The sequence below is a fragment of the Eleutherodactylus coqui genome, chromosome 5, assembly GCF_035609145.1.
Source record: "Eleutherodactylus coqui strain aEleCoq1 chromosome 5, aEleCoq1.hap1, whole genome shotgun sequence".
Classification (NCBI taxonomy): domain Eukaryota; kingdom Metazoa; phylum Chordata; class Amphibia; order Anura; family Eleutherodactylidae; genus Eleutherodactylus; species Eleutherodactylus coqui.
Genome location: NC_089841.1, coordinates 130,298,725 through 130,442,903, shown reverse-complemented (window position 1 = coordinate 130,442,903; position 144,179 = coordinate 130,298,725). Strand labels below are relative to the sequence as shown.

General features: G+C 42.8%; 1 protein-coding gene across 1 annotated transcript; it reads right to left on the bottom strand.

The window, feature by feature from the left end:
* Window positions 1-27,733: 27,733 nt before the first annotated feature.
* SLC12A2 (solute carrier family 12 member 2) lies at window positions 27,734-134,554 on the bottom strand. The gene is made up of 28 exons (XM_066603159.1): window positions 134,414-134,554; window positions 131,494-132,144; window positions 91,452-91,571; window positions 87,001-87,076; window positions 85,863-85,958; window positions 80,063-80,202; window positions 73,548-73,658; window positions 72,375-72,483; window positions 70,756-70,883; window positions 70,580-70,664; window positions 69,231-69,379; window positions 66,275-66,382; window positions 64,603-64,726; window positions 63,699-63,800; window positions 63,328-63,483; window positions 54,491-54,590; window positions 53,059-53,170; window positions 51,715-51,855; window positions 51,436-51,542; window positions 49,909-49,988; window positions 44,389-44,520; window positions 43,142-43,192; window positions 40,379-40,501; window positions 38,971-39,082; window positions 35,884-35,970; window positions 33,537-33,672; window positions 32,377-32,444; window positions 27,734-30,794 (listed from the first exon to the last, which is right to left on the bottom strand). The coding sequence occupies exons 2-28, from the start codon at window positions 132,088-132,090 to the stop codon at window positions 30,659-30,661; spliced, it is 3,486 nt and encodes a 1,161-aa protein (XP_066459256.1). The 5' UTR covers window positions 132,091-132,144; window positions 134,414-134,554; the 3' UTR covers window positions 27,734-30,658.
* Between the last annotated feature and the right edge of the window lie 9,625 nt (window positions 134,555-144,179).

Genomic DNA, 144,179 nt, shown 5'->3' with positions numbered 1-144,179 from the left:
TGTAAATTCCTTGTAACGAGGCATGTTAAACAAAATAAAGGAAAACAAACAATGGCTGACACCGCCAAGGGTCTGCATCTTATGTACCAAGGTTTATAACATGTGTCATGCTGATAAGACACAATCCATTTTACTGATAGGGGTGTCCAAATACTTTTGGTAGGATAGTGTAGGTTTTACTGCAGGGATCTTCAAGCTTGTATACTACATAACTTGACCTACTAGTATAAAATTGTTAAATATTCTATATCTTTCTTATATATGGAAAGTTGAAGGTGTCACCTTTTACCAAATTGCTACAGCTTGAACAAACTAACAAGGGCAAATTACTATATACAAATTGGACCAAGTATGTCTGTGCCAATTTTTTCAAAGTATCAACATCAGTCCTCGTGAATTTTTTGGTAACATAATATTCCCTTCTGTAGGACATTCTGGGAAGTTGTGACACAGTCTGTGGTCTGCAACAGGGTCATGGTACAGTGGTCTCTACGTGTAGATGAGCTGGCTGCACTATTCCAGTCTGTCCTGCAGGTTAATGCTTATGTTTTGTGGTTTGTCATTTTTTAGTTGTTACTTCGGTCACTTGTCTGTATTCCCCCAGTGGTCCCCCTGTCATTGATTTTGTTCTCTGGTGTCATATGTTGATTTTACCCTGGTACTATATAAGGCTGTTTTTGGTCTGGTTGCTGCTGAATATTGTCTCAGTCTTGGTGGAGAGAGATCATGTTTATTGGAATTCTGCTCCAAAGCTAAGTTGCTTTTTTTGTTGTTTAATTCTGCTGCAAAGCGGTGCTTTTATTGTGTATTTGTGTTTTCTTTATTTTGGGTGCTAGAGTCAGTGGCTGAGGCACGAGACGTGAGACGTGGGGCTACTTTTATTGAGGCAATAACCTGGCTTTTAGGCAGGTCTGTTCTTGTCCTACTAGTCAGGGTGAGGTTTTCTCTTCCTTCTTTTGTTTTGATTATATGGTACTTCACTCCATTCCACAGTCTGCTCCCTGTGTGAACACAACCTTCCGTTCGTCCTGAATGTGCTGCGTCTTACGTTCAGGGCGAACGTGACATAATATTTGTCCTTTCATTTTCTTTTGTGCAGTATATTTTTTGTTGCTTTATCATGGATCCCATAGAGGAATTATCTAATCAGCTTAGAGTCCTTTCTTTAGAGGTAGCAGGAATTAAACAGCAGTATGCGGGTAGAATGGGCCCAGTGAAGGAGTCTAAATTGGATCTACCTCATCATTTTTAAGGGAAAGAGGCAGGAGTTTGTTTCTTTTAGAGAGTCCTGTAGGTTATTATTTTAAATTTTGCCCCAACTTTTTGAGTGAGGAGTCTCAGAGAGTGGAGATTGTTATCTCTAGATTACAGGGAGACTCACAGGCTTGGGCCTACTCTTTGCCACCTACCTCCAGAGCTCTGCTGTCGGTTAATAAGTTTTTCTCAGCTTTGGGACTGTTATATGACAACCTTGATAAAACCTCTCTGGCCAATTAGAAGCCTGCGTCAAGGAAAGTCCTCTATTGAAGACATTTTAAAGCTAAGTTTTGTTGATAGGCAATGGAGACCCAATGGAATGAATCAGCTTTACAAAGTCAATTTAATTTTGCTTTGGGTGATGACATCACGATTTGATGCTAGGACGCTGGACAGGGCTATGTCATTGGCCATCCGTATTGGTTGGTGGGTGAAGGAGCATACTTCTGAGTATACTATGGTAGCACCTGCTGAATCCCCTGTTACTAAGGAACCTATGCAATTGGGTTCATTATCTAAAAGACATAATCACAGCGGAAGGCAGTGAGCCGGTGGTTACTGTTTTTTCTGCGGTCGCATCATTTTGTTAGGTGTACTTGCTCTGAAGGTCCCAGCTAGAAAATTAGGAGGTTTAAAATTTTGCATTCCGGAGGTTTGTTTGAGGATTGGGTTGTTTCATACTGAAAAAATTTGTTTATTTGTCATGGAGTCTCTCCCTACACAGGTGATATTGGGATTTCCCTGGCAAAGGTTACACAATCCTGTGATTGATTCGGGTATAGGGGACATTATCAAGTGGAATTTGGTGTGTTGGCAAAACTGTATGTTGATTAATGTTTCTTCTATGGAGATGGAAGAATTACATGAGTTCGTTAGCATTTTTTTTTTTTTCCAGATGTCTTCACTGAAAAAGAAGCTAATAAAATACCTCCCCATAGGAAAGGTGATTATGCTATTGATCTTGTCCCAGATTTTAAAGTACCCAAGAGTTGTATGCACAACCTGAGTGGTCCAGAGCGACAGGCTCTCAAAAACTATATTACTGGCAGACTGAAGAACAGGCATATACATCCTTCGAAGTCACCTTTAGACGCTGTTTTTTTTTTCTTCTTTTTTTGGCCTTATATAATTTCAGAAAACTTAATAAGATCACAAAAGACAATCCGTATCAGTTACTGCTTATACCCGACTTATTCAACCAGTTAAGGGGTGCCAGTTGGTCTTACAAGTTAAATGTGCATGAAGCATCTAATCAGGGAAGGGAATGAGTGGAAAATGGCCTTCAATTCCCCAGAAGGGCATTTTGAAAATTTAGTGATACCTTTTGGTTTGATCAATGCTCTTGCAGTGTTTCAGGCTTCTATCAATGAGGTGCTTAAAAGTTTTGTTGGACATTTTGTGTTGGTGTACCTGGATGATATTCTTATGATTATTCTTCACGTCCTTCAGGTGTTACAAGCACTTCGGGAGAACGAATTGCTTACAAAAAGAGAGAAATGTTCTTTTGCTGTGCAGGAGGTTACATTTCTGTGTCGCTGTATTACTCTACAATGCTTAGAAAGTGAACCCGGACAAGGTATGGGCCGTTGTGGATTGGGTGCAGCCTAAAAATTTGAAGGCACTTCAAGGATTTTTGGGTTTTGCTAATTACTACCACAAGTTTATATGAGGATTTTCAGTGATTGTGAAAAATTTGACAAACATGACCAAGAAGGGTGCTTATTAGAGATGAGCGAACGTACTCGGATAAGCACTACTCGTCCGAGTAATGTGCTTTATCCGAGTACCTCTCTGCTCGTCCTGAAAGATTTGGGACGCGCTGCGGAGCGGGGAGCTGCAGGGGAGAGCGGGGAGGAACGGAGGGGAGATCTTTCTCTCCTTCTCTCCCGCCCGCTCTGCCCCGCTCCCCACTGCGACTCACCTGTCAGCAGCGGAGCGCCCCGAATCTTTCAGGACGAGCGGAGAGATACTCGGATAAAGCACATTACTCGGACGAGTAGTGCTTATCCGAGTACGTTCGCTCATCTCTAGTGCTTATTCTTCAGAATGGTCCTGACATGTGGTGAAAGCCTTCAATACCCTGAAGGCATGTTTCTTTTCAGCTCCTGTTCTTATTTGGCCTGATTCTTCTGAAATTTTGTGGTGGAGGTTGATGATTCGATGGTGGGAGTGGGGGCAATTCTGTCTCAGGGCACTGATGACTTGAAAGATGTTTATCATTGTGCTTTCTTTTCAGGGACGTTTGCTCCAGCTGAACAGAATTATGATATTGGGGACAGGGAAATGTTGGCTATTAAGTGGGCTTTTGAGGGGTGGTGGCATCTTTTGGAGGGGGCTCAACATAAGGTGATAGTTTTTACTGACCACACAAAATCTGGAGTCTGCTAAGAGACTTGACCCTAGACAGGCTTGGTGGTCATTATTCTTTTCTCGCTATGACTTAATTGTCACATATTGCACGGGTTGTAAAAAATGTCAAAGTGACTGCTCTCTCAAGGAGTTTCCTCCCAGTAGTCTCTGACAAACCTCCTGTGCCCATTTTGTCTGAAGGGTTTTTTTGTGTCTTCAGTTTCTTTGCATCTGCAGGAACAGATTCATAAGGCTCAACATTTTGCCCCTCCAAAACTTCCAAGGGGTAAGCTTTTTGTTCCATTACATCTAAGACTCCAGTTATTGTCTGAAATGCATAGCTCTATTCTAGCAGATCATCCGGATATCAACAATACTAGGAGGTTAATATTACAAGTGTGAAGGCATCCTTATACTTCTTTTTCTTCTACTGTTTCTCTTTATTCTTCTTCTTCTTCACTTCTTTCCAATTGCAAGATTTGGATGCTATTTTTTATGTTTATTCTTTCTGTTCTTCTACTCTATGAGCAACACTATACTTTGTCTCTGTAGTGTAGATATAGATATTCGCCACTAGATGTCACTACAATCTGTATTTTCATTCTGTGCAGGCTTATCATTTGTGCACATTAGTTAGGAATGAAGTACTTATGTTTGAGATCTCACAGATGTCAAGTGACTTTACAAAAAACAAATATTCACCTGTGGGATTACAGTTTTACATCTTTGGAAATTATTATATTTTCTTAGTACCGACAACCTGGAAGAGAAAATCACCTTCACATGTAGTAAGATTAATTTGCCGCTATTATTGCAAGTTCAAATCACAGAAAAGGCCATTTCAATTCAAGAATCACAGAAGATGTCCATACTTACTGGTATACTGATACAAAATAAAGGGGCAGCTATAGACACCACATCAATCAGCATGCAGTCAAATTGCTATATGGAGGGGTATTGCATAGGTGCAAAATATTGATGAACAACCATTCTCACACCATATATGAAGGAGGCTGCTTAGTATTATACATGCACATAGATAAGGCATACAAATGGTGCCGGTCCCACAATACGTGTAGTGCACAATGCAGGCTTATAGCCATATGCCAGATACGATTCAGCCCGGCTGGTTGCCCTGCACCTCTAAAGTGAGCCACACTAGTACTGACACCCTGGGCTTGACCATCATTTAAAACCAGATTGCTTACTGCAAAAATAAAGATATATACCAATAAATACAAAATAGTGGTTGATATTTTGGCCAAAATATGCAAGTTAGCAACCCATGTGAAGGGTCCTCATTCTCTTGTGAGTCCCTACACTAACATTACAAACACATTAGAAAAAAGGTGCATACCAATTCAAAAATCACAGAAGGCGGCCATACTTACTGATATATTCCACTATTTAAAAAGAAAAACTTTGGTACGGTTTAGCCACTAGAGCAAAATGTGATTGTTCTCAGCAGGAGAAACCACGTAATCTTGTAGATATGATACCTTTTAATGGCTAACAAAAATACATGATGTTATAGTGAGCTTTCAAACCTACTCGGGGTTCTTCTTGGAAAGCTCGCTATAGCATCATGTCATTTTTTTTTAGCCGTTACAATGTATCATATCTACAAGATTACTTGGTTTCTCTCTGCTGAGAACAATTACTGGTATATTGATACAAAATACAAGGGGAGGTGTAGAACTACATGCAGACAGGAAGGTTACTATATGTAGGTGCATTGCACAGGTACTAATGACCAACCACTCACATACCTAGCAAACACTGAGGGGGTGGCTGCTTGTTATACTTACACATAGATAAGGCATACAAAGGGTGCAGTCCCACCTATACGTCCCACAGATACATGCTGATGGATGTGGTGTTTACATCTGACTTTGTATTTTGTATCAGTATATTACTAAGTATGGGCGCATTCTGGGATTTTGTGGTTTTTTGTTTTTTTTTCAGCATTATTGTATGCCCCAATGTATGGCCCTGCACGCTGGTACAACAGGATGATTAGTATAATTACAGTAGTGTCATAACAAAAGTATAGCAAGGGACCATACTCTAAAGGGTCAAGCCCTACGGACAACCCATATCCAATAACCCCTTTTATTGTAGTGAAATCTATTAATATCACTTCAGGAAGTATCTATCAGGGCCGTAACAGCATATAACCCTCTCTTGTGTAAATAATCCAAGTTCTGGCTATTTGGTTCTGACAGGTTTGCATATTCAGCCAATTTGCACAGTACCATTTAAATAAAGGACTTATAAGAAATATGAACCGACGTGAAAAAGAGATGTTTTTTGCACAATGAACCTCATGTTCCTCTTTGACCATCTGCATTGCTAGATGATGTGTACTAAGGCAATGAAGGGGGGGGAAAAGGAAAGGTCTTTTTGCAGTTTACAAATCTCCTTCCTCCTGAGGTTGTTTTAAAGGAGATTTTAGACATTGGATTAGTCAGTAGTGCTAACTAGCCAATTTTGAAAAATGTCTACTATAAACTTTGGGATCAGATTCATTTAGTCATCTTAATTAGTTATTGTTGCTCATCTTGATCAGCCAGGTGATAAAAATTGACCCGATTTTCACCAAATCGAATTGGGTAAGTCTGACCTAATTTCTCGAAAATTGCACAAAAATCGAATTTTTGGAAAATGGCCACTACAGAAGTCAGAGTACAACTAATCATAAGCCATGCCCCCAAATGTGTTCTTCACCTTCATATGGACAGCATTGCATTGGACGCCTGCATCACATGACCATGACCCAGCCATATAGGCTCAGTGTAACTAGCTGACATTTTACAGTTGAGCACAGGACAGAAGCTGCATCATGCTTTTTTGACTATATAACACATGGTATGTTGTTAATAGGGACAGATATACTACAGAGGATATATTACTGCTGGTATGAAAGCTTGTATATCAGCAGATAGCTCAAATAGGGTTCTGTTGGAGGGAGCAAAGAAAAAAGCTGCAGTATTTTTTATATGCCTATATTAAACGTGGTCTGTACATTGGGAGAGGGTATATTTCTGCTGCAGTCATCGTATAAAGCAGCAAAGCAGACAGACAAAATAAACTTTGGCGTGGGGAATATTGCAGTTCTCTGTTCATGGTCTCAGACATCGTTCAACGTTGCCAGTCCGGCCATTGCAAATTTTTTGCAGACCTTACACAACTAGCAGTAGTTTTCTACAAACTACAAAATTAGCTGAAAAGCTACATAAAACTACAGTAAACAGAAAACAAACAAAGGAAAAAAAATTGAGTTAAAAAAAGGAAAACAAAGAATGCAAGGGGTAGGGGACATGTTGGTGGAGGCGGTAGAGGACTGACCAAGTTGGCACTTCAATCGGCTCCCACTGAAGCAACAGCTCCACATTCTGCAGGAGGCGAGGCAAGCCTAGCTTAGAAGTGGTTCTGCCCATGTGTGACATCTGCAGCATGCAGAGTGGGTCGTAGAGTGGATGACGCAACATGCCTCAACAACCACCACCTTCTCATCCCAGTCCCTGGCACACAGCACTCACTCTGCACCAGTCGCCCATGAGTATCCTCCCCCCCCCCTCTACTTCACCCCATGCCAAATCCCTGTACCTTCTGAAGCAGTCCACATGGATCAGTCTGAGGAGCTGTTTCATCATTCAGTGTCATGGATGTCAACCAGGCAGTCCAAACAACCAGAGAGAGAAGACCAAGACATTGAATGCACTGATGGCCTACCATTTTTCTCCCCTTCCCACTTGATTGCATTCACCTATTCTAGCACCAGTAGTCTTTCTGGTTGGTTCTCACATGTGGGCATGCTGTATGCCTTGGCAAACACCACTGCTTAATGCCATTACTGCCTTTTGCTATTCACCTGCAGTCCCTGTTTGCTCGTTTCCTTCAGTTCTTGGTTTGCCTTTGGTTTTGTTTGTGTCACTGATGCTGGCTATTGGCTACATGTTGCTAACTTTACCTTGATTACCAGTTTTACAAAAGGGTCCGAATTTGAGTGCAGTGGACTACAGCAATCATAGCGTACTACAAAGACTGTATCCTAAGAACCCTTTTGCAGCAAAGGACATACATTCATCCCTGCTCAGAAGGGATGAGTGAAGAGGACTAGTGGACTCCTTAAAGGGGTTGTCGGGTTACCGGACAACATCCCTTTAATAGGGCAGACTGTAGTAAAATAAACAGAGCTGTATTTACCCCTCTGCTTCAGTCAGGATCCAGCCCTGCAGTCCCACTGTGGCATTGGCATTTGTTGTGACAGCTGCAGTGCCACCGCTCGTTCTCCTGGCATCAACACTCAATTTCTGAGCACCATGATGCCAGAAGTGCAAGATCCCAGCGGCAGCGGAAAGGTAAGTAATGCTCAGTTTGTTATTTTACTACAGGTAGCTCTATTGCTCTCTGGTAATTGGACAACCTCTTTAAACTCTGTGCCTCAGTTTAGACTGTGTTAATCAGATTGTGGAGCGGGGGTTCATTCAGCAGAAAAATTGACTTACATTTCAAACATTACATACAAATAAGGGGTTAATGTTATCCTCTTTACTTGCATCTTTACTTCTCTTTGATAGATCTGCAGTTGAAGTTGGTCTGATTCTAGTGATTGGCATTAATTTGGAAGTGTAGACTAACTTGTCTGTCCCAAGATGAAACTTCTTATCACACATTCCACCAAGTACAAATCAGGCATATCAGGGTAAAGTCTAATTTTCCATTGCTGTAACCTTCCTCCCTCATTATTATCACTTGCTGAAAGTATGCAAGACTCCCTGTACCAGCAAAATCTATGTTTCTTCCATAGTAAAGTTCAACATTGAAAATATCTCAAGGTCTAGCAGAACCCTCACCTACTCACATTCCTTTTACCTCCAATAATGGAATGTCTCCGCAGTTCTGACCTTTCAGTGGAGCATAAAAACAAAGAGATTTTGTAATACATTCTTCAATTAATCTTAATATCCGCCGCTGAACACCATTTTGCTCCTTTAATCAAACTTTAATTTAAACTTCTGTGCTGATAAATGCCTTATTATATCTTTATTAAGGCCAATGCTCCATTTTTCTAATACGGCGCTCCCAATAACCTACAAGTAAGTTAACAGATGGAATTCTGGTTGCATACAGCCACCATAGAGCAGGTGCTTGCTGCGTGCTGTTTATATGTTGGAGCTCTTATAGTGAACTCCATCTAGTGATCCACGGATAGTGGCAGGCTGCAAGAATTTGCTCTATAATTCTATGGAGGGGATTTATTAAGATCGACATCTCATAGGTTTCATGTGATCCCTGTAAAGTCATCGATAGTATTTGTCTGGAAAATAGCTTTAATATACGAGTATTAGGTGCATATTACTCTAACCTCAGGATAGCTCATCAATACTTGATCGGCTGGGATCGGGATCCTGGTCAATTAGCTGTTCTGGTGCCTGCTGTCACTGGCAATATACACAGGGTATGTTTATGCAGAGGACTTGGGGTTCAGCATTAGAAAAATAATTTCTTAAAGTGTCCATCCAGCTATGCACTCCCAGGCAGATGCAACTGGGCAGTATAGTTGCTAGACAATCATATGATGCCCAGCGAGTGAAGTACACAGGTCCTATTAATTGCAAGTAGTACCACCAGCATGCAGCTGCGTCTTTGTCCTTCTAATGTCAGATCAGAGTGGAAGTGTATGTCTAGAGGTACATTTTAAGGAATAGATGTTGGATTCAAATTGATTTAGTGTTAAAGGTGGATATTCACTTTAAAGGGAACTTGTCACCTCCAAACTGCACTATAAACTAAGGTATGATGCTGCTCGGTAAGGTGACGGGGGATATATTCTATACTCATCTGCTCCCCTATTCCAATGCTGTCCACCAATGAAGTCTGCCCGGGGTTTTAAAATCTGACTCTTTTCAGACCACTGTGTATGTGCTCTCCTATAGAAGTCTGTGGGGCAGCCGGGCAGTGTGGGAACAGGGGAGCAGTTAAGAATAAAAAAAAGACATCCCCCAATTAACTTAGTTCATGGTGCCATTCGGAGAGGACAGATTCCGTTTAAACACAATTCTGACAAATGTGGTGCATATTCAACATATAAGCCAGCCTGGCAAGAAAGTATCAGGCTGTACCACAAGAATGATTGTAATGATTTCCAGGAACTACAGTGGCTTCATACAATGGGCCAAAATATATGTTATCACATTACTTAGATTTCTCTACAGTTAATAAGGAAAATATATATCTATAAAAGATAGACGATTTCAACTGTTACAGAAACCAAAGTATTACTGATGTAGACAAAGTGCTTGCATGGTTTGGGGGAAGCAGGCCTTTATGTCTTTAAAGGGGATTTCCAAGTGGTTTTTTATATAGTTTTGGGCTTCCCGTACTCAAGACTATATGAACGTAATATACTCCTGGTGGTGCCGGACCACCGCTTTGGTTCTTCAGCGCCACAGCATCTGACAGCTGATGTCACCCCTAGTGACATCCTGTAAACCTTTCGCATGAGCTTTTAATGTAGAAGCCCCAAGGCATGTTTATGGCATGACATCCCTGTTCAACTTCTTAATGGCTGCAGAGGTCACATGGCTAAACAACCCACCTTACCTTGCAGCCAAAGTAAATAGAAGACCATTGAAATCACAATGAAACGGGATATGAATGGGAAGTAGCAACTATATTATAAAACTCAAGGCAGATAACATAGAATCAATAGATGATGAGAATAGTTCACCTTCTCCCCCCTGCAAAACAACCTCTACACAGTTCACATATTATTCCTAGGGCATCCATAGGAGCCACAGTTACAGGAAAAAACATCCCCTGAAGTGACATTAGTCACTGGCAGAGGTGATCAGGGTCTTCTGGGACCCTGCAGCTCTGCTGTAGCATTGAATACCGGCAGTCACGTGACCCCCGGCTCCCATAGTGGAAGTTACATTTTTACTTTTCAGTACACAGTGCTCATTGAGCACTGTGTACTCAGGGAATGAGAAGACAGAAAGGGTTAAAAACCTCTCCTGCCTTCTCCTCCGGGTTATCAGCTGTTACTAACAGCTAACAAACAGTCCTGCCTCCGATTGATTGCAGAGACAGGATGCTTACATCCCCACCATAATTTTACATACAGCTAGGCTTTAAGCCCGGGACCAGGCGCCATGAATTTACAATGCTTGGTCCAAAACTGGTTAAAGATGGGCCTATCTTACTTTCCCTGATTATAATAGAGCAGGGTTCAGTGTAACTCACTATTAGTTGGAAGGGTCCCAGTTTGTTTCCCCACGCTGTGGGTTGAGTCAGAAGCTGGTTTAATCCTGGCTTCCCACTCCAGGCAACGTTCTCCCTCTGTTGTATGTCTGTAGAACTCCTCCTGCACGTCTGCCTCCTCCTAACTACAATTCTCCTTCTCTTCCTGTCTGGTCCCTGCACTTTTTGCCACTCCTCCTCCTAATATCCTGTCTCGCCCTGAGCTTTTTCCCGCTCTACAGACTCTCACCCTTTACTAATGAGCGTTTGTGTGACAACCAGCCAATCAGCAGACAGCTATTGCCAAGCAGTGAGTTTAGCTTGGAGAAAGAAAGGAGAAAACAGGGCTTTCTGACATATGACACCTTCTATGTCTTGTATGAGCACATAGACAGGTGTTTACAGGAGAATGATGATGTGGCTATTCTGGAGGGTTCTCTGGGCCACTACAGAAGTCAATAAGTCATTTTCTGTCAGCCTTTCAAGCAAAATGACTGCCCCATAATCATGTAAGAAAAATAAAATAAAAATTATTCAACCCCTATTGCAAATAATGCGAGCATTTCTAACTCCACGATAGGAGTATAGAATGGGCTTACTTTTAAAACAGTTTGATGTTTCATATAAATCCCCTGATGTGGGTTTGCAGCATTGCCTATGGGGTTGCCAGATTATAAGGGAATTTTGGAACAAAATAATTATTTTTACTAGTACCCACTTGACCAACAACATCCCACCTGATCCTCTATGCGACTTTTTTCAATGTATCAACCCAGATAAATTATATGAATGGACTGCTTGGAGGCCTCAGTGCAAAAAGAAAAAAGGTGAAACAGATTTTCTTGGCTTGGGAAAGCTTTATTGCAAAACTACCACTATATGTGCGTCAGGCCATATATGACTGTTTCATTTGGACAGTATGGTTGCAGTAGCAGATAATGATGGGAGATGTTACAGTACTAATTGTTTGAATCATTTAATGTGGACAATCAGGGTTTCCAGGATCGCTCTGATGCCTGAGCATGGCGGGAGCTGGGAAGCAAAATAATGCAGAAACAAATATAAATGATACAAGGTTGAAATGTCGGTGTTTTCCGCTTCTTCTCCCCCTCCTTTCTTCCGTTCTCTTACTCCCACAGTTCGCCTGACATTTTACCCCCCCATCCTTTTATCTTCTTATTCCTTATTCCCCGGGGCAGCACATCTTAAATCTTAATCAAACCTTAATATTTGGGCTTCAGTGTTTTGCTTTGATGAAGCTTGATTTGATACGTTCTTTTGTTACTGAGAGGTTTATGATCTTAATGTATTATGAGGCTGCCTTGTTATTTTTGGAGGAAGTTCAATAAAAACATTAACAAAAATAAACAAACAAGAACAATTTTAATGGCCCAACACAAGTAATATAACAAGTGGTTTCTCCAAATTCAACACAAAATGCCACTTTTAGGTCTCATGCACGCGGCTCGCACGCATTCAGTGTTGCAATCCTGCTTACCTGTCATTTCTTCTGTACTGCGGATGTGCCGCCGGCGCAGTACAGATTTCCCAGCGACATCGCTAGGCCATGACGTGAATCCCGCGAAACTTCTGCAATGCTCATTGCAAAAGTGCCGCAGGACGGACGGCTCCCATTGACTTCAATGGAAGCCGTCCCTGCGCATTCCGCTCTAAAATAGAGCATGCTGCAATTTTATTTTTGGAATGTTGTGTCCGCAAATAAAATCCGCTGGTGTGCATGGAGAGAGAAATCTACACACACATCTTCGGGCAAATTGAGCAGCGGATCGACCGCGCTGGTGACAAGCGTGGGAACGCAATTAAATTTGCCCAATGTGCATGAGGCTTTAATGACTACAGCAGTCTCTGAATGCGGCTACACGGGCGAGCTAACATGCATTTTACATGCAGATGCATGACGTTTTTCATTCAAAAACGCCTTGCATCACTTCTGTGAAATTGCGATCCTCATGTACGTGTATCACGTGTGTTAGAGGATCACAAGTGTTTCCCATTGATTTCAATAGGAAACATTACATCGCACTAGCATGCATATTGCATAGCATGTGAGTGTCATGCAATGTCTTTAAAGGTTTCATTTAAAAAACAATGGTTGATGCATTCCGGGGGAACGCAAAAAAAAAAGGATATGCAGCAATTTTGAACCTGTCAGCATCACTGGGGGGAAAATAAATTGCTCGTGTGAATAACTCCATTCAAAAGAATGGAGTTCATATTTTCTTAGGCTTCTTTCCCACGAGCGCATGAAAACGGCCAGCCGATACACAGTACGTCAGTTGGGAAAAATTTGCGCTGAGCTCACCAGGCCATCGCCCGTTTCCCCTCCCTCCTCATCGCAGGCTTACCTGTCTTCCTCCCCTTTCTGTGCAATGCGAGGGGCGGGATGGGGCGGAGCTAAGCACCGGTCCACCCCACCTCCTCCCATTGATAGCTATAGACAAGGGGCGGAGAGAGGGTGGGCGCTTAGCTTGTCCATTGCATCAATGGGAGGAGGCGGGGTGGACCTGCGCTTAGCTCTGCCCCTGTATCGCACCTCCCATTGCACAGAACGATAGGGGAGGAAGACAGGTAAGCCTGCATGGGGGGGAGGTGGAGAACAGAGGGAGGGAGTTTAGCAGATATGCTGCTAAACTCCCTACCACCTACAGCCGCTGCCATGGGCTCCCATAGGAGCCTGTGCAGCGGCTGGACATATTCCGGCCCAAACATAGTTCCATAACTGTGTTTTGGTCCGACGTAAAAACGCCCGGCGCTAAATTGGCTTGGCCGGGCGTTTTTACATCTCACCAATACGCCCATGTGATCTGATGCATTGGAATCCAATGCATATCAGCCGGCCATGAAAACGCCGGCCGATATGCACTCATGTGAAAGAAGCCTCAGGTTGTGTGTGTCTCATTCGCTCGTCTGCATGTAGCCTGAGGCCCATTTCACACTAGACGCTTTTTAATGAGACGCCTCGTTAACCACGGTACAAAGCTGCCATAGATTTCAATGGGGCCTTGCACACCAGTGCTTAAACACTACGTTTTCTGAGTGCTGTCTGCTCTAGTTTTATGCGTTTTCATTTTTTTTTTAATTCACAATGATGGGGTACGTTGAAACACGCTATCGGACGCTGCAACCTGCATTCAGAAACACAGATCAAAATCTTAGTAAACCACGTGTTTGAAAGTATGTGAGAGCGGCCTTAGTCAAGCCCTTCATGACAAGTGTCTTTAGTACTTAGCTGAGCACCGCTTTGCTGTTAGGACCTGCTGCAAACATGATGTATAGCCAGACACCGCTTCTAACAGCAGTCCTGAGAAATCTCAGCTCATTCCTTATGTGCAATGGCCACTATATCACTAATATTCTTGGGTTTGCATGCTGCATCCACATTGCTCAACTACCCTAAAGATTTTCTATGGGGTACAAGTCAGGCAGTATGCTTGGGATCATTGTCTTGTTGGAAGGTCCAATGACTCCCTAACTTCAGCTTCCTCACAGACGGCATGACGCTTTCTCCTAGGATTTCCTGGTATTTGATTAAATCCATCTTGCCTTCCACATGCTACAGGTTTCCAGTGCCAGGGGAAGTAAAGCAGCCCCAGAACAACACCGAGCCACCGCCATGCTACACTGCAGGAAGGGTGTTCTTTTTATGCCTCATTCTTCCGCCTCCATGCATACCAGTGATCTAGTTTTGTTTTATCACTCTGCAGAACAGAATCTCCATATTTCTGTGGCTTATTTATATGGGTTGGGCTTATAGGAAGGAGACGACTTTTTTGTGGTTTTAGGTCAATAAAGGTGTATGTCTTTGGCTAGTTTCGACACAAGACAGACAGATGCAAGACAGCTTGTCCCAGCAATAATCATTCCTATGCTTTTACACAGCAAGGGCTTCTTCACACGGGTGCTGAGATTTTCGGGCAAGTAACGGCCGCATTTCCCGCTTTGTTGCCCATTCAGACGGCCGGGGCTGCAGCACATATACGTCGCAGCCTGACATACTGTCGGGCGAGGGGAGAGAGTTTAGCTATGCTAAACTCCCTTCCCCTCTTCACCCCTTGCCAGCTGTCGGCAAAGAGAGGGGGCGGTAACTAGTGTGCTAAACCCCGCCCCTTCTCTGGCCCTTGCTGGCTGCCAGCCAAGAGAGGGGACAGGAGCTTAGCAAAGCTAGTGTGCTCATCTCCCACCCCATCCCTTTGCCAGTAGTCAGCAAGGGGCAGAGAAGGGAAGGGAGTTTAGCAGAAACACTGTTAAACTCCCTCCCACCTCCCTTTTTCGGCAGCTCAAGTAAGCTCCCATAGGAGTCTATGTGACCAGCCACCATATCCCAACCAGAAGGTAGGTCCAGACCTATCTTTTCCGGCCAGTGTAAAAGCAGCAGGCTGGAATGCGCACCGTATGCACTATCTTTTCCGGCTGGCCGATTTTACACAATAGAAAGCACTTACATACTACAAATAGTGGGGTGATATAGAAAGAAAAGGGGCTGGAGATGTGCAAGGTAGGGCGAGGTGGAGAGAATGGGGTGCTATACACATAGACAATGGTCAAATTGTGCTGAATAGTGGCCGAATCAGAGATGTTGAGTAGGATCAGTAGGGAGTAGTTACCCCTCGATTTCACTGCCAGGAGGTGGTTTGACAATTTTGTAAGGGCAGTTTCTGTTGAGTGTAGAGAATGGTGTTATATTAGTAGTGTTGAGCTATTGAAATTGCTCCTATTTGATTCTTTTTTTTATTTTTTTTATACCATGGGTATAGTGATATCCCACTGCCATTAAACTCAATACGGGGGGGTTGCAGCTCGGGTCACAGATTGAATTGTTTGCATCCATGATGTTGTGGCTGCAGTAACCTGTGAACTGCACTGTGACTCCATTGAATTCAATGGCAGTGTAATGTCAATGAGCTACATAGCAGGACACTCAGATTAGCCCACCAAAAGACCTTTTGCTCTATTCACAAGATAGGGGATAAGCATCTGATTGATGAGAGTGGCAACTGCTGAGAATTCCACTATTCACAATTTTGCAAATTGAGGTCTAGGAATTCCAAGTTACCTCTGTGGTGCAGCTATATGAGCAAACCTCTTGTGTATAAAATGTCTTATTCTATAAAACTGTGTTCTGGAGGTCTTGTTCAGAAATAACCGTTTCCTAATGGCTCCACTGCTATCATCCAGCAGTCCTTAAATTCAGTGAAAGGAGGCAGAAATTGGACTAGGTGTGTAGAAAACAGTTGTACCAAGTCCTCATTGCTGCAAGGGTGCATTCACATGAACGTATATCGGCTTGGTTTTCACGCCGAGCCGATATACGTCGTCCTCATCTGCGGGGGAGGGGGGGATGGAAGAGCCAGGAGCAGGAACTGAGCTCCCGCCCCCTCTCTGCCGTCTCTCCACCCCTCTGCACTATTTGCAATGAGGAGAGGCGGGGTGTAGGCGGGGCCAATTTGCAGAACTTAGCCACACCCCTGCCCCACCTCCTTTCATTGCAAATAGTGCAGAGGGGCAGAGAGGAGGCAGAGAGGGGGCGGGAGCTCAGTTCCTGCTCCTGGCTCTTCCATCCTCCCCCTTCTGCAGATGAGGACGACGTATATCGGCTCGGCGTGAAAACCAAGCCGATATACGTTCGTGTGAATCCAGCCTTAAGGGACTATATCACCAAAAAAAAAGTTTTGTTTTTTTTTTGTATTAATTAAAACCAGATAGTTTTATTAATTTGTCTGTACATGACTATGGTGGCTCATCTTTCCTCAGCTATGCTCAACGTCCACCATCAGGGCTATGGGCACCCTTTATTATTTTGTGTGCATGGGAGACACTTGAAATATGGAAGGAATGTGATACTCTTTGTGTGGTAACATACTACTGAGTGGTTTAATTACTAGCAGCCAGGAGGTTTGCTGTCTCCCCAGAATATCAGGAGTGAATGACAAATTAGTACCTAATGGAGTGATTGGGCCAAGTCTCTCCGGCTAGTTGGACTCTCCTTCCTTGGTGCACTCTACTGCTCAGTATATGGCTAACGACAGGGTCCTGTCATCACACAGACCCTGATCGTGCAAATTTTAGGAGAAATAGACTGCTCACCACACACCTTCCAGTATTGTATCCAAGAGCACACTCTAAGGGGTTAATCCCCCTCAATACTATGGAATGAGTGTGATCCTTTTTGTGTGGTAACATACTACTGAGTGGTTTAATTACTAGCAGCCAGGAGGTTTGCTGTCTCTCCAGAATATCAGGAGTGAATGACAAATTAGTACCTAATGGCGTGATTGAGCCAAGGCGCAGTCTCTCCGGCTAGTTAGACTCTCCCTCCTTGGTGCACTTTACTGCTGAGCGTATGGCTAACGACAGGGTCCTGTCATCACACAGACCCTAATCGCGCAAATCCTAGGAGGAATAGACTCCTCACCACACACTTTTTACTCCTGTATCCAAGAGCACACTCCAAGGGGTTAATCCCCCTCAATACTTACCTCCCACTGCCTCATCGACGTTTTATTTATTATTCATTCTCTAACTGATGCAAATCTTCCTGATGAACCGTTGATCTTACGGGGAAACGCGTCGAAGATCATTATCATAGTTATTGATTAGTAGAGAATATCGTTACTACAAGTTAGGTTCGACTTTCCTCTACAACCAGTAGATTCCGTCGAGACCCCTCTACACCGTTCAGCAAGCCGCATAAACCTACACAGACTCCCATCTGGATGCTATTAAAGGGGTTGTCCCGCGCCGAAACGGTTTTTTTTTTTTTTTCAACCCCCCCCCCCCGTTCGGCGCGAGACAACCCCGATGCAGGGACGTACAGAAAGCTTACCGGAGCGCTTACCTTAATCCCCGCGCTCCGGTGACTTCTATACTTACCTGTGAAGATGGCCGCCGGGAACCTCTTCCTCCGTGGACCGCAGCTCTTCTGTGCGGTCCATTGCCGATTCCAGCCTCCTGATTGGCTGGAATCGGCATGTGACGGGGCGGAGCTACACGGAGCCAGCATTCTGCACGAGCGGCTCCATAGAAGACTGCAGAAGACCCGGACTGCGCAAGCGCGGCTAATTTGGCCATCGGAGGGCGAAAATTAGTCGGCTCCATGGGAACGAGGACGCTAGCAACGGAGCAGGTAAGTAAAAAACTTTTTATAACTTCTGTATGGCTCATAATTAATGCACAATGTATATTACAAAGTGCATTATTATGGCCATACAGAAGTGTATAGACCCACTTGCTGCCGCGGGACAACCCCTTTAAGCACCCACAACCTAGGAATAATCTATGCCGCCTTTTTACCGCCAGCACACTATTTTGCTGTGCGCATAATCTGATCAGGCATCCGATATTGGGGGTGTTTATTCCTATTGTGTCACCAGGATAATTTAAACGGCCTGTCTGACAGAGAAGCACTCCGACTGACATCACCGTACAGGGTTGCTATTCGGAGGCTAGCTTTCATTAGATTATTTATACGTTGACTATTCGTTCCATGTGTTGTATGTTAGGTGTGCCCTATGGTGGTTTAGGTTTTTAAGGATTTACTATTAAACGTTATATTTTATTGAGTCTAAACTGTGAAGGGCTTCTACTCTAAGAATTAGACTTCTGCCCCTGTGAATTATTTATATCTTTCCTCAGCTACATTTAGAGATATGCTTTAGGGCTGCTTCACGGTCCATTCACACAACGGACAAGAGGGAATCCATTGCCTTTGTATGGAAGACTGTTCTAGACATGCTCTATGTCCTGTACCAAGGTTATTTTGCAGGGAGGGGAGTAGATGGTCACAGCTGATCACCTATTGTGATTGGTGGATCCTGTGTTATCTACATATAGATGTCACCTGTCAGTGTAATCCTGCCCGTGATGTTAGTGGAATGATGTCTGCAAAGCTTTCTCTACAGATCAGGAAGTGATAAACTAGTATTAGAGTTCTGTGGTCTTAAAAAAAGAAAAAAAAAGGATTTGACACAAAAATGTGATTTATATTATAGGTTATTTTCTGATGATACATTCTCTTTAAAGGGAGAGATGGATAGATAGATATGAGATACATAGATAGATATGAGATAGATAGATAGATAGATAGATAGATATGAGATAGATAGATAGATAGATAGATATGAGATAGATAGATATGAGATAGATAGATAGATATGAGATAGATAGATATGAGATAGATAGATAGATAGATAGATAGATAGATAGATAGATAGATAGATAGATATGAGATAGATAGATAGATAGATAGATAGATAGGATAGATTTATTAAGACTCAGAGCTACCATCATGTGCAAAGTAACTGCAAAGAAGAAAGTTACAAATGCAGTTTTCTTACACCCGGTATAGCTTGTATACAATATACTGCAGGTTACATTTCTGTAGCTGAAAAAGCTTAAACCTAACTTGATTAAACGTTACAAGCAGTTACTGTTTTCACAGGTGCAAGAAAAAGAATGACACCTTATATTTGTTTAGTATCAAATTGCCAAAAACAACTTGGTTAATGCCTGTGTGTATGAAAGTGGTCAGCGGAACATAGCGTTACAGAACAATTCTTCAGTGTGACCCTGTGAAAACAAAAACACATTTAAAGTTCTGAAATATGTGTTTTTAAGATCCCCTTTACTAGCTGTGTAGTCAGCAGGCCTGGACTGGCACATTTGCAATTCTGGCAGTTGTCAAAGGTCTGCTGTGTCCTGCAGTTCTGTAAAACATTTTTTTTCAGTGGGCTGCCCAGCTTGACACTGCGTGGGTCCCTGATCAGTTTCAGTAACTAGCTAGGAGTTGCACCTGAAAAAAGAATTTTCTGTTTTTCCACGAAAATATTTGAACATATTCTGAAGAGGATTTCATTTTCCAGGTCAATATTAGTTTGCCATTTGGATTAGAAGTAATACATATTCAGCAACATTCATCTTGCTGCTGACAATATCTATATACAAAGACCCATAACGCAAATGGATACAAAAGATTAAAACAAGAGACATTTATGAACTATTGGGCCTGCAAGACGTCATGCAGAGTAATTCTTTCCCCGAAGAGTTACTTTAGAACATAGTATCAGGACTGAAAATGTATATTCCTCCTTAAAGTGGCCATACCCATTAGATGGGTGCTGGTCCTACCCAGTGGGACCAATTGACCATTTAACATTTATTGGGATGACCTGACTGTCACTGTGGTCACTGCCTTGCAGTTGTGATATACACACATGTAGGAATACCACCATATTGTGTGTAAAGTATCCTAACCAGCACTCCCATGGGGGGAATTTATTGCCATCAAACAATAAGAAAAGTCCGTACCATTGACAGATCTGCAGATACTTATTGTTTAGTTCTAGTAAGCCTTTAAATACATGATAACACATTCTATAATTTTGGATACATGAGATAGTGCACTAAATTAATTCACCTTTATAAAAAATCTACTGTTCATGTAAATGGAGAAAAAAAAACCTGTTCAGTTTATTCTATTTTTTCGTTGCCTTTTATTTTTGCTGATGCAGTTAAACCGCAGTCCTTGCGTGTGGTCCCCAGCTAGTCTAGCATAATCAGTCAGAGCACTTGCATTATTAAAGATGGTCTGAAGACTGCATGCTTATGTAATATACATACTGTGCTTTCTCTCCCTCTGCAGAGCTTTCACCTTGTCATTCTGCTAGCTTCTGCATATTCTGTTGCCGTCCCTGTCCCTAAAGATAGCCATAGCCAAGGATTTGTCTCAATTTAAGAAATTCAAATGAAAAAGGTCAGAAGAAAGTAAACGGCTAAAAATACATGTAAGATTTCCTGCAATTAGACAATACAGATTCTAAAACACATTTTAGGACAAATTTATCAATAGACTTATGTAATTTTTCTGAAGTCTCTTTGCATTGAAGATGATGGCATACAGAGCACCATATTTATCAACCTCCCTCCTGCTTTTACGGGCAGAAGATTGTGTGGCCTTCAAGTTGGTTTAAAAGCTGGGTGTGCGTCTGCAGATGCATTTACAGTTGGCGGATGTTGGAGAGCACAATGCTTGTTGTGTAGGGCTCAGGTTATGTTCTGTGACAACAGCTTCCTTCCACTGCAGCGAGAGATATGCAACAACTCTACCGGCACTGTGCCAATGGGAACTGAAGGTGTTGTGTCACTAAGAGAAGTCCTGGCCCCATGTCCATTGGGCCCATCCTCAGTGGGCAAGACTAGACACACAAATAGTGGGCCATCCATTCGAATGGTCAGAGTATAACGTTGCTGGTTTTGTATAGCCAAAAAACAGCTCATGCCCAGTTTTCCATTGCAATACAGACATGTTAGGTTGCCTGTCCACGGGCGTTATGATATCCCACTGCGGGTCTCCACCGCGGGAGCCGCCACCGGGGAGCAGGGTAGAGCTGACAGTTCTCCGTACTGAGCCTATCTGACAGATAGTCTCACCGCGGCAAATCGCAGCATGCTGCGATTTGCCACCTGCGAGCGGAGAATCGCTATGATTCTCTGCTCTTGGACAGGGGGGCTGCTCTTCACATAGCAACACTATGGAAAGCGTTCACTGCGTTCTCCACAACCAGGTCATAGTGGTAAAAGGCTGCGTGATTCGTACAGCGTTTTATGCATATAGCCATGTGAGGCCGTCCTTACGGTCATTGATTTTATTTTCTATGGATCCGTATTTGTCAATAGAAAATACAGTGAATGCTAATGAACACAAATACATTAAATACAGTTCATTTGTATTTTAATCTCTTTTCATAGACTATAGCAGGCGTATTTTGCTGGGATTCTGAAAAATGACCATGAAAAATATGCTTATGTAAATAGCTACGAAGACTTATGTTCACTCCATATTATGGTCCTCAAAGAAAAGGACCAAAGGCACTAAAAATACACAAGCCTGAAAGTGTTTCATAGCTGGAAGTCGGATGCTGGACCAGTGGAGAACAACGGGTCGCTTGGCCTTTGTCACATAACTGCTTTTAACATCTCTGTTCTCTGCAGTATTTTTCCACTTCTTGTTGAAACAATCTTTCCAAATGTTTGCAGACTGACTGACTGGGCAAAAAGATGGTTGGCATTTATCATTCATTTCTAGTTTCAGCATAATTTGAAACAAAGTTTACTTGTCGTTCTTCATGTAGCGCTATAATATAGGGATCACGTTGTTGTACCAAAATTTAAATGTATTCCCTTATCCACAGGCTAAGTAGAAGTGTCTGATCAATATTGTCCAATCACTGGGACCCCCATGTGTGGCTCCATAGAAATAAATGCAGCATCAATACACATGCTCGGCCACCACTTCAAAGAGAAGCAGAGTACAATACTCAGCTATCTCCAACATTCCCAGAGACGAAATGAGCAGTAGTGCTCTGCTGCCGCTGCCTCAATTGTATGGGGACAAGACCTTCATTCTCGTGATCAGTGGGGGTCCCAGCAGTAAGACCTCCACCAATCGGACACATCTCCTATGCTGTAAAATCTTGGGCAGTCTCTTTGAGGCCATACTTACGCTTTTTGATAGTAGTGTATCATAAAGCCGTACCATGATAGTGTCCCAAAACTCAGCAGAAACCACATGTAAATCACATGTAGCAGAATATTTTTTGTTTTAGAAAACGCTATTAGCACTAAATATCTGAAATGTGATCAGAGTACTACATAATCACAGAAAACGGCCATATACTTACTGACTAAGGAGTGCATACAGCTGCATCCTCTCACCATGCATGCAGCAGACTACCAATTGAGGGAGCTAATTGCACCCGTGAGGGACACCGATGAAACAGCCACTCACACTGCCTCTTAATATAGTATAATATATACACCAAGCAACTACCCCCCTCTATATTAAGAGCCTGTGTGAGTGGCTGTCTCATCGGTATCCCTCACGGGTGCAATTAGCTCCCTCAATTGGTAGTCTGCTGCCTGCATGGTGAGAGGATGCAGCTATATGCAGTCCTTAGTAAGTATATGGCCGTTTTCTGTGATTGTTTTTAGATTTCCCCTTCTGTAATGTAGTAATCGGATGACTACACTTAGATTTCCATTCACTAATATGGTTTTCTGGGATCCTGATGGCTTATCCTTAAAATAGCTCATCATCAATATCAGATCAGTGGGTGCCTGCTGCTCGGTGAGCCCTTGGGTTCCATCCCTCTTCTCAGGCCTAACGATGTACAGCGCTGTGCCTCATATGAAATTACAATGGCACTCATCCTGCCTGGCGCCACAGTCACTTCAGTCAGCTGATTGGCAGGGGTCCTAAGTGGCATATTCCGACTGATCCGATATTGATGACCTATCCTAGTGATATATAATCAACATCTTGGTGCTGGAAAACCACCTTTAAATTCATACTTTCCATTGATGGTGAGTACTGGCCCATTCAAGAGCAAGTGATCGTGTTTTCCCAACTTGTCATCGGACATTCACCAAAAATAACCAAAATTAAAAATGTACTTTTATTAAGAATCACTAAAATGCTGTAGAAAATAAGCCATTCAAAACAAGGCCACACAACAAAAATATGCCAGTCCCCAAAATTGTGGATATCATTTGCGTGAAATACAGACAATATATAGATAATATACTCTCGATATAGACTAGACACCTGTAACCACTATCATAACAGGGGTTTTATCTCAGACTGACATGCTGTCATCCACAAAAAAATCCTCTTTCCAAAAATGCAGAGGAGCTGCATACGTGGTCACTGGTATAAGTATAGGAAACCGCCCACTGTGAAATACGACTAAGCAATGAAACTTACGACCCTTCCACATTAATAGTGGATAGCGTCACAGGTCCTATAAACACAGAGCAGCTAAAGACAGTGTATAGACACAAAGCCTTTTTATATAGAAGGGCTGTGTCTTATAGGATATGACCAGTATGCCACTTGAGAGCACCTAGTTACTTTGTAGTATATATCTGACTGAATCCTCTAATAGAAAGGAATTGTGCCTAATCAGTCATGTCTGGGTGATCGTAGATATACATTTCTTAATTTGTTCTCCGCATAGATGAAACTAATCCATTCAATGGGGCAAGAGGTTGAGTGGGCATATAGCCTTTATTTAGTTTGAGGTTTTGTAACAGATCCTCTGAATAGGTGTAACCTATGTAACTGTCCCTCTAATATGCAACAAGACAGACCATCACATGGCCCGTTTACTATAGCAAACTACTCGGCTCTTCTCTCTCCACTCCGGACAGTTCCTACAACTCCATAGCATGGAGCCACTTTCTACGCCTCCTATACTTGCTGCTTCTGTCAGCATGAACCCTTAAACTTGACAACTTGTAGAATAAGCGTGGCAGAGATGTTAAAGAATATCATTTTATATAGTAGAGACTGCCTAATTTTACATAGCCTCCATTGGTATGTGGTATCCAATTTTGTTTGCACTCATGCTGCCAAAAACGCATTATATATGTTCAGTCTCTTGTGAGACTGAACCAGGACCTGGTGCCCATTGCAATATATAACCCTAGCACATTCCCAGGTAACCGGCTCTGAATATACACAGTGCCTTAAATACAGATACAGCAAATTTTAATTTGCCTGTGATAACTTTCAGTGGCAGGTTGTCATGTCTTCAGTCAATACAAAGCTATGCAATCTTAACCCTTTCCAATCCACTGTGACATCTTAAGACATTCTGATTGAAGGCTGTACAGCTCCGATGTCAGAAGACGTCCAGCAGGGTATAGATTACTGGCTGCTCTGTTGTCGGGGGCCTCTCCAGCATGTCACATACCGCAGTACTGGCTCTAGCCAGCAGATGGTGCTATTGTATAATGGCAGAAAAAGAAAGCCGCCAAGGAAACCCTAAATCCAAAATTGGATTGCAAAGGGTTAATACAATAATAGCCACTGTAAAGCAACTGAAAGGGCGAATAAACTGTGCCACAGAAAGTTGTAACTCGCTAAATCTGAAGATAAACTTTGCTCCATCTATACAATGTGTATTTCAAATACAATACTTTTTTTTTTCCTTTTTAATACCAAAACTTGTTGACCGGTACATTCAGTTCTACTACTTGGTACCACAGCAATATGATACTCCGTGGTTCCCACTCAGTGGAAGTAGTCATCCTCACAATTTGTATATTATTGAGACTTTTTATCGCACTTCTTCCTTGATAAAAATCACTTAAAAACTTTTTTAATCTGTAAAAGCCAGAGAGGTTCTGTAGGAATAACCAGAAAACAAGGTTTTGATGAATTTCATTATTTCAATATTTTATTACTGTCCAATGTCCAGAATGCATATAAAAATAAGTTTTAAAAACGCAATTAAGGAAAGTTCTAAAAATCTCAAACATAAAAGAGCACAGCGTTTAAATATAAATCATAAATAAGATGTTACACTTACTAGTATACTTAGATGTCATTAAATTAGGCAAAATGCATATAGAACAATCTTTGAACTAGAAAGACGCAGTGTTAATTCTATTATGTTAACACGTAGGTACATAATGGAACATATGCAATGCTACTGAATGTTATCAAAGAGGTGTATTAAGGTGTCCAAGAAAACGGTACTGAGTGAAAGTGCACTGAGTAATTATAAGCATATATTTGACCAACCCAAGCCCCAAAGTCTGCATCTTTAGACAACTGCTCATATATATGTAGTATCTTATCTCAATATGTACAAACTTAATTTGGTTTCTTCTTTAAATATTACCAGCACGTTTCCTGAATACATACATGAACATCGATAGAGACCACTGCAATGCAGCGCGTCACACAACTGTGTCCCAGAAAGGGTCCGCGAGAGCTTAGCCATCAATTGTACTGACTTGACTGCCATTAAATGGGTACTCAAATACGCCCACTGTTCGCAACCTTTCCAGAATACAGTTAAAAGCATACGGCAAAAAGTACCTGCTCACAAACACAAGGTAGCAGCACTAAAACAAGTCAGCAGTTCAATCAACATCACCTTTTGTAATAAATTATTAAGTCAGGGTCCCATATAACGGACTGACTGCAGAGATGGGCTCTGTGGAATGAAGGTAGGTGAGTAGGAGTTCAAAAGGCATTCTATGATGTCTAGTACTGTAACCCATTTAAGGAAACCATGAAGGATGGATATGAAAACATTTGGTGAGAGTTGCCAACATCACCGAAATTCTTTTTAGATGGTTGTCAACCTATCAAATATGGGACAAATTGCATTAATCTATGTGGTTGATGACTGGTACCCTGTAATATCATTTATAAAGTTTACATTTCACTGGTCCCAAAGTTAGAAATCATCTAGAAATAGAAAAGATTCTGAAATGAACTCTGAAGTGTCATGCATCTATACCAAAGGCCCAGTTAAAGGCATAACGATAGCCATAGAATTAGAATTCGGTTTTCTTATCCAAAACAGCAGAATGTCCATTCTGCACACAGATTTATCTTTTTGAAGGGTTGTCTTGGGGCTTAATATGAAAGCTGCCATTCCCATGATCTCCAGTACACAGGCATACTACCGTGTTTCCCCAAAAATAAGACACTGTCATAATAATTTTTGCCCCAAAAGAGGCACAGTGTCTCATTTTTGGGGGGAGTCTTATACTCACTCAGCCCGTGTCTGGGTTCCTTCGCACTGGTCTCCGGTGTTGCGGCAGGCTTCTGTGTCCTCTGCATTGACACAGCACTCTTTTTCTGTTGACGCAGCTTTGAATACCCCGCTCCAGCATGTGATTGCTGTGACTGGATCACGACCGCCGTTGCTCAGCCAATCAGAGCCAGCGCTCGATGAAACAATCTCAGCGATTCGGTGATGTCATTCACTGAAATGGCAGTGAATGATCGAGCGCTGGCTCTGATTGGCTGAACCAGTGGCGCTCATAATCGAATCACAGCATTCGCTTGCTGAAAGTGGGGTATTCAAAGCCCTGTGGCCAGAGAGTGTGCTGTGCCAACACTGAGGACACGGCAGCCTGCCACAGCGCCGGTGACCAGTGCGAGAGACACAGACACAGCAGGCCCAGGTGAGTATTAAGTTTTGGGTTTTTTTTCATGTAGTTTAGAAAGGGCTTATTTTTGGGGAAGGGTATATATTTCAAGCCACCCTTCCTCCCCCCACTCCAGGGTAGGGCTTATTATTGGAGTAGGGCTTATTTTAGGGGAAACACGGTAGTTGGCTGCTCTGTTCCAAAGAGGTGGGTCCCTAGCAGAGAAGCCACCCTCTATGAGGTCCATATGTACAGGGTTTGTAACTTTATAACTAAACCCGATGTAAATCCTTCTACAAAGGCTTTGTTTATGCTCAATAGGAAACATGAATTTAGGCACCTATGCTTCTGGAACACATGTATTTTAAATGGTTTTTATGTCGTTTAAAAGTTACATGCAAATGCTTTACATGCTGTATCACTTACTAACGTACGGACTATTAGCTGAAATGCCTCTGTCAGCCAGTCTCACATAGTCATATGAAAGTTCTCCTCCTGGGTTTATCACATGCTTGTTAGAGTCTGGTCATCTCACCTTTCCTGCAGTAGGAGACCTCACACATCACATGCCTCCTATATCCCTTGCTCGCTGGCTCTTCCCAGTCTCAGGTGGAATCGTGGCGGACCACCAGAGCAATGTGTCAAGTAGCAGATCTGTATTGTGTGTGAAGACAGTGAACAATTCTAGCACTACCTTACACATGAGAACAGAGAGGAATGCAGGCAATGTCTGCGAGAGGGGAGTGTAATCATGGAAAATCTAGATATTTACATGGTAATCGTGCCCCCAGCAAGCCCTGGCGACATTAAAACAGAGGTGCTATACAGAGGTGGGCAAGATAAAGTAAAAAGAATTACCTATAAGTGAGGTTGCGTTATATGGTCTAAATTCACAGATTTAGGTACCTTTATGGGGGGTTTTCTTGTTACTCCTTTAAACTTTACTACAAACGGCACCATTTTTCTGATAACTATAAAAGGCATATATTCACCTAATCCCATTAAAAAACTTACAGCAAACCTGTCAAGTCCGTAGTTGTTGTAAGATTCTCCAGGCCTTTTCATGTACATTTCCGAACCAGCTCTGTACAGATATAGCTGTGAGCCATACAACAGATCAGTACAGAACAACTCATACATGCTCTGAATACGAGACATAATACTACTCTGTACATGTCACTACATTAGAGTCACATGACAATTCTCACTTCCCAGGTAAAACATATCAGATGGTACTATAGGTGCTCAAAAATAATTATATAACACATAGAACCTGAACTCAGCAATCTCCGTGAACATTTGCAATGGGCATTCTACCAAGGAAGTGCAAACAATTATGGGGATAGGAGCTGATATCCCGAGAGAAATACAATGGCTCAGACTCTGTACAGATAAAGAACAAACAAACTTACCATTTACCCAGTTCCCAACATAACCTGACACCAGTGAGATTTAACATGTAGGATCCAAATTCATTCAAATACATCTGTTATCCAATAAAACTGGCATACATCTGGTAATTCTTTATACATGCACTTACTTAGACTATCTTCATATAGCACAAATAAAATGAATTGAACAGAGCCAAGGATTTGTAGGCATACACTGATGTACATAGACTTTGCTGGAGGACATACATCAAGAATCGGTAATGCTCAATTCAACTGATTTTTTTTGCACTACTGTATGCTGAAGTACCTTTAAAGAACCCCATCCCTGGGTTCAACACTGCCTTTATATTAATTCTACAGGGACTTTGCACAATAGAAAGTATCAAAAATAAAACCACACTTTATAACTAGAAAAGCTTGGAATGCACTTATAATTTTCATGTGCTAATGAGCCGTCTCTTCGTGTCATTTCAGAGTCCTAATAGTCGCAGACTAATCCTCTTCAGAAACGGTTTGAGCAGTTCTCCTACAAGGTCACATAAGAAGTCACTGCCTGATATACATAACAGCAACATAGTAGATTTCAAAATGTTGTAGAATGCAAAGCCAGCGTTAATGTGAAGAGGTGTTGCTTATAACTTATCAAACATTTAGACATCCTACTTAAATGAAAAAAATATATAAAATTTGATTTTTTTTCTTTTTCTACAGGCATTCATAATATAAAAGTCTTGGGGACCCAAGGTAGTAATGCAAACTGAGTAAGGCATCTCTCAATAAGAAAGCGCTTAAGTTTAATGACAAGCGCCACGTTTTTGTTTTATCTCCGCAAGTAACGTTATTGCACATAGAAGCTATTGCATCAAGAGCGCTGGGCATAAGCTTCACTATCCATGTAATTATATAAACATGGAAACACCGTTGAACTCTGCACTCTTGCAATAGTTACACAATCATTATTCCATTAAGCATTAAAGGGCTTGTCCCACTTCTAGCTCTTTGCTGCAGGAAGTAAATAGCTCTGTATATTGCACAGTGGCCTGGCTTGGTACTGCAGGCTGGGTCACATTCACTTCAATAAGTGAATTGAACACAGTCTGCAGTACCAACCCGGGCCACTGCACAATGCACGGAGCTATCCTGCAGCAAAACAGCTAGTAGTGGGACAACTCTTTTAAAATGGTTGCATGTGTCACCCTCATCTGACCAGCACAAAACTTAAAATTAACATTCCAGTATGAAGAAAAACCCACAAACTAAATTAACATTTAGGAGTTGCCTTATAAATAAATGACTAGAGGCAGAAATTTTGTGTGTGTAGCAATAGGGTAATTCATTCCTTAGAGTTAGTGACACCACTGTTAGATGATATTCAATGTTATTTGTCATACTGGCAACTTGAATATTGAATAAGGGCACAATATGGCCGCTTCCTCTGTGTATGGATGCTCGGAAAAAATATAGATCACCAATGTTGTTGGAGAGTTAACCTGAATTAATTGTAACTTTTTTATGCTGTTATTCACATACAACAGGTTTCTGGATGAGCCAATAGGAAAAGCAACTAAAATCCCTAGACACAATGACGAACTCACTATTGAGCTAAATGAGCTTTTAGAAAGCTAAGGCTGTACTATATTGGGGTGCCACACTCAATTACTTGACTAGAGAACATGTGGTTCATGTAAAGTAGTATTTTGCCAGTGTATGCGATACCCACCATTAATGTTATTGACACTACTACAACCATAGGACAAGTAAAGTGAGGTCTGCATAACTGCCCATTTGTTCCAATACACCAATGTGGTCATTTTTTATTGTTGGAATAGCTGTCTTGTTCAAACCCTGTGCATTTTTCTAACAAACATTCAAAAGAAAAAGAATATTAAAAAAACAAAAAAAAAACAAAAAACAACATTTATGACGTAATATAAGTGAATAGCTTGGTGGAAGACGGAAAAGCAGCATAAGTTATCGTCAAGATGGAAGAAACTAGAAACTAAAGGTTTTGATCTAAAGTCCTAGCTGAAAGGCAGATTGTACATTCTATACATGTTTATAAAAAAGGGGGTATGGATGAAGTTTGGTTAATTTTCAAAAAGGCACCTCAAGGCTAAAGGCTTTTACAAATCTAGAATCCTTCCACTGGTCAAAATAAAAACGCACACGCTTTTATTGCTGCTTTTCAAGTAGCAGAGAAATAAGCTTCCATGTATTTGAGTCTCATACATAGGAATCTCCCTTATGACGCCAGGATCCACCAGGTAATGTAACAGAAGCAGTAAAACTGCAATAGATTCTCAAGTGTGGAAAAAGTTACTTTCCTCCGTGTGCTTTCAAGTCTGTGGAACCAAGAGAGAGAAGTTCTGTGGGTTTAGAGAATGTGATGATGCCTGCATCCCAGCCACTGAAGTACCATTTCTATGGGGCTCTGCGGCTGACAATGATTAGGAGTAGAAAGTAAGGACGCTCTGGTGATTTCCACGGACAAGCAGGATGGGTGGGAGATCTTTAGAAAGTGCTTCTAGCCAAGCCATGTAGAGTGCACTGGACACAGCACCTTTTCTCGGAACCGGAAGGCTCCTATCATAGAAGGAAAAAAAGTAAAGCAGTTAAGATTAGACTAGAAATAGGAGTAGAGCGCTATGTGATTATATAATAAGTAGCGATTACTGATGTCTGAAAAGGTAGTATCCAGGAACATAGGTCATGACTATAATAGATTGGTGGGGTCTACTGGAGTGCTGCAGCCCCCTTCATACAGCTGATTGGTGGGGTGCCCCACCGATCTAATATTGATGGCCCATGTTAAAGGGGTTGTCCCGCGCCGAAACGGGTTTTTTTTTTTTTTTCAATAGCCCCCCCGTTCGGCGCGAGACAAACCCGATGCAGGGATAAAAAAAAACAAAAAACGGGTAGTACTTACCCGAATCCCCACGCTCCGGTGACTTCTTACTTACCTTGTGAAGATGGCCACCGGGATCTTCACCCTCGGTGGACCGCAGGTCTTCTGTGTGGTCCATTGCCAATTCCAGCCTCCTGATTGGCTGGAATCGGCACACGTGACGGGGCGGAGCTACGAGGAGGCGCTCTCTGGCACGAGCGGCCCCATTCAGAAGACAGAAGACAGGACTGCGCAAGCGCGTCTAATCGGGCGATTAGACGCTGAAGATTAGACGGCACCATGGAGACGAGGACGCTAGCAACAGAGCAGGTAAGTGAATAACTTCTGTATGGCTCATAATTAATGCACAATGTACATTACAAAGTGCATTAATATGGCCATACAGAAGTGTATACCCCCACTTGCTTTCGCGGGACAACCCCTTTAAGGATAGATTTCAAAGTCCCAGATAACCCCTTTAATTCTCTAGTACTGTCTGTATGAACCACTTAAGATTAGAAAAGTATGAAGTTAACATTTTTAGTTCATGCTTAATCACATTTAGTTCACATCTCATTTTTGTGGACTTTCTTTGCTAAGCTTTTCTGTCTCTCTCAGAATTAGGATTCTACTTTTTTTATGGAAAGAAAAGCACAGAAAAGTTTTACCTATGAGATTGGAAAACTACAGGGGAAAAAAAACATTTAGCCTCACTTTCTAAACCAGAAAAACTAAACCACAAAGAGGTGAGACATGCAATTATTTAAGTTGCCCTTTTCTCTGAGGTATAAATAGTAATACAGCACATGCTTTGCATTTCACAAATGCCTATTCGAATATTTCATATATATTTTTAGAAAGGAAAATGCCAAACAAAGCACAATTTAGGGCCTGCACAGACCTCATTGTTGGCTCTGTCCAGGGGTCCCATTAGGATTTCCATTTAAAAGTCATGAAAATGGCACTTCTGGATGGACTGGATCTTGGCCATTAATGAAACAGCTGAAACGGAGACTGATAGATCTCAGTTTCGACAGGTTTTCATTCATTACTGGTATTATGTGTAGGAAATCAATGGAAATGTTACAAAATGGAGACCTATTGGTTTCAATTTCAGCAGTTTTCATTAAAGACCACGATAGTGTCCATCCAGGGCCTCGGCAGGAGTGCAGTTTTTGCGATTTAAAACAGAAACCCTGATGGGGCCGGTGGATGAATCCAACTGCAATGATACATTCCCTGCAGTATGAACATACCAGTCTAGATTAGACTTCAACTTACATGACAATCACATTGGCTGTGCTTGAGTGCTCCTTCAACAATTCATTTAACCGGATCTGACGATGAGTCTAGTGCAAAGCAAAGGATAAGACATAGTACAGACTCAAGAATGCAACACTGGAAACTGAACAGATCCTTTAACAGACCAGAAGATGTGTTACAAATTCTACACATTATGGCCAACAACTTACTGGTCTAATGGGCTGAGATGACGGCAAATAGGTTGTCTTAGTTTGGACAAACCCTTTTTAGAGTAAAGGGTTTCCCTAAAGAAAAGATTGTGGGGCTTTTGCTGCCTGGAGACACTCGGGCCTTATTCACATGGGTAAGTGTGATTCAGGTCAATGAAAAATTGACCAATTTCACTGTGAGTGTATGTGCATTTTATATCAGCTTTTGTGTTTTTAATGCATAAGTGTCATCCAAGGGCAATCACTTTACCGTGTGTAAAAAAAAAATTAACAAAAAGAAGGGAAGGTGGCTCAATTGATGTGATTTAAAACTCCCAATGAAGTCAATGCGTGAAAAAAAAGGGATGCTGGCACTGACATGACATACAAGTGCTTTTTCTTTTTTACAATGCACCCATTGACTTAAATGGACCATCAGTCTGTGAAGAATACAAACATGAGAATACACTCATGGACTTTAATGTGCCCAAGTTCTGTCACTTTCAAACTTGGAAAAATCGCCCATGTGAATAAGCCTTTATCAGCAATCAAGAAAAACAAAAAATTAAGACTGCAGTCTCTAGGGCATCAACGTATGTTAGCAGTGAATCAGGCAATCTTTTTGGTTTGTATGCAGTGCTTCACACTTCAGCTAGGACATATATGCAGGAAGTCACTGGATAGAAGACATCCCATTTAATGTAAAATGGGTCTCTAATGTTAAAAGAAGTTGTCTCACAAAGACAACTCTTTTAAAATTAGAAGACAGCATTGAATGACTAGCTGACCAGCTAATGCCTGGAGGACTTGACTTTCTGTACTGACCCACAGAGAAGGGTCCTGAGCAGGAAACATATGGACAGGGATGGTGTTTTAAAGGCGTTATCGCCTAAAGACAAGCACTTTAGTAGGCTACACTCTGTATTGGATATTAGAGGTCTTTATACTGGCACTGCTCTATACATATGTCTTCAAGTATATAACCGGTACCTTTGTCTTATAAAGCTCTAGCTCATTATCAGTTATTCTCCATGGTTCTTCCTCCTTCATTTTGTCCGCTACATCCTGTTCCTTTTCATCTTCGTGCAACCTGAATGGTTCAATCATTTCCTCAAAAGCCGCCACACTGAAGGTAACAGAGAAAAAAAAAAACGCAAGAAAAAAAAAAAATTGTTAGTTGTAATCCAATTTCACTCCAGTAGTGGTAATAAGTCAATGCCACTTTAAAAGGTTTTTCAGAATCTACAACTCCGACATGAAAGTCACAGCTTTATCACCATAAATCCAATCATTACTCCACAAGTAAATGTGAGCAGACACTGAACTCATTTAGTTTGTTGAGATCCATGGGAATCAGATCATTCCCATACAGATCTGTGCTCCAAATTGTCAAATCCAACTGATGTATTTGAAGTTACAGACGAGGGAAAATGAAATTGAAGGGTTGTGATGTACGGAAATTAGAGCCAAATCCAGGATTTGCCTCAAGTGATCCAGACAAAAGAATGTCAGAACGTAAACACTGTTCCAAACAATCAGGATACTTGGCAAGCTCCTCGCACCTCTCATAAATGAAAGGTGTAACTTTCAGCTATGAAAGTCTTCTCTTTGCCTGTGGCTTACATCTAAGAACTACCGAGATTTTAGAACACATTAGAAAACACAAACTCAGGACAGTTTATCTATCTCTCTTCCACTTAATATAAGACATCATACAAAAGCATACAGAACAGCCTATTGTATGACCTGTAATACAGTGTGCCAATATCAATACCAGCAATTCCTACCAGACTGTTCAGCATAGGTTTAGGTACATTGTGTGCTTACATGGCCGAAGGGGTCAGTAGCCACCAAAGGGTGGTTTCACATTTGTCTGGGTTCTGATTTCCTGGTCCATTCGGGGAGCATGAAAGGTAAATCTCCTGGCCAAATGGCTCTATCTTATGACGGAACTGAGCAGCTACAAACGGACCCCATTGACTATAATGGCGTGCATTCAGTTTGCACTCAGCTGCCAGGCATTTTACTGGCAGAAAAAATCGCTGCATCCGGTAATCTGTGCCGGATCTGCGACGGAACCTTTGAACGGAAGTTCCAGCGCAGATGTAAAAACCGTATCATAAAAAGACATATGCTCACAAATGTATATATTAGTCAAACGTTTCCATCTACTTTCTAAAGAATGAATTACTGCAGACTAATAACAGTAGAATTTTGAAACTAGTGCAAATAAAAAGCCTAAAAATGGTTGAGGCTAGCAATTGTTGCAGGATGATATATGGCTTTACTCTTACTGCATCCTATTCACTAAGTAACATTTCCGGCAGCACTACCTCTAATCCAGATTTAGAAAGAAATGGGCTTTAGTATTTCTTGTACAATAGCCACTTTTTAACCATTCCACTGTCGGGGGGGGGGGGGGGGGGGGGGGGTTCTGTACAAATATTCACAATTCTGACATGTACAAATGAAAGCCAGGTTTCAAAATACAAAATCATATAATAGCCCAGGAAAATAGTGTGATTTTTTTTTTTTACACTAGACACCTGGCACACATAATAAACCTGCCGACAAGCACTTCACATTCCTGTACGCCGTCATGCAACTTTGCATCCAAGTGAGATTTTTTTTTTCTAACTAAAGGGAAGCATGAAAATTTAGGTTTGTGGCTCGAAGTCTGAGCCAAGTAGAGACTATGGGTATGACTTCTGTGGTAAACACCCGAAGCATGACTATCTTCTGTTGCAGACTGTTTTCTGCTATAAGAGAATGGGGATTGTTAAACCCTCATTCACTTACATTGTACTGCACAGTGCTCAGGCGTTCCGGCCCGCATTCCACAGTCAGAATTCTGTGGCTATTTTGCCATGTGAACTCAACCTTAGGGACACAACACCTTCTAAAAAAAGGAAAGTTCAAAATAGGAGGTTTATAGATGTGCCTGTAGAGCTAGGCAGGAATGAGAAGACCAAAAATTTGCATTCATTGGACTTTAGAAACTACCAGATGATGACTTGCAAATATCAAAAACAAGTAACTTGCAATAATATTAATGTTCCAAAAACTACATTTCTAGCACATACATGAGTAATCCAGCTGCTGAACATACAGTTTTAGAAGTTAAGCATAACTCTGCAAGATTGTTTTTCAGCAAGCAAGAACCTGTAGTACATGAGGGGTTACCACACCCATGTTAGTTTCCCTAAAATGCACAAATTCATGTTTCCACAAACTATTGCTTCTAAGCTCTTACAATATTAAAAAGGGAATGATGAAGCACAAGTACACACATGATCCTGCACCCATATACATGTCATAAACCAGCAACTTAACATACTTTTCTTTCTTTGGCTTTGTGTTGATATCACCGAGGACCATGATGTCAGAGAAGTCAATTCTGAACTTGCTGAGCAATGTTGCCATCCTGTAAAAACCACCAAGGCAAATGTAAGCATTACAGACAATGGAATCAAACACCAATCTTCTCATTAGCTAGACCTGCGTGCCACAGATTTGCTTGATTTACTGCTTTGCCCCTGGAGCGGATGCAGTCCGTTTATATGAAGAAGGCAAGTTCTAACAACAAAGTTACTATTCTGCACCCAGACGTTTGATTCAATTCAGAATCTGCTCTTACCCATACTTCACAGTCATGTCATTTCACATGTAACAAAGAGGAAATCTTATAAACTCGTGTGTACAAATCATAATGTCACGGTACAAATCGTTTTCTTAGCTTAAGGTCTATTACGTAATGCTTTGGTCATTCCCACTTTCATCAGCAGATCAAAGTGGTGTCCTCCCAGCTTAAAGCAAATGAACACAACTTTTCCCACACTTCTCAAGAAAGAATTATAATGTAATAGATCATTATACACATTTAAATAGTGACGGTGGTAAGAGACAAATTGGATTATGCTACTGATGTTATCCTGAAGCCTAACAAAATCTTATCTGTGCATGTGACCGGGTGTTCAAAGCATCCAAGAATTAATCATTTATTGCCATACATGCGTGTCCTTGACTGTTCTTGCTGCTTGTAATCCCGTCATGTGCTTCCTCAGGGGACTAAACCACTAATGTCCTGCTACCCATTACATAGTACTGTCTATCTACTGAAATACTAAATTGAAAGCCACAGTTATCTTGGCCCATGCACTGAGATACATTGTGAGCCACTGCCCCAACTAAAGCGGACCTCCAGGCATGGAAAAACAAAGATGGCCACTCCAGCTTCTTTAACTACCTGATAGACTACTGATGCACACTGTGTATTAGTATGCATCATTAGTCAAAAGGCCTATTTACACGATTATCACTCAAAATGTGTTCAAACGACCGAATTTCAGTGATAATTGTTACATGTAAACGCAGGCATCACTTTTCGTTTGAACTAGGATTTTAACTTAAAATCCATTATTCAGCTACTGGAGATAAAGCAGTTTGCATTTATCTCCAGTAGACCGAATGCTGTGTTCTTCTCGGGACTGCCAGCAAATTACAATGTAATTAGCTAGCTCTGCATGGAGAACAATGCAGCTGCTCGAACAGCTGGGCATGTGACTAAATTATATGCTGGGCTCTGCAAACAGCTCCTGGAGGCTCATTAACACTATCATCTTCATTTGCATGTAAATGGACATTACTGGCCATTAACACTTTATGCAAAAAGATCTCTTAAACCTTTAATCTTTCAATCCTTTGAAAGATTATCTTTGGGTGTAAATGCGCGTCAAGACACTACATATGGATTGATTGACCAGTGCTGCCCACATGAGCAGTGCTGACCAGTCAGAGCAGCATGTAGGGTCTTAGACTACTGATGCATACTAACACACAGTGTGCATCAGGTAGTCCGAGAAACTGTTCAGCCATCTTTCTTTCTCTGGGCCTGTAGGGTCACTTTCAGGCAATCCAGCAGAACCACACATGCCTGCAGATGTGTAAGGTAGTCATATTCCCCCAGACATGATTATATCACGAGTCTTTAAGCAGCAGGGGAAGCCTTTTGGTGAACAACATAAGTGAAAACTATTATCTCCATTTATTATAACAAGCCTTACAAATTCTATGCAGGACTGGTCAGCACATACTCTTTATGAGCAATTACTACTTAAGATATTAGAACTAAATAACTAGGGTGCTTATAGATTGGTATTAGGATTTCGGAGATCCCAAAATGAAATGATACGTTGATAACATATGAATATACTTGATCTAAGCTGCTTGTACTACATTGAATACCCCTGAGCTATTGCTGTCAACAGTTTCTGTATGAGTGAGATATTGTGGAATGCAAGGCCAGCTTCACACGGGCGGATTCCAATTGCGGAATCCGCACGGTGGGTGTGAGGCAAAATGCAGGCATCAAAAACCAGGGGAAAAAAACATGCTTTTCATTGAAGGCAATGGATGCTGTCCGACCCGTGGCCCGTATGCCACCAACATTGGGTATGGGCCGAGGGTATCCGTGTCATCGCTAAGAAGTGGAGCAAGACATATAAACATTAAAGAAAAAATAAAATAAAATGTACTGCGCCGCGCTTACAGAAATCGCAAGTAGGCAGGGTCATCCACTAAACTCACAGCTGAAATCTGCTGTGGGCCTCCCACACACAGGATCCAGCTTGCCTGTGTGAAGCCGGCCTTAGGGCTCATGTCCACAGGCACGCACGGTTTCCAAGTGTAGAATCCCGTAGCTGTTTCCACCTGCGCCCGCAGCCATAAGGCCTAAAAAGACATTTTCTTACCTGTCCGGCTGCTGTGTGGGTCTTCTCCATCGCAGCCGGATCATCTTTCTTCTGCACAGTGGATGCGCGTGGGCGTGCATTAAAAAAATTTTTTAAAAAATCCTGCTTTCCCACAGATCCGCGGCACGGATGCAGGGTCTGCTGTATCTGTGCCGCGGGTCGATGGCTTCCATTGACATGAATTGAAGCCATCCGTGAGGGAATCCGCAGACAATGGAGCATGCTGCACTTATGTTTCCAACGTGTGTGATCCGCACGCGGGGAAAAATGACATCCGCAGGTATTTAATCACCTGCGGATGCCCAATGAAAGTCTATGGGCATATTGAACTGCAGATCACCCGCAATTCAATTTTGCCCGTGAACATGGGGCCTTACACTGAAATAAAACAGCAAATGTTTTGCCAACAGCACTAAACACTGAGCATGCAATATTTATTAAAGGGGTTGTTTCACCTCAGGCAACCCCTTTAACATGCAATCTGCTGGTTGCTGAGCCAGGTAATTTTGCCTTAAAATTGCAGCCAGCCACATAGCCTGGCTGCAGTGTAGTATCACAAGGAAACCCGAGTGGTGGGACCCTTCTTCTATGACATCCATATGCTCTACTAGTCCTGATGGGACAATCCCTTTATATGCATATGTCTATCAAAAGGATTTAAAAAAAGAACTTACGCTCTGCGGTCATGATCTATCCTGTTAATTTTACCACCGATGAACACTCTGATCTTACACTCATGCCACTTCTTTTTGGTAGTCAGCAAGTATGGAATTAACAACGTCAAACCTGAGCAGAAAAATAATGCATGTATTATCAAAACTGATGACAACCATGGGAATGAGCTGTAGGAAGTCTAAACGTAAGGCATAGACGGGATAAATGAGCATGCACAACATGGTTCATAGGAGAAAGATAAACTACAAGATGAAGCCTGTGACCTCTATACCCATCCTATGAATTTAACTAAAACTGTGGTGCGACCATTGTAGAATATGGGATGTTAAAGAGTACCTGCACTTTCAGAGACTTTTTGACATGTACTTTATTCTATAAAGTAGAACAGTAACCCATTACTTCTATTCATGGTTTATCAAGGTCAAATCCTCTGCAAACAGTCGTAGGCATCCAAATCCATAGTGCCATTTTAATCAATTGCCTGACCATAACTGAAAGTGTAACAGGATTGTAACTACTGGATACCAATATTTTCCTGACAAAATTATAAAAACTAACATAACTCAAGCCTTTATCCACTTCCCAGCACGACCAAAGACATGGCATTATTAAAAAAAAATCAATTATATGCACAAGCCTATTGCAAGGGTGCACAGAAATACTTCAGCTTCAAATCGATTGGCAAACGCAGTTAAAATTTATCCTCAGGGAGTAACATTGTAAATTAGGTCAAAACTGCGTTGAAGCTGTATATGAAGCAAATTGTCATCAGCATCAGATAGCTTCCCTACTGGACAATCTTTGGACATTTGTTCCAAGACCAAGATCTACAGAGTCTGCCGAGTTTTAAAGGTAAAAATGCAGAGCAAGTTGGTCCTCCATTGGTTTCAAAGGGAACAGCAGTAACACAAATAATAATTATTATATACACACTATAATATTTTTCTATAATATATTACTCACACACAAACAATATATCCCTTTGTCAGACATTAATAGTTTAAAACAGTCATTATAATGTTAAGTTATAACCTTTGCAAAGCGGGACACACTTATGAAAGCTCTTATGGAGGACCTGTCATCACGTCTGTTTTAGTAATACTTGTATTCCCTATAGGACAGCAATTCTTAAGCATCTTTACCCAAAGCAGTTTCATGTTATTCCTCTAAGAAATGTATATATAAATTGGCAACTGGGTGTTATCATCCTATTACCAAAGGGGTGTCTTCCTACACAGCCAGCGCCGATTGTACAGGGTCACCTCTCCAGTTGGTAACACCCAGTTGCCAATTTATTCTTAAATTTCTAGAAGAAATAATAGAGGAATGGCACAATACAAAGTTGTACGAAAAGAGGCTCAAGAATCATACTAAACCACATAAGTTAGTCTGTAAGAATAGCTCTACCTCCATCGTCAAAGAGCCACCACACATCAATTGTGCTTTTGCCTTGCTTCTTCTGGAACTGTAAGCTGGCATCCAGAAGTCTCTGGTCTGCAGTGTTCAGAGGAACGCCTTGAACTTTCGAGTCTACAAAAAGAGGCAAATAATATTTAAATGATAACATTTAGGTTGGTCAGTCAGCTGGACACAATTGTTCAAAGTCAACAAGTTTCTTTTTTCCATTACTACTTAAAATCCACCACTAAATACCAGGTTTACAGCTCTACAATTGTGGAGGTACAGTGCAACTGATGTTCCTGCAAGTAATCAGTTTCATCAACCAATGGACCATCTAGATATATCATCAATCTGCTCCAAAGTCTCAGCTGGGTTTCTGGGAGCATTTGCTATTCTAATAGAACGCAGTTAACATGGAAGCCACATTAATGATTAGGTAAAAGGGGTTGTACTGGATTAAAACGGAAAAAAAACATGGCTGCTTTCCTACATAAACAGCCCCATACCTGTCCATAGGTTGTCAACACAGCCGAGTGCCACACAGCCTGTGGATAGATGTGGAGCCATTTTGCACATATGCAACCATGTTTTTCCCCAAAGGTAAATCTGATACATAACAAACTTGATGCATTAGTACAATATAAGTCACTGTCTAGTCTTGGCCTATAGTGAATCTGGAATAAACTCAGTTTATGAAAATATTTTAGAAAAGTTTAATAAACCACGTGTATGAAGAGTGCCTGGCTTTATACGTAGGAGGGTGGTTTCGCATCTGCATCAAAATGTCCGTCCAGAGATTGTCAGCGATGCAGCTGACAATATCCAAAGAAAAAGTGCTGCATGCAGCGCTTCTTGTTTTATCCAAAAGCCGGCCAGCTGCACGGAAAGCGGGAGATCCTAATATAGTCAATGGGGTCCACCCAGTGATGTTCGTTTCCGTCCAGCGACAAAACCGCTTGGCCAAGGTGTTTTCCCTTTAGTGCTCCCTGAAAGGAGCTGGAAAGCGAAATCCCTAGTACAGATGTGAAAGCACCCAAACAGACACTAATCGATAACATTAAAATATTAAAATGCATTAAAAAAAATGTAAAATTACAATAAACAATATCCTGAAAATACTTCCAGCTCATTAATATAGTTCTGTCTGACACTATCCAGGAAGACACAATGTTTTTCTATGTAATATAGACTGTATAGCTATTTCTTTAACATCCATAACAGATGTACAAATGCTCAAGTCTTCATACTTGTGTGTATGTGCATATATTCATGTATAGATTACATACACATATACACTCCACATCTTGTAAATGACCAAGTGGAGCAATTCCAATAAAAGTTGCAACACTTAAGAATTCTATAAGAGATAAACTTCAAAGCGTCATACAGCAAATACAATGCAGAAGCCTGAAGATAAGCACCCTCATTGAAAGTAACAAGAGCTATAAAGAATGGAAGAAAACTAACCTGAAAAGGAAAAGCAGAGTAATACCAATGACTAAAGAGTATCACTAATATTTATATACACTCATTGTAAAAAAAAACAACAAAACACTACGTTACACGTGTGATGGTATAGTTGATATAAGTGATTACAAATCAGAGCAAAAGAATAATTTAATACAGAAAACTGACCCCTTGAAGGGAGGCTCTAGCACCCCGTTGTACGGCCTCTACCTTGGATACAAGATGTGATATGGGCGGGCAAGGAGGCTCTAGTACCTTGTTGTACCACCTCTAGCTTGGATACAATATGTGATATGGGTGAGCATGGAGGCTCTAGTACCCTGTTGTACCACCTCTAGCTTGGATACAAGATGTCATATGGGTGAGCATGGAGGCTCTAGTACCCTGTTGTACCGCCTCTAGCTTGGATGCAAGAGGTGATGCGGGCATGGAGGCATACAGGTTCTGTATAGTATCCTGTAGGATATCAGTCCACATTTGCTGCAAATGAGCCTTTAGATCATGCAAACTCATGGGATCTCGAAGTTGGTGTCCCTGGTGGTCCCATACGTATTCTATTGGCGATAAATCTAGTGATCATGCAGGCCATGGAAGTGTGACAATGTTGTGGAGGCATTCCTGTGACACCACTGCTGAGCATTATCCTGCTGGAAAATGCTCCTTGTAAGCCCTGCCACGGGAGGAATACAGGATGAACAAAACAGTTGGAGCTGCTTGTGCGACGATCAGAAGATCCTTTCTACTAGAAGTCTGTTGAGGGAGTCCTGAGCTCTTGTGCCTGATCTCCTTAAGTGCGCGCCCTCATGAATCCACTGGTTCAAATACCTAACAGTCTGGGTTTTTTTGCAATGAGTGCATATTTACTTATAAAGACATTTTCCAACAAATGGCATTTATCAATGTATGAATGGTAAAAGGACCTCTGCCAATCATGTGAACAACCCCCCATTCTTACTGTTCTTCCTCAATGCACGACCACAGTGAGGAATCTGAATGGAAGGGAGGTCGAATAAGTGTGCTGGAGTATTCTTCAAAGTCTGTGGGGCTGATAAAAACACTTCAGAGCGACTCCACAATCATATTTAGTAGCTATCCTGTACATGGGTGATAAATGTCATTTGTTGGGAAAACATCCAAAAATGCTTTTCTACCAGATATGGTTTTAGCAGCTTCAGGAATTCATGGCCAGGAAATGAAAGGAAAGATGAAAGAAACAAGACAATACAAAAAGGACGTTAAAAAATAACTAAAAGACAAAACAAGGGATGTAACAAAAAGAAACAAAAACATGATAATGCCTGCCTTTTTTCAATAGAGGCTGTGTAGGTTGTGTCTTTCCATCATCTTCCTCATCTGGATAATATTTAGAAAGAACATTAAAGACAATGTTAATTATGTGATCAGCCAGTGGAAATGAAAAAAAATTCCAAAAAATACAAAATTACCAACATGAAATGAACAAAAATAACATCACAAAACAAAGCTAATTAAGTCGTAGTACGGTACTGACAACTGACACCAATCTATGCACATAAACCTACAAAAGCACGCAGACATACAGGACAGGACATGTCTGACTTATATGCTGTGAGCTTCAGCTTTCCTAGAATGAAAATGGAATATGGGCTCTTGTTGCTTACTATGGGCCACAGGGACATATTTTCTAGGAGAAAGTTGATGGATGGGGCTCAAAATATTATCCAGACTTCCAAAACAAAATTGATGCTGCAAGTATGGTTAAAAAATGGTTCTGAACCAAGTGTACAAATATTGATCTAGTAGAAACTACTTCAATTTTGCCTGGTATCAATTTTACAAACTCTTCCCCACTAATGGATTTTTTGTTTTTTTTTTGCAAAACAAATGAGGACTGTTAAAAAGGGGTTGTCTGAGCATTTTGGTTTTTTTTAAACCAGTTCTCCATGAAGTAAAGTAACTCACCTCTCCCAAGTCACCTACAGCTACTGCGCAGTTCAGTTCTTAACTCCAAAGGCTTGGGGTCTTTACAAGCTGCAGTCCTACCAGTTTATGGAGGGTCACAGGCTGCTGCAGCCAATAACAGAGCTCAGCGATCATCACTGAGCTCTATTGGCTGAGCAGTCTGGGACTCTCCATAATCAGCCTGGGGCAACCTGTAAACATAATGTCATAGGGGAACCCTGGAGCGATGGCATGGGACACAGCAAGGAGAGGCGAGTATGTATCAATTAGTTATTTACTGCATGGAGAACAACATTTTAACAAAAAAATACGACTCCGACAACCCCTTTAATTTTATCATCCCAGCCACCTGTCACGCTTTCTACCAGACAGTCCCCTTCATTGAACCTAAAAGATATGGGGCACTTTTAAACTTTTTTTTTTTTTAAAGAAAACGCACTTCCCTGTAGATTTCTGTAGTAGCACACCTATAATTTTCCATATACCTGTGCCGTGTTTTGTGTGTCATTACCACTTAGAACACTAGCTGGGTATCCACTAATATTCCACCAGCATTTGGATAAACCTGAAGGAAAGAAAGTATGAACTACTTCTAGCTCTGCCCATACCTTTCCTCATCATTGGACTGGAGTCACCAGAGTAAGGCTTTGAAGACTCTGCCTCAGTCTTTTTACTATAGTCTACATTTACTACTACGTCTTTGGTGCCGGGAGACTTCTCTTGTGATGACAGCAATTCCTCTGCAAAAGAAAAGAAACAAAACATGAGCCTGAAGAAGAATTTTGTCTATTTCTGAAAAGGCCAAGTGACCCCAATGATTTTATACGAGAAATGCAGAAAGCATCTATAAAAGAACAACAGAACTTGGATCATAACTTTTTACTTTTGGGCAAAGTCTGAAACTCCACATATTTTACTAGTAACATAAAACTTTCATGTTAGAACTTTATTAGTAGCAGTATGTGTGAAGGAAAGAAAGTTACGCACTACTACCATATAGCTGCAGGAAGAGCAGTAAATTCCCAACTTGGTGCAAAATTTGGAATAAAATCTGGGCTACTAGGTTCTAAAGCAACTCTGACATCCATAGACTCAGACAGCTATTGACCAGATACTATTGATCTTTTGCTTTCCGCTCAGACAAGCTAAAGAGATTTGTAGTAATTAAGATTTCAATTACAAAGGGCTTCCAGGACAGAGCAGACAGTAGTATGACATGTCTGGAGGTAAAATGTTCATAATTCAGGTCCTGAGCTACATGGTGTGTTCCTCTACACTAAAAGCCATGTAAAAAAAAAAGAAGAATCCTAGCAGCCCGATTACATTATTTCATGTATTGTGACGTATTTGTGTAGGTATTTGGTAGATTATACGGCTGAGCTCTCATACCAACACTAACAGGACATTCTTCTCTCCTTGGCTATAAATCAGGCTGGTTAAGAAGAACCTTGAAGAGAAGAGAGCCAGGGGTCCAATTTGATGGGAATGTTAACTGTTGTAGGAGGGGTATATTATTTTAGAAGAGGATTAATTTGAAGGTACTTTCGAAAGTCTGATTGAGGAATATTAAACCTGATAACAAGTTCTGAAAAAGACAGAAAACTATCTTCTCAAAATTGGTTGAGTCAAGCCTAATCTTTTCAAATTAGAAAGAGATACATTTTCAATGGCTATAAGGGCCTATCCACTTGCCATCTTATATTAAACACCATGCTGGTAGATCCCTTGGGAAATATACACAGAAAATTGGAAAACAATTTAAAAATCTAAGTCTCAGAGCCCAGTAGAGTGAGGAGTATTCTTCAATTAACTCGGCCTCTAACTGTACCAATCACTCTAAAAACCTCTTGTAAAATATTATACCGATGGTACTTGACTCCCTATGCCCCCAACAAGATGGCTCCTCAATTTTCTCAAAGGTGTTGGAGATTTAGCTCGCCAAAAGGGACATTTCTACAGTGTCACTATGTCTCTAACCTTTGGACCCAGGCCTTCCAACTAATTACCAACTTTAGTAACATCCAAATTCAACCCAACCCTGCTCTAGCCTTGTTAATTGATGCAGACCAAATCCCCCCTATGCTACGCACTCCTCTTCTTCATATCTTAATTGAATGTAGAACCAGAACCGCACAACACTGGAATAGTAACTCCATTCCTTCTATTCAAATCAAATCAGTTAATAGCAATTGTTGGTTTGAAAGTATGCACACAAGTGCCTTCAATAAAGAGGGAAATTGGATGGCCTGGATCCTAAGCTACTTTTGTGTCAACTTTTTTATGCCCTACTTTATTTTGCCATTTTATGTACTGTATAGAAGTCATATACCGATATTTTATGTTATTATCTACCTGTTTAAACATAGTGTTATGTGTGTAACGGTTTAGTCATATTGCTTACGAAGATGTTAACTCAAATGCCAATATTAACATTTTCTCTTGTATTTGTTAAAAATGTACTCAATTACAATAAAAATCTATTGTTCAAGAAGAACCATGCCTTCTCTTCTACGACTCTCACCAGACACCTGGGTGAAATTTTACTACATAATGTATATATAAAGCTACCTTACTACAGCTTAGGAAGCTTTTTGGAGACGTGTCCTTGGTTGGCAAGGCTACAACACAAAGGCACTATGAAAACAATGAGCCAGCAGGATGCTAGACATAACTTAGACATTTCTTAAGTAGACCATCAGCCATTTCTTGAGCATGATACAGAGGACAACCGAACAGCACGACAGTAAAAAGGAACATGGAATCCTACAATTGGTTTCACAATTAGGTGCTAATCTACTAAGAACAAATACTTAACACAATAATAAAAGAACCATGAATAGCATTCTCCCTGAAACAGCAGACACAGCCCAGACTGGACAATGCTAGTGATAGGAAAAACCTTACAGGTTTTCTACATCATATACACCCATAAGAGAGTCCTTGCTGTTTCTTTTTTTTTTTTTAATTAAAAAAACATAGCACACAATAGCGATTCTTGCCGGAAACGAGTCTTTCCTGTGGTATTTCATTCATCTATAAATAAGTCACTGATGCAGCTGCTCGTAAAGAATTCCCAGCAGAGAGCCATTTGCCAGGAATAAAAGCGAAAATGCCACAGAGCCCTGTAATATAGAACTATAGAGAGGCTTTCTCCTAATCAAATCTACATCTTAAAACCAGCAGTCCCATAATTCCCGCAAACCGCTTTTTAATCAATTGTAACACAGTGGAATCCCCAATTTAGCCCAGTGAACGAGTCCCACATGTCCCTGCTCACATCACATTGTCACACATTACAGAATATTCCATTTCTATTAGTCCCACTAGACTCCGTTCCATAGTTTCCCCTTGTGAACTATTCCTAAAGGTTTATGCTTTTAAGGAATACAGTACAAATACTCAGAAACATAAAAATATTTTTCTGAAAGTTTGTGTCGTGCCCAAAAAAATCTGCTGGCTAATCAAATATATTTGATATCCAAAGTAAAGACAGTGGCTTGAGAATTTATGGATTGTTAAGTGTGCGAAAATGCACAGCCTCGTGTTCCTAATTATACAGGTCTAAGTGTTTGTTTTATTACAAAATTCCTACTTACACAAAATTGGTAACTGTAACAATCAAAAAGTCATTAAGCTACCCTCTGGTTTTGGAACAATTGTCTGTCTTGTGACTGGAGGATTAGGGGGTATACTACCTGCATTTGTTTTAGGATGCCCCTCCAATCTGCTGGTAAGGGCTCCATCTCCAGTCAAGATGCCCACACAACGTTTCTAACTACCTAAATGCAAACTGAGCAATGCTCTTTGACTGCCAAGTGCCAATTACATAAGTAACTCTGGCCAATCAGAGAGCAGATAAACCAGTTCTTTAACCGCCCTGTATACCGGTATCAGTTTGGCAGTCAGTGCTCTTTTAGGCTAGTTCTACATCGCAATTTTTGGCCACAATAGGGGTTGCGCGACCAAGGGGGGGGGGGGGGGGGGGGGGGAAATCACTGCATAACCCCGTGACCTTACACTCAAATTGAAGTGAATAGGGCTAGCAATCCAAGTTGTACAGATTTTTTTGAGACTCATTTCTATAACAGGTTATGGCTACGTGACTCCATTCCCTGCAATGCGAAGTTGCAGGGCTACACAGCAATTTTTTGCTGTGTAACCCCTGTCACATTCAAAATTCGCAGGGTTTTAGGAATTTTTTTCCCCCCCTTCTTTAAAAACAAAAAGATAGTGACTGAAAGTTACAAAGAAAAAAAAAATCTGACAACACATTCCATTTAAAGGGATTGCTCAGTTGTAAACTATTGGTGGCCTATTCTCAGGACAGGTCATCAATGGTAGATAAACAGGGGTCCATCACCTGGGACGACTCCTGATCAGCTGTTCTCTAGTCTGCTGCATTCATGGCTTCAGCACATTTCTGCCAGCTCCATTATATATTATTTTCATAGGGATTATTTATGCCATTTATGGACATTCTACTTTTTTTTGGTGGTGTTTGGGCTTCTTTCATCTGCAGCTGTCAAAACTTAGCTGCTGAGGCAAGCAGCTGATCACCCAAGGTCTTGCTCCATGCAAACAGCTGATCCTGTCAGGGAAAGCATTGGGCAGCCAGTAGTAGATAAAAGAATATCCAAAGTAATACAATATATGAACCCACAAGAATGGGAGCTACGTGAATAGACTGGCTCTCAGATGGTGTTCCTGAGCAGGAGACGCTCCTCTATGATGTCCACAGTGTCTATTTTTGATGTCTGCATACTTATAATTTGCCAGTCGATAAGTTTCATACGTACTAGTAAGAGGTGCACAAAACTTCAACACAAAGGTTGCAAAAAAAAAAAAAGCACATGCGGCAGTGAAAGGGTAGATGAACATCTGTGCTACGTCATACATTCCTTCCATTGTCTAAAAATCCACACTGCTCATGAGAGAGGGGACACAACAATTTGTGCCATCAGTCAGCAAAGTTATTGTCAACCAACTTCACCCTGCCCGTGTAATTAGGACCTCTCAGCTCTGCTGTTCTCAGTTTCCTATCATACAACGGCAGTTAAAAAAGTCCTTTGTGCAAAGGGAGGGGTGAAAATCCTTCAATAGTAGCATGTCCTGTTACACCTTCCTCTGGCATCCTCATCCTGACCTTCACGATATTCTTATCTCTGCACCTCATGTCATTCAAGTCACTGGAAAGTTTCATTTCTCTCCATTAATTTATTAAGTACTTTCCAGCTGCTATTTGATAGAGTCATAAATATGTTATTTCCCAGGAAGGAGGGGGGAACTGAACATGTGTTACAGTTATGAGACACGCTGAGCACTTATAACTCACAGACAAATATAAGCTAAACTGAATGATACCAGAAATACACTTCAAGTAGAGATCACATGTGCCGTTTTATTCTTATTCTCCCCTTCTTTTGCATGTGTGTTTTATGCTACATATTAAATAAGGATGAAGCAACAAAACTGTATATTGGCTCTGAAACAAAATAGAGATCACAGAAGACTTGTGGGTAATAAAAGGGAACCGTTACATTAGGAGACTATCGCCCGAATTAGGGCAATAATCATTCCGTTTACATGTGCCCATCAACAGGGCACTGAGCAAGAAATCGCTCGCTCTTTGGATTCACTTGGTTCTTAGTCACTTGGTTTAAAGCAGAACTATCGGGCCGTGTAAACAGAAGCTGCTCAATTTTTGAGGATTCCCCAAGTTGAGGATGATTTAGTGATCCTGCATTGAGCATGGGGTTGGACCAGATGACCCTGGAGGCCCCTTCCAACCATTCTAGGATTCCTGTTTACTGTGCATGGAGGGTGCTCGGCCGGAACAATCCCTGGCCGCTTAGCCCCCATTCACTTGAACAACTATCGCTCCAGTGTAAAATATGGGAGCAACAGTCCATCACTTGTGCGCCCAACAGGCATCCCGTATAAAAGAACCCTTACATAGCATGCACCAAACAGGATGCCTAAAGGGCTGTTTAAAGACAAAAGTCAGCACTTCCCATATATTATCTACTGTAGTGAACTTCTATACATCATTGTGTGCTTTGCATCGCTAGAAGCTAAAAAGCACAATATTGTGACTTGTAATTCTCTACTATTTTAGTAGGCTTACATACCTTGGCCTTGAAGGTGTGAAATATCTAGGCCTTCTCTCAGACGGATCACAACCACACCATACTGGAAGTCAAAAGCATCACTAGGATAAAAGAAGGGGGAAATAAAGTTCAGTGCATTTTTCTTACCGTACACATTTCATTTTCCTTTCGGTTGATGACCAACTCATTTGACCATACTAAAGCCTTCTTGCTGCATTACTGATGCCCTTTACCGAGCTTGAATACAGAAAAATTAAAGGCTTGCAAAGATTTATCCAACTGTTAGATGGTGAGGGTGCCAACCTTTATTCCACTCTAAGGCTGTATTGACACACGGAAAAACAAGAATCTTCTTGAAATGGGAACCACTTAACTCATGACACTTTCAAGTGATCTATAGGCTTTAAAGAATGACTCTATTACTAGATTTACTTATAGGTTGCTGAAGGCAGAAACTCCTTTAAGAATTGCCTGTACTCACTTATTTGTGTCAGACTGGCGATCCTCAAGCCCCAGAGTGAATGTGTTCTGACGACCCACCAAACTACATAGAACATATGTGCTTCCACTGTTACATTTTCTTTGTGTAAGAGATAAAACACTAGTGATAAGTGACCGATTGGCTCTTAAAGTCAGCTCCAAGATTCTGCAGGACCTTAAGGGCCCCTATTGCATTAGGGATATATTACTGTGCCACAGACAACTTTTTTTTTTCAGAGCCAAATGATATAGCTTAAAGAATAAAACAGTGTAAAAAAAGGTTTATTTGAACAATTCAACTAAAAAAAAAAAAATCTAAAAAGGTGAATATTAAAGCTGTGGGTTGTGCTATATTCAATGCATAAAGAGAAGCTGTGAAACTCCAGTGCAATTCAAAGCAAGTAAACATTTTCTCAGCGATTCCCTGCAATCATGTAGCTGAACGCCTTCCATGTGTCCAGCCCCAGGTTTTTCTTTTAAATAGTGTGTTTGTGTTTATTTAAATTGTAGAAAAAACAGCCAAGAGCAGAAATCTAAGCCGAGGAGGTTTGTTAGTAAAGCCCTGCTCAGAGTCCCTGCATGGCGTCACAATCACAAAATCATTTGGAAGATAAAATACCTTTTAGTCTGGATGCACACAAACGTATTTGCATTGCGGAATCCACGGTCGGAGTCCACACCACGGATCCGCAGCAAATACCGTCCATAGCATGCTATGGGAAATAGCTACTCCCTGCACACTTCTCCTAGCCAACACTTTTCCGAATCACAAGAATATAGAAAACAGAATAAGGGTAACATACAATGGAACTGCAGAAGTTGTTGAAAGACGTTATTCCAGTTCAAGCTTTTAAACTGCAGGAAGTAGATAGCTCTGTACATTGCATAGTGGCCAAGGTTGGTATTGCAGGCTTAGTCCCATTTACCTCAATAGGATTCAGCCAGAAATAATAATCGGGGGTCACTATGCAATATACGGAGCTGATTGCAGTAAACAGCTAGAAGTGAGACAACCCCTATAAATAAAACAAACCTTGTATATACATTTCCTGCTTTTCCCATACTTACTGCATTAAGTTAATGTAGGTTTCAACGTCTTTCATATCTGACTGAATCCAATTATTCTTGAAGCCAACCACAAGAGTATTCGGTTTCATTCTCCCCAATCCTGCAGCCTACAAGAGGGAAAAGAAGATTCATTCAGGCTAGATAAGAAGGGTACACATAGGCACAGAATCATTCCGTCTGTAACTACGTTGTCTTCATTATTACATAATTACTATCAATATAATTGACAGCTTTTGCCCAATTTTGTGCCGTGCAAGTTTGAACAGCTGTGGATTTTACCTGCATAAGATACTGTGCCCCATCCCGCAAGTCTTCTGCATGTACTGGTGAATAGAAGGCTTTGGTCTTGTTTTTAATAAGCCACCTCTGATATCTAGCCTGGTCTGTTAACAGCTCTTTCATAGCTTGTCTTCGAGGACCCTATAGAGATATAAGAGTTATTTGAGATGTACTGTACTACATTATTTTACAAATCCATCATTTAAAAAGAAACGTTCTACATGTTTTTGTCAACTGATCATGAAAAGGTTGACATGCATGAAAGCCTAACCTGAAAGAGAAGCTAGCCAAGCTATGTGGGACTTGAGGTCCCAGTAGCTTTAATCCAGCATCTATTTAATAGTATAGCAGTGTCCTTCCAAGCTTTGTACCTTTGGTACCACTCAATGCATTATACCCTAAACACATCCAAAGAGATTTTGTCTACGAATTTGTCCTGCGCCACATGCATTGGGCTCTCTTGTGTAAGGGTTCATGCAAGAGGAACCAACTATGTGTTTTCCTAGGGACTCATGCCAACAAAGAGGGCACCAGAACTTGGTGGCACTTCAATTAGACTCTTCTGTTTGCGCTAACCTAGCGAATCCCCCTCTTCCTGCTTGGCGTTAAAGAGGCAGGCGCCTACATACTGTATCTTTCACTTAGAATCGGTCCTCAAAATCTGCTACATGTGGTAAATGAAGAACAGTGTTAACCACAGTTATTTGGCAACTATGCCTTCCCATAATAAGCAAACAAACACAGCAGATGGAACAGCGCTCTGCAAATGCCAAGAAATATACAAACATTGCATATATGGATTATTCTAAACTGCAGTATAAAAACCATACATTGTATCTTATACACTACATATAAAATGCACACACAGTTTCTTTATATAGGTTTATACACACGCGCATTAATGTTTGTTTGCATTACACTTAGGGCACATTTATTTCACTTTGTGAGGAGGTGCTGACGTTGCTTTTTGCACTGCCATATACATGGACAGGTACTTCACAGAACAATTGCAAAACTGCTTATGTGAACTGTAACTTTGAATTGGATCTAAAATGAGTACAGTCTTTTTCGATATCATACCAACGGCCTACACGCCAGTTTGTGACAAGTTCTATTTATTCCTTAGTCCGTTACGCAGTGCCACTGTTAAGCCCCATATATTCTGTTTGTTCCTGATACTTACACCTGGTATTCTTGCATGTCTTCATTATTGACAAGCTCGTTTTATTGTCTGTCATGCTGACGGATTTTCAGCTCATCAAAAATATTGAACACAAGCTCATAATCTAAATCTACAAAACACATACAGAAAGAAAAAACTCAGGGGAAAACAAAAAAGCTTACCATGTGCACATGACCGCAAATCATCAGACCAACATTTTTTGTAAAAGCATGCACCAACTGCAGTAGGGCTGGACGTGAATTTGGAGCACCAATTAAAACAAGACACTGTGGCCTGTGAGAGGGGGGAAACACACGAGAATATAAAAATCACTAAAATAATAGTTACCGTATATACTCGAGTATAAACTAACTTTTTCAGCACTTTTTTATGCTGAAAAAGCTCCCCTTAGCTAGGTAAAAAAAAAAAAAAAAAAAACACCGTCAGCAAGTAAGCACTGTGATTGGATCAAGGGCCAGCCAATCACAGCCGACACTCAATTATTCACAGCCATTCAGTGAATTACATCACTGAATGGCTAGGATTGGTTCATCAAGCGCCGGATTATATTTAATAAGCTGGGTACTCATTTTACCAACCTCGGAAGGATGGAAGGCTGAGTCTACCTGAAACATGCAGAGATTGAACTCGCAACCTTCAGACTGTGAGCGAGAGCCTAGAACTGCATACTGCTGCCTTAACACTCTGCAATATCCTCCTAAAGAGGATCTAATTCACTAGGTTTGGAGCAGCTAAACCACCACCATGCCACCATGGAGTTTAGCTTTATAACCCATTAAGGGCCATCAGGAAGTAATAAGTCCTCATATGACATGGCCATATGAGGGCTTATTTTATTGTGTAGTTTTTATTGAAAACATTTTTGGGTACATAAAATGTATTGTACAACTTTTTTTATAGGATGGAGGGAACACACATCAATTCTGCCATTGTTCTTTGTTTTTAGCAGCGTTAATTATGCAGCATAAATGACGTGATACTTTTTTGCGGGTCGGTAGGATTACAACAATAAATAATTTTACGTTTTTCCACCACTTTTGCACAATAACCCTTTTTTTTTAATTTTTTTTTTTTTATTATTATTATTTTTACATCCTTGTATTCAAAGTGTCATAGCTTTTATTTTTCCTCAGATTCTGGCAGTTTAACCCCTTACATGCCACAATCAATAGCACCTGCAGCATATAAGCTGATGGCAGGGAGAACGGAGCTCTGTCACCCATCATCACCCCAGAGTGCAAACACAAGATACCAATAGGCTTCCATGGCGACCGGACAGGGTAAAGAAACCACATGACTGCGGCAACAATTGTAAACAGAAGACTCAGGGGCTGGGAGAGTGCATCATGGGAGGATTGCGGCAGAAGGAGGTGAACATTAGGTTTATTTTTTTCCTGTACTCTGCATCCCCCTACTGTCCCCAATTTACCTGAGAAAAATCCTCCAAGGAGAAATGAGTAGAAAAAGAAAAGGGCTAATAACAGAGAGTAGACCATTCAAAAGTTTTGAAGAAGGGGGTAAGGAAGTGGAGGGTATTTGAGTTGAAGTGAACATAAATGGATGTAGTAAAAGAGATTTTTCTTTGAAAATTACCTAAAGTTTTTCACATGGTCTTCTACACCGGCCAAGCGAATGGTGTGCTGTAGTGCATTCAGATAGGTCAAGGCTTGTGTTGAGGACCCCCAATTTACATCTGGGGGGAAAAAAAGCAATTTATTGCATGGTTTAGTATAGAAAACAACTATGCGAAGATTCAAGATTTAACGTTTAATACATGAGAATAATATTGTACTTCTGTGCTGTCTAGCCCATGGCACAATGCATTACAGTCTAGAATCATACACATACACCCCTTTCAATAGATTTGATGCATTTAAACAGTTTAGAAAAAAGTCAAAAAATGAAAACTCCGCCTGCTTTTAGCAGGAAAAGATTTGCACCATGTTAATTCATTGGACAAACTTGGAGAACATGACAACTTTTCTCAGCACTCGTCAGAACTGAAGAGCACTGAGAAAAGTTTTACGTTTGCAGAATCTGGTGTAAACAGAGTAATAAACATGGACTAATGAGACTAGGCCTAAGTTTGCGTTCTATGTCTGTTCTAGATTAAGTCAGAGGGGTAACTGAAAATTAATTGCATCTATTCACCAATTTAAAGTTTGAGGGCCATTAAAAGGGATTTTGTCATAAAAAAAAAATTCTATACTCACCTATTCCTCCCCAGGCAGACTCCTTACTGCATCTTCTCCTCGCTGATCTTCTCCAGTCCCCCAGGTTAACTCATCTCCAGCTGGCCGGATGCTCCTCATCTTGTTATGAAGCATGCATTCCTCGCATGCTTCATTCCTCCTGCAGGTCACTGAAGGTCACATAGCGTTCACTGGCTAGGAAGGAATACTAATCTAGTACAGAGACAGTAGGCACGTGCAGTCTTTGCAATAGTTCGGCACTCTCTGCTAGGCTGTGAACTAGTGACGGTAGCGTACATTGCCGGGCAGGAAGAAGAATGCCTGTAAATGGACACTTCGTCACAGGAAGCAGAAGAATTGTCCATCTGAAGGTGAGGTGACCCAGGGAGGACCCACAGGGGCAGGAGAAGATCGGTGGGGAGAATATTAGGTAGACTCCCTGGGGAGCAATAGGAGAGTATACATTTTTTTTTTTTAAATGACAGAACCTCTTTAAATGGGTTGTCCCGCGGCAGCAAGTGGAGTTAAGCACTTCTGTATGGCCATATTAATGCACTTTGTAATATACATCGTGCATTAAATATTGGCCATACAGAAGTTATACACTTACCCCCTCCGGTGCTGGCGTACCCGTCTCCATGGCGCGCCGACTAAAGCTGCCTTCTCCCTCGATTAGACGCGCTTGCGCTGTCTGCTCTTCTGTTCTGTTGAATGGGGACGCTCCGGCGTGCTCACGCTGGAGAGCTAGTCTGCGCATGCGCAGAAGACCTGTGCTCGCGCCACACAGGTCTTCTGCGCATGCGCAGACTAGCTCTCCAGCGTGAGCACGCCGGAGCGGCCCCATTCAACAGAACAGAAAAGCAGACAGCGCAAGCGCGTCTAATCGAGGGAGAAGGCAGCTTTAGTCGGCGCCATGGAGACGGGGATGCCAGCACCGGAGGGGGTAAGTGTATAACTTCTGTATGGCTCATATTTAATGCACGATGTATATTACAAAGTGCATTAATATAGCCATACAGAAGTGCTTAACCCCACTTGCTGCCGCAGGACAACCCCTTTAAGTAGTTGAAACAATATAAGCTGGTAAAGCGGAGCATTGTATATTAAATTACTGTGCGAATGGTCAGAAATAGCATAACAGTACTTTCTAAAATGTGACATTTAACAACAATGTAAAAGATTTTAGTTCTTCTATTTTACATGACAGTATAGCTAGTATTTTTGCCCTAGTGAGCAGGAAAACATTGTGCGAAGGATCCAGTCAGGAAAAGAACAGGAACTAAATGGAGCTTCCTGTAAACCAGACTTCACTGTGATATTCCGCAGGGCTGCAAGGACGCTTGCCACAAATGTGTTCCGTCAGAGAATGTACTGCTGCCTTCCTCTCATTACAAAGACATTTCTTACCAGGCACCAGCTGTACATTTTCCTCTCATTATAAAATATATCTCCCTACAATTTAGTATTAAATGTGGTTCCTTTCTTCACATTGTGAAGTTTCTGATGAGGTCTCATATTTTCCATGCATCAAAATGTTCTACAGGTTGAAAATAGCAGATGGGTGCAATTGCTCTACAAATAATTTAACAGCTCAACACGGACCAGTGCGACCTTAGAGTTAAATCCACTGCGTTGTTTAGCCCATTATAAATGAGATCCTAACTAATCCACCCACAGGAATGCTTCTTCCAAAAGCCTAGGGTCAATATGCAACAGCGACTATTCAAAGGACACAATTCATGGCCTTTCACAATTCCAAACTGTATAAATTAAGAAGAAAACCATTGCAATGTTATTGTGTCCAATGAAAGACCCAAATTTTGTTTTATTTTCACGTTTAAAGCCGATGCAGGGCTTCAAATCAAGCTGCACATTAAAACTATTCTGAAAGGGACAATGAGAGCCGAAATCAGCAAAGCTGCAAACATAGAACAATGTCGCTGTGTTTAAAGGGAATGAGTCTTCAGAAAATGACCTATTGTTTAAATCAAGTTTTTGTTCAAATAAATCTTCAAAATACGTTTGATTTTCCATGTCAACTATACCCCAAAAAAATCAGATAAAAGGAGGGCGTGGTTTGCAAGGCAAGGAAGAAGGACGTGTGTGACTGAAGCTCCTCAATAACAGGAGGTATATAGTAAAATCCACAATCGGTGGTGCCTGCCTGGTCCCACGTGCACTAATGGTGTGCCTGCTACGGGAAGTCCTGCTAAACAGACCACTTGAGGCTCCTGTGAAACCACTGCTGGTCCTAGGCCCGAAGCTGCAAGTTAAATTACTAGACCTTCCGTTGCCCATCGGCTGGATGAACTTATCGGCAGCCCCTATCGCAGGATCAGCTGGCGGTGAAGGCCAGCAGAGTATCTTGGGCTGATATGGGGAAGAATCCTCACCCCGATCCCATGAGTCCAGGGCTTTTCTACCCATGGGTCGGGGTTCCAAGGCTTTCCCTGCAGGTGGGACCTATTATACATAATGCCACTGGATAGGGCTGCAAAGTGTTAGCCTATACTTTACTCCCGTAGTAAACTGTGCTTCTATCCCTGGCTGCACCTTGAGAGATCTGGGAGAGGGTTGCTGTGCTATTCAATGTTGAATGGCTGTGATTGGCTGACGCCGCGTGGGGTCAGCAAATCACAGCCATTCGATGTCATTGAATGGCTGTGATTGGCTGATGGCGCGTGAGTCAGCCAATCACAGCATTAGCTTTCTAGAGGCGGGGATTTCAAGCCCCGCATCCACTAGGGAACAGGAGTAGTTCCAGAAAACTGGAGAAGGGCAAATGTTGCCCCCATCCACTAGGGAACAGGAGTAGTTCCAGAAAACTGGGAAGAAAAAAGGGAAGAAGATGGATCCAGGAAAGTGGAGGCCTGTGAGCCTGACTTCTAATTAAACAACATTCTTCCCTTTGGATGAGAATGGAGTAATTAAATCAGAGCCAGCATGAGTTTGTCACAAACGCGTCAAGCCAGACAAATCCAAATTTCCTTCTATAACAGAATCACTATAGAAATAGGAAAAAAAAAAAAGGGATGGAGTGGAGCAACCCCGATGTGGAAAAGTGTTGAAAGAATATTTCCTAATATACACCATCAGGGACAGGTGTCGCCAGCATATACTGAGGAAGAGGTCCACATACCTCAAAACACGTTTACAAGCTGGTCTCATTAATAAACTAATTTGTCTTTTGGCAAATACATATGACAGTCATCTTTGTCTGAAGGTTGTGCTGTAACAGCGTCATGGACTGGGTTGATCAGGGAAATGCAGTCGATCTCATATCTTGACTTATTAACCCTTTCCAATCCAATTTGTATCCCATTTTTCCTAGGGGGCTTACTCTTTTTCTGTCATTATACAACGGCGCTATATGTCGGCTAAAGCCAGTACTGCATGAGATGACACGTTTGATAGGCTCCAACAGCAGAGAGGCTGGCAATATACAGTAAGAGAACCCCGAAGGACATCTTCCAACATTGGAGCTGTACAGCCTTAAATCATAATGTCTTCAGACGTCAGACTTCAAGCATTTGACAAAGTTTCTCAAACCATCCTTGTAAAATTATCTAGATGAGGGAATTGAGGAGAAGCTGATAAAAATTTGCAGACGACACAAAAGCTAGGAGAGACGGCTAACACTAGAGAAGAGAAAGAGGATTCAAAAAGATCTAGACAAATTTGAACAGCGGCAACTAAGAGAATGCTATTTAACAGGGAGATATGCACATGAAAAAAGTACATACAAATTGGGAAGAATTGGGCCAAGTAGCAGCACATATGAAAAAGACTTCGGTATAGTTCTACATCATAGACTGCTCAGAACGGAACCTCTTAGGACTAAACAGGTATTTAAATTGTGTGCCAAACTTCAGAGTCATTTAGCGGTAAAATAGGATACTGTTTTTCAAAAAAATGAACATGCAGTTTTACACCCACGATAATCGCACTGGAGCATTGCTGGCCAAAAAAACTTAAGAGTCTTAAATTTAAAGGAAAGGATTAGGCATAAAATCACTCATCCCCAAGAAATTGTCAATGCATTTGCCTCATATAACTCTTCTCTTTATAACTTGAAAGATTCAAAATACGCATCAACTCCAATTGAAAGACATTTTAAATTTCTTTAAAGATATTCGACTCCCGTGCCAGCCATCCGACTAATTAGCCTCTCTTTCTACCCCAATCTGTTTTGGAAGTTTTAGAAGCCATTAAAAAGGTTAAAACCCCGCAACTCCCCGAGTCAGGATGGTTTCTCCAATGGTTATTACAAAAAACACTCTTCCCTATTATCACCCTATCTGGTCACAATGTTTAATGGGGATTCCTAGCCTTCAGAAATGTTAGAGGCCCTTATTGTTACCTGTCAAAGCATCTACTTCTCCAGCTAATTTCCATCCTATCTCCCTATTGAATACTGATGTTAAAATTTATGCCAAGACTCTCAGCATTTGTCTCTTCTCTATTCTACTAACGGTTATTGCTTCAGCTCAAGTAGGTTTTGTTCCACAGAGATAGGCTTGTGAGGGAACCCACCGGTTCCTAAATCTTATTAAACCCGCTGCACTAGGCTTTATACCTTCTCTCTTTTTGGCTTTGAATGCAGAGTAGGCATTTGACCGGATTCACTGGGGGTACTTGAAGCTTCCTTGGGCCGTTTTCACAAGGCCAAGAATATCACCACCCAAGATTTGTGCGTTGCGAGATGCAGAAATCTCACACAAATATGATCCCCATTGTTTTGCATCAGGTCATACACGAGCGATCTTTTTCAAAGAAATTACAGCATGTCCTATTTTTAGGCGTGCCCTCGCATTGTCCATTGTTTTCAAGGGGGCTGGTGGCAAAAATCACACCTCTTGCTGGGTGCACACAGTGTGATGCAAGTTTTCCCCATTGAAAACAATGGCAGGATCATTACTTCCCCGTAGTGGGCAGTTTTGAGATAAAAACGCCCCACATCTGCAGGGAAATCGCATTCTGGTGATAATCCCGCAATTGCCATCTCACTCTTTACCGAGACTGCAAATCTCAGGCCATGTCTGGCAACATTGTTTCCTCATCAACAACTCTGATTCCGATCTCGACCTTTCCTCTAAGTTTTCTGTCCTGTCTTTTCTCGAAGATTTTAAGTTTAGAGCTTGGGAATCTCTTGACATATGAAATATTGGCAATTTATATGAAAATAACTATATTAGATTTCTCTATGTAAATCATTTCAAGTACCTAGTAATATGTTTGTCTTTTTAAGATTGCAACCTGAAGGAATAGAGGATGGCTCTATCTTGGACTTTAAAAGGTTTCACATGAGATCAGGCATTGGGAATGCTTGAAAAAAAATAATTTTTGTACTGGTATCCAAATCCTCCTAGACTTGCTAAAATGAACAACTCTATCCCCGAAACCTGTTTGAGAGGATGTGGCTTCAAGGGTACCTTCTTCCATATGTGGTGGTCCTGCCCCGTCATTGATTCTTTTTGGAATATATTTTTAGATTTTGTTTATACTGTATCATGGCATCTTGTGGCCCTGACCCAGCACTGGCTCTTTGCTTCTTGTCTACAGATAAGAACTGAATAACGGTACAGAAGTTCCTCTCCCATATTTCTCCAGCAGCTCGTATGGTAATTGCCATGACAGAAATCTTCAGATGCATCTTCTTTGAACAAAGTTATTAATGACATTAATCTTATGTACTATTTGGTAGAACTACATTCTCAGACATGTTACTTAAATCTCCTCATTCCCCTTCCCGGGCACCTTGGACAGAATATTTGGCTAAAAATCCCCCATTAGTATATACACTATCTATATTCTCCCATTGACAGAGATCAGTTGCCTGTGCTGGGCGTGTACGCTATAGGAGATAAGTTGATGCACACCTTTGTTTTGTTTGATCTAGTTCCTTGTTTTTATTTCTTACTTTCTTTCCCTTTCTATTGCACTTAGTGATGGACACTTCATCCCTACTCTGTCAGTTTCCATTATTTTTTTTGTGCATTTACGTGTTTATCTCATCTTAAATGTACACATTTGTTCACATATAGCAATATGGTTACTGAGCTTGTCAGACTCCGGTTGTTACCGCTTAACTAGGTTATGTTTATTATTTTAAAATAATTACAAGACAAAAAAAATTCAAAAAAGTAAAAAATAAAAAAAAAATCAGCAATTTTCACTTTGGCCACTACTAACAGCCCAATACTACCTCTTATACAGAGATCACTTCTTATTCATCATAACAGCCAATATCATAATGAAAGATCTCTATATATTAAACACTAATCCACCAATGTCAAAAGGTGATGAACAAAGCTTACCTCCTCCCCCTCCCTGTACAATGACCTCTGCAGAGGTCACATAGCACACTCACAATGCTCTCCCATAAAAGCAATGAACTGCTTTAGACTACAGGCTCCTATATCCAGGTGGCAGTGGTAAATTATAAATCTGAATGGATGTTAATAGTATTCTGAGCAATATGGCTACCCCATATGATGTACAGAAAGTAGAAAACAAAGAAAATGTACCGTTCAAAAATAAAGAAAGATGGATTAGTGGAAAGAAACTATGAGTCCCCATTTCGATCTACTTCGTATACAAGAATAGGGGGGAAAAGGGAGTACTTCACATGTAGCGTAGGGTGCAGATTTTTCTCAGCAAAATCCACATCAAAATGGACATGGTGCTGAATTTAAGTTATAGCAGCAGTATCCACCTCTTCAAAGGCAGTGGTGAATTACGCACCAAATCCTGTGTCAGAATCCGCACCAAATAGTGTGTTTGTAATGCAGACCCAGCACTGCGGATCTGATGTGGAATATCCACTGTGAGTGAGTGTGTGTGAGTGAGTGTGAGTGTGTGTGTGTGAGTGAGTGTGTGTATACACATGCATGTACGTACGTACGCACATACATACACACATATACACATACATACACCTGTAGTGTCGGAGACCCTTTTTGTCTGAATGGAAGGCACATTTCCGGTTTGATGTAAACGGATTTCAAAAATCAAGACGAAAAAAATTCTCTGTAACACCTCCCTATTTACACTTGAAAAACCGAAAAATCATATATTTGTATCAATAATTTTCATATTTTATAGATTTAGGTTTATTTATTTATGTTATGCCCAAAATAAAAGAAAACAATTGTTATTTATTATTGATTAAAACCAAAATACATGAAACATCATAACCAATCTTTACAACAGTCATATACTCATTAGCCTACTCAATTTACTCATATACTATTTAGGGGAAGGATAGTTAAAATCTTTTTTATATCGAAACATGGCAGTGAATTTTTCCGGTTTTATCGGTTATTTAGGGAGGTGTTCCGGATTTCTGAGAATTTTTTTGTCTTGACTTTTGAAATCTGCATACTCGATTACATAAAACCTTAAGGGCTCATGTCCACGGGCAAAATATGATTTAAGATCCGCAGCGGATCTCCCGCATGCGGATCCGCATCCCATAGGGATGCATTGACCACCCGCGGGTAGATAAATACCCGCGGATCGTCAATAAAAGGGATTTAAAAAAAAATGGAGCATGGAAAAATCCGGACCATGCTCCATTTTCGTGCGGGTCTCCCGCGGGGACGGCTCCCGCGGGCTTCTATTGAAGCCTATGGACGCCGTCCGGATCCGCGGGAGACCTAAAATAGGAATTTAAAGTATTTACCATCCGGCGCGGGCGGGGAAGGTCAGCTGTTCTTCACGGCCGCATCTTCCTTGCTTCGGCTCGGCGGATGTGCCCGGCGCATGCGCGCGGCACGTCGGCGACGTGCCGCCGGCGTCAGGAATTCATCCGCCGGCCGAAAATGAAGATCCGGCCGTGAGGAACAGCTGATCTTCTCCGCCCGCGCCGGATGGTAAATACTTTTAAATTCTTATTTTCGGCGCTCATGTCCGCGGGGCAGGAGGGACCCGCTGCAGATTCTACATGTAGAATCTGCAGCGGATCTGATTTTCCCCGTGGACATGAGGCCTAAGTGTGCCTACCATTCAGACAAAGAAAAGGTCTCAGACACTACAAGCTAACACACACCAAAAAAAAAAATAAAAAAATGTATATATATATATATATATATATATATATATATATATATATATATATATATATATATATATATATATATATATATACATATATATATACACACACACATACACATACACACTAGTCCACTAACAAGCAGGTTACTATAATCAGTAGGAAGAGAGAAACAAACTTACCAGGCTTCTTGTATGTAACGTATATATACAACCCAATAACTATGACATATGTTAGAAGAGCAGCCTGCCAGTTAATAACAAACATAACTCCACAGCACAGAAGGGCTCCAATAAGCGACACCCACATATTGTAGTACTTGAAGGCAGGACGCCAACCTAGCAGGAAAAGTGCAAAAAAATACAAGCATTTATGACATTTCATACGAGTTCACTGCAAAAAGAAACATGGATGATGCTAAATGCATAGTAGGTGTTACTTGGCAATATCTAAAACATTGCTGAAAAGTCTCGGGCAACATAACTATATCCATATATGTAGAAAAGGGGGAAAAACCCACAACATTTTAGAAACTAAAGCTTGTGTGCCTTACCTGGAGACTTTGCTAGTGAAGCGTGAAACACTGAGAAGTTTATTAAGGCATACGATGCCAGGAAGAAGTTTGAAATGATAGGAGCAATCACATTCAGTTCAGCTGAAGGGGGGAAAACAGAGAAACACTTCAACTAAGGTTCTGAAAATGCAATTGAAATACTTCTGCAAAACATGATTTACTGGTTTTGAAGTCCTAATTGTACACAAACATGTCAACTAACTCCATCTGACCATAGCTCCATGTCTCCCCCACAACCTATCCATCCCACCAGACCAGCCAGAGTCTGAGCTCGCTATGAATTCAGTCTTCTATATTTCAGCCACAATGAACTTCATTCAGATACAGAAGATGTAACATTTGTGCAAAGGAAATATTGATCAGGACAACTAACTTCTACGATGTACAAGCGTTAATAGATTGAGTCTTCCAAACTTCCTGTTCACAGTAACAGCAAGGTGTTATGGTATACAAAGACCTGGCAATGATGCAAAATGTCATTTATGAACACCTTTACCCTTATACGTACAGATACATATCCCTGATAAAACCTAAGGTCATTCTCACACAGGTGGGGTTTTTTACAGCATTTAGTGGGCTTTTAAAACGGTGGCTAAAAAGGCTGTACTGAGCCTCCATTGATTTCAATGGGGCTTCTAAGACAAGCGTTACAGTGAAGAGCTTCGAATGCGCGTTAAAACAAACGCTATATATTCCATTTTCGTGCATCGAGCACATTTTTTGACACTACATCACCCATTGCAATGATGGGGTGCGTTAAAAACTGTCAAACGTGTCTAAATAGGCCGTTCTAAAACACCGCTTTTTTACAAATGCCTGTGTGAGTGTTTTTTTCTTGGAAGGGAGTTAGGCCAAAGGTAAAAAAAGACAAAAACACACCAACCAATTAATATGAATCCCAATGCAATCAAGAAAGTAAGCAGATATCCTCGAAGTGGCTCGTTGTTTTTGCCATATCCTTTAGCAAACATCTGAAGGCCAGGATAAATGTTGTCCTTGCATAGGGCCTGGAGAGAAATAAGATTTTGCTTAAGATACATCATATCTGCATGTACACAGAAAGACATACAATCTGACCAACCAGCGAGGGGACCAAGTCTGTCTAATAATACACATGAAAACCTGAGGAAAAGCATCAATATTTTATGAAGTAATTCCACATAATCTACAAAAGAATAAACCATTAGTACATAAAAGACCCAAGGGTGGGTTCACATTAGTGTTCTGGCTCCACCGAGCCTTTCTGTCTAGCTAAATGCTAGCGTGAACCCACCCTAAATCGCAAAGCTGTAATTACATCGCCAAAAACTAGATTGTACATCCAGGGTATTTTGAGGGGTGCTCCAGCTAGGAGCAACTTAAAGTTACCATTACACAGGCCAATGGTCCCTCAAATAAATCACTCAAATGAGTAATTATGAGCGACTATCAGACCGTGTACATGTGGCTGCCAACGCCACGGAGCGACAAATTGCTCAGTAGTCACTCAATCTTCAAGCGACTACTTGTTTGCAGTGAATGGAGGCTGGCGGGTTGGAAGAGATCCTCAGCCACTCCACCTCCATTAGCGGACAGACTACTGCAGCTGTTTAAGAGGATAGAAGCCATAGTCGCTGGGATGGCTGTCGGGTGCTTATGCACCCAACAGTCATACTGTGTAGAGGTGGTATAAGTTATTAGTAAACTGAAATATATGATCAAATCCACAGCATAAATTGTCACAACCACTACCTTCTACAAACTGAAGCAATTGCAATAATAAAAAGTAAAATGGAAGGGAATCAAATTTTTCGCTGCTAGCCTGCAAGAAGTCTGTTGCAGCAGCCTATACGCTGGGAACGGAGTAACAAGTGCTGTAGTTATACCCCATTAGCTTATTGCAACATCTTCTGTGAGAGCTCCATTGACATTATATGTCACAGAAGACCTGTGTGGCGCGAGCACACCGGAGCGGCCCCGTTCAACAGAACAGAAGAGCAGGCTGCGCAAGCGCGTCTAATGGAAGGAGAAGGCAGCTTCGGTCGGCGCCATGGAGACGGGGACGCCAATACCGGAGGGGGTAAGTGTAACTTCTGTATGGCCAATATTTAATGCACGATGTACATTACAAAGTGCATTAATATGGCCATACAGAAGTGTATAACCCCACTTGCTTTCGTGGGACAACCCCTTTAAGGACACAAATTTCAGCAGAAAAGGATATAACATAATAATGTTGGCATTGACCATGACCAATGGTGACGTCTCAGTCAAAACCGATTTGAGAAGCTGCTATATCCAGTGTCATCTACAGGCTACCTACAGGGTGACAAGCAACGATTACGATATTAAGAATTTCATTTCAAAACAGACCCGCAAGCTTATAGCTTGTAAAGGGAAGAAATCCAATTATTCTGCAAGCAGAAACAAATTGGATTATCACTTATTGGAGAAATTGTGTATCTCAAAAGAGTTCTACTCAGAAATGAAAGACGGCTGAGTAAAATCGGTTCGAGGATAAAGAATAGATGACATTTCCCTAAACCCCGCTGTGTATGCTGGTATAAAGATCTCACCTGGAAAACCTTTGGTGCACTCACTAAAGAGGCAAGTGCTGAGGAAAGAGTGGCAGAGAAGATTCCTGCTGTAATAAGGGGTGCAAATCCAGATACCATGCTCATGACCTACAAGAGGAAGACAACTTGTTTGGTGGCGGGCCTCAGCACATAATACATTCAGATAAAGAGTACAAAGTAGATCAGGCAAATACCAGAGTCAAGGCAAGCAATCAAGACCTCCCTAGGCATATGGCAATGACGTATAGACCAATCAATGACTATACTCTCTAAACAGGACCACAATGAATACACAAGTGAACAGAATGTAATGTCTGTATACAGATCATTGATATATATCACCGTGACTACAAGACTTTAAAATGCAAAAAAAATATTGGGTCTCCGATAGGACTGGGGCTCACAATTTTCTTTAGAAAGTGCCCATACATATCAAACTAAATTTGATGAATTTGGTCGATTTCAGCCAAAAAAAAAATTCGTTGGGTGAAATTTAACAACTGATCACCGGCATTATCTGGCAAACTTTTTGGTCAATGAAAAATATTTTTATGAAAGATCTTTTGTCCACGAAAGAGCTTTCCTTTAAAAAGTTCTATAATTTTTCATCCAACTTTTTAGATTTCTCAAATCTGATTAATATATTCTATTCTTCTAATTTGTCTACACACAGGTAATTTTCCAGTGTCATAAAGGCGTAATATAGGTCATAACTTTAATGATCGATAGAGGTCCCACCATTAGGACCCCCACTGAGTCAGCACGCCTGGCCACCCAGTTTTGCAGAGTACTGCAGCTGGCCCCATTCACTTGAATGGAGCTGTGTTGCAGTTCTCATGCAGAGTAGGTGGCTAGACACTGCTGTGCAGGGAAAGACTGTAAAGGGGCTGCAGTACTGAATCAGTGGCAAGGCTCCTTCACTCAGTAATTTGGGGGTCCCAAAAATATATTCTAGTGATATGCCATCACTTTATGAGATGGGCAAACCTCTATAAATGCAGTAAAGCCTTGAATGTGATCAGCTGTCATATGGGCGCAATTCAGCTATCACCATAACCTTCTATTACACCCTATGAAGAAAAAAAAACAAGTAAGAGAGGAGGCAATGCAAAGACTTGTGTATACAAGTTACATGTTGCTGCAACTTACTCAAGCTAAGGTTTGTATGTCACCAAGATGGCCCTTTGTAGATCAGATTATGAATTATTACAGGTTACAGCTCTTGGAAGGGATGATGCCACATATCCACAAGTCAATGCAGACAGTATGCCGGTCCTATAAAGTACGCAATCTCATAGTTCCAGACTATAACCCAAACTCACAGACCTTGGTCAAAATAATCGCATCCAAATTAAAAAGGATTTATAATGGGCTTTTGTGTGATTGTTCTCAGTCAGAAAAACCAAGTAATCTTGTAGATATGATACCTTTTAATGGCTAACAAAAATACATGATGTTGCAGCAAGCTTTTGGGAAATCGCCTTCCTCGGGCTATGCCATTCTTGAGGGTGTCAAACCTTTGAACCTCAGCCCGGGATTCTTGCATAAGTGGGGAATATGAAAGGTCAGAGGAGGTCAAAACGGGTGTCCCCCTCCCAATTGTTTTTCTTATAAAAACTCTGAAATTTATTGTAAGAATGTTTCCATTCAATAGGTGGTGCTGCTGAGGTAGTATTTCCATCTTCTTTGATCCTCTTCTACATGCATTAGAGATAAGAGACAACATAGTACTGTCACATTCCTCAGCTCAGTGGACTGATTTAGTACCCGTTTCTCTGCCCAGACTGGCTTGTGTTTTTTTAAAGGGGTTGTCCCGCGCCGAAACGGGGTTTTTTTTTTTTCAACCCCCCCCCCCGTTCGGCGCGAGACAACCCCGATGCAGGGAGGTAAAGAAAGCTCACCGGAGCGCTTACCTTAATCCCCGCGCTCCGGTGACTTCTCTACTCACCGCTGAAGATGGCCTCTTCCTCCGTGGACCGCAGCTCTTCTGTGCGGTCCACTGCCGATTCCAGCCTCCTGATTGGCTGGAATCGGCACGTGACGGGGCGGAGCTACACGGAGCTACACGGAGCCCCATAGAAGACTGCAGAAGACCCGGACTGCGCAAGCGCGGCTAATTTGGCCATCGGAGGGCGAAAATTAGTCGGCACCATGGAGACGAGGACGCCAGCAACGGAGCAGGTAAGTATAAAACTTTTTATAACTTCTGCATGGCTCATAATTAATGCACAATGTACATTACAAAGTGCATTATTATGGCCATGCAGAAGTGTATAGACCCACTTGCTGCCTCGGGACAACCCCTTTAAGTCTCAAATTTCTGTGTGTGAAGGTGTTCCCCCCTCCCCTCCGCATCTGTATGTTATAAGTATATGCCATCCAAACTAGTTTCAATCATTAACCTGAGGTAGGGGATATCCTGAAAGCTTGCTGCAACATCATGTATTTTTGTTATCCATTAAAAAGTATCATATCTACAAGATGGCTTGGTTTCTCTTACTGAGAACAACCACACTTTACTCTACTGACCAACACAGTACCAAACCTTTTTTACATATTACCTAATGGTCTTTTTTAACAGATGAGTGCCACCACTCACGATCCAGTAGTCTCTAAACAAAACTTTTTTTTTTATTGGTATACTTTCAGAGTTAACAATTCCATTTGCAAACACAGACTGCTGAAGCCTTATTCTCTCACACATCGCATGCCATAGGGTCTCTGTGCAAATATGAATGCCAAACATGGAAATATGCTTATAAAAATGGACTAAGCCATGTTTGAAGACTAGTGGATCGCGAGTAACAATGTTTATTATTCAGAAGCCTATTATAAGCCCTTTTTCTTGCACTTGATATGACCTGTTCACAAGTGACAGTTGTGGCGCAAATAAAGCTTAGTTTTGCAGAAACATTCCTCATTTTAAAAAAAAAGGACGAAGTATGCGCTCCAATACCTGGAAGTTGTTCATAAGTCCATATTTACAATCTGGTATACAGTATGAAAAGTTGTAATCTAATTTACATGCAGCATCTGTACAGTTCATCACAGCAGAGGAAATGGTGTCATTAGAGATTCCAGATGCATCTCGTACAACACAAGAGCCTGTTGGAGGAAAAAAAGGACGAATTATATGGATGCTATTAAAGAAAAAACCCCTGGACAACCAGAGCACCGGTACGGTGATTTGGCAACTGCTTATTTTCTTTAATTACAAAATAACATAGTATTTAAGGCCGAAAAAAAGACGTATGCCCATCCAGTTCAGCCTATAACCCCCACAAAGTTGATCCAAAGGAAGGCAAAAAAAAGTACCAATGAGGTAGAAGCCAATTTTCCCCCCTTTATGGGAAATAATTCCTTCCTGACAATAATTCCAATCTGGCAACCGGAATACTCCCTGGATCAACAAACCTTCTGAACCTATTAGTGACTATAACATGTAATATTAGATCACTCCTCTTGAACGCTTATCAAATTCTCCATCACCACGTCCTCAGGTAGAGAGTTCTATAGTCTCACTGCTCTTACAGTAAGGAACCCCCCTTCTATGTTGGTGTAGAAACCTTCTTTCCTAGACATACAGGATGCCCCCTTGTTACAGTCACAGTCCTGGGTATAAATAGATGATGGGAGAGATCTCTGTATTGTCCCCTGATATATTTATACATAGTTATTAGTTTGCCCCTCAGTCGTGTTTTTTCTAAACTAAATAACCCCAATTTTGATAACCTCTCTGGGTATTCTAGTCCATCCATTCCATTTATTACTTCAGTTGCCTGCCTTTGTACCTGCTCAAGCTCTGATATGTCCTTTTTGAGTACCAGTGCCCAAAACTGTACAGGATATTCCATGTGTGGTCTGACCAGTGACTTGTAAAGAGGAAGAACAATGTTCTTATCATGCGCCCGTAGAACTCCTGTGATGCACCCCATGATCCTATTTGCCTTGGCAGCAGCTGCCTGACACTGGCTGTTCCAGTCAAGCTTACAGTTCACTACAATCCCCAAGCCCTTCTCCATGTCAGTGTTATCTATTTAGTGTGTAATGTTGACTACATTAAAGAATAAAACTTTAGTACTTTTTCACTGTGGTTTTGTAGCTTAATAGTAACTCAACTAAAAAAAAAAAAAAAAAAAAGAAGGTATGACTAAATCCTAACAGCACCATCACCTATGTATAAATCTGGCCTGGCCTTGGGAAACCATTTTAACGAGGCTGAATTCTGTTGTAAGACACTACATTACAACTAGAAACCAAATAATTCAGCTCATTGGTAAACATTTAAAATGTCTTCCTCCTTACCCACAGATACTGCAACACCCGCGTAGACTATAGTTGTTATAAGAATGGCCAACAATGTGCCTTTAGGTATGGCTAGTTGAGGGTCCTGGAAAATATAAAACATACACACGGTGTTAATAAAACCTTTGCACCACAAATCATAACATTTGACATTTACCTTCACAGCCAATACTCACCGCAAGATCACCTGAGATATTTGCTCCTGCTAAGATACCAGTGGCAGCAGGGAAGAAGATAGCAAAGATACTAAAGAAGGTTTCTCCTTCACGGAAGTCAGGCCCAAAGTTTTCACCGAAAATTTCAGCTGTGTGAAAGTAAAGTAAAAGCAAGAAGTTTATATAAAGTTTATCATTAAAACAGTTCTGCATTGCAAATTTGCTAACGACAACAAGAGGCTGGTCACCGCAAACCTAAGAGCAGCTGGGAGTGGTTTCTAACCTCTGAAAAGGTTTTAGAAAGTAAGCTCAACTACTGGCTTTAAAGAGTTATCCCAAATGACGGTATATAGACATTTGAGAGGATGATCTCCCTTTATAAGACAGAACAAAGAGCAACTCTGTACGAGCGGCTCTTGTATAACAAGCGCAGACATTCATCCACATGGCCACCGTATAATAAATAATACTATATTCCCCATAGTTGGTTATTACTATGGAAATGCCTGGTGGCTTATGGCTTTTTTTGGCAAAATCGTCTATTTGCTTGGGTATTGCAGGGGCAGGGGCAGCATATATTACTAGTCACAAACTAGACACAATCTAAGAGAAGTTAGTAACTGACAAAAAGTCCATTAGGAGACAGAACTAGTATTATTGCATCTTGTCACCACCAGGAAGCTAGGCGTTTGACAGGGCTTGGATGGAGAAACGCCCCTGTCACACCCCTAGCTCCCGATTGGCTGACTTCTGTAAGGTCCTTGAAGGTCCTAACTGCAGCATTTGTACTGGTTTTTTTGCCTGCCCTGGAGGGTTAGGCATTAGTTGTCCTATTAGGCTTACATTATTAGCTGTAAAAGCAGAAGCCTTTACATCTAATAATGTAAGCCTAATAGGAAAAGTAACACTAACCCTCAAGGGCAGGCAAAAAGCGGTACAGACGCTGCAGCGGTCCCTGTGCTCCCTCAGTGCTACTTCCGAGTATTTATTTGCAGACGCTATGCCGCCTGTCAGCTCTGTAGCTGCTGCCAGTTAGCCCAGCCACTCGTCCGCTGTCGGTGTGGCTCAGCCGCCGCTTCTGCCTCACCCGCCGTTTGGACTGTTGCCGCGGTCGTCCTCCCAAGCCAGGTCGCCACTTGAAGTACAGTACCGCCTCTGCGTCCGGTGCCTCTGTGTGTGCCGCCGCTCCCAGCCTCGCCCCTGACTTGATGCCCTCGTAGAACAGCAGTGGGCAGTGTCCTCCGGCGTCTCTGCCAGTGGCTGCACGGCCGCTCCCTGCCTCGCCGCTGCCCTCCTGCCCTGTCTGAATTTAGTAACACCTCCCCCCCCCCCAGCCAATCAGAAGCTGGGGGCATTACTAAATTATTTGACAGCTGCTACCTTATCACCACCCCTAACTTCCGGTGGTCACAAGGTACAATAATACCGACAGAACCTACCATCACTAAGAATTTTAGTGTACCATAGTCACTGCATAGATAGCATTCTGTGGAAGAAATACATAGCCCCACCTATACTGTATACTTTGAAATAAAAGCAACAAATAATCTACTTAATGTGTTTGAGGCCACTGGAGCACAAAACTTTATGGTTTGTTTTTTATATAGGAAACTACTAAAATACCACTAACAAATACATACCTCTATAACTAAAGAATCCCTTGGGCTTCTTGTCCTCCATGGGAATTACCGAACCTATAAAGAAGTCACCTATCGCGAATAATAAAATCACTAATAAGACGATCTGAGCCTGTGGAAAAAAAAATAAAATAAAATTACCAGGTTATCAATAACAATATAGAGAGACAGTGTGGAATAAACCATTATAGCATATCTAGGATGTTCGAGCCATCTGTCACTAGACTGCAGCCACAACATAGAAAGTGGTCTATATAACTTATTATATACACATACATAAATTAAATAATATATATACATTTTTTGTTACATTGTGGCCAACAGCCAACATTTTCTTACAAAGTGACATCTCAGATGTACTGCTCTGATGAGTTGTGACTAAAGCTTTACTGTTGTAAAAACAAAAAAAAAGTTCACACTCTGGGTTCAGATTGTGCAGTTTTTTGTTTTTTTTTATTTAGATTTACATTTGCTTTAACTGCGAATTTACCTTTACAACCTATATAGTTAGATGAATTTCTGCTCCCTTTCCTCAGTCACTTTTATACATGAGGCTTAAAACTTATTCGCTGTACAGAATCAATGATAGACCATATACAATACCACAATCATTCCTTTTAAAAGGTCTTCTAATGCCCATTTTGCCAAATTTTAGGCAACGACAGTCCATCAAGAATGAGTAATCACAGAGACAGCCATGCTGTAAGCGCATATTCATATGCCTAAACTAAACTGGTCGATATGGTAAATTGGCAGCCTGATAATGGGTTTATAATCTAGATTGTAGGCGCAGTTTACAATTATTTCACTTGGAGATAAAGACCAAGAGAACAGTAGCTGAGATTTGTGGCAGTGGTTGTAGGAAACCAAATTATTACATAATGGCAGGGGAAACCCCATTAACCTGGCGATTGCATTCTGGGAAATGTAGTTGATTTACAAACAGGGGTGAGTGTGTGATACAGCACAGAGAACAGTGCTGCCAATAAATGGGACACATCATCACTGGCAGCCTGGAAACAAAAAACGGTGGGCAGCCACCAGAGCCCCTGTGCTGGATTGGCGGTGGGACTGAAAAGGAGAGTCCTTTATAATTTTTTTTTTAAGCATATTGGACAACCCCTTTAAAAAGCCACAATTTTGCCAGTCTACTTCACTGCTCAGTTAATAACTTACCTTCGCTTCCCACTCCATTCCTGCTACAGAGATGCCCAGCAATATCACAACCGTGATTGCACCTATGATTCGGATGTCATTCAGAGGATCCACCATCAGAGCGTTGCTTTCCTACATAAAACAGTAACAGACCATTAATTACCATTAATTACAATGGATCTTCACTTTATAATATAGATTTTAAAGCACCATTAATTCCAGGCTGGTGTAAAACCAAAACAGGACTTTATGTACATAGTATATGGAAACCACAGGAACAATATACAGCTACTAAATGACAACAAGTTGATACAGAGGGAGTGAGGACCCTGCCTGTGTGAGCCTACAGCCTACGAGGGAGGGGGAAGAGGACAGTAGCTGATGCTACAAGCTGCTCATGTTGCGGTAGCAGCACAGTTTAGTAGGGTTTATTTTGTAACAGTATTTTTTATTGAGATGCATCAGTGTATAAAACAACAAAAATAACTTTTATATAAAAGGTCATATTGAAAGTCACATTTCATTTTCCATTTTAAATAAGACTGTGGGAAGCATATATCTATATCACTCCCCAAATCCACACCATTCGCAACCTGATTGGTTGTTTGGATTTACTCATTCCCGGTGATTGGTTATTTGAGTTGCCCGATTCACAGTGATTGGTTATTTGAGTTGCCCGATTCACAGTGATTGGTTATTTGGTTTGGCTGATTCACTGTGATTGGTTATTTGGTTTGGCTGATTCACTGTGATTGGTTATTTGGTTTGGCTGATTCACTGTGATTGGTTGTTTAGGTTGACTTGTGTAGACGTGGGGAGAAAAAGGCTAATATGCCTGCAGGAAGGGGAAGAGAGAACAAGAGAGGGTGAGGGTAGAGGGGGACACAGAGTGCACTAAATTTCTCCCTGGTCATAAGGGAGGCTTTACAGTTGGAAATAGAAGTGAAAGAGCTGTAACATTATATCATAACATGCATCAGAAATGTAGATAATTTAGCCAGTACTTCCAGGTTACATTGAACGAGGAAAAATTGTGTTCCTTCTCAAAGCAAATAGCTTTTCATAAAAAGTGTTTGGATATGAAAGCATATTTTAATACCCAAGTATGGCAGATCTACTCTCTCTCATGAGTAGGAGAACACACGTTGGCAGATTTCTTGTAAATAGTGTGAGATATTAAGGTCCAACACCTGTGATTTATTGACCTTCACTTTATAATATTAGGCTTGACCAAATCCTCCTATAATAATGCGAGATACAGCGCAGAGAGAGTTTAAAGAGTTGGTTAGCACAAGAATAACAGTCACCAAAAAGTCTCCGTTTAGGTTGACGAAAAGGTAATGGGATCCCTTTTAGGTTGGTATTAGAGCAGATAGACTCTGCAAATGGCTCCATAGCCAAAACAAATAGAGAGGGGGCATCCCTGGGGAGGTCCATTAGTGATGTCAAAAGCCTAGTTGAAAGTCTTAACAAAAGGGGTGAGGTTAACTGAAAACTTTGTAATATTTAGAGAAACTGTCCATCCCGGGGCCTTATCTTTTTTTTTTAGTTTATTTTATACTCCAACAATTTTTTGTTGTGTGATGGGGGAGTTGAAAAAGTCTAGTTGTTAAGAGTTAAAAGACGGGAGGCTAATATTGAGGCCGGGGGCCAACATTGGATGCTCAAGATCTATTAGTCCTCAGGCTTCACTGCGATAAAGGGCCACTACTTTCATTTTTTCCTTTTATTCATTCATTACGTAGCTAGCCCCCCAGTATATATAAGTGAGCTAGTGTTATCTTGGTTAGTTATTTCTTTGTCTCCTGGCCTCTTTTTCCTCAGATAGTCATGTGATCTCAATTCTGACCAGCTCATATCTACTTGGTAGTTATGGATCAATTTTCTAGTCAATTTCTCAGTTGTGTGATGCTATCCCATGAATCTACCACTGAAACCGTGTTCAATGGCAGATAGGCACTCCTGTCACAGTTACTTATAAGGATCGCACAGCTTTTGTCAAATAGTTATAATAGAGGAGATCACAGCTCATCATCCTTATTATATACTTATGGTCTGTAGCGTATTTAGATGAATACAGAAGGTAATGATAAATTGTTTCCCCTGCAGACAAAAATAGTATAGCCTTAAAAATGGGTTTTCCAGGCAGCACTGACTAGCAGTGCAGGGCTACATTGGGGTCAGAGTGGAAGCCAATGTAGTGCAAAGAGACCTCTTTATTGTGTCAGGCAATCCGGTGTGCGGTGGCTCAATGGTAGGGGGTAAGCAGGGAAAAATGTGTTTTCGCAGGAGTGGCCCTTTAAAAATAGGCCAATTGCTGAATGGGCTCAGAAATGCTTCCAGAAATCAGTCTAAACTCATATTGCAGTGTAATTTACAAATACAAGTTAAAGCTATATCATGCAAAGAAAAAGCCATATATCAACAATTCAGAAACACTGGCATTGTCTCTGGACCAAAGCCCATTTAAAATTGGCTGAGGCAAGACGTAAAATTGCTCTATGGTCAGATGAATTAAAAATCTGAATTCTTTTTGCAAAACACGGGTGCCATCTCCTACGGACTCAAGAGGAGAGGAACCATCCAGCTGGTTATCAGTGCAGCGTTCAAAAGCCTACATCTCTGATGGCATGGGGTTGGCATTAGTGCTTATGGCATGCAGTTCACAAATCCTGAAAGGCAGTTACAATCTTATCTCAGACAATAATGGGACAAAACTCCAGAAATTGGTCTCTTCACTTCCCAGATGTTTACAGACTGTTGTAAAAAGAAGAGGGGATGCTACACAATGGTAGATGTGGCCCTACCCAACTGTTTTGACATGTAATGCTGCCATCAATTTCTAAATGTGTTTTTTTTTATGAAATGGAAAAAACATCTCACTTTAAATTCAGATGTGTTATATGCTCTATTATGACAGCATAACATTTTGGGAATTGGGATTATATATATTATGATCTCAATCACACACACCGACATGCCAAAAATCAAGGGGCTAGCGGTATGAAAAATTGATAATGAAGTGGCGTTACATCAGGTGACAGCTTGAGAATGCCCACTTCTGTATAAGTTGTTAACCTATGAGTGAGGCTGAACACTGCCCAGTGAGCTCATGGCAAGGTGATCTGAATGCTCAAGAGTTCAAACAAGGCATGTGAGTGGGTGCAAGACGGATGGGACATTACATTTCTGAAGTTGTGCAGGCATTAACATTCCTCCATCTACAGTGGCAAGTGTGTACCAGGAATATGTCATAGAAGGCATTACCACCCTCAGCGGATAGTGCAGCGGGTACCCACAGGCACTTAACGATAGCGACCGGCGACATCTGGCTAGAACTGTCTGTACAAACAGACAAGAGACTCTGGCAAAAAGCACATCCACATTCAGTGCAGGAGGCCTCTCACACATCCCGGAGGTCAGTGCAGAGTTCTTTAGCTTCAATGGAATATAGGGGCAGAAGACCCACCAGAGGCCTCTGTTACCACCACAAGTACCGGTTACAATGCATCACTTGGGCTTGTGAGGTTGTAAACCCAACCCTAGAGGACTGGCAACATGTGGCATGTTCTGTTGAGTCACAGTAGCATTTGTTTTGGGCTAATGGCAGGGTTGGTGCGTGGCGCAGACCCTATGAAGCCATGGATCTCAGTTGTCTAAAAAACACTCTGCAGGCTGGTGGTGGTTCAATACTCATGTGGGGTATGTTTTTATGACATGGCTTGGATCCACCTAAGCACATAGTTGACCAGGGCTACTAGGTTTCACTGTTTGTTGACCATTTTTGCAGACCTTTACGGACTTGATGGAATATCTAGAGCAAAATAATTCACTGCACTATCGGGCCAAGTTGTCCAGAATTTCTTGAAATAGCATTCTGGAAAGTTCCTAAGAATGCTGGGGCCTGCACATTCGCTGGACACAAGTCCAATCAAGCACTAATGATATGTGCTGGAGAGGTTCATATGCACACCCGATCCTGTACCTATAACTACCATGGAGCTGCAAACAGATGTGCAGAGGTCATGGCTCAACATCCCTCCAGATATCTTCTGTCCACCTATTAACTGCCGCACTTCACTGGGCTAGAGGAGTTGCCATATAATATTAGTTCCTGTCCCATGACTTTCGGCATGTCAGTGTGTTATATTACACGCACACAGGTTTATTACACACATACGGTACATGTCATAACATACACAGGATTAGTATTGCACTGCTGCTATACCAGCACATTAGATTGCATACTGTTTTTCACTGACTGACCAAACTCGCTTAGTGACAGGATAGGAGGCCAGAATACAGAAAACCTTCTTTCATTCATCATAAACAGCTATATAGTGTTTCTAATTGAAAAAAAAATGTACTGAAGTCCAAAGTATACCAAGCAGATATTTGTAAGGCATTCCTATTAAGGCACTTTCCTGGAGCGCAGCCAGTTAGCGATGCTGATGACAACATCATTGTACTGGGCTCAGTCCTCTGCTAGCACACTTTCCTTGTGCCTGGCACTTGCTGCATTTCTAGAAAGAGGTGCAGGAAAACATGACTAACTCTTAAGCAGAGCATTGGAAAAATAACTTTACGGATACCATCTAGGATGAATACACCCTCAGTCATTCAGAGAAGCCAAACTAAATAAAGGAATACATTTTAGCCGCTTATTGTGTAGCATACTAAAAGCATATATAAGCATAGATGTAATATGCCAAGTTGTCTGGCAGAGACAAAGGGTTTTGAGGAGCATTAATATGATCTATACCGTGTTGATTACAACTAAATACATTTCTGCAAAAATCACCTAAAAACTTTCTAAATCCTAAAGGATACCTAACTTTTCAAAATAAGCTACCATGTGTGCACTTGAAGAATAACGCCATTTCTGGACATTAAATAACTTTTACCCTGCATTTATGCCCAGTTTTCCCCTCTGCAGGCTCTATATCTAATTTTCAGTTTTCCTTGTGCTGCACATGGAAAAAACATGAAAACCTGCTCCCTCTCTGTAGCACACGCTAACACACATATAGTGGCATCAGAGAGAACACTTGAAGAGTACTGAGCAGTGTAGATTTTATTTTAGTAGTCACAACACAGTTAAGATCTTACATTTTTTCAGCAGCAGCACATCTGTGAGCCTCTGCTTTTGTCTCCCTCATCCTCCCCCTCTATTCTCCATAGATTTCTATTAGCAGCATGAGACCACACCCTTCTCCACTTCCTATTATTCATCTTGTAACCTCAGTTACTAAAGACTAACAGCAATCCCTGGTGACTAACACTTTAGGGTCATTCCCCCTCCCCCCCCCCCCCAACAGAAAATCATTGTTGTAGGTAGATATGTGGTAACTAACAAAAAAAAAAATAAAAAAAATCACATTAAGTATAAGTTGATTGTAAAGTTAGACCTTTTAAAGCTGGTAACTCATTAAATGGGCGCTACCTTTTTGACCAAACCACATTTGGAAGGTCCTATTGGTTGACTTTTCTATGCTTCTAGTCAAGGGCATCCCAATTATTAAAGTACTCCAATCCTTTCCACCTGCACTGTAACAGGGGAGTAAGGAGGGTTGCTACACTAGGATACTAGCGGGTTCCTGAAATCCTCCAGATCTATTCTACTCAGCTGCTAAGGGCCCTTTTACAGGGGACGACTTGGCGCCTAAAAGTCATTCCAGGGATTATCGCTCCTCTGCTTTCACACAGAAACGAAAATCCCTCTGCGAATGGAGACAGAGTGGGCAAAACATTGTTTCGGCTTGCCCGCCTCCATTCACAGTAAACAGGTAGTTCATAGAGGAACCCATTTACACAGGCAGATGCAGTGACAGATGAATAACGATTTCATGGTCTGCATGAAAGATTTGATCAGTGGATCATTCTTTCACTACATGAATTTACCCTGCACAGATATCACGCAAACTGATCACATGAGCGTTCTGCACAATAGTTGTGCCCTGTAAGAAGCCCTCCAGTAAAAGTAGAAACTTTATCGATCATAATGCTATTTTCAAAATAAATTTTCTCCCATCACAAAATATTAAGACTCCCCAAATTATCCTCTAGAAGAAAAAAAAAGTGAAATTCTTACACTGCGGTGTTCAAAGTATCAGCTACACAGAAAGTGGAAATTCTTGCTCACAGAGAAAGAGAAATTTGATTTGACCAAAGTGAAGATCACTAGTAATATGAAAGTTTGGCTGCCTGACCACGGGCGTTGCGTTTTAACGCAGCGGATTTCCGCCGCAGGAAACCATTAAAGTACCCACGTTTTTTTGCGATGAACCTAGCATTATGATAGGTTCATTGCGGAAAATCGTGGCGGATTTCCGATCGTGTACATCGGGCTGTGCTTTCTACTATTATCCTATGGAAAGTGTTTTACGCATTACCCGCGTGCGGATTATCGCTGCGGATAACACAATGAAATATCGCCCATGGACAGGAGGCCTTATACTGAACAAATTAAGGTACTGAAGGAAAGCAAATATTATATATCACAAATATACTGCAAACACGTATAATATTTTATATACCTGTAGTAATTCCACAACAGTCTCTGCAAAGCCCACCACATACATGGCAACTGCTACAGCATTGGCAAACGCAAAAATGAGCCCAATTGCACCTCCAAATTCTGGTCCCAAACTTCGTGAAATCAAGTAGTATGCACCTCCTAAAAGACATAGAGCATCATTAGTATGAATACGCAAACAGAAGTGAAGCAGAAAACCTATAAGAGAAAAATGTATATTGTATACAAAATACAAAGGTTTACTGGTGATAGCAGGCCAGTAGTGGCACTCCGTTTTGGGCTGAAGTTAAACAAATTGTACCAAGCTGGAACCTGATGTGACAGTTACCCTAATATTTGTTACCTCCAATGTGTTTGCTGGGATACAGGCATACATGAGAGATTTTAATATTTCCCCATCATGTGAAAAATATGCCTCCTGACTAGTGGAACAAACTTCTGTTAAGGGACCTGAACTGTGCCACATAACAGAAATGCTCACACTTCTGCAATACCAGGTGTCACTAAACACTGAAGGAACATCTAACAGGTGATAGCACAGAGGAGAAAAGATGATTTCATATTTTCCCCTCTTTGAAAGTTGTTCTCATGTATCATTGCTATCTTCCAACCCACAGATATTGCATTGGCCTCGTCTCCCTCGCTCTTGGTACAGTGAGGGAGCCTTCACACTTCCGAGAAAATAGTGCGCTTTTTTTAGCATGCGAGTGAGTGAAAATGCAGAATTATGAAACCAATGATTTTCATTGGTTTTGCCTTTTTCACATGTGAACGCACACAGTGTGATAACCGATTGGATAGGTGTTACTACTCTTATACATTGTGCTATAAGATCTCACCGAACACCCTTCACTGGTTAGTAATAGGAGAGGTCAGTGCTGGGAATCCTTTTACTACAATTGTGTCATCGGCTTTTTGTGGTTTCCATCTGTAAATACAAATTCAGCCACAAGTGACTGCAGGGAAATGTGAAGGGGAAACAGGTCTTGTTTATGAATGTGAAAAGATCGGAACAGAACAATTTAAAAAAGTTATGTATCAAAAATTAAAGATATTTTTTCAATTTGTTTGGAGCTGTTGCAGATCAACAATATTTACTGTAACTCAACATGTCCAAATGTTTATAGGGATATAAAAAAAAGAAGAGAAAGATGGCCTTGTGCTACAGTATACAATATAAATTAGGCTTCTTGGTCACAGGCGTACTGATATCACACGGCAGCCACCGCCGGCGAGAGCTGACAGCTCTCTGCGCTGAGCCAATCTGACGCCTTTTTGAAGTGCAACAGTATTACATATTATAGTCACTGATTATGACAGAGGGGTCGGTAATCTAGGAATTATTCTGATTGGAGAAGTCAGGAAGGGATTTCAATTTTTCCCCTAGGAATGAGGAAAATTGGCTTCTACCTCCTGGGGTTTTTGCCTTCCCCTGGATCAACATTTGGGAGGGTAATAGGCTAAAGCACATGGACATGTGCCTTTTTTCAGCCTTTTACATACTATGTAAGGAGGGCACTACAGTAATGTAAGAAAATGCCCTACAATACTATTTTACCTTTTTTAGTGAAGGCTGAAAATAAGAAGTTGGCGAGCGCTTCCCAACAAGACATCCTGAAGACATCCTGCTGTTGGGGCTTTTAACATTCTCCAAGAGGTTTAGGAGTTCTCTTGGTCTCCTACTCTTCTAAGCAGCCATAGGAGCATCACTCAGCGTCTCGCAGACCCATAGGAATATCTATATATAGTTACATTCTCTTGTTTTCCGTCACTCCTACTGCCCTGCCTGTGCTAGAACGAAGTTCTGCTATTATATTCAAGAGGTCAGAACAAGCAATGTTACATAAGACCCCCCAGCTAAGGTGATGCTAACGTGCCCGGAACCACGGGAGGACAAAGAAAATGTCAAAAGTGTAACATGTTCTAAAGGAATCTCTTAAAACTCAATAGAGGGTGCAAGAAGTAGTAACCTATTCATACAAGTGTTTGGAGAGAAAGGAAAAAAAAAAAAAAAAAAAAGTTATTTCTACTGTCCCCAAATCTTTTTTAGCATTCTTTGGCATGACACATATGGACTAAGAAATCAAAAGTCGCTGACTATAGCGTACAACTCCCAAAATGCTAGCAACCTGTGGTCAAAACATCCTGTGCATTGTAGTTTTGCCACAAGTTGCAGAAGACTGTACTAGAGTATAAGGTGGGGTTCACACAGGGCAGCATTGTCGAGGAACTACCATGCGGACCCTCCACAAGCTGCGGAAATAACCCGGACAAACCCCGTGCGGAAATGGACTTGCGGTGCAAAACTCAATTCCACTTCATGTCAATTTTATCGCCGTCTCCGCTGCGGAATTCACTTCATCACAATGAGGGGGTGAATTTTGCAGAGGAATTTGCGATAAAACCCAGACCAAATAGTGCGGGTTTGGAGGGAGACACTCCGCGGCTGATCTGCAATGGGATGCCCGCTGCGGACATTCCGCTGGAAATCAGCCCCGTGTGGACCCGGCCTTGGTGTATACTTTTTTTCAACCCACTTTCCTATAAACCAATAATTTAACTAGATCCCTGCAATGTTTGTTCTGGTCACACAAAAGGAATTGATTTTCACATGAAATCCTCTAAAAGCAGGAAGAGGTCAAATAAGGAAGAGACTTGTTGCTTAAAGTTATTTTGCACAAGTCTCAAACCAACAAAGTTAGTAATGTTCAGGGGGTAGCGGAACAGAATGTGACGGAAACAAGCCAGCTAAATATCAACGCAATCAAGACAGCAAAAAATGTGAAATCATCCACAACAAGAAGTGACATTTTTATAATGTCAGCCACGCTCCTCTTGTGAATACATCAGCCAAGTTTTAGACGATTCATACTTCTACTCACTAAAAATAATAAACAGCTTGACACAAAGGCTTTTCTGGCACCGATCTCAATTGCTGGAAACGGTAATTGTCAAGTCCAGCTCTCGACGCTCAGCGAGATCGCACGTGGTATCGTAAGAATGACTGCGAATGTGGGGAAATAAAGACCAGTTGTATGGGCGCAATCTCCATCTATGGGAACTTTTAGAATACAGCATGGAATTTTGACACAATTGAAATTAAAGGAGAATTGACATGTCACTTGTGGTTTCCCTGTCCGGTGGTCACACTTGGGCTAAGGCCTCATGTCCACGGGGAAAATAAGAATTAAAATCCGCAGCAGATTTTAACTCTTCTCCTGCCCGCGGATCCGCACCCCATAGGGATGCATTGACCACCCGCGGGTAGATAAATACCCGCGGATCGTCAATAAAAGTGATTTTAAAAAAAATGGAGCATGAAAAAATCTGGACCATGCTCCATTTTCGTGCGGGTCTCCCGCGGGGACGGCTCCCGCGGGCTTCTATTGAAGCCTATGGAAGCCGTCCAGATCCGCGGGAGACCTAAAATAGGAATTTAAAAGAATTTACTCACCCGCAGCGGGCCGGGAAGGTCTTATCTTCCTCACGGCCGCATCTCCCTTGCTTCGGCTCGGCGGATGCGCCCGGCGCATGCGCGCGGCACGTCGACGACGTGCCGGCGACGTGCCGCCGGCGTGAGGAATTCATCCGCCGGCCGAAAAAGAAGATCCGGCCGTGAGGAAGAGCAGAGCTTCTCCGCCCGCTACGGATAGGTAAATTATTATTTTCAGCGCTCATGTTCGCGGGGCAGGAGGGACCCGCTGCAGATTCTACATGTAGAATCCGTAGCGGGCCCGATTTTCCCCGTGGACATGAGGCCTAAATCCAAATGTAGATCTGCATGACAATCTGTGGCAGACTTCGAGGCTCAGACTCAGATTTCTGCAGCAGATTAAGGTGTCAGAAAAATCCGCCCGGGATCGGACACTTCAAATAAGAGTGTACAGGTCCTAGGGGGGTGTGTGCACACGGGCTATTTTCCTGTGTAGTTCTGTCAGATTCCCAGATGGACAGAACTCACATCGAAAAAAAACCAAAACATTCATATGAATGGGTTAATTAACACAAGCGATTCGCTCAGACCAATAGTCAGAGTCCTATCCTAATCGCTGTATGTCCTATTGACATGTCCTGTATGTCCTATATCCTACTGATGCTCGGCCTAGAAAAAGACATGCAAATGTAAAGTGTCCCACACATTGGACAGCGCATTTAAAAGGGTGTCTGATGCAAGTTGCACCCCAACTCTCGCTCGGCCGCATGAATAAGCCTTACTGCATACAATCTTACAGTAACAATGTTTTGCATAAGAATGAAAGTGATACATTTGCAAAAAAAAAAATGACTAGCAGCCAATTTCATATTAATAAGTAGGCATAAACATATAAGGCTTTGACACTGGCAGACTTTCTGCCAGGAGCAAGTGCTGGCTGATGCTTGTTCAACTCCATCTGCACAGAGTAATCAGCATTTAAAGGGATTTCTGCATCTTTCACCGAGCCTTCTAGATACCCTTCATCGCTATTCAGCCGTCCTGCAAGGATCACCGCCACACTGTTTACAGCCGTGACTTCCTGCCTCAGCCGGTTCCAGTTCCGTCATACCCTACACTGGCAAACAGAGCTCGTTGGCAGTCTGGGCATGAACGGTTACGGTGGGATGCCAGCATAGACGACGGGCTTAAGAGAACTTGTTGCAGAACATTATCACACATACAAGTTAAACTTTGCTACGTAGGCATATATGAGAAAAGGACTTGTATAACTTTTTCTGTTGATCCTGCCCAGAATACCCTTCTAATGTGTGTGCCCATTAGTAGGATCATTCTGGCACATATAGTTCTGTTTATACAGGGTGATGTGCTGCCAACAACAGATTTTTGGCTGCCACATAAAAGAGGCAATCACCCAACAGATGAGGGTTTGTTCGTTTGTCGACTGATCGTTGTACCATCACACGGGGCAACGATTGGGTGGACAAACATTTACTCTTAACCATCTATCCCGTAGGCCTATAACAGGTCCCTCTTCCCAGGTTCACTGGAGAATCTTTCTACTTGGATTGTGGGGTGAGAAGCAGTTACATCAGATGAATTACTAAAATGTAGCAGCAAAGCAATGATCACGCATATGCGGTAAGAGATACAAACATGGGTACACCCAATAATGAAAAAGTTCACAAAGTGAATAACTTTTTGTCAGTCTTGTGCTTGCTTGTTTTATCTTAAAAAATAACATGCTAATATCGGATATTCCAAGGGAAAAAAAAAAAAAAAAAAAAGAAAAAAAAAAAATCAGTTTTTTTCCATTTAAATGTAAAAAAAAAATAATAAATCAGGCGTTTAACATGAAGCAATTCTCGGTTTATGTATAATGCAGTCATGCTATTAGGTGAAAGTAAGGCCTGTATTACAAAAGTCAGGGTAAGTGCTTTTCAGAATGCAGGAAGTATTAGATGCTTCTGCGTATAGCTATTCTTAAGACACATCTATAATGCATGAGGCCGTCCGGACTCCAGCAGGACGAGTGCTGGGAGCATCGCAAAGGGAGGAAGTGTCAAAGATGATCCAGACTGAACTCTGAACTGGAAGACCAGCTTTGACTTTTGTAAATGCTATATAGATATTTCCAAAATTGTCCCTGACCACAACCCACATTACTTACCCAGTATGACATCTAGTACCATCCCCACTTCTAACAGGATGATATGCAGCGGTAACACATGACCATGTCAGACGTTGCCGTAGAAGACTACATTACTGTTGATTTTCATCAACTGAGCCGAAATAAAAATAATCTTGCCATTTGAAGACACAGCAATCAGCAACACAAAGACCTCAAGGTCATGATAAGCTTATTTACCTCCTCTCACAAAGCCGTTTGTAGCAATGGCCGAAGTAGACAATCCAGTAATAGTTGTCACCACAGTGGCCATGCCGATGACAACAATGGTTAAACCTGGGAAAGAAAAGAAAAACAATTTATACTTTTAGAAAGAGGACTTAAAATAAAGGAATATGTTCTTAGATTAGCCAAACATTATAAGTCACATAAACGCTTACTGGAATTACCCTATGACCCATGGATGATATCCAAATTAGTGGAGGCAGTTCTTAAAATGTTAATGTGCTGTCATACCCAATGTCAGTGGCATAAGAGTGAAGATAATGCTACTGCCAATCAATCAGTAAAGATATGAAGTAACTGACATATGTAAAGGGTGCCCTGATGTGATGATCCCTTTTATAAAAGTTCCCCAAGTTCTCTTAAAAGGATTCTTCTGCAAGCAAAACAAGCTATGCACATCAGGACCGGACAGAGGTGAGGAGCCAGGTGCCCAATGCCTCCAGTAGTTACCTCCTGATGTTTGGCCAAGGAGGTGTGCTCGAATGCTTGTTTGCCCGATCATTTAGCCATACTCTCACAGCCAACAATCAGCCGACAAATAAGCAAACAAGCTTTCGAAAAGAGACATGTGCCACTAACGAATACACAGCTGTACGGGGCATAAACCATGGTATTAATGGCCATTGGTCTTACCAAATATGCTCCCCATATCCCCCCCATGCCGTGACAAGCTTTAAGAGGAAGTCTGTTTTTATCCTATTAACACAATGTACCTATATATGTGCGTCCGCAGCGGTACCTTGGTTTTTTCAACTGAGGCTTCCATATTGAGAGATCACTGTGGAAGTTCTTTCCGAGCCACGTGTAAATTAGTGGTGGACAGTCCACCTCTACAAGTGGTCCGGGTTCTCTTCCGGCCTCTTCAACTCAAACATTCCCCTCGTCTGCTGAATGAGGTCTCCATTTCTGCCCAATGGAAATGTCATGCTGGAGACATCATTCAGCAATGAATACAGACGCACATATGTAGGTACATTGCGATAAGGACAGAGATACCATGACAGATTTCATTTAAGTCTTACTATTAGAAAAAAAATGTTATATCTGAAGGAAGAAGTTTCTTTTACAGCAACCACAAATGAAAACAACGTACCGATTCCAGCGTGACCAACAATCCATGACAACCGGATGAATAGCATCACACCCCATATATTCAGCATGCATCGCACCTGGGTACAAAAGGAAAAAAAATTATTCATAAGAGCGAATTCACCTTAGAGGAACACAGACTCCTTCATAATCATCACTTATTGTTCTGTCTAGTTTTCTGTGCACTTAGTTTATAGTGAAATTTTGGCATAAGAAGATTGAAATTCCAATTTATCAGGGTATTTAAAACAATGGCAATTGATATTACATGCTTGCTACAAGTAAATCTAGCTGGCAGTATGACGACATGAAGACAAATTAAGAATATACCCCGACTGCATATAATAGTACAGTATGTAATGCTATAAGAACACTTGAAATTCATGAAATCAAAAAGAAAAAAAAAGCAGGACTACGAAAAGATGTATGACTTTGGTCTGGGAGCAACATCTGTACTTAATGTGGCATCAAAAGATGACCCACGGGGAGAAAAAAAACCAAAAACTTAGGTCTCATTGATGCAAACTTGGCTAATATTACCAAATAGATAACATAGTATGCTAGGCTGAAAGACAAATGTCCATCTAGTTCAGCCTGTTTCCCTCCCCCCTGTTGATTCAGGAAAGGCAAAAAAAAAAAAATGTACCCTCATTTTGGTGAAGAAAAAAAATCCTTTCCAACTCTATAATGGCAGCCAGAAGAATCCCCGGATCAATGTTTGAGATCAACAACACTTTGGGTTATTTAATGTCTATATCATAGCGCTCCAGAAAGGCATCTAGTCCCCTCTTAAACTTCTCTATGGATTTTGCCATCACCACGTCCCCAGGCAGAGAGTTCCACAGTCTCACTGCTCTTACAGTAAAGAACCCCTTTCTATTTTGGTGATGAAACCTGCTTTCTTCTAGACGTAGCGGATGCCCTCTTGTTACCGTCGCGGTCCTGGGTGTAAACAGATCCTGGGAGAGATCCTTGTATTGTCCCCTCGTGTATTTATACATAGTTATTTGGTCACCCCTTAGCTGTCTTTTTTCTAGGGTGAATAATCCCAAATACTAAATATTCTAGATTCTTGGACAGTTATAGAAAGGCATATAAAATTGAACTCTAAGGTTAGAGGTCATTAAGGAAGAAATCTCAAACTAATACCATAATATGCCACCATGTGACTGGATTCTGGGGTATTTTAATTTTTTACATCACATTCAGTTATGTGCTAACACACAGAACAAGGTTTTGAAAGAGGACTTCTCCGTGTAGTAACAGATACATCAGGTCATGAGAACACGTATTTCTGGCACATCTTAACTCTTGTGCTGTTTCTTGGTCATTCCTCAGAGACATATATACATAAGTTGACAACTGGGTGTTACCATTCCCCTTGTGTCTCTACACAGCCTCATAAGCACTGGTAACACCCATTTGTAAATTTATTCATAAATTTCTCAGAGAAGTAACAGAAGAACAACAATACAGTTATCTGAAAAGATGCTCCAGAATGGACATGTTATGGCAAACACAAATCTTTAGTAAAACAGCCATGTCCGGAGAGGTGACAGGGTCTCTAAGTACTAAAAGGGCTCCTTTACATGTCAGAAACTGCAGTAGTCGAACATTAAAGATTTCATCCTGTCGTTCAACCATGTCACTTTAATTCTCCAGTGGGAAAGGAAGTGTAATTTATATAGGGCCTTCACTTCACCCATCACCCCCTGCGGCAGCGAGCAGTCGTCTCACCGCCTCCTCCTTCCCTCTCTTGTTCCCTGAGCAGTGAGGCTACGGAAAGACTTCCTGTCGTGGTAACAACTAGGAAGCAGCTGTATCAGCACCGGGTATAAACTGCCGGGTCGATCAATCACATCTAAATTAGAATCCATCCCAATTAGGATTTTAAAACAATGAATTAAAACGGTGCAATATTCACACTAATATCCACGGCTGACTTCAGCCAATATACAATGAGGGGCGCCATATTGGCCACATTAACAATAGGCAGGTTTGCACCCCAAGTCAGCACAGACAGGGAAATAACGAAATACCAGATTTTTCAATCTATAAGACGCACTTTTCTTCCCTCCAAAACGGGGGGGGAGGGGGAGACGACTGTCGCTGCGTCTTATGGAGCGAATCTGCAAACATTTGTTGCAATCGTCATTTTTCGCGCGATCACGAGTCTAACGAGCGACTGCGATTTTGTTAGCACGATCGCACAAACAAATGTGCGATTAGTTAACAGTTTTCTCTCCTCCCTACTGCTGTCCATATGTACCGCTGATTGGTGGTGAGCGCCGGCGGGAACTACTGCTGCTCCCCCGCCTCCACCAATCAGCTTCTTCCCTCCACCGAATGGCCACTGTGACACGGAGCTCCGGTTTTTCAGACTCTGCTGCTTCTTCTGCTCCGTCGCCTGGCACAAACCCTATGCTGTCCCTGGGCGAGTTCAAAATATTTTTTCCCCATTTCCCCCACTAAAACGGAGGTGCGTCTTATAGAACAAAAAATACAGTACATGTTAGCACCCTATCCCTTCGCCCAGTTTGTCTCCCCGTGTTCTGGGACATAAGTTACTGTGCTTAAATGACATTTAATACAGGTCTTTCCATCACATCTTGTAGAGGACAGTACTTGCTACTGGAACAGACAGTTGCCCTCCTCATTCAGTTTCCTAACTTCCCATACATTTGACTTGCTACTTAAAGGAGTTGTCTCAAGATAGAGATATCCCTTTTGTGTCTAAGGATGATCCCCCAATGTCTGACTGACAACAGTTTAACTGCTAGAACAAAGTGGAAGAAGCCAACCACTTTGTCTCCTGCCAGCTTCACACGGCTTTCTCTTGAGTACCCATGGCCACCCAAAAGAAGCAAAGTGGGCCAATCAGGTCATTGTGGTCTAAACCCACCGACTGGCCATTGTTTACATATACTAGCAATGCATCACCAATGCTTTCCCCGAGACAACCTTGTATTTCCCCAAATCCATAAGCTGAAATCTACTATGCTGAAAATACTAGGAAGCAGAGATTTCTGGCCTACATAGGTTTACGTAAAAAGGTATTCCCACCTCAGATATTGATGGAATACCCACAGAACATGGAACCTGCATCTATTTCCTGGTGAGGTGGTCGCTTGCTGGACTTTAACTCCCATAAGAAAAGTGAATGCAGAGAGTTATGCACATGCTCAGCTATGTGTCATTCATTCTGATGGGATGGACAGTGGCTGTTTCACCACCATTGATGGGGTCGGGTGGAGAAACTCCACTATGGAAGAGATGTTAAGTCCTGCTTTTATTACCCATTTAAGGCATATCTTGTTTATAAAGGTTTTAAGGTGAGAATAACCATTTAAAAGAAAATCTGAAATCAACTTTAAGCAATATAAAGTAAAGGTGCATTTACACACAGATCGCTCAAAATTCATCAGAAACTGACAGTTTGAGCGATCATTTTGCATTAGCTACAAATGGGCTAATCTGCCCTTTAGTACTTCATTGCATGTATTTAGAGAACAGCAGGTGGTCTGTTCTCTAAATACATCACTATTGTTCTTCAGCGGGACAGCGGCTGTTAACAGCTGTTAAAGAATGTTATCAGCGCTCCCTGCGGAGAACACAGCATGAGGCCCGTCTTATCTTATCCTGAGGGAGGAGGATTTAATGTGGACCTGAAGTCAGTGATGGACGAAAAGTGCACGGTAAGTGCATGATGGGTGCATATTTACACACAATGATTATCACTCAAAAGATGGCTTTTAGACAAATTTTGAGCAATAATCGTTGCGTGTAAAAGGGCCTTAAGTTATTGTGCTTATAGTTTAGGGCACCTCTTTATACTCACACAGTCTCCTATTCCTGCAAAGTGCCCCACCAAATTCATCGCGCACACCAGCTTGATTCTTTTCAGGATCCTGTGTGAGCGCAGACTCCACATCACCCCAACTAAGCACCATAACTTATGCTACATTTACACTTAACAGTTATCATCCAAACAAGCTAAACTGAAAAATCATTAAATTAGTTTAAACGCAGCCAACGACTGAACGATGAACGAGAAACAGGAGGTCCTTGATAGTCGTTCAGCTTCAGCAGACATAAAAATTGCCATCTCAATCACTTGTCGGGCGGTATAAGCACTGATCCTTCAGTGTTTCACATAGGAATATGACACACTATACAACAAGCGAGAGAGAACTGCGCCATTCTCAGTGAGAATCCTGCGGTCTAAACAGGCAGCCCGCGCGGACGAGCTCGTGAGGACATCACCGCGTCAGTCACTCAGGCGAATTGTCCCATATAGAAGGGGCATGAGTTACAGGCTGAACTGGATGGACATTTGTCTTTTTCCAGCCTAGAATACTAGGTCACTCAGTTAGGCAGTATTTGTTGTTCTGGTTACACACAATAGTAAGAATCAGTTGAAAGGACTAAAAGATCAGAGAAAAATAAACAACTTACTAAGACTCCTTTAATCCAGCCGAATTTTACCACTCCTTTGCCATCAGCAACGTGATTAGTCACAGCATCGCCTGTTGGGGTTCCTTCTTCTCCATTGGCAAATCCATCTTCAAATGGTTCCTAAAAACATAAAAGCCATAGCTATATTAGTGGAAGAGAAGCTGCAACGTCTTCCTGAACACAAAAGAGGAACTGCAGACTGAAAAATTCGTTTGGTTTTGGGAAAACTATTAAACGACCCAATGAGACCTTCGTGCTTCCATATAGAAGGATGTGGTATTGGGCAAGCAACTCTTCCAGAACACCTAAGACAAAAATGGATGCAGCTTAGTCTGTGACCCTGCGTTTGGCAAAAACCTGTATTAGAGATGACCGCGGAGGCTCAGAGGCAGTCATGTGCGGCAGAACAGGTTTTTGTTGTTTATCTCTTTTTTTTGTATTTCCTGTGCCATCACTTAGCGAAGACGCTGGTACCTGCAGCCGGACGCAATGTTCATTACATATGGGCTGCAGGTTGGACGCATCCATTGACCTCAATAAAGGCGCTGCGCACAGAATCCGCGGTAAAATAGAGCATACTGCAATTTTTCAATGCCCGTGTTTTACTGCAGATAGTCCACGAATTGCGTAATCCGCAATTCAAATCCGCTTGCAAGTTTGACAGGTTGTGGATGGACACAATTTTACTTTTCTTTTTTAGCTGGCAAGCGTGGCTTGGGGAAGGGGGGTGGGGACTCACGTTTTTGCAGAATGCATGCAGACACTTGCAAATTTTTCATCAGCAACAAAAAGTAGGCGGGCACTGCCGACATACATGAAGTGCTGCCAACACGCGTCACCCTATGTATTAGCCACAGATTATCATGCGTGTTTGGTACTAACAATGCTACGGAAACACGCTAACCCCATAAGCAAAAAAATATGAAAATATTTTATTGCCCATCAACCAGTAGAACTCCAGCAAACTAACCGATGAGGCAAACGTAACAAGCATTGTGAAGGCCTCTGTATATGTACATCAGTAACTGCAAAATCTATAGACAGAGGAGGATACGACAACTAATAGCCGATCGCCACAAGGACTAGTAGCTTCCCGGCAACACAATCTTTCACCGACACTAAAAAGCAATCAAGATAAAAAAAAAAAAAGTTCAAAAGACGAAGTATTCTAGCTTTCAGCAGAAAAAAATATGCGATTCTTTACAATATTTTTTACGTAGTTTGTAGCACAAATGTGGCAAAAACACTTCAATGAATGCAGGGGGGGGGGGGGGGACAAAAAAAAAAAAACATCGGAAAACACCCACTTTCTTGCCATGGTTTCGCGGCATTTGCAGTAAACACCAATAAAGGCAGTAAACCATGGTAAATTATGTCAGACAGGTTGTTGGGGTAAAAAAAACGGCCCGACGGGTGAATGCATCCATGGGGCTTCTGCAGAACGGCAATTTTGTGCACACAAAAATCGCTTGCGCAAACTGCAGACAATAGAACTCACTCACATTCTGAGTCATTGCGCTCAACTTTTGCACTCACGAAAATATACGTGACATGCCCTATGCACATAGGATCTATGGGGTGCGCCATCCCACATGTAATGGTGCACTGATCTGCACAATTTTGCTGTGTTTATTGATTACCCCTGGGGACTAGTTAGGCTGCCAACCCGGTTCAATCAAGGCGTGGGTGCGTCCCACACCAATGTGAACGAGTCCGACAATGTAGAAAAGTACAGTAGAATGCATGGATAGCCATCGAGAGTGCTCCCTTCATAGCGCAATTACATCACGCCGTTGTGAGCGCACCTACGCATATGGTCGTCTGCAGGAGCCCTTAGGTCTGTTGGCAGAGACTGCTTATGGCACTGTTGAGAGCGGGTATGCGTATGGAAACACTTCCCGTATGCAACATATTGCGTATGGACAGCACTTCCATACGCAGCTCATACTAGTGTATAGGACTCACGCTACATATGAATGCAGAGAAATAGAGCATGCTGCGATCTATTTCTCGTGCGAATCGATACGCAGTGTCCATATGCCGGTGTGCATGGATCATTAAAAGTCCATTGACTTTACTGTATATCATTCGTCTGTGCGACGCACGCGTGATATGCGGTGAAACACAGTCGTGAGCATGAGCCCTTAGTGTTATGTATATTAGCTGCTCGCTTGTCAAGGAAGTGACAGAAAGACAACTTTAGGCACTTTCTCACGAGAAGGTTTGGATGCAGCGTGGTAAGATCCGCGCGCGTTTCGTCACGGCACTTCTACAGCTCTGGGAGGAATACCAGGAACGGCACAACGCAGAGTTCTCAGGAGAAGATGCCCCAGAATTGGGATTTCAGGAAGAAAACAAGACTTTACCAAAAGCACATGCCGGAGGTGACAAGTCCCTGTAACTATGTGAACTAACCCTCTTTGCTGGCAGCCGGAATACAGCAAAGTATTTATAGAATTCATGACGTTAGAAGAATTAGGAGTTTGTGGTCTAATTTGTTACAGGAAGTGAGACCCCGAGTAACCCGATTACTGAGAAACCTGACCTAATTTCTGGCTCAATAACTGCTAATTCTTACTATGGCATCACTACTCCTCGTGCTCTCATCTAGATCATAGGACCATGCCCTTGTACTTAGTAGCCCTCCATTGCTGGAATACGGAAAACATGAATACAGTTACTTCTAAATGGACTGATTGGATACAATGAATAAGCTGCAATGATACAAGTCCAGGCTACAGAATCACTGGGGGGACAAGCAATGTCCAGGCAGTCCCTCTAAGTCCTCATGTCCACTTGAAAAATACAATCCGCGCAGAATCTGCCACGGATTTCTGTGGCTGATTCCGTGCGGATTTGCTTTAAATGGTACTTTTTTTGCATGCAGATATCCGCACACATAGCTATCAATGTGACAGCAATGTTGCCGTTCCGCGGCAAAATGGAGCATGCTGCGTTTTTTCTCCTGCGCGTGCAAAATGCAATTCTTTTAAAATGCCATCCGCGCGTGCAAAAATCAATTTAACGGACCGCGGATGGCCAATGATTCCCTATGGGCAAAATCCGCTGCGGATTATACTATATATACACTATATATACTATGCACACTGTGCATTAGTATACATTGGCAGTCTAAGAACCTACATGCTGCTCCTACTGAGCAGTACTGGTCAATTAAAGCAGGTGCAGTGTCTTAGACTAATGATACATAATAATACAGCGTGCATCAGGTAGTCAGAGAAGCAATTCGGACATCTTTGTTTATCCAGGCCCAGCGAGTCGCTTTAGGCCTCCTTCACACGGGCGACACCGCATCACTGCGAGAAAATCGCAGCAATATCGCATCGCTGCACCGTGCGATATCGCTGCAATTTTCTCGCAGCAATACCACGGATTTTGTAGCGCTACAAAGTCGCATGTGACGCTACAAAATCACATGACTTTGTAGCATCACGTGCATGGAATTTTTTTTTTTTGGGGGGGGGGGGGGCTGAAATATAAGCCCTACCCCGAAAATAAGCTATAACTAAAAGGAGGGGGGGGGGGGGGAAGAAAAAAAGTATACATCACCTCTTCCGCGCTGTCTGGGGCGCCGCTGCATCTTCTTCCCAGGTCCGGCACTGATGATCTTCATCTTCTGGCCGGGGATTAAAAAATCCCCGGCTGCTGGAAGCGCTGGCTGTGATTGGCTGACACTTATCCAATCACAGCCAGTGCTTCCAGGAGGTGGGGATTTTTGAATCCCCGGCCAAAAGAGAATAAGATGATCAGTGCTGGGACCCAGGGAGAAGATGCGACCAGGCTGACAGCGCAGGAGAGGTGATGTACGTGTTTGTTTGTTTTTCCCGGTAGTTAGGGCTTCGATTATAGCTTTGACAGTAGCATTTACTACTGTTAAAGTTGCAACGCATCGCATGCAAACCACGTTTTCGTGTCATGCAACAGAGAAGGCGGCTCCATAGAGAAACATGGGCTACAAAACCTCGCCTGTTGCGGGCATATCGCCGGACCTGCGAGGTTTGTGTGTCGTTTTATAGCATGCTACAAAACATCTCATGTGTGAAGGAACCCATAGGAAAGCAGGGGCTTCTCATACATGCGATTTGTAGCATTGTAGTAAAGCTACAAAATCGCGCGACTTTGTCGCCCGTGTGAAGGAGGCCTTAAGGAGCATCACTACCCACAGAACATACACCAGTGCTGCTTCTTCTGGTCAGACTTCCAACACTAAGTGCATGTTACCGTACATATTGCTGGCCGGGCTCTACAGCTGACATGTAAACAATTTAGGCAGGATTAGTTTCCCATGTGGGATATTGTAGTATACTGGTCATTGATACAGGACTGACGTGCACCACACATGTTCCATGTACTCGGCGTGTCGAGAGAGGACTACGACACGGCTGAGAGGAATAGCAGTTTTCAACAGGAAGGAATAATAACCATCCGATTTGTATCCTAAATCTCAATGTAAACGGTTGTATAATTATCACAGTCGGGGCATAAAGTTCTCAAGGATCATTCACATATTTCCGACTAGGTTTGTGGAAACAAAATTAGTTTTAAAAACAAACAAAGCAGCAAACAGGCAGCGCACAAGCAGATATGACTAATGAGCCGCGAGAGTCAAAACACGACGAAGGACGCATATCCGAGACATACAGCCCCCAGACATCCCGCTATATTTAGTAGAACCACACTACCCTCCAGATAGAACTACAAGGTTTTTGCAATGCAGACAGATTATCCAGGAGTTCTTGTCCGGGTCCTCTTACATGGGACCACTTTTTAGGGAACTCTTACATGGGACCCCTTGCCTTTTCAGCAATTATCATGCCTGTGCTTTCACAGAGGAGCAGTAGTCCATCATTCACCGAATGTAGTGGGAGCGCACCAGAGACCTCCTCCGGCCACCCACCTCCACTCAGAGTATAAACAGGCAGTCGTTCGTAGATTCCTGTTTACAGGGGCCGATCAGCGTTTGACTTCCAGGTCTGTCTAAACTGAACAGACGATAAATCATCATCAATCAATCGATGACCGCTTTTACAGCGAACGATTATCCTTCAGTTTTACACAATCCAGCGATAAACTGAATAACCGTTCTGTCTAATAGATAAACCTGGTCACATCTTAAAGATAAGAGAGAATCTAAAGTTTCCCCATATAGAAGTATTAAAGGGTTTGGGACAGACAAAATATCGACCCCTCAACACTCCACGACGTACAGTTACGTCATGGAGGTTCAGGGTGTAAATGGATCAAGGGGCCAATCCCGCTCTATATAATACGGATGTCAGCAGTTTGACAACCGACACTCACCTGCAACAGCTACGTTCAGACCTTGTGCTGATTGCAGCTATTAACCCTTTAAACCCCACTGAGCATTCTGCAATGGAATTTCAATGCCCCTATCGGGAGTTCCATAGCCCTACACAGCTCCCTGCAATTAGATTGAGGGGTGCTGTTCGGTTCCTATGGCAGCCTGTGGCGTTCTGAAGGCTCCAAGGGCTGCCATTACAAATTGCCTATGAAGCCATGCCTGTGGCGTGGCTTGATGTACAGTGATCTGACAGGCAGTCTAATGTAATACTATGGTAGTAAATTAAACCACAGGCGTTATCAAACAAATGCGAATTCAAGTCTCCTATTGGGACAAAGGGTGCCCACCCACTACAGTTCTTTTTCACTGCGAAATTTGCAGCGTTTTTTTTCCTCCAGATGTCTATGAGACTTGTAATGTTAAAATCGCGAAGCGGCAAAAATCGCGATTTCGCAGTAAATTGCGATTTTAGCGTTAACAAGTCCCATAGACACCTGGAGAAAAAAAATGCTGCAATTTCGCAGTGAAAACGTAACAGTAGTGGGTAGGCACCCTCAAACAGAAATGTGTAGATTGGTAAAAAAGTAAATAAATAAAAAAAGGTGATCAGCTTTAACAAAAAACAAAAGGCACATATTCGGTATTGTTGTGTCTATATAAGTAGCACACTTAGGGCAGCTTCAGACGACTGTATATCGGCTGAGTTTTTACACCCGGCCGATATACAGTGTCCCTCTGCGCAGGGGAAGGAGAGTGGAATTTAGACCCCCCCTTCCCTCCCATTGCAAAGAGTGGTGAGGGGCGGGAGCTCGGTGCACTGCTCCTGGCTCTTCCAGCCTCCTCCCCCTGCACAGAGGGACACCGTATATCGGCCGGGCGTAAAAACCCAGCTGATATGCGGTCGTCTGAATAAGCCCTTATACTGCATTGTGAACATAGTCAGAGAAAACAAAAAGTCGGGTTGGCGGTTTTTTTTGGTTACCCAGTCTCCAGAAAAAACAAACCGACTACAGGACATCCTGCAAAAAAACAAGCTCTAACACAACTATGGTCGATGGAAAAATAAAGTCATGGTTGACAGAATATAAATCCCCCCCCAAGGCTATATTTTTTAAAAGTAGAACTGCAAAAAATGATATCTATATTTTATACGCATATACATGGAGGTATCTATATATGTATATACACGTATACAAGGCTGCTTCGTTTTTGGGAGGAGGGAAATGGAAATAAAACTGGAAAAAAAGTATAGATTTTTTTTTCCCCAATTGATTTCATTAGGGTTTCATAAAACGGAAAGCAAGCAGAAAGGTTTCCGTTGGCTCCCATTCAATCAGAAAAATAACACAGCGGATCCATTTAATTTAACGGGGAGGCACTTTTTAGCTTTATTTTTTTATTTTAGTAAGGGCGAGGTCATAAGATATTTGTATAACTATTTAATTGGAAGTTTATTTAACAAAACCTCAAAAATGTAGAAATGAAGAAACGAGATCAAAGAGTCCAGTGATCTGTGAGATTATATTATTGGTAGGAAATATGAGGCTCTCATGCAGAACAGCACAGGGATTGTAAGAAAGATTAACCCGCTTCAGAGGATCATGAAATAAAAATCCTAATTTTATGCTATAATTCCCCAATATTGTGCTAGTCAGGGAATATGGTAAATTAATAATTAATGATTGACGTGACTGCGGCCTCTTATGTTGCAGTAAGACAAACAGTCACATTTAGGGCTCACGTCCACGACCGTGTGTTCACCACATACCACGGACGCGTGACATATGATGAATGGAGTTAAGGAAAGTCCACGGACTTTCAGTGTTCCATGCACACTGCGTATTGATACGCAAGAGAAATAAAGCTCAGCATGCTCCATTTTGCTGCGTTCGTAGTACACAGCATGAGCCCTATACACTTGTATGGGCTGTGTATGATACACTGTCCATACACAATACACTGAGTATTGGCAGCGTTTTCATACGCTTCCCGGTCCGAGTAGAGTTAGGAATTGAAAAAAAAACAAAAAAAAAAAACACGGCGCATGTGATTCTTGGGCATGCGCAGTGCCATATGCAGTCTCTGCTGGCAGAGCGTATGGCTGAAAGGTGTAATAAGACTGTGGACATGAGGCCTTGAGGAGGAATGTTAAGCAGAACTGGTCACATTGAAAATACAATCCACTGATCCACCAGAATGTTATAAAGCAGGAGTAGCGGAGCGATATACTGAAGTTTCCCATAAAACTATATAACTTTTTCATTTATGTCCCTGCTCATTCTGAGCTTAGAGGTCCAATGGGCGGCGACCTAGGACTGCACACTCATACACAGATAAAGGTCCAATGGGCGGTCCCATCAGTGATTGACAGTGACCTAGGACTGCACACTCATACACAGATAAAGGTCCAATGGGCGGTCCCATCAGTGATTGACAGCGACCTAGGACTGCACACTCATACACAGATAAAGGTCCAATGGGCGGTCCCATCAGTGATTGACAGCGACCTAGGACTGCACACTCATACAGATAAAGATCCAATGGGCGGTCCCATCAGTGATTGAGTACATAAGTTATACTGCATCTTTCCCCATAAGGCCTCGTTCACACGGGCGACAAAGTTGCGCCATTTTGTAGCGTTGCTACAATACTACAAAATAGCATTTATGAGAAGCCCATGCTTTCCTATGGGTTACTTCACACATGCGATATTGTGTAGCATGCGACAATCAGACACAAAAACCTCGCGGGTCCCGCTATATGCACGCGACTTGTCAGGTTTTTAACGCCCATGTTTCCTATGGAGTATTCCTCTCTGTTGCATCGCATAGAAACATGATTTTTGTGCGGTGCGATGCAACTTTGACAGTACAAAATCCTACTATCAAAGCTAAAATTAAAGCACTGGCTGCAGAAGAAAAAAAACCCACACATATGTCACCTGTCCCTTGCTGTCAGGCCGGCCGCATCTTCTCCCCAGGTCCCCGGCAGTAATCTTTTCCTCTTCTGGCCGAGGATTCAAAAATCCCCACCGCCTGGAAGCGCAGGCTGTGATTGGCTGACACTTAGCCAATCAAAGCCAGCACTTGATGAATGGCTGTGATTGGTTCAATCACTGCCAGGCATTTCCCCGCAGCAGTCCATACGAGGATTTGCCTTCCATGAAGCACAAAGACAGCTGGGGTACCCCAGAACAGGAGACATGCATACAGAGCAGCTCTCAGTTGTGGCTCAGAGTGGGGTCCTGTGAGTAGGACCCAACCCAACTAATAAGGCGTACAAAGGCGGTCTGCATGAGACCACTTTAACAGTGCGTATAATGCTAATTACAGTGCCGTTATTCAATAAGTAGACTCTGCTGGCGGCACCATACCTTCATATCACAGAATTCCAGAGCGTTTTGTTGTTTATCTCCAGGCTACACATGTTCTCTTTTTACAAACCACCACTGAAAACAGAATGAAGGGGATCCAGTTCAAATCTATTGTCCAGATTTGCTTTATTCAAAATACACCATGTAGTCATTTTATTAAAACCGTGCCGAACACCAAAAGGCTTCACATGTAAGAGCCACAAATCGTTATCTGCCATAGAAATAGTAGTAACACTTGTGCAGCCAAATCACAAGTACACCACCCACCTTCAACCAGATTAGTCAATCGTATGGTAAAAAAAAAACAGCCCAAAGAGGTTACCCACATAAATATATGAACAGAAGTCATCCTTAAGAGGGCTAGTCCAATGGTCTACTATTGTCTGTCAAATAGAACCCCCTTGATCAGCTGCTCACCAAGCCGATTTCTGCCAGATGCTGACAACTCCGTTCACATTGCACTGGCCAGGCTTGTTATTACAGGTAGAAGCAAGTGGGAACTCTGCATGCAATACCAAGCCTGTCCAGTGCAATGAGAACGGGGTTGTCCACTTTTGGTGGAAATCAGCTCATTGCACGAGTACATTGGCCTGGTAACGGATCAGTGGGGAGAGGGGGGGGGGGTGGGGTGGGGAGGTCCGAATCGGCGCATCCACATAAATCCATCATTGATAGCCTATACTATAGATAGGACTAGGATATAAAGGAGTTGTCCATTGATGTCTAAGTATTCTGCACATTGTCTACATATATAGCTTCCGCTAACTAGCTTGCTGCTCTTGGCAATGAAAGTCATATGTACTACGTCACATAATAGTATAATACAGAAAAGTTGTGTATTTCACATTCATTACTATTCTGTACACACTAATAGTTCTCAACACGCATGGAGTGAGAAAATATATTTTTGTTATCTCAAATAGCAGTAGACCCAGTAGTGCAGGTGAGCAGATTCCCGTAACGCGTTTAGTCATGGCTCTAAACAGCAGAGTATTACGCCTGCAAGATAAAACCCCTAAATGTAAAGATATACACTCGCCGGGCACCATAACATTGTCAGACCAACACGGCAAGGACACAAGGCTGCTGGATCTGTTTCACGCAATGGACTTGGGGGAGGGAAGCAAGTTCTAGCAGCATCCCCCAGCAGAGGGGCTCGGGATCCATCACACCGGGAGCAGAAGAGTTTACACAAAGTTGAAGTTATCTCCAGAAGTAGCAAACATGGCCTGCTCCCAGCAGTTTGCTGCATCATTGTATCGAATATATTAAGTGGAAGTTTACATTTGCTACATCTGTATCTGCATTATCATGGATACTACTAAAAAGGTTTTAAAGGGGAGCGGTCATCAGATTGGAAGCTCTTCACCCCCTAATGCCGGTGTCACATCTGCGTTGGAACCTTCGGTCAGAGTTCCGTCACAGATACAGATGAAAATACTGGAAGAAAAAAAGCTGCATACATTGCCTTTCTTCCGTCCATAAGATAAGCAGAAAGCGGGCGGACCCCCATTATAGTCAAATTACTCCAGAGAGACAGACGTTTGGCCGCAGGGATTCCGCTTTTCTGCTCCCCAAACGGAGCAGGAAAGCGTAATCCAATGCAGATGTGCAACCACTCAAATACCACTATTTGCACATTTCCACAGTTAATTAGTCATCTTGGACATAACCTGGCAATGAAGGCTTTTAATTTTCCTGTGGTGTATGCAGGTTACCGGGAGAGCGGCCCAGTGGGCGGTGTGGCCCCACTAAACACCTCTACAGAGACACGGCACCAACTGCACCACTGCTGATGGTAGCACCACAAGAGGGGGCTTAGGGCTTCATGTGCAGTGGGTCTGATGAATATGCCACAACAGGTACATGAGCTGGTCCCGGGGCTCTGGTGGATGACGTCTCCACGTCACTGTATAGATGGGGGCAGTGTTTAGGGAGGTGTGAAGGCCAGCACAGATGGTCCGGCCCCCCACCGAACCGCTCTCTGGGTAATTTGCATGCAGTGCAGGAAACCTATAAAAAAAATTTCTCAAAAAAATATAAAAGTATGCTTTGCTCAAGGTGACTAACAAATTAACTGTGGAAGTGTGCATTACAACATTGTTAACAGTGACGGGGACTTATGAGCTTCAGAATTGATGACAAGTTTCCTTTAAAAGGGGTTGTCCAAACATGGTTAATTCCTTCAAAATGCAACGCCACCCTTGTTTGTAGGGCTGCATGGAGTATTGCAGCTTCGTGAATGGGAGCTGAGCTGCAATACCAGACAACCCACGGAGAAGGGTGGCGCTGTGTTTGGAAGAAAGCAGCAGTGCTGTGGAGTCAGTACCCAGACTAGTCAATTGTCCCAGACTCCTTCATAAGACGGCTTGTTAAATGATAAGTTTATTGGATAAAATGGTAACATCAGGCTTTTCATCCCCATTATGATAAGACAATCACACTAACTTCTACATCTTAAATTAGCAATTTATAATATAGATAATTTTGTATAAGCCCAGGTCAGAATATGTCTACCAACTCCACCAAAATGGGACTCAGACTCTATAGCCCTGGAAAGCAGCCATGTTTCTCTATCTCTGGACAACCCCTTTAATAGGAATGCATCGCCTAGAAATCTCTCTTCATTATTTAGAGCCAGCTACTGGAAATATTTCTTTTGTTTTCATCCATTTTTAAGTGTAGATTTTTTAAATGTACATTAATTTTCTGTACATGACTATGTGGTGTCTATTTTGAACCACAGGGGTCATTGTGCAGGGAGGGGGGAGGAGGTGAGCTGTGAGCATCACCTGCCTGTGATCATAATGAAATGACTACTGAAAAGTTATCTCTGCAAGACAGGAAGTGTTAAACTATTATAAAGCTCAGTGAAAACTGCAAAAAAAAGAAACCCAAACTTTTTCTTGAATATAGATAGGGATGTGGAAGATTAAAGACAGTAAAAAAAAAAAAAAAATTTAAATAAAATATTTGTAGTTTTTTTTTTTTTTTTTAAAACAAAAAGATCATTTTTGGACTTGTCCATTTCCTTTAAGACTTGTAACTATATAGTACTTTGCTGTACAGATGCAGTATTTGTACTGGAGAGTCGGACAAACAACTGATGACCTTCATTATTAGAAAACAGAACGAGATAAAAAGAGTAAGCTCTCATGTCCATCTCATTGTAGAACAGATTTAGTCTTTAAAGCCGATCTTTCAGCTTGTACTACCAGTTGGCCCGGGCAGAGCCTCCTCACGCTAGTTGGCCCGGGCAGAGCCTCCTCACGCTAGTTGGCCCGGGCAGAGCCTCCTCACGCTAGTTGGCCCGGGCAGAGCCTCCTCACGCTAGTTGGCCCGGGCAGAGCCTCCTCACGCTAGTTGGCCCGGGCAGAGCCTCCTCACGCTAGTTGGCCCGGGCAGAGCCTCCTCACGCTAGTTGGCCCGGGCAGAGCCTCCTCACGCTAGTTGGCCCGGGCAGAGCCTCCTCACGCTAGTTGGCCCGGGCAGAGCCTCCTCACGCTAGTTGGCCCGGGCAGAGCCTCCTCACGCTAGTTGGCCCGGGCAGAGCCTCCTCACGCTAGTTGGCCCGGGCAGAGCCTCCTCACGCTAGTTGGCCCGGGCAGAGCCTCCTCACACTAGTTGGCCCGGGCAGAGCCTCCTCACACTAGTTGGCCCGGGCAGAGCCTCCTCACACTAGCTGTAAACTGGGTGCATCAGCGTAGTCTTGCAGCACTTGGCCAGCAGCATAACCTTGTGTTTGGCTACTAGTAGTACTACAGCCCGGTAGTTCCAAGGAGTAGTATACTGAGCCGACAGATCCGTTCCAGTCTCAATCTGTCATGAGCTATTTCCATTAGTAAAAATGGTTGGATGAAAGTACACAGGAACTAGCCAGGTGCAGGTTATCCAGTGTAAAGGATGCTGGCAGCAAGGGTCAGCCAATAGGAAGTTACAGTGTCACGCTCCAATAACATGCCATTTCCTATTGGTCTGGAGGAACAAAACTTGGACATCAGCCATTTTGCTTTTTTGCGTGAATGGCTACATAATTGTGGAGAGCGTCTCGGACTCCATTTACAAGAAGGATAGTTTGGATTTCCTACGCATGGACGCTACACAAAGTATTGGGAATGATGCATGCCGGTTTTCAGGAGCCTGTATATAAACACTACCATCTCCAAGTGTCTAGGAGGGACGGCGATGTGGTATGAAGCAGCGCCCCGCACACTGCCCATCTGCTGGATTCTTTACAGCTCCCTCCATAGCAGAATACGCTTTCACAACACAGTATTGTTTTCCAGGAATCCGATCTCCCTGATTAACAATGCTCTATTAATATCCAGGGCATTAATGCAAAGCTCCATTGGCCAGAGCTCCACATACAATGGGATGTACAATGTAACCAGTCACAACTGCTGATCACAGTGAAAAGAGGATCACTCAGCATTGTCCCCCTGCGGATCAGGTTCCTGCGGACATCCCAACAACACTGCTATACCACTAGGCACAATGGGAAGAACGGCCCTTATTAGCATCCATATGGGTCAGAGGTGGGAGAAGGAGCTCAGCTCACACTAAATGCAAGAAAGGAAAGACGACCATCGAGACATTCAGTATCCACTGCAGCCGTGAGATGAATGAAGACAGTCATTACAGGGTTTCCTATTTACACCCCTCAGACATTTATAGGGTTCTCCTGTTTCCCCCATGTCCGCCCTTGCAGCTAATGTAACCTGCCCGGCTATGTCCTGCTCATCCATGAAGGCTCCAAGCAGCAGACTTGTTGTGTTCCCCGTGTCTCCACAAACTCCACACTTCATGTTCCTGCAGATCTATGTTGCGATTCTAGCACGAGTTTCGCGCGTTGCGAGACGCATGAATACAAACTCCATTCTTTCCCCTTACAATGATGCTCCAAGGATAAAAACTGCAGCTTGTTCTAGGTTTTGGCATTCCCTTGGAACATCTCGCCTATCCTTTTCAATGGGACCTTAAAAGACATTGCATGGCGCTCACATCATATGTGATGTGCATGCGAGTGCGAGGCTTCCCAGTGAAATCAATAGGAAACACTTGTGATCCTCTGACGAGCGTGCAGCACGCGCCTGAAGCAATGAGTCTTTGTATTATAAACGCCTTGCGCACGTTGGCAAGAGCGCTAGACACAGTTTGTCGGCCAGATATCGCGCTCACCCGTGTGAATGTAGCCTAAACAAGTGGCACTGTCCTGCTGTAGCAGAGGGGAGCGCTGCGATCACTCCTGCCCGCGTGGCCACATGGTGGCATCTCCAGAGACCGCAGAGTAACTGAGGCTGTACTCATACAGGCAAATTGCACAGGAACTGAACACACTGACTTGAAGGGGAATACTCATATGGTGCGCCATTTACGCAGATGGACAGCGAGGAAAAAACCCACGCAACAAGTACCATTTTTATTCAATAGTCAAAAGGAGCCAATTCAAGTCAACGGGTGCGATAAAAGAAAGAATGTAAACAGATTAAAACACGATGCGAGTGCGATTTAACGAATGTAAACATGAGGCCCATAAAAACCATTTACGAGTATCACCCAGTACAGAGCATGTACATTTTTTTTAAGCATGTGAAAAAAAAATGGATGGAAATCACACATGGGAAAAAAATTGCATAAAATTGGGATGCAACCACCCCCCTCCCAAAAACAAAAAAAAACAAAAACAAACAATGGCAGTTTCTGCAACTTCCATGGGAGTTATGGAAACCACAAAGCACAGCCTGCATAGCCATTTCTGTAATCCAGACCACCTTGTGCAGTGTTTTCACCTCAGCCACAATGGCCCGAGGTGGGAATCGCCCTTTTAGTGCCACCATGTTGATTTGCACCATCTGGACAAATAAATCCTTTTTTAAAATATATACCCGTAAGCAGAGATTCTCTGCAGAACGTAGTAATACATTATGGCCATTCCAGTGTAATACATAATGGATTTGATGTCTCCAGAGAGCCTTTTCAGAACTTTTTTTTCCCAGTAGCCCTTTAGGGTTCTTTTTCATTGGACAACCGGTGGAGCGCAGATGCTCAACCGGTCATCCCAACAGCAATCGTTCCTTTACTTTTACACAGGACCCATCATCGTCCGGTGAATGGAGACGGAGCAGGCTAGGGTTCATTCCAGTGATATTCCGCCACGGGGGAGGAAGGGAGAGCATTGACAGGTCTCCGAGATGAGCCTATCAGACAGGCTAACCGCGGAGAATCGCGGCAATCGCAGCATGCCGCAATTTAAATCCCGCAAGTGGAGAATCGCTATGATTCTATGCTTGTGGCCGCCGGCGCTGTGCTTTCTATAGTAACCCTATGGAAAGCTGTACAGAGCATGATCTGCAGGCGATTTATCACAAGCAAATCATCGCCCATGGACAGGCGGCCATAGATTGGCCAATTTGTTGCTTGTTTTTTTTTAGTCATGCATAAACAGAATGATGAAAGTTGATTTGTTCGTTGTTCAGTCTGTGCATGCTTCTTTACTGAACAACAATGAGTCAAATGCTCACTGATCACAGGAATCTGAGCAATTTGTCAACTGGTGTTAAAAAGGCCCCCTAGTGCTACTGCAGATTTGTGCTGCTGGGAATGGGCTCTGGACAAAATCCATTTCCTTCCCCTTCTGGCAGCTGGAAAATCTATTCCTCTCTTACGCCCCTTGCAGAAGAGGTTTCCATAGCTATACTGCCATATTACTGCAGAGGTTCTGCTCTACACAAAGCCATTTAATACTGATGCTTTCCCAACAATTCCACTCTTTAGAAAGGAAGCAGATACAAATTCCTAAAATTGAATACAACCTGCTCAGATTTAAATGGGCATAAACATTTCTGAGGTTAGGACAGCTGGCTAAACTGGCTAGTCTGGTTAACTTTGGCAGACAACTATCACAACGTATGAACAAGAACTTTAATCCACACCGACAAAACCACAAACTTCTGTCATTTTATCTATGGTCTTTTAATTTGCCATTCGGAGTGAAAAGTATACTCTGCGACTGTCTCATACATCTATACCATACTTGCAGAAATTTGTGCAGCAGTTGTAACAGTCTTTACCCTGCCCGCCAGTGCCCTATGCCATTTGGCACTCCAATACAAAGAGCTTGAGTGGCATGCTAGACAAATGGCATTGGTGCACTAGGTTAGTGGCGCTACACCATACCGGTTAAGATAAAGCCCGCTACATCTCTATGAGCCGGTTTTGAGAAGAAGATATTTCTGCAACAAATCTGACATGTGAATCCTATGGATCCTAATATATGGACAGCTCATACAGCCGAGCATCACTGACCATATGGATACTCGGGCACAAAAGGTGGTAGGCATGTACACTGCTTCCATGAAGACAGTCTGGAGCCCGCATGTAATAAGACATGGACAGTCTGCATACAATTCCTGATGGCTCTCTGCACATAATGGTCTTTGTGTCTCACTATATTTTGACCTTCTGTACCCTCTAGGGAAACCCGGCAAATACCAGACCTGAAATGTAACTTTGATGACAGATGTTCTGCCGCGGGTACGTCACTAACTAGAGACCCCTGTGACTGCAGATGGCTAATAAGAGGGTTGAGCCGACATAGGGACAAGTTGAAGGTGCTGCTAGTAAGTGGCTGGTGTGCTCTAACTGATCACAAGATATTTTATATTAAAGCCGCTTTTACACGTCCAAGACGATCGTGTGAGATTTGCGTGTTACGAAACGCACGAATATGAACCCCCGTTCTTTTGAATGGGGTCACACACACACAATTTTTTTTTCTACACCTTGTGGGGAAAAAATGGCGGCATGTTCTATCTTTTGGGTGTTCCCTTACACCAGCAATTGTTTTCAACAGGGCCAGAAAAAAAAAAATGCACGGCGTGCAAGTGCGATGCAATGTGAGGTTTCCCATTGAAAACAGTCCACGATCCGGTAACGTTACTCCCTGAAGTGATGTGCGGCATGAAACACAAAGACGCCTCAGATCTGTGGGGGTACATTGGTGAGCGCAATATCTGGCTGAGTTTCACAGGCCGATATCACACTCTTCATGTGAAATTAGCCTAAGGTTACATTCACGCCACCATTTGGATTCTGTTAGGGCTCATGTTTTCCCACTTCGCTGTAGGAGGAGGAAAGCGAAATCCCTGCCCAAACAGATTTGTCCTGTGCTGGAATCAGACAGCACTGAATGGACCTCATTGACAATAATGGGGGCTTCCATTATGCCCCCTGGCATTTTCCTGGAAGTAAGAGCGCAGATTGCTTCACTTTTTCATCTGGAATTTTCTGCTGGATCTGCCCTGAAGTTGGGAGCAGAGCGTCCGACAGACTAAGTGTGGCCTCAAGCTTCATGTACAAGGCGCAGCTGGCATGGGGACAGCCTTACAGAGCCGTGGGCACTCCATCTGTCACTCTACAGAACCATATTTCTGTAGCAAGGTATGGATAGACCATGCCATAAGTTGTCTATGCCAGTCATATAGAATTTGAATAGAAAACGTTTTGTATGAAAACTGAGGCAGACAAGTCCAGTGCGGGTAAATTTCAATGAGGCGCTACTGTATTACAGCACCCTCAACGTGGCCATATAACGAGGCCCAAGTTGTACATTGCACCCCACTAGTATGCTCTACTGAGGTAGTTCTCAAAGTTTGCTGCCAACGTTTCTAAATCCGGCAAGAGAATGAAACCCAGTAACCGGAGGACGGACATGTCCCAGTGTGGATACATTGTATCCACTTTAGAGCTTACAGTTTGACGTGCTCGCATCCGATTGGGTTGTGTTTTATTAGGTTACTATACTATCACATATGTTTATACATAAACAGCTGTATACAAACAGAACTACATTACAAGCACAAAGCTGGTTAAATAACTTCATTAAAGCTTTTGTGTTGCCTAAGCATTCAAACGCAACAGCTAAATTGTATGAAACAAGCAGCAATCTTCAGGATAACACTTGGCACATTACAAGAACTCCATTTTTTTCACTGAGGCACGAGAAGAGAAATGTGACAATACATCATTAGAAAACACAGCCAATTGTTCCATCTAAATTGAGCCTTCTTCTAAATGCCAGCCAGGGTTAGACTAGATCAGAGAGAAAATAATGGATGGAATATAAATAATGGATTTGGCTTTGTGGCACTTTCACCAGGTCGTTCCCTCCAACTCCTGTTTGCAGTATCTTCCATCTGCTTAGTAATGCCTTTAAGTCATTAAGCAAACAGATAAATGAAGGACTAACTTCTTTGCCATAAAAAGGTACAAAGTACTTGTTGATCTTATTAGTTATGTGTCTGGGTTTTTTTTAAGGATATTCTGAATGTCATTGGAATAAGAGGTAGACGATAGGGTTATCAGCTGCTCACAAGACTTTCAACATTTCATCTAGTCACGTACCGGCCTGCAGCCCCTGCCCGGGTGAGATGCCATGTGGCAGGCAGCCTTCTCACGAGCATTAAGAGCTCCATTTGGGTCTCCGTTATCTCTGTCCCATTAGGGGAGCAAGAAAACCAATGCCAAAAAGGAGCCAAAGCGGCTCTAACGGGTTGCATCCAGCTTCCATTATGCTGTCCGGCATTTTTGGATGGATCTGCACCAAAGGCCATGAACAGAAGTGAATCCAGCATCACGTAAGCGTATCTACCCTGTTTCCCAGAAAATAAGACGCGTCTTATATTAATTTTTGCTCCCAAATATGCGCTACGTCTTATTTTCAGGGGGTGTCTTATTTCGCCGCGGCAAATCTGTCTGTGGCCGCTAATCCCTCAATTGGCCAGCTTTGTGGACGAAATTTCTCAGAAATCTCGTCCACATGGGACAGCAAATCTGTCACGGCAAAGCTGGGAGAAGCCGGTATTGTGATGCGGATTCACCGGCCACAGAAACGGAAAAGCGTGCAGCCAGGTCGCTTCAAAACAAGCGGCTGAGCGCTGTGGGTTTTGAAGCAGCACTTTCCCAGTGGAAATCTCGCTGTTTATCGCTGTGGCCAAACTGCGAGATTTCCGCTGGAAATACGCTCTGTGAGAACCCAGCCTTAAGAATCACACAGGGTGCCTGACTCACACACAGAGCCATAAAAAAATAAGGGCTGTAAAGTAACGTACCTGTCTGCAGACAGAAGTTCCTGTACCACTTGTAAGCAGGGATGGTATTGCAGCTTCCGGCCACCAGGGGGAGCTCATCACAGCAGACATGTACAGCAGGAACAGAACGTACAGTATGGACTTTTCCAGCCAGCAAGGGGAGCTCACAACAGCACACTCGTACAGCACAGCAGGGACAGGATAACAGCAGACTGTCTGCAGATCTACCTATACATCTGGAGGTAGGAGACAACGGGCATGGCAGCAGGGGACAGGCCTCTTTACTTGCCTGCACACTTTACTATGCCTTACTATCGGGGGGTGCCTTATATTTGGGACTTTTGCAAATTTCAGGGGGTGCCTTATTTTCAGGGAAACACGGTATGCGTGCAAAATTTGTATGCACAGTACACTGAAAATAGAAAAAAAATACGCAGCATGCAGGGAGAAAGGACATATGGAATAAATTAAACTAATTGACCATTTCAACGGCCTACAGCATCGTTGCCCGTTTTTACGTGTGTAAATGTGCACAATTTGCGTGTGCAAAAAGTACAGTAAAAAAAACTGTTGCATGCACAAAATATACAATGCCCATTCAGGAAAGATGCGCGCATAAATACATATACGTCCGTGTGACACAGGCCTTAGGCCATTTTCAGACAAACGTATTGTAGCACATCTGTAATACAGATCCATATTATCGACAGGTCACAGATGAAATTACAACGGTATTCCATCAGTATTTAAATCATTGATCAGCTCCATATTTGCCCAATAGAAGTGAATTGCAACATGGAGGGGGCAAAACACTGACCAAATACAGAGTTAGGATACACGTCTGAAAGCGGCCATAACATTTGTAGAAAAGGGCCCAGTATTTTACAGGCGCAAATGCAGCTGAACAGAGGAGTGTAGAAGAGCGAACGGGGCTGGCCCCCGCTATAAAGCTATGCAGCTGGCCTGCTGATCAGGGACAGGACCGCCTCTTCATAAGGACAGTGTCCTATGAGCATATTTTAGCTCTGTATTTGCTCAGTGTTTTCAGTTATAGAGCTAGTTAGGAACACAAAATGACCCATTTTTAGCATTTCTGACTCCGTACTGCTATTATCTTCTATTGGGCAAATATGAATTAGCATTTGCCCAGTAGAAAATAAAAATACAGAGACAAATCCTGATGAAATACGGTTGTAATGTCCTCTGTAAAATGTCCAAAATATGGCACCATATTACAGATTGTTGTGGTATGCTCATCTGAAACCGGCCTTAATGTGATGGCTGAAAGGTGTACGTGTGACTGAGAACTTCAGTGAACCCATACACATATCAGCCTTTACAAACTACTTCTACAAAAAGGTAAAAGCAGTTGGTAGTTAGAAATTGTCAAAAAACAGTACAGAATTAAGAACATTGGGGTGTTTTTGTTTGTTTTTTTCTTATGCTTTTTGGAATCCTTTTTTAAAAAAAAGTAAAGAGAGTAAAATGGACTTCTCAATGTACAACAGAACTCCCAACACACCACACCCCAGACCACTCTACTAGATTAATACAGAGGGGACGGTGGGCACAATGGGGAAGTTAACTCATGGGCCCCAAAGCTTGAGTATAATTCACCAGTTTGTCCGATACAGAAAGCAAATGCATAAGCTGTTTCCAAAGCGTGGAGAATTGTGCAAATGAGGACTCAACACTACAGAATCTGTTGGCCAGAAATTGGGCTTTTTTGTGTCAAATTTTTATCATCAGATAAACCAAATCATTCCCAAATCTGAGCCAATATAGAATTGTCAAGAGGATATGGAATAGATCTAAGAAACCTAGTACTAAACATCTAAGTAACTTCCCTCCAGCAACAGGGTATATATTTACTCCCAGGTAACTTCTGGTTGAGGTGTTTAAAAGCAAAAGCCCAAAACAAATGCTACAAAGACACCACGTCCGTACTTGTCAAAGCCTAAATGCCGACAGCCGAACTCGGTGACGGCGCAGGAAATGCCATGATGCCTTATCATATCTCCAGCAGAAGGGAAAGTTAAACTGCAGTTAAGGTAAACCCAAGCTTTCTACTGGCCCCGAACTCCAAAATAAAGCTGCACATGTCATGGGGCAGCCGAGCGTTCGGTGACTGAGCAGAGCGAATAAGGTGCGCAGTCTAATCACGCAGCGGGCCCTGACCTACACACAAAGGTTGGAATAACACAGCGGTGGTCGCACGATATATACTGCAAAATACCGTGAGCAGACCATAAGTATACATAAGCAACTGCAATGGGGATTCAGGTTCAGTAAAAATAACACATATGACACTTATATGTGCCTCGGGTTATTTTCTGTGCATTTTGAGTCATCCCTGGTGTCGCCCGCGCCCTTGCGGTCTAATTGTTTGTATGTGCTGCATCTTCTAATAGGAGGGTCCTGCTGCGCTGGTCTCACACAGGAGTTTGTAAAACGATGCATTTTAGAACAGAGTTTTTAAATGCAGTCAAAAATACATATATTGAAATTAAAATTTAAAAACATTAAAAAACACAATTATTTAAAAAGGAAATAATGTCAAAGAGTGCACGAGTGTATGAAACCTAAAAAAAGAGAACAGTGTAACACTTTCCACCACTGACACCTTTCAACATGCCCCTATCTGTATCTGCCAAGTGGGAACTTTGTAGAGTAGCAGGAAACCATTACCTTATGTTATCCCAGTGAATTCATATAAGGGTGGAGGAAAGCTGTCAGGCTCCAGTATCAATATATGCCTTCTTCATTAGAATAATGGTGTTAAGGGGGAAACTTGTGCTCATGGGGCCTTTAATTGGTTTGCCTACAGAAATCTGTCACATCCATCATCCAAAGCCTCAAAAAATGGCGGCCAGAGCAACCTAGTAGAAGAAGGGATTTGCATCTTCTACCTAGCACTTTGCATCGGTTGTGGCTCTGTGCTATTTGCATGGTTAGATGATATGGGGGGGAATTAGTATAGAAGGAACTGCAGCAAAGTAAAAGTTTATCAGAACAGTCATAATGTTCATCTGAAGACATAAGGAATGAAGTAGTGATGGAGGCGAGGGTCTGTCAGCAGTCCCATTAAAAACACTAGTCAACTTCACCCAATATGATTAGATACACCTGAGGTTCTTGTCGTGGAGGAACTTTTTTTTGTCTTTTTCTTGGTAGATCTTAAGATTTACATTTTATCAAGAAAGCGATTGGTTTCCTTCTCCAAGGTAACAGGCCCATTTTGTGAGCGACCAGTGTTTGTTTAATGTGTCAAAAAGACTAAATACTTCCTCCGACTAATACAGGAAGACCTGTAAGAGCTTGCAGCTCAGGAAATGGATGTCATGACAAAATGTGGAGAGAAAATTAGAAATCAATCAATTAGGTAATTCACTTCATAAGCGGTAACCCCTAGGTAGGTTCACTGACGTAATCATCCACCGTCAGGGGACAATCCGCCATCAATCACATCAAGGCGCTTGTTACAGTACTCCCAATATCAGAATTGTCCAAACCAGGTGCTGCCCCCTTAAGCAACGTGGCAATATTACAGCAATACCCCAAGTGAGTGGGATGCATCGCTGGCGATATAAGACCGCATTAGTGAGGTTTTCTACTGAACATCCTCACATTCTGCGATGCAATTGCACTTTAAATATCACTATGCGTTTTACATATGCAAAAAGTTAAAATATCTCACATTCTTCCAATAGCTGTAATGTGAAAAAACACATGGCACTTGCAGGCAAAGTGCATCTTGATCAAGCGATTTTTGGATTGCAGGGCGGGGTGGGAACATTTGTCCAAGAAAATAATTTGCATAAACACTCTCAGAAGCAGATATAAAACACCCCTTTAACACCCAGTCAAAAAAAAAGCAATACAATTGTAAAGCCCACCAAACTCTAGTTTCCCCCTAGGAGTATATGTGATATTTTCTGCTAGACATGTTCTGTGGAGTGGGAAGGGTTAATAGCGCATTATCCTTTACCAGGGTGACTCACGGTGACAGAAGCCAGACTTCCACTCACACTGTTCAAAAACATTCCTCTCCTAATCTCAAGGAAATCTGAAAGACTAATGACAAGCATTTGGCGACTAATTCTGAGGTCAACCTGATATGTGTAGCAAGAGCTAAATCTTTCAAAAGGGTTAGACAAGCCAATATAGAGAAATACACACAATGGGCGATAGAAAGCCAATAAACCGTATAATAGGCCTTCGATCTCTTGTGTAATCTCTTAATTTCCCATTGTGCTACAAAATCCAGATGTATTCCCAGAGAAGCAGAAAAAGGTGCAGATCGCCGCCGCTGTGGGATCGCTGGAAGTGTACAGATTCTGGCTTTAATAAAAAAATAAAAAAATTTAAAAAAAATATGTAATTAATATATATATTCAGTGCAGAATTTGTTGCACATTTCCTTTTATAGGAATTCAGTAACGTTTTGTGTTCTGCGATTATATTCCCATAAATATATTTATGTTCTCTGTGAATATCTTATGGTATTATATCATAACGGTGATGAAGAGTGCGATTTTACCATTTTAATACAGAGGTTTGGCTTAAAGGGGTTCTGTCATTACAAAACAAAAAATTCTATACTTACCTATTCCTCCCCAGACAGTCTTCCCACCGCATCTTCTCCTTCGTGCAGAGCAATGTACGCTCCAGCACTCTAACATAGCATTCACATCCTAGCAGGGAGTGCCAAGACTGCGCATGCTCTCTATGCAATAGTATGTGAACACTCGCGGTGAGACGGCACGCATGTGCAGTCTCGGAAATAGCTCGGCATTCCTTCCTAGGCAGAACGGTACGTCACAGGCATGTAACCTACACTGACCTGCCGGAAGAAGACTGCAGAGAATGGACGCTCCATAACAAGAAGAGGAGGATCTGGCCGGCTGGAGGCAAGGTGACCCGGGGGACTGGAGGAGATCAGTGGGGAGAAGACTCCACCGCCCTGCGGATCGCACGAATAGGTTCTCCATATTTAATATGGAGCATTGAAAAAGTAAAGATCTTACGTATTTGCGTTTGACAATATAAAATATTATGATGATGGATGGTTAGCGCTACATTGCTATAAAAAGGATCCATTTTTAATACCATTGAATTCAGTGGAGTTTTAAAACTTGGAAAGCAATGGAACCCTTTCAGTTTGCTTCTGTGCCACTTGTTTGTTTGGGTTAAACAAGTAGAACAAACAGCACTGCAGACTACTACTCCATTTAAAGAGCAGAAGCAGCAAATGGAAAGCTTTCTATTTGTGATAAAAATGGATCCATTACGTTTTAATGCAATCTACCTGCTCCAAAAATGAACGCAGAAACAGATTAAATGCTACTATGAATCCATCCTTCTACATTCAAAGAGCACTTCCTAAAAAGGCCACAAAATAGATGTTTTGGATCCCCGTACCAGTCACCTAATTTGCCGTTACACTCTGGACATCTCATATATACAGCAGTCACTTCCACACAGTGCAGCCTCCTGTCTGAGGTTTGTCAGAAAACATCTTTGATTTCTTGCAAGCAAACCACAGTATCACATGACCATGAAAAGACAGTACCATCCCTGCCTGCTGGGTGGACACTGTAATTGTCATTAGCTTCTATAATCACCAAAATAAGCTAAAATCTATGCATATACAGTCAGGGAGGATGAACTGTGATCTCCTCCATTATAACTGTGTGATAGGAGCCTCTAATCATCATCAGTAACTGTGATACCAGTTTCAGCGTCCCCTATGAAAAGCATGTGTGGTACAGTCCATGAAGTTCCATTATACAGAAATATCAATAATTGAAAAAGTGACTTTTTGAGAACACACAAAGCCAAGTAAGGAAAAGGACTCCAGGAACTGTCAGAGAGAAAGGAATAACTAAGGGTATAAATCCTGGGGGTGTCATTACATAATGCATTGAGTTATTATTGACAGTGTGGCCCTTTAATACTGGTTCAGCTAATATTTGGGAGTTTGAGACATCTATCATATGAAACATTTCATACACCAGAATACAGTCGGTCATCTAAGTAGAGGGGAGACCCATAATTTACACCAAAGGGCAAACTCCTGCCTGCTAGCGTGGCCAGACGCTGTACTCTACATCCTACACCACGCTGCAATGTTTTTGTAAGACTTACACCAATACCGTGTATCAAGGTCACATCTGTCATTTCTCAATATATGATGCACATCTGATAAAAATTTGCATCATTACAGTTAGAAAACAGTTTCCGCAATGTGCCTACAAGTCAGATACCAATGTGTTAATCTTTATAGCGCTGTGGTATATGGACAAAAGATATAGTTTTATCTTTATAGAAGTGGTGAGAATGGAAATGGGAGTCCATTTCTGGTTTCTACAAACTCTGGCAATTTCAGGGTCATCTGTACATGCTTAAATAGGGGTTTTTAGGCAAAAGGTACTTAAGACTAGAGATGAGCGAACGTACTCGGATAAGCACTACTCGTCCGAGTAATGTGCCTTATCCGAGTACCGCTGTACTCGTGCTGAAAGATTCGGGACGCGCTGCGGAGCGGGGAGCTGCAGGGGAGAGCAGGGAGGAACGGAGGGGAGATCTCTCTCTCCCTCTCTCCCGCCCGCTCTGCCCCGCTCCCCGCTGCGACTCACCTGTCAGCAGCGGAGCGTCCCGAATCTTTCAGCACGAGTACAGCGATACTCGGATAAGGCACATTACTCGGACGAGTAGTGCTTATCCGAGTACGTTCGCTCATCTCTACTTAAGACATATTCTCAGGATAGGTCATTAATAGTTATTCACTGAGGACCCGCCACTCAGGATCCCCGGCGACCACCTGATCACCTGGCCCACTGTCGATCTCCTGGCCCACTGTCAGAGCAGACGGCTGCACATGTCTCAAGTGGAGGGAGTCTGAGAGAGGAAGCGCTCTAGCTTGCTTCACTCCCATTGAAATCAATGGGAGCTAAATCAGCTATTACACTGCTGCATTAGACTCCAGTCAGAGGCAGAAGTGCCAGAAATGTAATAGCCGGCTTCAGCTCCTATTGATTTCAATGGGAGTGAAGCAAGACAGGGTATTTCTTCTCTTGACCTCTGTGACACAAGTACAGCCAGCTGCACTGACAGCAGGCCAGGCGATCAGGTGATTGCTGGGGATCCCAAGAAGTAGGTCCCCAGTGATTAACTATTGATGACCTATCCTAAGGATAGGTCAAATAGTTTTTTGGGGGCCTGGAAAATCCCTTTAAAAACTTGCAGACCTATGTGAAACCATATAGAAAGCTTTAAGCACTCTGAGTATGTGATTGTAGCCAATTCTGAGCACTTTGTAATGCCTATGAGCTACGCTACAGGACTAGAAAGGTCTAGAGCAATGGTCCCCAACCTTATATAACTTGTGAGCCACATTCAACTTTGAGGGATGTTCGGGAACCACATTAAACTCAAATATGGAGACACATTTTTAGGCTAGGACTACACGGCATCCTTGAGTGCGACAAAGATTTACCATGGCCCTGCTACATCACAATCTAATGTAAGACAATAGGCTCATAAGAGGACTAGCAAGTTGCTACGACAAGGGCTATAGTGCAATCTTTGGCCACGTGACATGTGCTGTGCCACAAGCCGCCATGCAGACCCAGCGGAGTCGGGAGTCACTGAATGGGGATCGTCGGTATAGGGTATAGCTGCTGGTACTGGCAGACGACCCCTACATATATCTTGACTAGGGCAAGAATCAGAAGAAGGATGAGCAGGTGCCCGACACCTACAGCCTTCCTTTACTTCCATTTCCATCTATAGTTTTTTTACATGTAGTTTTCTTTTACGACGGCACGACCCTCCAAAATCTAGAATAAGGAATATTTCTATTTCAATGATGTATGAGGATCATTTGCAGCAATGTATCCTAAGCCTATTCATGGCTCCCTGAAACCACAGCTTTTTCGCAATATCACTATCTACCATCTGTTCTGTCAGATCATCCTTTCAACAGATTCAGTAGAGTCACGCTTTACAAGATACACAGTATGCAACCGAACTAATGGAAAAGCTGAAAAAGAGCTAGGTTTCAACCTGAGGAATCTACACCTAGAGCGGGTACAGCAACGTCCTGCCAGCTTACACGAATTACAGACCAAGAACACGATCTCATTCTCAACACACATGGCCAGCAACAAAAGACGCTCACGCCGTATTCTATATACAGGCTAAGGATGGCCCTGACACAGGGCAACCATCATCTGAAGAGTTGCTGGATAGAGCGAATGTAATGCTGAGTCTACGCAGACCAAGACCTTGGGTGATGTAACGAGCACCGACCGGACACGTCCGTCTGCACCAGTAGCGTTTGGTCTTACACTGGTCGAGAATCGGTCTACAGAGATGGACAATTGTTAAAGCTATCGTGCGTCCCCAAAGGCCGGCTGTACATCCTCCTGTTCACACGGGGAGATATTCCATCAATCAGTGAGTATTTTTTAAGCTTGCATGAAAGAGCCAATTAACCAACAAGCATTGGGTGATCGTTGGTCCCTTTAAACAGCCTGCTTGTAGGACAAACGAGCCTTCTGAGGAACGCTCAAGCCCGATAACTGGCTATAAGCAAACAGTTGTTTCGTGTAAATATGGCCAAACAGATGAGCGAAAATTAAATTCGCTAGACATTTTGTTTCGTCCCTGGTTTACAATTATCTGGTGTAAGCAGGCAGTTGTCTGCCTCTCCTTGACTAGCCAATAATTTTGCGGGTCGGTGTACGCTGTAGTGACCGAAACGTAAAACAGGTGAACGATTATTTCTCTGTGTAGAAGAACATAAAGTCATTCACAAACAATTCGCAGTAGCGAGTATTTCAAGAGACTATTCAGTCGATAGTTGTCCCATCTAATTGGTGGTAAATGTATGCTGCGAAACATAGAAAATGGTCATTTGGGTCACTTTGAAGTATTTGGTTTCCTAAAGACTTTGTACGAGAGCAGGAAGGAAAGGACTTCAATAGAAAAGAAGGGACTTAAGGAATATACATGCTCTCAGCCAATAAATCTTAAAGGGGTTTTCTCACTTTTTTCTACTGATGATCTATCCTCAGAGCAGGTCATGAATACATGATCGCTGGGGGTCCGCCACTAAGGATTCCCACCAATCAGCTGATTGCCAGCACCGCTGTCACTACAGACAGCGAAGGAAGCAGAAATCACAGACCACAATGCAGTGGCCCAGGTTTATATCATAGGGAATTAGCTGATCGGCAGAGAACTTGAGCAGCAAGCCATGAACGATCATTTATTGATGACCTGCCCTGAAGACAGGTCACCAATAAAAAAAACACCTTGAAATATTTTTCAGAAATCTAGTGTATATATAGTTAGACTCCAATTATCTTTGAGATCTGACATGGCCTGTACATTGACGTTTCAGTGTGCTCTTCATCTCCTGCCCCATCTTAAGTCAGACAGTGACTGTTATTTGTGGAAATGATAAAGACACATCCAAGTTGATGTGATGAAAATATTTTGCCCCTATATGCTGCTCTAAACACTTTTTTGCACTGTATTGATTTGGATCTGGGAGTCGGAATCCTTAAACTGAGCATTTATCTTTTCAACGCCTCCCAAAATTGGTATATTGATGTGCTGCTGACCCCTTTCCTTTAGATGACCATCTTAAGGCAGGACACAGGTAGTCCACTGGGTAGTGGAGACAAGGATATGAAACCTATTCTACAGCTGATCACACACATTGGACAGCCATTGTCGAAAAAAGCTTTAGGCCGACAGCTATTAATCCCACCTCCTTTATACACAATTGGTTCGGCAAACCATGTATGTGTTCTCTGTGTGGAGAAAGAAATAAGCTACTGGCAAATAACCCCGGTGGCTTATCTTCAAAGAGAGCCAAGCATCAGGCATGCCAAATGGTACCCAAGTCTCTTCATGCCCTTAAGGCGAATTAAGGTGAGAGGTCAGAAGTAAAGACACACCAAAATCCATATAATTTTATGGTCATTAATGGTAAGTAACAAACGGTATTTATAGTGCTGAACGGGTTAGTCATCGTTACACAAAGCAGCTACAACTGTAGCACTTAAAAGGGGTGGTTTCATGAACACATTGCATTCTCCTTAACCCCATTAGGGCTTTTACTCCTCACACAGCGATGTCCCCCACTGTGAGCCACAGTAAAAAGCTCCTCACGAACCCCCGAGGCATTACATGTTCAGCCATTCAACCCACATTTTTCTACAGTGTAAATATACTACTGAAAAAAAAATTTAAAGGGTAAGCGTAACAGCTGCCTGTCCACGGGCATTGCGATATCCCAGGGCGGAGATCCACCACGTGAGCCACCGCCCGGGAGCAGGAGCCAGCAGCCGGATCTTCGCAGTGAGCCAATCTGACAGATAGGCTGACCGCGGAGAACTGCGGCAATTCACAGCATGCTGTGATTTGCCGGCCGCGAGCAGAGAATCACTATGATTCTCCACTTGTGGACGGGAGGGAATGCGCTTTCCATAGAAATGCTAAGGAAAGCGTGCACTGCGTTCCCCGCGGGGAACACAATGCTAAAACGCCCGTGGACAGGCAGCCCAAAGTCCCAACTCACTTATATTTCAGGGATATTAAGCTGTCCAGTTAGGAAGCCTCAGCGATTGTGAATCAACTTAATCTGCTTTGGTGCAGCCTTCATCCTGTTCCTTCTGGATGCCACATCCACACGTGGTATGACAAGAAGGTTTACAGTGTCTCCCAGCATTCTCAAGAGCTTGGACCAGATACCAGGACATGGGGAACACCGGACAGGAGATCAACCCAGCATCAGGAGAGATAGCAGCCGGTTTGTCTGAGGAGGAACAGGGCGAGCACTGCCAGAGCCCTATAAAATGATCTCCAGGCAGCTATTGCTCCGCATCTTTCTGACCAAACTTAGAAACGGGCCCGGCGAGAGTCACGTATGGGCCCAACGACCTGTAGTGGGACCCATGCTCACAGCCCAGCACTAGGCAGCTCGATTGGCATTCTCCAGAAAACACTAGAACTGGCAGGTCCACCACTGGTGCCCGTTCTTGTTACATATGAGAGCAGATTCACAATGTGCACATGGCTTTCAGAAATCAAGATCCGATGTGTCAGTTATGTGTTGCCTAAATTATCTTGAGCGTTGTACATGGCCGGATGACCTATCCCTCTGGGATAACCACTGATTTTAAACAGAGGATGACGAAGAGGTCTAATGAGACAAAATGTTCAAGGAAAATACACGCGGTGAAATAGAAGTAGGATGGGATATTAGCCATGACAGTCCGTCATTGTTCATGATAGTCCTCAGTTTTATCCCCAGCAGGTATCATAAGCTGACTGTACATACAAGAGAGCTGTCAGCTGAAGACTCCTTCTGCCAACTATTTGTCCCAACTCCACCGTGAAAATGCATACTTGGCTCGGCTGAGCATGCAAGCTTTTCCCTCTAGTGAAACAGAGAATAAACGTCTGTCAGAAAAAGGACTAGTTGTGTCAAAATCCTACATGTCAGATCCTTCTGTCCTGCAGGCCCAAAACGCATGAGATCGTTGGCTGTACCCATCATTACTGGACAACTCTGATCCAATGTAAGGTAAATAGACAAGTGACCACGTGAAAGAAGAACATTCGTAAAGACGTTTTCTGTCCATTTCCAACAGGTTGCAAACATCTGTTCTCTCATAATTCTACTATTTCATGAATTAGATGTTCTCAGAAATTGCAGGGTGTTTTACCTTTATACGAGTAAGGAGGACACTTTTGGGGATTTAGTTGTCTAATGTAATTAAGGTAGGAATCGATGTTCATACAGAAGGATAGGTCTTCATTTATGCATGGATTACAGATGGATTATTTCGTACGGTTGTTCTGGCACTGTAGAGCCACAGAAAAGTGAGATCTTGGGGGGAGACCCTACTTCTAATTCAAGTAAAAACCACACACAAACTTAAATCCAATTAAAAAGGTTGCTGATGAGTTTCCATGGGGTAAATTAGAACATGGCCCTTAGTATACAATGATCCCGTTTATTGGAGTAAAGCCCCATTTACACACAATGATTATCGCTCAAAATTCATTCAAACGATGTCTTTTGAGCTATAATCGTTGCGTGTAAATGCTACCATCAGTTGCTTTTCCGCTGAACAATGATTTTTAGTTCAGCATTACAACCATCGTTGGCTGGCGAGCTGATAGGAGGGAACGCACACTGATTCTCCACAGGAGCGCTGATAGCATTGTTTTCAGCTGCTGTCCTGTGGGAGAACAATGGAGCTGTATGCAGATAACATACCACTGGCTGTTATCTGCATACAGATAAGGGAGCCTCACTTACATGCAAATGAAGCTACTAATGGGCATTAGTGCCCATGAGTAGTTTATGCAAAATGATTGCTCAAAACCGTCATTCAACCTATCTTTTGAACAAATTTTGAGCGATCATCTTTGCGTGTAAATTGGGCTTTACCCACTTAAAGAAACCTGCAATAACCTTATAACATTGCTTTGGTAATGAAAGAGTTTATATAATAGGAACAATGCTTTGCCTGGTAATTCTTTCTCCAAACCCCATGTAAACAATACAGATATAGGCTATGTAATATAATCAAGGGACCACAAAACACAGGCCTCTGTCTCACGTCTGTCTGTACATGGGCTGGGTCATTCGGACAAGCTTTACCTGCACCCATATTGTTAATCATGGGGTGTTCTGAAGCAGAACTACGAAAGCGCATGTAATGGCAAGACTGACTCCCAGGTCATCAGCCTCTTTGCCTTACCGTGGATTATGTAAGAGACACCATCCGCGGCAATCAGAGGCATAAGGGCTGACTTACAAAGAATTCCTTGGGCGGCTGGCATGGCCTGGGCACAGACAAGCTGTCAAAAGGGGGGTTTCCCAAATCTTAAAAAATGCTTCACACAACAGTCGTCTGCATGGGAGACATGAACATGGTAATGGATCCCACCATGGATAGATTTGGGGGTGGTGCTCGGAGGGAGGGAGACGCGAGCAGGACTCGTCTGGCTTCTATTATCTCGGTAACGGGATGGCTGGATCTATGGCGAATATTTCACCCGCAACAAAAAGAATACACCTGTCATGCAGCCCACAACCACGCTCTCAGCCGTATAGACTATATATTCGGATCCCCTTCACTATTCCCTAAAATTGACACAATAGAGTTCTTACCCCGGGGAGTCTCAGACCACTCACCAATACGCATGACCCTTAAAAACCCAGGCCCAATCACAATCAAGAGACCACGAGTACACCCATTCTGGCTTTCGCTATTTGGACCTAATGACCGCATGCCGGACCAGATCCAGATATATTATGAAGCACACGAGGCACACATAGATATAAATTTAGTATGGGAGGCATTTAAATCATACCTTAGAGGCTGTTTAAGGTCCTCAATATCATTTGTCAAAAGAGCCACGGCACGGGAGGGTGAACTTTTAGCAGAACAATGCCAACAATTAGAAAGAGAATTTGTAGCTGACCCCACAGACAGTAAAAGAGATAAATGGCTCCAGATAGGCAGAGACTACTTACTATACCTGAAAGAGAAAGCCCAGAGGAACCTCTTCTTTACCCGACAGTCCTTTTTTGAACAAGGAAATCAATCCAGTAAACTACTTGCCTATATGGCGAGACAGGAAACTGCCCCCCCAATCATATTAAGAGTTAAATCAATTGAGGAAGAAATGCTTACAGACCCGAAAGAAATTATGGGTAGATTTCAACAATTCTACGACGACTTATACCAATCACGAGTCAATTACACACCTGCAGAACTAGAGACCTATTTAAACGACATAATATTCCCAGAAATACAGGAGGACTATAAGTCCTTACTTGACTCTCCCATTACAGTGGAAGAGATTGAAGAAGCAATAAATGAGATGGCAAAGAACAAAACTCCGGGAGTGGATGGGCTACCAGTGGAAATCTACCAGCATTACAAAAAGGAAATAATCCCACACCTATTTACCCTATACGAATACATCCTTGACAAGAGCCACCTCCCGGAATCGATGTTGGAGGCCAACATAGTCCTCATTCTTAAGCCAGACAAAAACCCAGAGGAATGTGGCTCGTATAGGCCTATTTCCCTATTAAATACGGACTACAAAATCCTCACTAAAATACTAGCCATCCGACTAAACCAAATTATAGGGAAAATTATACATCCGGATCAATCTGGTTTTATCCCGGGTAAATCGACATCGGACAACATTAGAAGAACACAGGTAATCACACAGGTGGGGTGGAGATGGAGATCAGACTGGGCCCTGGCCTCATTAGACGCAGCTAAAGCGTTCGACTCCGTCGAATGGGGGTATCTGATAGAGGTACTACGTAAATTCGGGTTTGGAGATACATTTATAAAATGGATCTCTATCCTGTATAAAGAGCCGACCGCCAGGGTAACGGTAAACGGCCTGGCCTCCGCCTCCTTCCTACTACATAGGGGGACCCGACAGGGGTGCCCACTTTCCCCCCTTCTATTTGCAATTGCAATCGAACCTCTAGCCCTGAGAATTCGACAACATAACTCATACAAAGGCGTCCAGATAGGGCCCAGAGAGGATAGAATAGGCTTGTATGCGGATGACATAATATTATATATGTCAGATCCTAGAAACACCCTGCCGCTGGCCATATCCCTAATAGATAAGTTTGGAGTCTTCTCAGGCCTATGTATTAACTGGCAAAAGTCCGCCTTTATGCCTCTAAGATCAGAGGGATGGTTGACGGGAGATGTATTCTGTAAATTACAAATCACCCCCAGATTTAAGTATCTGGGTATACATATCACCAGAGAACACACTCAGAGCCTCGAGTTAAATATCACTCCCCTACTGACAACTCTGCAACAAAAGTTGAAAAGCTGGAGTACCCTACCACTATCGGTGGCAGGCAGGATAAACCTCATAAAAATGATTATACTCCCCAAATACCTATATAGCCTAGAGCACACAGAAACATCTATACCACAGAAATTCTTCAAAAAAACTAACTCATTAATAACATCATTTATATGGGGAAACTCAAGAGCCAAATTACGTCTGGATACCCTGCAGCGTCCTAAAGAGATTGCGGGAATGGCGCTGCCAGATTTTAAACTATACTATTTGGCGGGTCAGGTTAGGTATATACGCCATTGGTTGTCGGGCGCGCCTCTCCCTAACTCCGAGCATCATCTCATGTACTTCCTCGAGGAGACATCGCTTTGGATCCTTCTGGAAAAACCAGGATGGGTGACCAAACAAATGCTACCGATCCACCGATTGGCAGTGAACGTGTGGCGGACATGCAAATCATTAACTAGACAGGAGAACACTCCCCTGGAGACTCCCCTATGGGACAACAGGGCGCTACCACACTTGATGAATCTGCCAGGCAAACAATTCTGGATAAACTCAGGAGTCACCACACTAGAACATGTATACAGCGACCAAACGCTGGCTTCCTTTGAACAAATGCAAGAACGGTACCAGATTCCAAGGGCGAGCTTTTTTAGATACTTGCAACTCCGACACGCACTGACCGCACAGTTTCCAGGACCCAGACAAACATTTTCCCAGTATCCATTAATAGGCATACTGCGAACACAAGGACCTAAAGGCCTGATTTCAGTGCTGTACACCCATCTACTGCAAGCTAAAATACCCGACACACCAATGTCAGTAATGCAGAGATGGAGAGAACTTATTCCCACCCTCACTAGTGAGGATTGGGAGACAGCAATGTCCATATACACCACAGTATCACCGGCGGCAAACAACAAACTAACACAACTATATATCTTACATCAGTGCTACCTAACACCAACCAGACTTCATAAAATGAACCGGATAACCACCAACTGCTGCCACCGGTGTGGAGTACCTAATGCAAACTTTAATCATCTAATATGGAATTGCGTAGATATTCAGGCATACTGGAGAGAGATCATAGAATTTCTAACACAAATACTGGGAATACCAGTGCCACACGATCCCGCAGTATGCCTGTTGGGGCTTTTAGACGAAGAACAATGGCAGTACCATGACAGGATATTTCTTACAAGGGTACTATTCTACGCCCGGAAAGCAATAGCCCTACGCTGGATGGATAGACGCCCTCCGACACTCACAAAGTGGCAGAACATTATTAACGCCGCTCTGCCATACGAAAAAATTGTATACAAAAACAGAAAATGCCCTGAAAAGTTTAATAAAGTGTGGGAAAGATGGTGTGGGACAACGGGTATGGTGCATACACGGGACCAATTCCATAATTTGATGAGAATAGCAACGCCTAGAAACAATCTGTAAAACCAAAAAAAGAAACACACCCTCCACCGGCACCACAAAGAAACCACAAAATCAGGGAAAAATGTAACAAACAAATATGTTAATAGAATGTACTAAAATACTTGACATACATGTAACGAGCTAATGATGTAATCAAAAGTGTTTTGTTTTTTTATTATTCAGTTATTGTACAAAATACAATGTTTCAATAAAACGAGTTTAAAAAAAAAAAAAAAAATGCTTCACAAGCACTGTGTCCTTTCTGGTTGTTTCTGTCCAGGACATGTGACTGCTGCAGCCAATCACTGCTATAGAAGGTCACTGCTGTGCTCAGTGATTGGCTGCAGCAGTCACATGTCCTGGTCAGGAACAAACAGGAAGGACAGAGCGGTTGGGAAACAATTTTAAGCCATGGGAAAACCCATTAAACTTTTATGCATGCGGCTTGGGATATTTAATAGCCTATTTTCACGATGTAAGCAGGGCTAACAGACAATAATGGCTGCAAATCTGGAAGGGTTTCTTCACGAATGATAGCATCTTGCGGATGATTTAGAAGTGTGAAAGCCAGTGACCCAATTTCCTGTAGATGAGCCATCTAGATGAAGATATTGATGCTGCATTGGTATGATATGTAGCTGAGCAGGCATGTCTATTATAAGGTCGGAGAAGATAACTGGTGTAACGGGCATGGCCAGCTCTAGAGGCCATACAGATATGGATGAAGGAAGACTTTACTTACGTCTCACTTGTTGGCATGGGGTATGACCACAGGATTAATGAATAAACCCCGTTCACACAAACTAGGGGTGAGCAAACCAACACTTGTGCTCTACTACTTCAGCTCAACGTATGTAACGAAATTACCATTAACATGAACAGATTATAACTTCAGGTGCCTTTAGGGCTTATTCACAGGGGCGATATTCCTAAGGGGGGGGGGGTTACATCCAAATGCAATATGGATGGAAATCGCACAGGAAAAGAACCTGCACACGAGCAGTTTTGCGCTCAGATTAATGGTTTGAAAAAAATAAAATATATATATACACACACACGCATGTCCCAATCTTGTGCAAATCTCACACGAGAAGAGAATAGAACATTTAATGTGTGGCATCCTGTACATTGGGCAGCAGACAAACGGGGTGCTGACCGACATGAGTTGTACCCGAGAATCTTGGAGGTAATTTGCTCTCGTCCGTGAAGACAATCATCCAAATAATCGCTTGATTGACTATCGTTTTGAATTTGCTCTTTCAGTGTAAACAAGGTCACAGACAGGGCAACAAGTGATACAAAAAAATAGTTCCTGGTTAATCAAAAGTAGTCAGGTGTAAAGTCAGTCATTCGTATTTGAACGACTTGCGAACGAGTTTGCATGGAGATCTCCTCTATGAACGTTAAGGCTCATTTACACACAAAGACAATCTTTCAAACGATTGAAAGATTGACAGTTTTAGTGATCATTTTGCATAAACCACTAATGGGCACTAATCCCCATTAGCACTTTATCAGCTTCATTTGTGTGCAAATGAGCCTCCAGGAGCAGCTTGCGGAACTCAGCAGGTGATCCCTTGTTCTCACCAGCTGAATGGTGAATGATAATTGTGGGTCTAAACGCGAGCCAAGGATGAACAAGAATCGTGTACTTTTCGCTCATCGTTCATTTTATGCAGGCATACAAGTCATCGCTGGCCCGTTCACTTCTTTCGCATTCCATATGTGAACCACTGAACGATACTTGTTGAATGAATCAACGATGGATCTACCTGTCTATACAGGCCGCACGAGAGCAGGCGGGCGGGCTGGCTGCCGGTGACGTCACCGGCTCATTCACTCATGCAAATGACAATCCTGCCTGCTAAAAAGGAGCCTAAGGAAATAAGAAAAGAAGAAAAAAAAAGAAAAAAAATTGACAGATTTGCCCTGAGAGATAAACCTACATGGAAGCTCTGATTCATGTCTAGGAAGCCAAGTGAGACAGGTTTCTGCATACGACCTCGGGGAGGGGTGGGGTAAGTAAGCTCTGATCAAAAAGGCAGTCAAACAAGCTTCAGAGCCACATTATACAGCTATAAGCAACAGGCAGTATAGGAGGGGAGATGCAATGGCAAGTTAGAAGCTGTTCTAAGAATGCACACACACAATGTATTCATACTAATGACTAGATCAATTAGCAAGACCTAATGCACACGGTTACCTTCAATTTCCTACTGGTGGAGAGTCAAAATAAAGCACCCACAGAAGCCAACAGGGTGGTACTGTCTAGGCATATGGAGGCACATCACACCGGGCAGGGTGCTGACCGCTACATAGTCCCCATACTCCCACCTACCCAGCAATTATGCAAGAACATGAAGTCTTACTAAAAGCTTTTTTTCTCCTCGGAGAGAACACATTGGGCATGGTGAAATCTGGTCACCGGAGCCCATCATGTTAGTGCCACACACAGGGTATCCATGCCAATTCCAGGACTACGCAGACTTTATGTAAGTGGGACAATCCTAGGCCGTGCAAATTTAGATTTTCAGGCAACGATCATCCAGCAAACACTTTAATAAGAAGGACATGGGTGACAATAAAGGTTCTGCGCAGGTCATGTGCAAGCCTGGCAGCGTTTGATAAGTGGCACAATAGTAGTCATTGAGCAGCCTTCATCCAGGGCCACCAGCTGCATAGAACATGGTTGTTACTACAAATGGCAATATTCCTGATGGTTCCCCATGACTACGAGCTGACCTCAGGGTACAGGCATGTGTTGCAGTCTTATCAGAGTTTTGCTGCAATTGTGCATACAAGAAACCAGATAGGATTGCAGTATGTGACTACACTCTGAGGGATCCATCACACGGTGCGTACGTGTGTGCGTGTGTAAAGTTTATGCATGCGATATGTAGAGAATAGAATCTGCTGATTTCAATGGGTTACTTCACATTTCCGTATTTTTACACATGCATTTCGGTCGTGCAAGAAAAAAAAGAAATACATGCAGCGTGCTCTACTTTTCTGCCCTTCAACAGGTCCCCATAGAAGTCAATGGGCGGGCACACACTATATGCAAGGAGATCCGTCATATTCTGCCTAATTTCACTGGAAAAAGAACACATCTGGAACACATTTCCAGCGATGCATCTGTTTGCCGCGCACAAATGAACACGCCTGCAGATTGAAAAAGTACTGTAAGATATGCCGGTACATGTGCAAAAAACAGTTGTGCTGAAGTGCGCAAAACTGCACATACACTCGTATGGAGGAGGCCTAAGGAGCGCATGTGTGGTATTCAGCAATACGGATCAGCATCAGTGATCCATCTGTATTTGCATTCAGGGGTATTATTTTCTATTGGGCACTCCCCATAGACTTCAATAATCATTTTCCGTCCATAAAACAGATGCAAGTGATGCATGCTGCGTTTGTAAAATACGTACGCATCTTCCACGCTCGTGTGCAGAGAATTAACTCCGCATTATTACAGAATAATACAGATGGAATACTAATGACAAATGCTGGTCCATAGACATGCTGCCAGTCGCTTTTACCGCAGGTTGGCGCAGCTTTCAAATAGATTGTCAACAGCCACATGATTTTGCGGCTAAACAGAACTTGGATTGTCAAAGGTGTTTTACCGTTTGTTCCCCATCTATCCACAAAATAGATGAGGATCGCTGGGGTTCAACTACTAGGACCTGCAGCAAACCCACAAACAGCGCACCCTGGATGCCCCATGTGAATAAAGTGACGGTGCTTGACTGCTACTCCATTGACTTCTATGGGACATTGATGCACTCGACTATGTTCTTCTGCCCCATAGAAGTGAATGAAGCGAACACCACTTCTCTATTCACATGGGGCGTTCAGGGTGCACCATTCTCAGGACTGCCGGGGGTCCTGGCTGTCGGGACATCTAGAGATCAGACATGTATCCCCCATCCTTTGGGTAAGTGATAAATGTATTGTCAAAATCCCTTTAATTGTTGTGTAGTTCTACAAGTGCAGAACTGTGTAGCCATCAATAAGCAATTTGCAAACTATGCCAATTTGTGGTAAAACTGCAAGTTGGCATGATTTTTTTTTTTTTGCTATAGCGTGCCCACATCTTGTCTACCTGATGTGCCTTAGCATCCCCCTGGCACACGTATGTATTTATATACACCATTCATATCCAGCACTCTTCGCAGTCTTCTGTGACCTTACCCTCTTATCTTGTCTGTAGTAACAGGCCTGACGCTTCAAATTCCTGACTCCATGAAGCCAGCAACAGCATGCCACCTATGTGTGGCAGTAATCCAGGCTGCAGCAAGCATCTGCACTACAAAGCAGCTTAACATCTCCACCGCCAGCAGATGTTACTGGCCAGGGCTCAACGGTGGAGGGGAACCGGCTACTTGGGGAGATTTGCACATATCTGAAAGCATCGGACATGCTCAGGTTTAGTTTTTACTAAGTCTGTAGCAGAGCCGACTGTGTGATATACAGGGTTGTTATTCAGTCCCCTTAGGGCCAGATGCGACGGTGACCTCAGCACCCCTATAGGTACACCGACTCACATTGCCAACAGTATTGCAAAAACTTCCCCATTGAGAAGATGTAAAAATAGTCGTACAGCGGCCAAGAAAAAGGATTCATCAAGTGTTTTACTAAGGACCGCAGGTCCAAGTGGGAATTCATCAACAGCTGAGGAAATCTCAGGAGTGAGGTAGCCATGGCACTTAGGCTACTAATGATGGCACAGATGGCATTGCTTTGAGATCAATCACCATATCTGAAGAGCCATCACACTAGGTTTTTTTTTGCACTTAAGCATTGCCAAAAGGCAAAAAAAAAAATCAATGTAAATTGTATAAGGAAGGTGGGAACGCGAAAGATGAAAGCAATATATTATACGGGTCGCGCGAGTTCACGGCTTTACGAGCAATGTGATGTAGAGGACAAAGCTCTTACCTTATCAAGTTCATCGTGCAGCTCTGCCAAGCTGGGTCTCAGCAACTTCTCGCCAAGGTCTGCTGCCGTGTGCCGATAGTGATCAATCCTGGGCACGGCATCAATGGTATTGTGCCCAAAGGTCCGCAGGTAGTAGGTATTGGTGTGCGTATCATAATGGTAGTGATGACCAGTTCCACCAGATTGCAGGCTCCCTTCGCTTAACACTGTATCTCCATTCTGAAAGCTCACCCCCCCTCCGCCTTCACCGCTCGGCATCTCAGGAGAGCTTCCATCAGGATCGGCGGGGTCCACAAAGTTTACCCTAAATCGACCTTTTGCTTCCTCTCCACCTGAGCCCCCCCTGCCTCTATGCGTTACGGCATCGGCGGGAGGTGGAAGCGGTTCTTGATCACCGCTAGATGCTTCCCGGGCCACTTCGCTGACCGGATCCACCTGGAAGCGGCTCTGACTCGGAGTGGGGCCCAGGGGCCTGTCTGCGTTGGCGTCATCAATTTGTAGTCCTTCTTCACCCTGGACAGATGGTGGAGGAGGGAGAGATGCCGAGGATCTCCCTGGCTCAGCCAGGGCTGATGATAACTTTGTCTTCTTTTCCATGTGCTGTGATGTCTCTTCTACGCTGGAGATGTCAGAGTACCAGAGTAATAATACCTGCCGGAGTAATCACATAAACACAAGAGGGATCACTCATCCAGCATGGGCACTAGCAACACCTCTCCCTTGCTCCAGCAGGCTGGGATAACACTGCTACATCCCAGGTTGCTGTGTTTTGTCACTGATGATCCTCCTCCTCGTAAACCCAAATACACCTAACAAAGTGCGTGCACACCCAGCCCTCCCCGACCACCACTCCTGAGCGCAGGAGCCATGAATGTGACTATTGTGAGAGGACAGGGAGGGAGCGGGCGTGGAGAGACGCCTCTCATTTCCATCAAGGGACAAGTAGGAGCTGTGTGCGAGCGGCCCCACTACATCCTACAAGAGCGGAGTGTCTGCATCCACGGCCCTATACCGAACCCATACTGACCCACAGAGCCTCCATCGCCCTCACAAAGGGGACGGCACTTATCTCCGCGTGACCTTGGGATGTGACAATCCGGCTCATGACATGACACCCACCGTACATGTAATGCAGTGCAGCCGGCACACCACATACTGAACATATGCTACAATGTATTGTAGAACACCGTGTATACTGTGCGGTGTAGTATCTATACTGTAGGACACTATATACTGCACAGTACAGCAATACTAGATAGCCCATATATTGTATACCGTGTCATGCACAGCTAGTATATAGTAAGGCCCTTTCATATATTATATACTGTATCATGTAGATGCAGTTATATAGTGAAGCACTGGGTACACTGCATAGCACCACTGCACCCTATACTGTATTACACTATATACAATGCACAGTACGTCAATACTAGATATATTTCATACAGTATATAGTAAGGCACTGTGTTATACTGCATGCACGATATAGTATAGGCCACTGTATATACTGCATAGCACCACTGTATACTTTATAACACTATATACACTGCACAGTACGACATCACTAGATATCATGTATTGTATACTATACTGCACCGTGCAGTATATAGTAAGGCACTGTATATATATCATGTACACGCAGTATATAGTAAGGCACTATATATATATCATGTACACGCAGTATATAGTAAAGCTCTGTGTACACTGCATAGCACCAGTGCATACTGTACAGTATAGCATCACTAGACACAGTATATAGTAAAGCATGGTTTATGCTGTATATAATAGTGTGAATACATGGTCTAGCAGCCCATCAACGCACTGTATATACTGCAGCCCCGATCCATGCACTGTATTTACTGCTCCGGGTATATAAACACAACGCAGCGCCATCCTGCACTGTATATACTTCCCCAAGTATATAAACACACCACAGCGCCGTCCTGCACTGTATATACTGCCCCGGGTATATAAACACACGGCAGCGCCGTCCTGCACTGTATATACTGCCCCGGGTATATACCACACTGCAGCGCCGTCCTGCAATGTATATACTGCCCCGGGTATATACCACACTGCAGCGCCGTCCTGCAATGTATATACTGCCCCGGGTATATACCACACTGCAGCGCCGTCCTGCAATGTATATACTGCCCCGGGTATATACCACACTGCAGCGCCGTCCTGCAATGTATATACTGCCCCGGGTATATACCACACTGCAGCGCCGTCCTGCAATGTATATACTGCCCCGGGTATATAACACACTGCAGTCCTATCCTGCACTGTATATACTGCCCCGAGTATATACCACACTGCAGCCCCATCCTGAACTGTATATACTGCCCCAGGGTATATAACACACTGCAGTCCCATCCTGCACTGTATATACTGCCCTGGATATATAACACACTGCAGCCCCAGCCTGCACTGTATATACTGCCCCGGGTATATAACACACTGCAGCCCCATCCTGAACTGTAGATACTGCCCCGGGTATATAACACACTGCAGCCCCATCCTGAACTGTAGATACTGCCCCGGGTATATACTGTACTGTATAGCAGCGTAGTGCGTGTCGTGCAGCAGTAGATGGCACTGCCAGCAGCTGGCACCATTGGCAGGACCACACTGCGGTACCCCGGGCACAATGTAACTTCCTGCCCTCCGCACAGCATTGAAGTTCCGTCTATAGATAAGGCGGAGGAGGGAGGACGCCCCATCATGTAGAGCGGCGGCAGCAGCACCTCCTCCCCCCGCAGTGACCACCGCCCCCAGCCCGGCACCGGCCATGTGAGCTCCTCGCCCCCCTCCCCTCACACATGGCCGCATCCCTGGGAACCATGATGAGAGAGCAGCCCGCGCTCTGAGGGAGCCGTCCCCGCGGCCTCCCCGCCATCCTCCCGCCCGCCGCCTCTACCTGCTCGGCCGGTGCCCGCAGCTCGGAGCTGGCTGCGCTGGTTCCGGTGTGATGCTGTGCACAGAGGAGGAGCTGCACGGCGGCCTCCGGTCCTCACACTGCAGCCTCCTCACTCCCGGTGTGTGTGGATGGGGCGGCGCATGCGTCCCACAAGTAACACCCCGCGGCCGCTGCACGCCGCCCCGAACTACCGGCACCGCTGCTGAGGCGGGGGCATCACCTCAGGACAACGGCCGCACCGTGAGGGGCGCATACAGCTCGTCCCACGGGGCTGCGTGCGGAACATACAGCTCGTCCCACGGGGATGTGTGCGGCACATATAGATCGAACCCCCTGGCTGATGTGTACAGGGCATATCGCGCTTCCTTCGTTGATGTGTGTGGCACATATAGATCGCCCCCGGTGATGTGTGTGGCACATAAAGATCGCCCCCGGTGATGTGTGTGGCACATATAGATCGCCCCCCGGTGATGTGTGTGGCACATATAGATCGCCCCCCGGTGATGTGTGTGGCACATATAGACACCCCCCCCCCCCCCCCCGGTGATGTGTGTGGCACATATAGATCGCCCCCGGTGATGTGTGCAGCACATATAGATCGCCCCCCGATGATGTGAGCGGCACATATAGATTTCCCCCCCCCCCCGGTGATGTGAGCGGCACATATAGATCCCCCCCGTGATGTGAGCGGCACATATAGATCCCCCCGGTGATGTGTGTGGCACATATAGATCCCCCCCCCCCCCGGTGATGTGTGTGGCACATATAGATCGCCCCCGGTGATGTGTGCAGCACATATAGATCGCCCCCGGTGATGTGTGCAGCACATATAGATCGCCCCCCGATGATGTGAGCGGCACATATAGATCCCCCCCCCCCCCCCGGTGATGTGAGCGGCACATATAGATCCCCCCCCCCCCCCCCCGGTGATGTGTGTGGCACATATAGATCGCCCTCAGCGATGTGTGCGGCACATATAGATCGCCCCCCGGTAATGTGTGCGGCACATATAGATCGCCCCCCGGTAATGTGTGCGGCACATATAGATCGCCCCCTGGTGATGTGTGCGGCACATATAGATCGCCCCCTGGTGATGTATGCGGCACATATAGATCGCCCCCGGTGATGTGTGCGGCACATATAGATCACACACACACACACACACCCCCGGTGATGTGTGTGGCACATATAGATCGCCCTCCACCAGTGATGTGTTCGGCACATATAGATCGCCACCGGTGATGTGTGCGGCACATATAGATCGCCACCGGTGATGTGTGCGGCACATATAGATCGCCCCCTGGTGATTTGTGCGGCACATATAGATCGCCCCCTGGTGATGTGTGCGGCACATATAGATCGCCCCCTGGTGATGTGTGCGGCACATATAGATCGCCCCCCGGTGATGTGTGCGGCACATATAGATCGCCCCCTGGTGATGTGTGCGGCACATATAGATCGCCCCCTGGTGATGTGTGCGGCACATATAGATCGCCCCCCGGTGATGTGTGCGGCACATATAGATCGCCCCCCGGTGATGTGTGCGGCACATATAGATCACCCCCCCCCCGGTGATGTGTGTGGCACATATAGATCGCCCTCCACCAGTGATGTGTTCGGCACATATAGATCGCCACCGGTGATGTGTGCGGCACATATAGATCGCCACCGGTGATGTGTGCGGCACATATAGATCGCCCCCTGGTGATGTGTGTGGCACATGTTGGCCCCTCTGGTCACTGACCTCTTGTGTGAGGGAATCTGTAATGTACCACACAGCCCTCGGATCACTGCCATGCAGATATTCTCTCCCATATGCATTTGTCCCATAGGGGAATGTCTATAAGGCCTCGTGTCCATGGCCGTATTGGTAAAACTCTTTACCGTTGTTTGTAAATGCCGGCAGAGACCGCTTATGGCACTGCGTATGCACACGGTCATGCGCAGCAGTGTAACTTGTTTCATAGCGGGGTTTCGTATGAGAACACCCTTATGCAATGTATTGCGTGTGGACAGCGTTGCATGCGCTACCTATAGAAGTCTACAGGGCTGACACTGCGCGGTACGCAGAGATAGAGCATGCTGCCATCTGTCTTACAATGTCAACACACACGTGCCCAGATCAATGAAAGCCCGTTGACTCCACCGTGTATCAGGTGGCCATGCCACGCACGCATAATACACAGTGAAAAACCGCCCATGGCCCAAAGAGACTTTCAACATAGAGATTTTCGCTACATTCTTGGTTTCTGGCTCGGGGTTGTATTGAAATCACCAGAAGTGGCATTTGGGTTCAAGGCCCCCCAAAATCCAAGCAAAAGAGCGCTACAAAATTACGATATCACCGTAAGAAAATAGCAATATCACACAGCTGCGATATCGTGATATTCTCACAGCAATATCGCTGTCGCCCGTGTTAAAGAGGCTTTAGGCCCATTGACACGGGCGTATGTGAGTTGTGCCCCAGCTTCGTGCCATCCCATCTCAGTGGGCATTGCGTGTCCGATACTCATCCATGATACGGACCAGAATTAGACATGGCGCTACTTTTTTGGTCCATGTGCCAAAACTGCCTGTGTGAAGAGCCTAATTAGCTCTAATGAGTCTATGTGCGTGGGCTTAGGCCAGTGATGGCCAACCTTTTGAGCTTGGTGTGCCGAAATTCGCCAAAAAACCGAGCATAACTCGGGTGGCGTGTCACTTCGAGAAAAAAATCCATAAATTCACGATATTTATAATTTAAATAACAAAAAAGGATAATTGTAATATATAACTGTATTTAGTAAACCTAAAACACCCATAGCACAGACCCTCACCACTCCCAGCCTCCCCCTCACTCATCTTAGTAATGATGACCCCCAGCAGTGACAGTGCCCCCCCACAGCAGCCCCCAGCGGTGACAGCGCCGCCCAGCAGCGACAGTGGACCCTGTGACGTCAGTGTGTTGCAGGACGCCTTATCCCCCAGATGCTCCCGCGGAACCAACGGGTAGGAGACGTCGGGGGACAGGGGGAGGAGGATCCTGGCTGCACACTGACATCACAGTGTGCGCCGGGATCAACGCTGGTTAGTGAGTACCAGCAGGGGAGCCGCGGCGGCCCCTGCTGGTATTCATCAAGGGGTGAACGGCCGACAGCGGCTGCGTGTTAGCGACTATGGCCACGCGTGTCAATGCTGACACGCGTGTCATAGGTTCACCATCACGGGCTTAGGCTCTGTTCACATTAGAGAGCGCAGATCCAGCACAAAATCTTGGAAAAAATAGCGCAGCATGCCATTTCATCTCAGAAAATGCCAACGCCACAGCAAACCGCATTATAGTCAGTGGTATCTCTGGGGTACCGCTCACTCGGCGTGCGGCATGTGCCGTATCTGAAGCTTTCGCTGTTTTCACTGTCCGGCTCCTGCGATTGAGCTGAACAATTGAAAATCAAGCAGAGATGTCAACAAAGTCTTCACAGTTCAAACGCAGACAACTTTTAGGAGGACTGAAAAGTGAAGTCCACTACATATTCCTGTCCTCCCAAAATATCGGAAAGGAATGTGCTTAGCTGGCATTTTGCCAATGGCAAATTTTCTACAACATTATCCACATTGTTCAGTTTCCCTTGTCTTGCAATAGCTTCACACGGAGCAACTATTGTTGATAGTCAATCAGAAAAGTCACCAAAGCGTACGAACGACAGGCATTTGCATTTACACATGTGAAAGTATTAACCCTTTCCAATCCACTGTCTGACGTCTAAAGATATTCTGATTCAAGCCTGCACAGCTTCCAACGTCGGAAGACGTCCGGCAGGGTATTCCTACTGTAAATTACTGGCCGCTTTGTTGTCGGAGGCCTCTCCAGCATGTTACATACCACAGTACTGGCTCTAGCCAGCAGATGGCGCCATTGTAAAATGGCAGAAAGAGAAAGCCCCCTAGGACAGTGTTCCCCAACTCCAGTCCTCAGGGACCGCCAACAGGTCATGTTTTCAGGATTTTCTCAGTATTGCACAGGTGATGTAATTATGGTCAGTGCCTCAGACATTGCCACAGGTGTTCTCTCTATAGGAGATCCTGAAAACGTGACCTGTTGGTGGTCCCTGAGGACTGGAGTTGGGGACCCCTGCCCTAGGAAACCCTAAATTCAAAATTGGATTGCAAAGGGTTAAAATGATCTGTGTTACACTTGTTGTTCAGGGGTTAATACAGCTTAGTCTGAAGCTCTTAACCCTTTCCAATCCACTGTCTGACATCTGAAGACATTCTGATTGAAGGCTGTTACACAGCTCAGATGTCAGGGTATTCTTACTGTATATCACTGTCCGCTCTGTTGTCGGGGGGCCTCTCCAGCATGTCCCATACCGCAGTACTGGCTCTAACCAGCAGATGGTACTATTGTATAATGGCAGAAAGAGAAAGCCCCCTAGGAAACCCTGAATCTAAAATTGAATTGCAAAGGGTTAAAGCAGCACAAACCTGACTGAGCTGTCCTTCATAGTTGGGAGTTTGAGCTTTTCCTGGAGACCAGATTTAGTCATTGTATCCACATTCCTTACTCATAGCAATGTAGATAATGTATGCACACATCACATTATTATTCACTCATCAGCACTAAACTTTCGTTGCTGCTTTTAAGGTGTTGTCTCTCGTGATTGGACACTACACCTTTCTTAGTTCTACTTCACACTATAAATAAAGTGAACATTAAATTGGTCCCTCAGATAGAGCTCAGTAATGGTTTCACACAGTTGATGTCTCTTATTCTTTCTCCGATGATCATCGCTAATTAATTTGGACACATGTGAGAACTCAGATCCCGGTAGTCTTATTGCCGATTCTAAATTTAAAGGAGTACTCCAACATGCACAGCTAACATATTGTTTGTAGAGGGCAATCTCCATGTAAATTCCTTTTCCAGTACGAATGCCTGTGACTTTACACTAACAGGACTTTCGATCAACCAGCAACTATTTGTTTAGGTAAGCTGAAGCGAAACGACCAGTGAGCGAATTATCACTCCTCACCCTGTTGGTGGCCATGTTTACACATAATGACTGTCTTTGCATTCGCTCTTTCAAGCGATTATTCAAACTTTGGTTGTCCCATTCAAAGCCAGCCTTATATGTCGGAGTCACTGAGAAACATATCTTGGTTATCTTGAGAAGCTTAAATGGGTTGTCCGAGGTTTTAGAAAATTTTCCACTGAGCAGAAAACTGTATAAAAGAGAAAAAAACATTGCTCATATTTTAAATATCCTGCAGATCCAGTGCCGCCATTCCAGTCCCAGAAATTACAGGAGCGGTCACATGCTGTTCATCATTATACCCATAGTGACCAAAGGCCCATTTACGCATAAGGAGTGTCGGGCAAACTATGCCCTACAGCGAGTCCCTGTGGTGCTCGCTCCTGTGCTGTTACAAAGGAGCGAGTATCGCTGGATCACTCACAGCACGGCCAGCAGGCAGGCAGGGCAGCCGAAGGGAGCTTTCTCTCTCTGTCCTCCCCCCTCCGCCTCCATTCACTGTAAGCAGCAGTGGTTCAGTACTGAATAACTGCTGTTTACACTGAACGGCTTGTCGTTCGGTTTTCAATCCTGCTGAAACTGAACAACTCTCGTCCGGTCATTCAGTGTCTGCATGCATTTACACGGGACGACTATTGTTCAAAAACCCGTGGAAGCGCAGGGTTTTGAACAACTACTAACAATAATCGTCCCGTGCAAAAGTGCCTTAAGCCTATTTGCGCCTTAATGACCAGGCCAAATTTTGGGAATCTGACGTGTCGCTTGAATATACAATTATTCTGTAAAGGTTTTGCATATCCAGATAATTCTGGCAAGTTTTTTTCTTTGCCACATATCGTACTTCATTTAGGTTGTAAAAATAGACTGATAAAATGTGTCTATATATATTAAAAGCAACAAAATTGGGGAAATTATTTGACATTTTCAACTACAATATGTCAAATATGTGCAAACACACTGTACAAATTTTTGATAATATGTATCTTTCCATCTGTTTATTTTATTCTGGAAGCATATTTGAAAAACTTCAGTTTTCGGATTTTAGGAGATGTACAAATTTAAAATTAATTATTACAATTTCGAGGAACATTTTGTTTTCTTACACCAAGCCAAGATTTCAAAGGTGTTAGAATGATAAATATTACCAAAAATACCCCCATTTAAAAAAATACACCCCTTAATGTATTCAATTAGTAATTTGACCCTACAGGGTTTTTCAGGAGTTAATTCAATTTAGAGAAGAAAAAATAAAATTTTATATATTTGCAAAATATGTCATTTTAAAGACAGATTTTTTTTTTATAGTGCACATACAAAAATGAGGATTTGCACGCCAAAATGGATACCTTTGTTTGTCGTGTGGTCGGAAACATATCTATTGTGGCCCTAATGTTATGTCTGTATGCAAAATGGGGTCCAAAATGAATGGGGGCTTACACCAGATGAGAAATTTTGCTTGAAGGTGTTAAGGCCTCATTGCACACTTGTAGAACCTTGAGCGGCCAAAACGACAGAGAACCCCCACAAGTGACACCATTTTGAAAACTTGACCCCCTCAATTAATTTATCTAGGGGTGTATGACGTATTTTGACCCCACAGTTTTTGAATAAATCTAAGCAAAGCAGAAGGAACAAATGATGAGTGTCATTTTAAAAACAGGTTTTTTTTGTACAGCACACACATGAATGAGGACTTGCACCCCAAAATGGATACCCCTGTTTGTCCCGTGTTCAGAAACATACCCATTGTAGCCCCAATCTGCTTACTAGACACATGGCTCGGCCTGTAATAGAGGGAACACCCTTTGGCTTTCAGGGCACAACTGAATAAAGTCTAGGCCCCATTGCACACTTGAAGAGCCATCAAGCTGCCAAAACGATAGAACGCCCCCCACGAATGACCTCATTTTGAAATCTAGAACCCCTTAGCTCATTTATCTAGGTGTGTTTGTAGCATTCTGACCCCACAGTTTTTTGCAAACATTATTATAAAGCAGGTGAAAATGAAATTTGGGGTGTAAAAAGCAAGACTGAAGATCGCATTGCGGGATATCATCAGAGGCCTCAGGTAAGAAGTTTCATCTCCCCTCACCGATCGGATCAGTGAGGGTAGATGAAACTTTAACTTTTTGGGGATGTAACTTTTGTTGGATCTGCTATTGTTTTTTGATCGTTAATAATGTGGATTTGTTATTTTTGCTAATTGTGTGTGTGTGAAGGGACCGATTATATGTATTTGTGTTTTGTCTGTATAAGTTATATGCATGGCTGGGCACTGAGTGAGAGAGGTACTAACCATACAGTTAGCCAGACCACAAGGGGTGGAGCTAGATGATGTAAGGGGAGGGAGGAAAAAAACTGCTGGGGGGCAAAGATGACTGGGAAAGGCAAACCACCCCGGAAAAATAGTCTGCCAAGAAAATGTCACAATGTGACGTCACCCTAGGAGTTGGTCACAACTCGGTGCTTGCACCAGGGGACTTTACATATATATATAAAAAAAAATTTTCTTGATGCATACAACACTAGTGCAGGATATATTCAATATATTGAGTTTTAATTATTTTAGTACTATTGAATTATGATACTAAGACAGTAATAAAGGCCCATTTACACACACACATATCAAGCAGAACGGAAAACCATCGTTCGTCTGAACAGTGAAAATTGGGCACATTTAGACACAGCGATTATCACTCAAAAGACGGCTTTTGAGCAATAATTGCTGTGTCTAAATGATCCTTATGACAATTGTGTACTTGACGAGCCTGATAAGTACATTGCAAAAGGAAGTTGATGTCTGGATCAGTGTCTCAGAAAGTATGTGACAGAGAATATAAGGAAGTTGAAGTGAGCGGATGTTATCTGTATAGTGGCAGAAGTATGACTGAGGAAAATCAGGAAGTGTTAGAGGAAACAGTGTCATCTTCTCCTCCCTATCCACCGCCCTCACAGTCATGGTTCCACATGCAGTACTGGGATGGTTCATAGAGCTCAAACATGAGTGTTTAAAGAGTGCTAATGCAGATTTTGAGTTTTTTGTAGATGGCTCCAGCTACCATGAAAATAGACAAGCAAAAACGGGCTATGCAGTAGTAACCAACAATGAGATTATTGACTAGAAACCACTCCCTCCCGGGAAGTCAGCTCAGGAGGCCAAACTGATGGTATTCACTGACGCGTGCAGACTGACTAAAGGTAAGACCGTTAATGTGTACACTGAGTTGAGGTACAGTTTTGGAATGGCCAAGAAATTGTTGCATGAAGTAATTTGTAGATACGGTGTACCAAAAGTCGTAGAAAGTAATAGAAGTGCACATTTCACTGGTCAGATACTTCAGAAGATCTGACAGGGTTTAGGAATTACTCAAGAGTTTCCCTTTTTATCACAGAGTGGTAGTAAGGTAGAAAGGTTAAATGGCACCTTGCACTTGAATATACAGAAAGCCATGGAGGAGACAGGGAGACCATGGCCAAAATGTATTTCATTAGCTTTCTACTCAGTAAGAACCATACCTAATAGGAATACAAAGCTGTCCCTATATTAAATTTTGTTTGGTAGGGCCTCCATAACAGGCCTATATTTTTCCCAACAGTTGTAAGCTCAGCATGGGGACCTTACCTCCACCGTGAGTTTTGTACAACAGAAGTTGATTGCGATTCCATATCCAAAATCAAAAGAGGGATTGAATAGACTGAGTTGTCCTCAAAAGACACGCGAGAAAGAGTTTGGAACCAATATTTGATGGTCCATACCAGATGCAGATGACAACCACCACTTCAGTCAAATTGGAAAGAAAGGACACCTGGATACAACGCCAGGATTTGAAGAAAAAAAGTTTTGAGCCCAGAGCCTGAAAAATGTTCAGAAGGATAATGCTACAGTTATAGACAATCCTCGTCGTAGAGGGACTCAATGATGTACTAAAAGATGTATGGGACAATAAGTTTATTAAACATCATGAGGCTATAGTTAAAAGCTTTTGATGATTCAAAGAAACTTAAAAATTGCTGCATATGTATACATAGCCTCATAACTGCAAATCCTATTCATGAAAATTCCTTAAGTGCTTCATACTATATGTATTTATGTTTGGCAAGAAAGGAACTAAGATAGTTACTAGGGTGGGAAACACTGGTCTAGGGTTTACCAACTCCAGTCCTCAAGGAGCCCCAACAGGTGATATTTTCAGGATTTCCTCAGTATTGCAGAGGTGATGTAATTATTGTCGGTGCCTCAGACGTTGCCACAGGTGTTCTTACTATAGGATATCCTGAAAACATGACCTGTTGGGGCTCCTTCGGGACTGAAGTTGGGAAACACTGTCCTAGACAATGCTCTTATGAAGATCCCTACCCAATGAGACACCAAAAGTTACAGACTACCCAACTATAAGAGTTTTGAGAAAGTGAAAAAAGCATGTTAGAAATCTGTAATTTAAAAAAAAAAAAAGAAAAACATTTTGCATTGACATTCAGATCTTTGAGATATTCCTACACTTTGATTGGAGTCCTCCTGTGGTAAATTCAGTTGATTAGGCATCATTTTAACTCCTTGTTCATTTATAGTCTCGAAACAAAACGAGGAACCCGTTCCCATACTTTACTTTAGCATAAATATACTAAATTTTAAAACAATAACTATAAATGTTAAAAAAAAATTTTTGAGAATTTTACCCCCTAAAACTAAAAAAAAGGCAGTGAAAAACTTATTAAATTAACCCTATATGTCACAAAAAAGGCAAAAATTATTT

What these genes read in the sequence shown, in the direction of transcription:
- SLC12A2 (XM_066603159.1), bottom strand. Translation starts at nt 132,090, where the DNA reads ATGGAAAAGAAGACAAAGTTATCATCAGCCCTGGCTGAGCCAGGGAGA. An exon ending in ATATCTCAGGTGATCTTGCG is followed by an intron (nt 70,665 to 70,755) that starts GTGAGTATTGGC and finishes TATATTTTCCAG; the next exon opens with GACCCTCAACTAGCCATACC. An exon ending in ACAGCCTCTATTGAAAAAAG is followed by an intron (nt 40,502 to 43,141) that starts GCAGGCATTATC and finishes CTCTTTTTGTAG; the next exon opens with ACTCGAAAGTTCAAGGCGTT.